Here is a 144,179-nt window from a genome sequence, read left to right on the forward strand (position 1 = left end):
CCCAGTTATTCTGGATCTACATTCAGTGGGGCTGTCTGCTCCACAGCTCTCCAGACCAGAGGTGTAAATCCATGTCTTTGCACACACAGGAGCAGCCTGGCCTCACTGACATCCCTCATTCCACTGGTGGAGCAGAGCAGCACAGGAGATAGAGCACACATTGTAGGCAAAGGAGAATAAACCCTGTGCCTGAAGCTCTGTCTTCATCTTCCCCTTGCACCCATTCCACCTTCTCAGAACCCCACTCTCAGCAGTGGGGTCACCCTGGGCCTTGTTCTGCCTCAGCCCACCCAGCACCTCACTGAAGGAGTGAGCACAGAGGGGGAAAGATCTTGAGGAGGTGGAAAGCCAATGCTAAATATTGGGTTTTATATCTCTGGCCTTTCTTTTTGTATTTCAGCTAAACCCCCTAAGGCTGTCCGCACAACTGAGCTGGGAAATTTTAGAGACACTAAACCCTGAACGTCCACATTTCGCCTGGTTCTTGTGACTTTAGATTGCTGCTCCATCACTAAGCCTTAGGGCTGGGAAGTTGAAACTGAGCTGAGAAGTAGGCAGTAAAAACATACAAAATCAAAACAAATTCATTCATCTGCTGCTAAAAGAATTTTCTACTTTTAAGTAATGACACCAGGTCCTAAATTATTCCTAAGTTCAGTGGCAAGACCTGGTTTATTATTAAAGCATCTCAGGGCTGGCAATACACTAGATGTAGAATTTGCTCTTGTAAATGAAATTAACTCCTCACCCACCGAATCGTCCGCATCAATAATGGTCCATGTGACTTTAGTTCAGTCTGCACTGGAATGGATGAAGAGCACTTGGTCACCACAGCATCTCAGGACAGTGGGAACAGCGACTTCTCAGGCTGTTGTTGCTGTTTCACATTCCATGACTGTCTCAAATCCAGAGCAAAACAACCTCCAGGGGAAAAAAAAGGCTTTCTGGGGTCTGGCCTTCAAACAAAATAAAAGTCAGCCCAGGCTCAATGCAATTCTGATTTATTAGCAGCTCTGTGTGAATGCGACAAGAAAAATGGAACTCTCAGCACCACAGTGGGTCCTATGGCAGCAAGGGGAGCCTGTGGGCAGTGAATGGGATGCTGCAAATCTGCAGGGGATTTGTGGGGCTGCTTCTGCTGCCTCCCAGCTCCAGGCTCCTACCCTGAGTGCCCATGTGCCTCCAGATGGTTGTACCCGAGCACCAGCCCAGCCCACTGACACATAAGACACATCTGCATGGATAAAAGGGCTGTGAACTGCTTTAGAAACATAATGCTGAGGAGAAAACCAATGACATGCATGGCCATAAGAGAAGTGGGCTGGATTACGATAGTTTTATTCCCCCTTGAGCAGCACCTGATGGCACAAGCAGCATCCCCAGGCTGAGTCTAAAAACACCGGGATGCCAGGGAGTCCCCCAAGTGGCTCTTGGTGACCTCGGAAGCCTGAGCCTGATTTTGTTTTCATTTATGCCAGACTGACACCACCAGCAATCTGCAACTGGCCTGCACAAGTGAGAAGAGAAATTAGGCTTTTTTTTTTTGGCAAGCTTTTCAAAAGAGTGATCAGCAGCTCCTCAGGTTCTCACTATTGGCAAAAAAATAAAGGGGATAAATCTAGAAAATTAAATCTATATCTGCTGCTCTAAATCTATTTGCTGATAGCCAGATGTCAGCTTTAGTCTGGGTATTTCTGCTAGGAGGCACAGAAAGGCCAGCTGCAGATTAGCTCCAGGGAGGTTAGCTTTTATCCCAAGGTTGTCAGGAAACTGAGGAAAAAACAGATATTATCCACTTGATAGTGTGATAAGGCGGAGTAGACTGCGCTGAGGCAAGGGCATGACATGAAGGATGGTTTTCCAAGGAACAGACCCTCACACTGTTACACCCTCCATTTTTGGCAGTTTTTCATTGCCTCTTCACAACACCCAATGAGCTTTTTTATGCTGAAGACTCTTTTGGGGGTAAAGAACGGAGAATTTCACACTCTGGCCATTCCATAGGCACACTGAGGTACTAGTATGAGGTTTAACATTTTTCCAACATTACTCAGCACTCAGGGAAAAAAAGAAGTCAGATGACAGATTTACATCCCTGAATTTCAGTGGATGTGAAGGGTCTAAAATCTCCCTCATGTTTCTTTTTATTGATTGCTCCCAAGATGAAACAATTGTGAGTCTGAACGAATTTATAACTAGCTTGTGAAATAAACCTCACATCTAGCAAAGATATTACACTGAACAGGAAACAAGCCCACAGAAATTCATTATGTTCCCAGAATTAAATGAAAACAATATAGTTTATGGACCACAGAAGGTAGTTACAGTAAAAAATGAAACAAAAATCCCTTGGCTGTGCAGGAAGACAGCGCAGAGGTCCCAGATCCTCTGGAGTGAGGACGTTTCAGCTGCCAGTTTTGTGTCATCACTTCAGCACTCCTGATCTCGGGGCCTGCGGTGCAGCACAAAGCACAGGCACACACTGCCATGGCTCCATTCGCCCAAGGAACCCCGCAGCAGCACTGGGAGTGGTGTTCACATCCATCCCCGATGTCAGGGACCACTAAAGGGGAGAGGAATGGCAGGGGATGGCACTGCAGCAGCACGGGAAGCAGTGACCTGAGCCGGAGGGCAGCATCCCTCAGCTGCCGGCACCTGGGGGGAAAGGATCATGTGAGCTGGAGCCTTTTAAGCTGGCAATGAAAGGTAGAAAAAGGTCTTGATAGTCAGCCTTCCTGTGTTTATTTTTAGCAAGAAGCATTCCTCTCCCAGCTCCTCTGTGACCGGCGCTGGATTGCTGCAGTGGGGAATGCGTGAGCGGAATTTCCAGCAGTGGAAATCTCCTTGCTCCTGGGTAAACACTGAGGAATATAAATATACATACCTATATATACATATATTTATATATTTCTTTTAGGAAAACCAGATGACGGCAGCCCCAGCAGCACCACCACAGACCTGCCTGCTGGCATCGCCCCGTGGCTCTGTGGGGTGACAGTCATGGCCATGTCACACCTGGGGGGAGCAGCAGTTTTGACCCCACATTTTGCCTCTGGGAATAATTAACTTCTCATTACTGGGGTCAGCCTGAGGAGGTGAGACAAAAGCCAGGACAACAAAGCTGTCTGTCCACACCCAGAGAAAGGCATGGGTATCACTGAGGGGACACAGTACGGTGTCCCCAAAGAAGATGCTCATGGCAGCAGATATTTTATTTGGTTATGAAAACAAGCTGCAACATGAAAAGAGAACTAGAGTAAAATGCAATCATCTCACCCATTCACAGTGCAGTAGCAAGGAAGATTTTTAAAGGCTGAGTCAGGGAGGAATGCAAATGGAATAAAACCCTAGTGCTGGAGAGCTGGAGACACGCAGAGCTGGAGCTGCCCCAGGAGCCATCTCAGCCCCAGGGACAGCCTGGACTGAGTAACCTGTTCCTCAGAAAAAGGCTCAGCTGAAGTGCAGGGGGTTCATGCAGAACCAGAGCACTGTGGAAGTGATAAACGATGTTCCCATATCACAGACAGAAGCCAGGATATAAAAGAGTAACTGTAGGTTACATATTCACATGGCTTGAAATGAGGGGTTTAAAATCCTGACTTAACCCCATGAGAGGAACATTCATCTGTGTGACTATCGGTCCTTCCCTGGGTCAGTGAGCAGCACAACCTGGGCTCAGGCTGTGCCTTAATAGTCCTGCAGGTGAAAAGAGCAAGGATTTTGGCTGTATTTTGCTGCCTTTGCCCAGCCTCCCACCACCATCCCCAGGCTGTGCCAGTCCTGTGTGTCCCTGTCACTGCAGTCATGGATGGGGCACCTGCTCCTGCTAAAAGCAAAGCCTTATTTCTGGCTGATAACCCAGGTCCTGTTAAACCTTGTTAATCAAGAATTGACCCAACATGAGAAACCCCTTCTCGGTGGCCCATACAGAATGACTGACAGACAGCATTTAAAAAGTGGCTGAGGATTTCAGTGAGCAGCAAGCCCTGGGCACAAGGTGAATCGAGCCAGCCTCGCCAGCTCCATGTCCCCACACAGAGGAGGCTTGTGAATTCCAGCAGGGAACATTCATACACTCCATGCAGTGTGGTTTGAGAGATGTTTGCCATCAGCATGCAGGAGACCGTGCTTTTCTTCCCAGGTCAGCCTCTGCCTAGAATCACAAAATTGTTTAGGTTGGAAGGTTCTGAGATCATTGAGTCCAGCCTTTAACCAGCACTCCCAAGCCCACCACTAAACCATGTCCCCAGGGGCCACATCTACATGTTTTCTGAAACAAACATGTTTTTCTCTGTGCCTCAGCTTCCCTACTGAAAACCAGAGCAGCGATGTCCACCCTTTTTGCAGAGCACGTGAAGATCTGCTGGTGAAGGCAACTGCACAAGAATTGGCCTTTAAGGATTGTTACACAGCTGTGAGGCACCCAGCACATACAATAATTCCAACAAAATCAAAGGAAATGGCTGCAGCTCCCAGCTTATTGAAACAGGGGAAGAAAAAGCTGTTCTGGGAGCCAGACTGGTTGAGCAAGCCCAGAAAGCTCATGGAAAGTGTGAACAGACCTGATGGGCTTGAGGTCTCCTCCCAATCTACGTCTCTCGTTCCTTCAGTCCTCCAAACACTCAACCCCAGAAAAAGGGAGTGACAGGGAAGGAATGGTGTTATGGCAGCTGGGATGGAGCCGCAGCAGAACTCACACCTCGGCTACCTTTGGAAAGCCCCATGAGCAGCACTGGCTGAAACTCAATTTAGGAAAATGAAAAGCCACAATCTGGTTTCATAGTCCCAGGAGTGAGGCAAGGAGCAGTGAAATTCCAAAAGCAAGAAAGACATCTTAAAGAAGGGACACTTCTTTGGGAATTACTGCATGGAAAAAACAGAGTCAGAAGTGAATTGTGATCCCTTCTGCTCCAAGGCCTGGTAAGCAGAGCTGGGTGGGGAAGGGCTTCCCTCCAATACCACATTTCCAACAGTATCCTTTTACCTTTTAGGTTTCACATCTACTGAAATAAGAGACAATGTAACAAATAGCATAATGGAAAAGCTGGCAAGGCTCGTTCCCACTACAGAGCTCCAGAAGTTCAGCCCTAGGTTCTCCTTGTCCTCACAATAAGTTTCCAGCAGGAACCATGGGCATGAAGAGAGCTCTGGGGGCAGGCAAGGGCTCACCAGGAGCTGCATCCCTTGTGTGAGGAGTTGCTGTTACTGCAAAAGATGCATCCAAAAGCATCAGCTTCCTAGCTTGGCACAGGAAAAGGTTCTGGCATTAGAGACCAGGAATCTGGCAGAGCCCCTAGAAGAAACCAGATTCCCACTGTTGTACACCTTGCCCCCGCCCCTGCAGAAAGCTAGAACTGAGAATATTAACTTCTTCATGAGGTTTAACACAGTGATTTAGTCTGTGAACAGCAAAACTAATAAAGCCTGGATCTCTCTGCTTTTTTTCTGGTGATTGATTTTAAAGGTGAAACAGGAGCAGTCTTTTCTGGGGTTGATCACATATGGGGACTACAGAGTATCATCTGTGTGAGCTGGTGCTGTAATGTTTCTCAGCCGGTACAAACAGACCTCATAAACATTTAACATTTCAGTATCTCAGAGCTTTCTTATCATTTGCTCAATTTGTATAAAATTGATCAATAGATTCACAAGTTACAGGAGGGCAAGAGAAGTGGGAGAGGGCAGGTACAGGGAGGGACACAAGCACTAGGAAACTCACTTCCATGAGAAATCAGGCGCTGATTGGGGCTGCTCTGTCTTAATTTCCAAATGGCAAAAAAGTTTCCACAGCATTCTCCTTTCCAAAATTATGAGGAATATGGTTTCAGCTGTGAGAAGTGCTCCTGGCCAGATTCAGCTCTGAAGTCATTGGGACTCGCAGTGAGTCTGAACTGGCCTCATCCTTAAATATGTCCCTCCCTAGGCAGGCACAGAACAGCTCCCATCACATGCCATGACCCAATTGCCACAGGAGACTGCTGGGTTTTCCAGACTGAAACTCTGTTCACACTGAAATCAACAGCAAAATTTCCATCTGCTTCAGTGAGGGAAAAAGATGTGCCAAAGCAAAACACTTTGGAAAAGTCCCACTCCATCTAAGTGTTGGGGTTATGCCATATAGCAATGAAAATTACAGACATGCAGAGAAGGTGTCAGACAAGTGCCTTTCATAGATGAGATATCATTTATCCACTTGCAGACGAAAGTTAAATAAATAGTCACAAAATTATCTCACTCCTTAACATCCTCTTTTCCAGGTCACCAAACCCCCGGGCACTCTGTGCAGCTACTGAGGGTCAGATGCCTGCACCACCTGAGCTGAATGAGGCCATTGGCATCAAAAGACATGGCTGCTCCAAGCCAGGGACACACCACAGCTCCAGCCCATCCCAGGGCACAGCATGAGACAAAAGTCCACAAGCCCAACCTCATGTATCCAGAAAAACCACAAAAGCAACCCAAACCTGGGTTTTCTTATGCTGCTGGATGTTTTGGAAATAGTGTGGACAGCAGAAAGCTCGGCCTACCAGGCTTCACTTTTAATATTCAAACAGAGGGGGGAGGTTTTCCCAGATAGAAACATTCATCCCAATTTGCAGCTGTTTCCTTTTATTATTCAACCATCTTAGGTAAGTAGCTCAGGTGAATCCAAACTGAATCTTTTGCACATCACTAATTACTGTGATGTCTCTACCCAGCCTGCCTCCTTCTTGCCCTCAGCCTGATGAGGTTCAGCAGGACACTCACTCCACGGCAGAGCTTTCTCAGGCTCGTGCACACCCACAGACTGTACTCAAACAGCAATTATTCCCGGGGTGACTTATGTGGTTGAGCTGCCGCGGCCAGCACTGGCAGGAAACACATGTTAGAAATTAGTGTACGTCTGGTACTGTCTCCCTTCTCTGTTTCTCCAGGTGGCTGAGCAAAAGTAAGAGCAAGAGCATTTTCTGATGCTGACCCTGGTTAATGTGAGCATAAATACAAGGTTAATACCCAAAGGATGGCTGATGAAGGAAAAAGTGAAGAAAAGTAATCAGGATGAGGAAAGTAATTCAAACAATTCCTTGAAAAATATGCACCTTTGGCTTGTATTCTGACAACAAAGGGTGAGGATTACCATGAAATAGGAGAGTAGCATGTGTTATGTTACTTACTCCTCAGGAACTAAATCAGCAATGTACAGAAAACGTTAAATCTCTTAGCAAAACTAACTCAGTGCCTATTTTTAATTCAACAGTGTGCCCCAGCTCCAAGCAGAGTGTGCAGGCCCCTCTGTGGCTTTCCTGTGTGGATAGATAATGTTTTCTTGCAGTCTTACAGCTCAGCTTAACCTTAGGGATTTCAAAACTCACCCCACAGAAATGGAGATCCTGCTGCCTGCAGCATTTGTGGAGTCAAGTGCATCCCAGTGCAGCACCTGTGGGTGCTGCAGGCTGACACCCCACACCTCCCCATGCAGGAGCCTCCAGACACAACAGAGAACACAGTTATTTAACATATTGGTTTGGAGAAAGGCATTATTGTCCCCAGGGTGTTTCCACTGAGAGGAGAGAATGAGGAGTGCAGAGCTGCTGTGATTTTACTGTCAGGACATTGGTATAGCCAAAGAGCAGTCAAAAGGCCAGGCAGCATCAGAGGAATTATTTGTCATCTCCATCACTTCCTTGTCTTTTTTGTTCCCCAATACTATGCTTAAGTACCTTAAGGGAGGGAAATTCCTGCTCCCTCCCTTCCACATATTCAAGAAAAGCACAATCTGTCTCAAAGTCTTAATAAATTTTCATAAATACTTCAGGCCAGTTTTGGCTCTCAAATTCATCAAGGTAAACTTGGAATGAGCAGACTTCAGAGGAGCTGCTCCAGTTTCCTTGAGAGCAGATTTGCCCTCTCTCTGCCCAGTGAAATCAAATAAAAACAATGAGAACCACATCTTTGATGTTCCCTTTGCAGGCTGGATCTCCTTCTCAGCTGAGCCACAGTTTGCTTCGTTAGCTGTGATCTTCTTCAATCAGGTGGTCAGCTACATTTCATGTCCCAGACATGGGAGGTACTGCAGGAAATGAAGAACAAGCAGCACAAGCACAAGGTTGGGCTGCAGAGGAGACTCCAGGCCCTACTGAGAGCTTTTCCCCACGCTCCAGCAGGATGCCAGGAGGGCTGCAAGGCCCACCAAGAGCAGGGCCCAGCTGCTCCCCAGCCTCAGCACCACGTGCAGGATGCAGGGTGTCTACAGGGAGCCCTCTGACACGGCCACAGCCTGTTTGTGGCAGGGATGTTTCTGTCTGCACAATCCACTGCATGGTTCAGGATTCCTGCTTCTGCCTCGGACCACTGCTCACTCTGGAAATATGCCACAGCATCTGCTCCACTCTGCAGATCTTTCCACCTAGGGACCAAAGCAAATCTATTCCAGTTGACTGAGGGATCAAGACAGGAGAAGTAGCTCTTTCCCATAAAAATAAACATTCCCAGACCATGATGGCCAGTGCAGGAGAGGATGCATGTGTGCTCATCCCAGCTCCTGACTTACAGTGCTGTGGGTGAGCATTAGGAAGTGCAATTCTTTTTCCAGGACAAAGGCTTTCAGCACAAACAACAAGCGAGGATATGCATACTTCTAACACTGCCTACAAATTCTTGCTGAATGTGTAGCAGTGATAGTTAAGAATGAGCTCGGTTGGTTACATAAACATATTTCAAGTTGCTTCAGACAAAATGCAATGAAAATTAATGCAATATATATTTTCAACCTTCTGTAAGGCAATAGTCTCATCAAACAGAGATTCTGCTCCTCTGTCATCTTTGGAGGCAACAGACTACATAGAAAAAAGTAAACCTCTGAAGTCATAATTTCGTTGGGGTTTAGGTTCCCTCTGCCCATTACAGCCCCTCCCACTCAGCACTTAGTCACCTTTTCTGTTTTAGACTGTTTTTGCTCTACTTCCTTCTAACCATGTCAGCCTGGGAGCATGGAAGGGAGGGAATCTAAGTCAGAAGAAATCCTGTCTAAGGCAAAAGTCCCACTCAAGGCAAGTTCCCTGGTGCCCAGGCAAGCCTTGTGCTGTTCTCCTGGCTATGCTCTCCCTCCTTGTTTCTGACAGACCTGTGTTGCAGCTGCAGCAGAAGCTCCATATCTTTGCACGGTCTGTGAAATGAGCCTCGTCAGGTCTTACCAAGTCCTCCAACCACTCCACAATTAATTAAAATATATCACATCACTTATAATCTGTAGCTGTAGACAAAGAGCCTGCCTAAAACCACTCTTCCCTCAAAGAAAACCAGATGCACTTGCAAGACCTTCAATTACCCCTTAAGCCACCTCCTCCTCCCTGCTCCACTCGTCCCTGAAGTCCCTGGAAAACAGATGGTCCTTGCAGCTTGCCTGCGAGTTTTATAAACCTGATGGACCAAATGAGAGGAAACACATTTCAGAAAGCAAGGCTGTGATCAGGATGCCCTCTCACCTACTCCCCTAGTCACCATGGATTTTGGCCTGAGCCCTTCCAATGCCCTCTGCTGCTACAGGTCCCTGCAGGGAGGAGCTCCCTCTTTCCCTCCCTCTCCTTATTACCCAGGTCATGAAATGGTTAAAGCTTTGCAAGCTCTGCTCCAGACCTGGAATTTCAGCCAGAAACCTAATGGCAGCTGTGCTGATCGCAGAGCTCTGCATGAAATTCAGCTTAAGGAGGGGGCAGCTGCAGACTGTGAGGTCTCCCCTTGCTCCCCGAGCTGTTCATTCCCCAGGAACTGCAGCATGGACACCTTGGAGACAAAGGACCGCATTCACATCCCTGAGCACTGGCAACTGGTAGCTGTGCCCAAGATGATGTGCCACATCCCAGATAATTCAAACTCTTGAGAAGGAACAAGGCTGAATTCCTCTCCTGCAGATGTCCCAGGGAAGGATGTTCACTGTCTTTATTTGACTCACTGGACGCATACACTGTCCTGACATATTTCTGCATGGAATAGCTGGATTTTCCTCTTAGGTTTTGCCTCCAGGAACTCATCATGAGTATTACACAAATCTCCTCTAAAACCACCATCTCCCTGTTGCTCATACCCAGTGACAGGGAAAAGCCACTGCATGCACAAATGTGGGACCACTGACAGGAGCAATGGAGCAGCTCAGGAAGAAGCACCGCAGACATTGGCATCTAACTCTTATCTATAAAGATTCTTGGATTAAACATATGCCACAAATATGAACATCTTCAGCTCAGAGTAATGACAAAACTTATAATCAGCTCATAAAGTGGACTTTCATCAGCTCTTCATGTGGCTTTGCTGGATGTGAGACTGATGTGAAAAGACTTGTTCAGGAGCAGTGCCTCGGGTGCAGCAATGGTGGGGCAGAAGGAAGAAAAAGGATGGATTTTTCTAGTTTAAACGTAAATCTCAGTTACAGAATATTAAGTATCTCTTACAGATTTATCTTCCTAATGCAGCTCCCAGAAGAGAGTCCATTTCCAGTTTAACCCAGTGGGCACTGAGGTTCCTGTGTTGGGTAGTGAACCCTTGATTGCTTTTTTACAGGACAGGGATGTCTGTGCAAGTGCCTCAACTCTGAGGTCACCACATTCTGCACAAGGACATAAAATATCAGCCAAGCTCTATTTCCTTCCTGGTTCTGTGGTAACAGAAGGGAGAAACAGCAATGATCTCCAAACCCTCTTTGAACAGAGGGCTCAGATACTGTGCTTTAATGAGCTGCTATCACCCTGACTGGAGAGCTGAAGTATTTCAAGACATCTCTCCGCAGCTGCATTGCAAAAGTTAATGATCTGTTCATTGCAAGAGCACATACAGATTCAGGCTGAATGACACGGAGTCAGCCTTCTTGCCTTGTATCTTTTGATATTAACCTTTTCCTGGTATTTGACCTCAGAAATGTGACCAAGGAAAGTCACCAGCATAAAGAGAGAGACTGGGATTGCAGTGAGGTGGTGAACTGCATGTTTATGGAGCCCAAGTAGGATGGATGTAGTTATGGATGTTTTCGCAAAAGAGTCTTCTTGCTTCAAAGCTGGAACTGATTTGCCTCAATCCTGGGCTGATAGATGAATGCAGCTAAAGAAAGGTGACGGATGTAAAAAAACAGAAATTGTATGTGATAATAAAAGCTAGACTAGCAAGACCTGAACTAGCTTTGTTTCCATGAATGGACAATGCTACAAACCAAAGCAATATAAAAAACTCGCCAGGTCTGAGATGGGAATTCATAAGAAAAGAACTGTTTTAAAACACTTGAGTGTTAAAAGAGAAAACAGGACTGTGCTCGTATCTCCAAATTTGCCCAAAAGAAAACTTGAATTTGCAGTCAGGAAGTTACTAAGAGATAAAAGTTTGTTATATAAAAGAACACCATCTGAGTCAAAGGTACTTGGATGCACAGAACACAAGATAATCATCATCAAAAGCTGTTTTGCTGATGTACAAGTATTTCAGTTTGCTGAAGTAATTCTGAAGTGTTTATATAAGGAGAAGAATCACAGTGAACCACTTTGAAATCACCTCTAGGCACTGAGAACTGAGCACTTGAGCATCTGAGTTGGCAAACAAGGAAACTTCAGGAAACAGAAGCTCGGAGTAGCCAAGGACATTTCTCTATAGAGGGAAAATTCAGTAGCTAGTATGAGAAATGAGAAAGGTTCTTGGGCACGTCTGTGAAAACAGCCTCCTCATAGATCTGTGCCCTTGAAGACAAGTAACTTTCAAGTACTCTTGCAAGCACCTGAGCAGAGAAATACAGGAAAATGAGAATTTGCTATTAAAATGGTTATGACAAACTGGAGAACTCCATGGCACAAACCCAGCTCTTCTCAGCAAAGTCTGAAGCACTCCTTTGTTGAGTGGATGAGTTTTTGCAGGAGGTGAAGCTCCAAGTCCATCTAGAAAGGCCAGTTGCCATTGGCATCCCAGTAGATGATCTTGCAGACCTTGATCTGAGGCATGTTAAAGCTATGAAGAAAACTTTCAGGAGACACTAAATCTGACATTTGATGCTTAAATGACTTGCATTTTCACTGATATTCTGTGGGAAGTTTAAGAATAATGAAATTGTTTAAGGAAGATGTTTAGTTTATTGCATGAGGCAAAATGAATGCATGGTGCAATATTTTTAAATTCATATTTTTAAAATGTCACATTTTAGTTCTTGAGGAAGGCTTTCTTTTCCAGAACTTCACACATGTCATGCAATTCGTTGTGAAACACGATTCATTTTTAGACAGAAAACCCTTTCACTGCCAGATTCACATGGGAAGAAAATTTTGTTTCCCTGGGTGCAGGGACTCCAGACAGAAGCATCAACAACCAGAACCCAGAGCATTGAAAGAGCTCTTTCTGTTGGGTGCTTTGGTGAACACTCAACTTTCCAAACCATTCACAGTGACTGAAATCCACCATTCAACAAAATACATACAAAACACATTTTCCTGAGGTTTGTTGATCAGCCTGGCACAATGATAAGGACATGGCTGCATGCCCACATGCAGAACCAAAAATGTGTCACCTTCCCTGCAGTAACCAGCAATCTCTCATCCCCAGGTCCTGCATCCAACATGTCCCCAGTGATGTGAAGATTTTGAGCCACAGCTGTCACAGAATCATAGACTCATAAAATAGTTTGAGTTTGAAGGGACCTTTAAAGGTCATCTAGTCCAAGTGTCCTGCAATGAGCTTTCAACTACATCAGGTTGCTCAGAGCCCCATCCAAACTCTCCTTGAATGTTCCCAGGTATGTGGCATCTGTCACCTCCGTGGGCAACCTGTTCCATTTTGACTTGCACTGAACACTGCTGTCAATAATATTGGAGATGCTCCAAGACTTCATCTCAGATGTGGAAGAAAAGGAAGAAAAAGGAACATTAAATACACATTTCTGAATCTCCTTCCAGGTGCATGTGGCCAGGGGCTGAGGTTTGCACAGTGTCTCTGAATGAGACCTGACAAAAGGATAAACAAGGGCTTAGTGCACCTGATCCTGAAAAGTGGCTAGAGCTCAGGTCCCAGTTCTGCAAGGCAGTGAAATGAAGACTTAACTGCAAGCACATGAATAGCCTCTCCCACTTAGTTGAAGCTCTTTTCCAGAACACACTTAAAATGAGATTGGACAGAAAACCAGAAATCGAAAAAAAACCAAACCCAATTCCCACAGTAAGTGGGAAACAGAGAAGGAAGACTAATAAATGTTTATCATTCCTAAAAGCATCATTTGCAGTGGTGACTGGCTTGGAGAAAGACCTCATGTGGGTCTGAGCTGAGAACGTGCCATGCTTCCACCAAGTCCCCCAGTGCCTGAGGAGCTATAGCTGCTTTTCTCTGGGGCAGAGAGAAAAAGGGGAAAGAAGAAAGCTTTTTTTTTTTTTTGGGGGGGGGGGGGAGGGGGAGTGGGGAAGGGGTTAGGCATTTACAGCTCAGCAAAATGATGTATTTCCCAAGTGTTGCAAGATTTTTCTCAATGTACTTCTTCCCTGTCAGTTCATCTGCTGTTGTCCTTGCTGCACCCTTTTAGCCACTTCCCAATTGGTTTTGCCCTCAGGAGCAGGAGCACCCTGGAAGCCTTCACACATAAGCAGAGCCAGGGCTTCTTCCAAAAGGAGCCGCCGAATTTAATTAACTCTACTCCATATTTGCAGTCCTGTGATTTCTCTTACCTTTAACGTGAACTCACATATGGATTAAAGTGAAATAAACCCTACAATTTGAGTTCAATTCAAAGCTGATTGGAAACATGTATTACCTTTCCTTGACCCGGCAGTGAGAAGGGAAGTTATTACAGTTCTTTAGTGAGTTTGTAAACTCTTTACTGCTGAGGCAGTTTTAATCCTGCTGAGAGAAAATTTGATCTGGACAATAAATTGCTCCCATTTTATTCTAATATTTTCCAATCACAGGTTTAGATAGCAAACAAGCATCAAGTTCTTTTGGAATCAACATGTGAGAGTATTACCAGAATCCTCATGGCATTTTCAGGTTAAACAATAAACAGCCATAAATAATAAGAAATGAATGCTTTAGACATGCGGGTTTTCATATGCTGACATGATGCAGAAAAATTTGGAAATGCTAATGATTTTGTTACACCATGACTACGAAAAAAGGTACATGTCTGAATTAAAGTAATTGATCCTGCATTCCCAGATAAAACAGCGGATCGTCACCATTCTTTGGAAGTTTGTAAACATTTTAGGGTCACACAGAGAAAAGTCACAAATGATAGATGCAAAAATCCTGGCAGTGCTCTCATGAAAATACGAGTCTAGTCCAAAGGAGTCCAGAGCAAAGTCCCAGCAGTTCTAATGCTCTAACAAGCCCTAATGGCTGTTTGCATGTCAGCTAAATGGAACCGGAACCCCAGCACCGGGGCTGAGTGATGGGGGTGATTAACACATTATAAAAGCAGAATTGGATTTTCTATCTCTTGAGGTCTTCAGATGAAGGCAGGATGTCTTCCTGGAAGATGGGCTTTGGCAAAGCAGAAATTATGAGGCTGCAAACAGAAATGAGCTGGGCAACATTTATTGGCCAGTGATAGATGAGTTGCACCTCATCTAATGTGCTCCCAGCTTCCAGTGCCATGAATCTCCCGACAAAAATACATGAAAAGTTGCACCCAGGAAGTCTAAATCAAACCTCTGAGGTCTTTGCTTAAATTAGGCAAATCAAATACTTTTTGCAGGACTGATGTCTCCTAAGTGTTTGCTTTTATGCATTTGCATGATGATAAGGCACAAACCTCCCACACAGTGTAATGGGATGAGCTGGTTCTGTGTATTCTGACAGTGGACAGACCTCAGGCAGCTCAGCATGTCACTGTCCACAGGAAAGGATCTGACACTGTTGGGGTAGAAAAACTGGGTGTATTTTAGCAACAGAGTGAAATGCCACCTGCACAGCATTTTTCCATAATTCCTTAAAAAGAATCTAACAAAGAAGGTACAGGAAGGGGGAAAAAACATTTTTCCTCTACTCTTAATTTGCCTGCCAAGATGGATGCTGTGTAAGCCACCTGGGCACTCAGGCTCTTGGAAAGGCACAGTCTACTAGCAGGATTTTCTATCCCACCTGGGCGCCAAATATCTACAGTTTCTAGATCCATTTGCCACACTATTAAAACTGAAATATTAAACACTCCAGGGTATTCAGTTGAAAAGTGGGTTTTATTATTCTAAATTAGCTTTAGACTTGCCAGGCAAAAATGCTCAATAATATTTTTTTTTAACTCAAATAAATTATTTGTTCTACACAGCAGAGTCAACATAATATTATTTACAGGAACGTAATCATGCCATCCCTTTTACTATCTCTGTTTTCTTGCATGGCACAAGGGTAAAAAAGGAAAAATATTGATGCTGAAATCAAATCAGGCAGAAGATGATCCAGTGTAAATAGAGCATAAGGGAAGAACTTTTTAGATTTGTTTTCACTGCTGGCATCTGTTACTTCTGACACATAAAATTAAAGAGAATGATAATCTGTTTTCATGGGTGAACAAAGAAATAACAGCAAAATAGAAATGAAATCAGAAGTAAGCAAGAATGCCTGTATTGGGTCACACCAAGATGAACCAGCTGACAGTGGCTGGTGGAAAAGAAATGAGGAAGAGGATGAATATAGTGTGATGATTCTCCTGGTTCTTCCATGCTGGCATGTAGGGACTGCCAAACCTGAGGTTCCAGGTTGGGGCACGATGTTTGCCACCAACCAGCTAAGCTCCAGGACTGCTTCCAGGACTTTGCTGCACTTTTATTTGTCCAGGAGTGGTTGCCCTGTCATTTCCCTGAGCACTCCCTCCTTTTTTCTGAGGACAGAAAGGACAAACCATTCCTTACTCAACATGCCCACATACAGTTTTACCAATCCCTGTGTTTCTGTTTAGCCTCTCTTTTTATGGCAGCGATTACATATCCCCTATTCTCTGGATCACTTCCAGACTATTCCTAGTCCGAAATCTCTCCTTTGAGAGGGGTTAGCAGCCTCTACCTCCGAGTACTGCTTAAGCAGGAGGGGTGCAGTAGCTTCTCCTCCCCCATTCCCCTCATTTTCCCATGCAAGAGGTGATGTGTCTTCATAAATCCATTTTTACAAACTTCAGAGGACTTCCAGACTGAAGGAGAAATTATTTTCCCTATCGATAGATGATGTGAGGGTGAAGAGGGTCAACATGCATTTCCCCATAAGCATCCCTGAAGCTCCCAGCACCCTGGGCCATGCCAGAGGATCAGTCCTTACCCCTTGGCTGTTGTCCTCTTTCTCCAGTCCTACTCCAGCCCAGCTCCCCTCTGGCATTGCTCCTGCTGAGGCAGGCTGAGCATAGGGTTTGCATGTACTTTCTCCAACATCACTGTAACCAGCTGACTACCCTCCCCTCAGCCCCAATTTAATTTTATATCTTTAAACAACAAGGTACAGTCCAGAATATCTAAAGCCTTTGAGTGGTCACTGTAACCTATAGCAGCCAAAAGCTCCTGATCCCCAGCCAAAGCAAACTCATTAGGTACCAGAGAAACAGCCGTGGCAACACTGTTTTCCTTTCAGTGCTGACTGCAGTGGGGATATTATATGAGGAATGTTCAAATGGAATATAATTTTTACTTGGCCAGTAATAATTCTGTGAGGTTTACAATCACTCAGGTCTTGCAGGTCAGGAGTTATTAAAATGAAGTTATGAATTGTGCATACCTACCAACACAGGAAATGGGCAGTGACCTCCTACACCACTTAGACACACTCAGGTCTGTGGGGCCCAGTGGGATCCACCCAAGGGTACTGAGCCACTTTCCATCATTTATCATCAGTCCTGGCTAGCTGGGGAGGCCCCAGTTGACTGTAAGTGAGCAGATGTGACACCCATCCACAATGCCTAGCTCCAAGGGTGCTGGGCAGTGGGACAGCAGAGTGGGGTGAGGATGGAGATGGGGATGGGAGCATACCCTTCCTTGCACTGCTTCCTCCCTGCTCCTGGCCTCCCCACTTATAACCAAACATTTCAGCCAGCCTTTCAGGGTGGCTTTTGTTCTCTTTCTGCATCTAAAAAACCTTCCAGGGAAATGCTGTGCTAACACGCTGGCTGGTGCTGTGCTCGGCACACAGAGGGAGCAGGGGGGAACACACAGACACCGAACCCCAGAGGTCACTGCACCGATGGGAAGCACAGAACAGGCTTTGTGCGGATTTGCCCTGCCAGCTCCCTTCATTCTTGACTTGAAACACTTGCTGATAATCCACTCCTTGACCTCTCCTACACAGGATGCAGTGTCACTATATGGAAGCCATATGGAACAAAGGGATCACTCTCAATACACGCTGAGCATAAAAAATAAAAGTTTACAATGGCACTGTCACCACAGCAGCTGGGTCGGCTGTTTGCCAGCGTGCCCTCATGTTGGCAGCTGGAAGCTCGTGTGCCTGGTATGACAAAGCACAGACTATCAGGCTTCAATAAGAGGAATTTCAGCCAGGGGATGTGTTTGTACCTCTAACTGAGCTAGCTCCTGAATTTATTGTCCAGATTTTTTTTGTCCCCCTTTGAGTAATCATTAAACCTGTGAAATGTTTTCTAGAACATGAAAAACAGATATGATCCTTGATGGTCCTGTTCCTTTGAAGGAGCATACCTGGTTCCCATTAATAACCTCTATATTATGGGATGGAGCTACGGACAATTTGCTTTCTAGTGATTACAGATTGGAGTACAAAGCTCAGGAATAATCAGAAAATGCATTGAGTTTCTGCTCCAAATGCTTTAAATGTGCATACGTATCTCATGTCTAAAATTCAGAAATACCCCATAATTTGTTGATAGGATTTAATAAACTTTAAACAACTCCCACCAATATAAATGACCTTCTTGTGTTTTGAGGAGAAGAAGGGAAAAATCAACTAAGAAGTTGCATTACTTTGCAAAGAAACAGTAAGACTCTAACTTTGCACCTTCAGTACAGAAACAAGTACAAGGCTTCAAATAAGCCTTAGAGGGATGGAGCTACAGGTAAGGTTTTGACCTTCTTGTTCCATATTTCTTCCCTAATCTGTCTCTAATAGCAGAAAAGATGTTCTGGCAGATGCAAAAGCCACCTGATGACCAAATCTGAGCTGAAGTTTCCATGTCACTTTTATCGACAAGGTGCTAGTCATCCCCTGCCCTACGCTCCCAGCACTCCTGGAGCAGATGGCTGGAGCCGGATTACAACCAGCCTCTTGTCTCTACCCTCCTTTGCCTTTCAGGAAGGTTTTATTGGAAATCTCATCTGCTCCCATTGGTTTGGTCCCGTGCCAGCTCTAAATGAGAAATGGCCCATTTCCCGCTTCATTTCCCCTTCAAAATTCATGGGGAGTGCTTGGCAGCTTTCAAACCAAGCCCTGACCAAAAAGCCCAGCACAGGCTAAATCCACAACCCAAAGAAAACCCAGTTACTCAGCCCAGTGCTGCTGCACTGGCACCACTGCAGGGAAAGCAAGTTTTTCTTATTTTCAGTACCTCTTGCAGAAACCCTTCTGTCCACATCAGAGAGGAACACATATAATTTTTGCTGATCATCTAGATGCCTGATAATGAGAAATTTCTCATCATATGGCAGAGCACAAGCACTGCTTTCTTCAGCATGACAACTAAAGCCTTTTCTAATTTTTAGCCAGGAAGAGAGGGGAGTTAGTTTGGACTCAATTATTTAATTATTAGGCTTGAGAATTCAGTATCCCTTACAAAAATGACAGAGAAAAATGTGATGGGTTTTAAGATAGAGATTGAGTGACCTTCCTTCAACACAGATCCCAGCTTGCTACTCCACACTTTTGGGTGGCAAAAAAAAAAAAGAGGGGCAAAATGTGTCTTTTCTTGTAAGCTAGCAGCTGACCTCAGAGTAGCCTGAGGGCATTTTAAACCTACCTCTGCCTTTATTATGTGTGTCATATGCCCCTATTCATCCTTTGTAGTTTAAAGCAAAAATGACCTTTTATAGCTATCTAAAGCATAATTTTGCTTATGTTCTCCACTCTCACCATTTGTTTTGAGTTAAATATCAAACATATGTGCACCCATTTTTAACAAAAAAATGTTTAATATTAGAGAGCATGCCCTCATATAAGACTGGGAAAGCCTTTCAGGGAAATAAGCCTTTCAAATAAAAAGGCATATTAGTAAATTTTAAGGTGATTTTAACTGTATATTTTCAAGCATTAAAGGAAACAGATCCAGCAAGCCATAAAGTGACAAGTGGGAGGTGGGGAAAGATATACGGTACTAGTTTGAAAGAGAAATTAGACCTGGAACAGGATGGAAAAATCCACCTACCCTGGAACTATTTGAATTCACAGGTTTGGAGGTAGGGAAGTTGGAGGGAGGGAGGGAGGGCTGAAGACTAGCAGGGGGCATCAGCTCTATGCCTCACCCCCTGGCAGACAGGGGTTGCTGACTGTCAGAAGCACACCATGGAGAAGGTGGCAACATCCAGGCTCATTTTATATCTCATGACTAAGAGACAAACACCAAAGCTCACATTTTTCAAAGCTAGCTCCCAGCTGGAATATTGTGCTGTGGCTCCATGAAGGCATCAATCAGCTCAGTACGAGCTTTGCTCTTGTTCCCCTCATGACTCTGCAGCACTGATGGTGCAGGGCTGCATTAAACATTCCACATCTCCGAATGTTTCTTGGTGCTGCACGTATTCCAAGTACAGAACTAAATTCCATGACCTGCAACAGCCATCTCCTCTGATGGTTAATGCTGAAATAAAGTATTTCCATGTGGCTGCTTGAATTTCTTCTGCTGTAGGAAAGAACTTTCTCTGCTGAGACATGCCTGCAAATTACATTTCCATTTGGCACCAAAGATGGTTTGCACAGATTTACTCTATTCTGGAGCTATTCCATTTGCAGTTTGGAGGAGAACTATACCTTTTGGTGTTTTACAAACTTGGGTTGTATCGGCTGCTGCAGTCCCAGAAGATGTAACCAGTTATCACTCCATTAGGCTGCTGCAGCAGTACCTGAAACCCTGAATAATCTGAAGTCATTGTCCTTAATGACTGCTGAAGGGAAATGGTTCTGTTTCCATCCACTTAGTTTTGACAATGCAACCGAGCCCAGGGGTCTGCAGGAATTAAAGCTTTGGAGGCTTGGGGAAATAATTCTCTTGCTCCCTTGCTCTGTTTCTTTTCCAAGCCTGGCTGCCAGCTTGCACATCACAGCAGCTCCCAGAGTCGGCTGCTGGCTTCCCTGCAGTACATGAAATACAGGTTCCTCAGCTTTGGGCAAAGGAAAGAACATTTCTGTCTCTTTTAATACCTTTATTTCTCATGAGTAGATGAAGTGGGAATGGACCATTATTACATTTTGAGAAGCATATCAAGGCAGTAGAAGACTTATTCCTGGATATTCCACTCTTGCTGAGGGATTTCTTGACCAAGGTCTCATAGTTTGGAGGTTTCTGAGCCCAGGGCAGACATCAAATTTTCTGTTTGGGGAACCTTTGCATACCCCTGGAATGGGCCATGTCAAGCACAGAGGTCACAGCTGCCACAGGATTGGCTAAAGGAACAGCTCCATCACATCACCACAGCACTGGGGAAGTGCATTCCTAAAGCTGGGTGAGGAATGGAAGTCAGTGCATGTTTTCCATGCCAATCAAACTGGCCTGCCGCTGCATGGTATGTCCACTGCATCATGAATTTTAAGGTCAGAAAGCACTACTTTCATCAAGGTGTATTTTTTTCTCTATTCACCTACTTAGTTGAATTACGAAGCCTATCACCAGCACCACAGTTCAGCAAAGGGTCATCAGTTCCTCTATTAAGACTTGTTTTGATTGTGTTCACTCACAAAAGAGCAGCTCAGCCATTTGGAGACCTTCCAGCCTGATTCCTCTCCCAGAAAGTCAGTGGAACTGATGTTAGGCTCTTCCTGCTTTCATCTGGAAGGAAAATAACACAAAGCCAGGCTGGAGAACAGGAGCAGTAGAGTAGGCCACTGCATTATTAAGGAAACTCAAATAATGACCCAACAGAATTCAACAGTGATTTTTAAATTCAGTGCATTAAATCAGGACAACCTAATAAAACCAGTTTTCCATCCTTAGTATTGAAAAAGAACAATGGCATTATTACTGCTTGCTGGACCTGTTGCCCAGCTCAGTAGGATTTTCCATCCTTCGCTGAGAACAAATACAGGGCTGACATGTCAATGTGTGGTACTAGGCAATGAGAATCATTTAGATTCCAAACCATCCCATTCTAATCCTCGCCTCCCCACCAGCCGAGTTATTCATCGGATAACCAGAAACACCTGGGTACAAGGAATTTCCTGCTGCAATTCAGCCTTAATTTCCTCAGATAGTAAAAACCTAAGGCTCACAAAGGTGAAAGAAACCAGCAGTCAATCAAGTAAATCACCACCACCACCGCTGCAGCAGTGATAGTACATTCTAAATTAAATTTTAATTCCCACCTGATGGTTCACCGGGAGTTACTTATATACAAACCATTCATCTGACCCACCTTTGTATTTCAGGTGATTTGTTGGGGTCCCATTGGTTATTAACACCCACCTAAGTTCCAGAATGGCTTTTTTTTTTCTGTGATTGTGATCAGAATCAAAATCAGAAGCAAAGAAAGCAACGTCTGCAGGTATTTGCTGGACAGATACATTAAGGTACAGACAATCTTACTGTGGAAAGCAATGAACAACAAAGCCAAGAAAACTCCCAAGGTCAAGCACAAAGTGTAAACAAGACAGGTTTGGGATCTTTAATTTTTATTCATTTTGGGGTTAGAAAGAGCTTATGGTGCTTACTGGGATCAGGACTAAGCAACAAAGGTCACCTCTCCCTGTGGTCAACAGTCTTAGCAGCAAAAATATCTGAGAGTTTGGCACAAACACACAGACAAGCTGTGGCTGCCCCGTCCCTGGAAATGTTCAAGGCCAGACTGTATGGGGCTCTGAGCAACCAGGTCCAGTGGAAGGTGTCCCTGTCCATGGCAGAGGGGTTGAAAAGAGATGGTCTTTAAGGTCCCTTCCAAACCAAACCACTTGTGATTCTACAATTCCTCAAAGGCCAGACATGAATTAAAAAAGCTGATCAGGGCTGAGGCATGTGGGCAGAGCTGAGTGGAGAAAGGCAAGAGAGGGCATTTCAAACCAGCACTTTCAGTCTCTCATCACCTGGATTAATTAATAAAATGAATAAAAGTAAACCAAGTCCTTAAAGCCAGATTTTTAAGAGTGATAGTCGTGGAATTTCCATATTTACATGCTCAGCACAGCATCTGCAGTCACTTCTGTTTGCAATTCTGCCAGATCTGTCAAAGTAATGCACACAATTAAAGTATGTTTTTGGCAAAATTTATAGCAAAAAAAAAGCTGAAAAGGAAAAAAAGTGAATTCAGTATAAGAGTCATCCAAAATTGCTGACATTTCTTTTTCCTTCTCAGTGAATTTAAATATGAATAGTCACAAATGTCTATGAAAACTGGATTCTTTATCCTAGGAAGATGCTTTGCTAGGCGGCTTCTGACACTCTTGAAGGCTATTAAGACCAGGGAGCTTGCTGTGCTCTCCACGCAGGGGCTGTGTTAACAGACAGCTGCCAATACCCAAGGAGTGAGACCTTCCCAGAGAAGGTGTTGTTAGGTTTTATTGATGGGACCCAAGAGACAGGTGTTTCAACAACATCTACTGCTGCTCCAGCATCCCAAGAACCGGGAAATGTCACATCACACTTCTGTGGTAGGAGGCTCTTTGCCTTCTGGGAGAGGTGAGAAATAAGCCTTTCTCCATCAGCTTTAAAATTATTTAGAGCTGAAAATGCTGCAGTGATTAATGTGAATGCAATAGCATCTTTAGGAAGATATTTGCTCTGACATGTTGCAATGTGGGCTTTTAAAGGAAGCAGTATTTTAAAACAGTCATATCATTTGTGTCTGAAGAGCAACAGTGTGGCAGCTGGAATGCGTATTTTTAGCGGCTCAGTAACAGACTTTACACACCAGTTGCCTCTCACATCAAGATCAGTACAAGGCAACAAATCTTTCCAAACTTTCAGACAAAGCAGCAAAGTACATGTCAGCAAAAGTCAGTGTCAAGCCAAAAAGAAAAAAAATAGAAAAAAATAAATAAAACCTGCAACAAAGCTGTATGAAATTCTGCCATTGCAAACTAGGATACAGAATGGGATGTTACAGCAACAACTGAATGATGTTCTGCCAGTGTGAAATTCATGTTGAAAAACAGGAATCCAGCACTCACAAGGAGAAAACAAAGCAGACACTACGTTCAGGTCTTTATCCTTTCTGGTTTCTGTCATGCTAAAAAGCTGACCACAGCCAGGAAAGGTTCCCAGAGCCCACGTCACCATTTCATCTCATAGGGACTGCTGAGAGCTTCTCAAGGAGGAGGAAGATGAGCAGATGTCTCTGTATTTCCTTGTGGGTCAATGAACTCCTTGGGACCCTGTTGAAGTGAAGCTAAAGGAAGACTTTTCAAGCTACACAGGCAGCATTTCAAATCCACTTGGTCCCTATTTCTCAAGAAATAAGGTCAAGATAAGCCCTGGTCTGGAAGGCGAGAAATTCTGCAGTAAAGAACATTTTCCACAGACAAATTCCAGCCTCTGATGCACCAATTTCCCAGCAGAGTGTGATTCTTTTCCTGCTGTAAGGACACACACACACACACATGACCACGTCCAGCACACAATCTCTGAGAAGGGAAGGGTACTGGGTGGACTGCACTAGGACTGCATCAGGAATAACACAGTCATATGGAAACAATTAGAGCTGTTTCTCAGGGGAGATCTCTCTCTGCTTCTTCAAGTTTTTCTTTCTATTCCTCCCTTGGAGTTAGCCTGAGCAATTTTTTAATTCATAAACTATATTTTGTAGGTGGGATTTTCCAGCCTTCTGCCTGTTTATAGCAATCAGGATTGCCTCTGTCAGGATATCATGTCTATTTAAAAATGTTAGTCACTCAACTACTTCAACCAAATTTCAAAGCATATCTGTGTTGCCCAGCAACAGAAAAAGCTGCTCCTGTTTCCTGTACAGAAAATTAGGAGTTTAATTACCTAATGTCATCCTGTTCACTGCTAATTAGGCGAATTATGTTCAAGGAAATGCCTTATATTAAGATTACAGCAATGAAATTTACTTCCACTTGTAGGATCAGATCATGGCTTCTCCTCTGTGGTTTGTGGGAGGAGTTAAAAACTTAATGTGTGATGAAAAGTGTTTCTCCTAAGTCCTATTCACTCAGGACAGTGTCAGAGCTTAATTCCAACCAGGTCATGAAAGAGAAGGAGGAAACGCACTCAGATCTCTAGAAATTCATCTCAACATGCCGACCACAATGTGAGCCCATCAGAACTGTGTGCAGATATTTTCTCTGCTTCCCGTGGCCAGGAGATCTGCCTGACTCCACAGTCCTGCTCATGTCCACAGCTCAGTGGCACACCAGTAATGCTCCTTGAGGTCTGCCCTTCCAGGTGGTCCTCTTGGCCTTAATTCAGGTGGATTGATCCCTATATGTCACTGGATGAGACAGTTATTCACTGTCGTGGGTGGCACTGATGATCCCAATGAAGCCTGGTCCCATCGTGCAAAGGATGATGAGAAATGGCTCCTCCAGTGCTTTTCTCAGTGCCTGGGAGAGGAAGCCATGGGCATCCTGAACAGTTTAGACTCTTCATAAAATGAGAGCAATTAATTTTAATCCCCACTAGATGGTGCAGGAAGTCAATAAATGTCAATCGTCCTCTAACACTGGACTTGTCTTTCAAGTGCTTCCATATTCTCCTGAAATACCTCATCAGATGGTTTCTTTCATGAAGTTCTAAGCAGGGTTTGAACCAGAATCTGAGCAGCACCTGAACTCCCTGCTGTGCACCAGAAAGTGTTTAAACATGGTTTGGGCATAGTTCTGGGTTTGTACAGCACATTATTATTTAAAAAAAAATAAATAAAAACAATATTATCATTGATATTAATAATAATACCCATATAGAAATTGCTTGAAGGGCTTAACAGAAATCTAGTTCTGCTGACATTCAGAAATTCTCTATGAGATTTAATAGGCAATTGCATCCTTTTTCTATATTAAGGTGCTTTAATGTATCAAAAGACAAGATCTGTTATAATTAGATTGTAAATGATTTGAAAATACAGACTGTACAGCTTCTCGTACAAATGCTCTAATTCATAGTTAAAGATCTCCAAGATGCTGGAATAACATAAAAATATACATAAAGATAATGAAATCCTGATGGATTTTATAATTATTTCTGTCTTGCAAGATTATAATAGCTTCATACCTCCAGTTCAGTTTTCAGAATTTCAGGCCATAAACCAGAGGGGTCTTGCAGGATCAATATGCAAGTTATTTAGAAGACTGTTTGATGCCCATATGATTTTCTGAAACACTGACAGATGGCAACACGGAGATCTAAACCCAACAACCAAACATGCACACGTTGGGGTAAGGATGAAAGAGAGAATGAGCATGGCAGATGTCAGCTGGATCACATAATGCTTAGCTGGAAGGCACTCAGATACTCTCTGGTGATGAAGGTGGAATAACATCCTGTATAGACGAGAAAGCAATTTACCCAAGGAACTTGCAAGCAAATAAAAAAATACAGTACCATACTCATGAAATGAGCCCTCTCTCTTCAGTCCTAAATTTTGCCATGAGGCAGTGCTCTGAAACATGTAAATCTATATGAATCAGATGAATTTCCAGCTCTGAACACAAATCAAATCCAAAGAGATAATGAGCCAAACAGAGACATTAATTATTTTTTATGCTGTCATTTCTTTTGCGGCATTTAATTAATGTCATAAAAATACATAATATACATTTTCAATAAAGAATTTAAAGTACCACAATCAAAGATCCCATGACCCTAGTTTCATTATGAAAAGTACCTGGATTCAATAAAAGGAGGACATAGATTTATCCAAGACATAAATTTGGTGCAGGCAGCAATATTGAGAAAGGTTAAATGGTAAAGAAAACTAATCTCTTAAAGCAATATGAATCATAGAAAAAGAGGTGGTGGTAAGGTGATAATAAAAGTCAGAGCTGTAATTTTCTTCTCACAGAAGTAATGCCTACTAGGGAATGTACAGCACTGCTGGTGCCTTCCCACCACAGCAAGGCTTCACCTGTGGGGCAGAGCAGGGACCAAACATGCAGCATTAGGAGTCATACCTGGCAAAGGATGATGGGGGGAGATGCAATCTGCACCATCTCAAGCAAAGAACATCTCCTTAACAGGGCTGCTTCTCAACCTTCAAAGTGCCACTGCAGTTCAATACAGTGAGCACTCTTGAGTGTCTCTTGGTGTCAAAGGGTGCAGAACTATCATTTTTGTGGAGCTGTGCCAGTTTACCTCAAATGGACAACTCAGTGCCATATATTTTCAGTTAGTATAATTGCTTATTTATATTTTTGAAGCCAGTTTAATCAAAGACAATTTAAAACTTCTTTACTCTTCACTGTACATTCTCTTCACTGTCAGCCTGAAAATGCAACCACACCAAAGTAAGTTGTTTTCATTGCCATTTGTCCTAGACTTTTAGACTTTGATGAGCGCAGAATTTGGAGTCCAGCTGAGGAGAGACACCTCTCAGACAGCACATCTGGCCAGTCACTAAGATTTGTGAGCATCCAATTAGAGACATGTAGAACCTTCATGTTGTTCTGTTTTGCTTCTCACTTGTTTCCAATATTTAATGTAAACCTTGGCATGTTTTGGGTTCAAGTTCTTTAATTGTCTCTTTGGAGGGACAAATTTGGTCTGACTTATTTTGGTTTAACTTAGTCTTCCTGAGTCCAAACCGGAAAAACACAATGATGTGCAGCAAGGCTGTCAAGCCACAGTGATTAAAAAGGCTGTGTCTTGAAACCATTGCTTCCTGAAAGGTGGAACTGCAACATGTCTTCCCAGATTCACTCTCTCATCAGGAAAATGCAGTCTGGTTTCCCTCCTGCCATCAGAGAAAGACTCTGATTGTGAGAGCCAGCGCTCCTTAAAGTATGAAGACCAGACTTGTACTAATTCTGCTTCTTTAACAAAACAGTTTGTCCTCGTATTTTCCTCACACCTATCTGAAAATCTTTGCTGCACATTCATTAGCCTGCTGTCAGCTGCCTGAAACCATAACAAGTGTCTCTGGCACCAGCTCTTCTGTCTCCTACCCTAACCTCTTTGATGAAAACTTTAGATGCACAGGCTGGAATTGAGTGGGCTCATGAGGAAATGCTGATACTTCCCAGAAATAAAAATCCCAGCTCTGTTACTCACCAGCTGGATGTGGACAGCATCAGCTCATATTCCTAATAATTTCATATATGGGCATCAACCAAACCATGAAACAGATGAAACCTCCTGCAGTGAAGGTTCTCTGGATTGAAAAAGAGAAAGAGCTGAGTGGGTCTCAAGTATTTTAAGCTCTTGATCAAACCAGGGACCTCCTGGCATGCTGGCTGTGCATGGGACATGACCTTTTGTCATGCCACTCTCCCCCTCCTGCACCCGTAAACTTGCAGTAGAATATTGGACATATTCATAATTTGTCTAACCCTCTTACTATTTATTGCCAGACCCTGCGGAAACTGTTCCAGCATCCCTTCATTTCCATTTCCCTGGAAGTACTTTAGCTACATTCAGGATTTATTTCTTCTTGAAAGTACAAAGTCCTAGACACAATCACACTACATCACTGCCCTGCACAGAGCTTGTCTTCACATTCTGCTACATTCCCTGCAAGTTTCTCTATTATCTTAACACAGAATTTTTGTTTAATTACATTAATTCTTCTTTTATAGCTGAAAGCTTCTCTGATAACCAAAATACAGATACTGGGGTTGGACATTTAAATGTTTCAATATAGTTCCATGTCTTCTGTATGCCTTTTGGAGAAATAGATTTAGCCCAGCTAATACTGTTGGGATAATGGAGTCCAGGAGCCAGGGAGAATGTGCTCCTTCAGCATGTTTTACACAATCCAGAGCACTGACAAATAGCATTATAAGGCAAAATAATGAATACCTCATGTGATACACTGCAAGTACTACCTAATGAGAAAATACACATCTTCAGGATGTGTATCTGACAAAGGCCTATATTTGATAAAATCACCAAATTTGCTTCTGATGAACCCTCTTGCAGCCTCAACAGCTCAAACCTGCTTGTTCCAGCTGCAGTGCTCTATCCCTTTGCTTCCCATGCTATAAGCCCCTCCTTGAAACAGTTGATGGCAATTCTTATACACTGCAAACTGACCATAACTTCCTCATTTTAATTCAGTAATTACACCAGTCAGAGAGAAAAACTGGGGGTGCCCTTTGCCTTCTGAACAACTGTGGAGCTGTTTCGTGGCTGTGGAGCTGTTTCCCAGATTTAAAGAAAGGAATGTGGCAAAGCAGAGCTGTGTGTGTATCACAGCAACCTCCAGCACAGCCATCTGCAGGGGAACTGCACAGGGGCATGGCACAGCCACAGGAACCACGCCACTCTTTGCAGCAAGAAGGGAACATTTCACTCCGAGACGAGTAACCTAAAAAAAGCAATAGACCTTGGTGACGAGCTACTATAGGTCTCCTGAACACTTAAACCTACGTGATACAAGAGCAGGAACTCCTGCACAGAAACAGCGGTCCTTTAACAAAAAATAGTGAGTTTCCTAGAAACCAAAGTGATGATCTCCTATAATCCTCTTCCACGGCCATTTCCCCACCTTAGATTCCTCCTTCCTTATTCGCTCTGACTGCTAGAAGTCGGCAAAGACATGGTAATAATAAAACCCCCACTGTCTGCTTTGTCTTTGGATTGAGGTGATGGCAAGGATCTCTGCAGAAAACAATGCCTCGCTGCTGATGAAGTCATTTTAAAACCATCTGTCGTAATTTACTGACTAATGAAGTGAAGGCTTGCTCTCCCCAGTCTCACTGCAATTTGCCATTTTTTTGGCACATATATAAAACAACACTTGTCTCCTCTAGCAGTCTCTGTGACAGTCTCGAGGTGACTGTCCAAACATTCCTCAACCCTGGCAAATGTAAAATCACCAAACTTTGCTTGACCCTCACTGAAAGACTTTACAATAGAGTTAGTTTTGCAATACTCTAACAGCAATTTTTCTCCCAGCAGCTGTGTGTTGGCAGTAAAGGACAAGATCACACAGAATACAGAACAAATCCAAGTAAAACTGGAGTTCATTGCAAAACTGATAGACTGAGGTTCAGATGCAACTCAAAAGGTGAAATCATGTGTTACCTCACCATCACCTCTTTTATCTTGTACAGCAATTCACCGTCCTTGACTTTGAATCCTTTCCTTCTTTTTTTTTTTTTTTTTTTTTTGTTTTTTTAATGCTTGTTCATTTCTTTTGATGTCTGAAATAAAAATCATTGTGCTGGAAATACTGCAGTGAACATGTGGGAATCCAAGCAGCATACTACTTGTGGAATCCCATCTGATTTCAGGTGCATCCCATTGACCTCCTACCCTATACATTGGCAGCTATATTTTGTTTAGAAACTGAAGAAAGAAGAATAATATAGCATCATAGAATGGTTTAGGTTGGGAAAGACCATTAAGATCATGGCGTCCAACAGAAATACGAGAAGAGTTTATTTAATTAAAGAAGAAATAGCCTGCTTTTGCCAGAATTTTCCATTTATAGCTTGCCAGTAGCTCAGTCTTCATCCTTTGCACATTTTCTTCCTCTATGTCTGTAACTCCCTTCCATCCTGGCAGGTATAATGATGTTGGGACTGTAAGCACCGAAGTACACAAGTATGCTGACATCAGGCATGAAGCATTGCACCAGGAGGCTGGAAAGCCTGTTTATAGTGTATCATTTCAAGAGTGGAATGCCATTTATTTTCTTTGCTTTTGTAGCTTTCTTTAAAAAGTCTTTGTGGAGTGAGCTGCTGATTCAGCATTGCCTCCTGGTGAGCCATGAGAGGGTGATGATGTGAAACTGAAACATGAGACCCAGCACTGGAACAAATCCTTAGATCAGCAGTCAGCCTTCTGCTATGGCAGAAAGCACATCATCCAGGCCTTTGGATTGCTGAGGTTTTCTAAGGTGGCAAGCAAAATGCTGTTAATTTTTGCAGTTGGCAAGACAGCAGGAATGAGCCGGGGCTGGCTGTCTGAGCCCACCCAGGCAGGGATGACCTGCCCCCTGGAACGCTTCCCGGTGTTATTTATGACAGTCTCCGTGGCCACAGCCGCTCTCCTTCTCCAGCATCGGTTGCCAACTTTCCTTTTTTTGGCACTTAGAATGGAGAAAATTCTTCTTTTTGCCAGGTGAAATGTATTCACTGAACTGAGGGTATTTGGTAGTAAATTCTCACTCTGGCTTTGTTTAATGTTACTTTGGTCTAGTGCAGTTTGTCCATCTGCTCCCTAATGCTGCATCCCTTATGGGTGCTGAGATGCTCATTTTAGAGTTCCTGTTACTCCCTTCTCTCTCTTAAGGTGTTCTGCTGACTGATTTGAGAATACAAGCACGTTTTCAGATGCAAGGATCTGAAAAACATTTCAATACTTCCAAACGTCTGGACACTTTCTAGAAGTTTTTTTCTAGCCTGTGTCATCTGCTTTGAACATGATTTCTGTGGTGCTTTGCACCTCCCCTTTGAGTCCTTTGTCACAAGTTTAGTGTCACTAGTTCAGGACAGACCTGGTTTAGATGAAAGCAGTAGTTTTTCTGTAGCCTCTACAACTGAAATTTCAGTCTGTATAATTTGCTTCAGTGTTTTGCCTGTAATTCACATTGTCTCTGCAGCAATCGAGTTGTGTCATCATGTGCTTTCAATGGCTGCCAATTCCCTTTCTTCTCCTGCATAGCTCAGAGGAAGTCAAGGTAACCTGGCAGTCCTTGGTCTGCCCATCTGGTTTGCTTTCTCTTTCCTCTTTGTGTGTTCCTGCCTGATTTGTGTCCAGTAGGACTCTAGATTTTATACACTTCATTTACGTGAGGTTCTGCAAACCATTCCTGGCCAAAAGGATGCAAAATTTCACCTTTAAACCACCACAGCACAGTGTGGCAATTTTTTTTTCTGAAAATTGTAACATAAGTTCTTCCCTGGATGCCAGTACCGCCTACAACTCTATTAACCAAAGCAAATCCCATCATTGTTTTTCTTCACAGTCTTACACACCTCTTATACTGATTTCTGGATAACAGCAAAAGCTGCCTCCAGAACACAGTAGCTTATCATAGCAGCATTTACTAAGGAGTTCCTGTCTTTAACCTCAAACCAGAACTCACAGTGCAAGATAAAGTGATGGCAGACCACACAGTTCATCTCTAAGATTGAGGTATAAGCCTTGGAGCCTGGCTTCATTCCCAGGCAGATGCCAGCCATAGCCATATCCTGCTCACAAGGGTTGGCCAGCTCCAGTCTCTCTTGTTTTGGCTGTTGTTCAGCATTAGGTTCATAATAAAGCTCAGTGACAGATGCAATAAACCTTGCTCTCATCTACCTCCCATTGCTACCAGTGCAGTGTTATAATTTTTGTCAGATACTTCTTGACCCTTTAATCTCTTTCAGTGCTTAATGCAGCTTCTAGTGAAGCACTGACATCAAATCCTACACTGATCTTATCCTAATCCTATTTTTTGCCATTAAGGCAAAAAATAAAACAGTTTAAATTGGGAATTCAGTTCATCTGAGTGTTCCTTCTCCCTTCATGTCTGTTCAGGTATACACAAAAATGACAGATTACTTGTTTTTTAATTTATACATAATGACAATTATTTAGCACTCCTCCACATTACTCCAAAGTCGAGGCAAACAAGTTAATAAACTGCCCATGCCACCTTTGCAGCAGCAATGTGTTCTACATATAAACAGTCTGATGGGCGACAAAACTTTACTGACCCAACGCTCTTCCAGAAGTGTCCATAAGAGGCATTTCCAGTAGCACAGTTTCAGATAAACCTTAATCAGTCTAAAACTACTGTTTAAATGCAATTTAAACTCCACCTGCTGGCTGAGCTCCTTAATGGCATCGTCTGCACACAGAGATGGTAAAGGGGCTTAAGGATGCTCCCCTTCCAGTGCTAAGGGGCTTAAGAAAGATCTATGATACACCCCATTAAGAAAAATACCAGGCAAGACTTTCTAAAGTGATTAATGACCTCTATAGCGCTGTTTAATAGAAACATGTCTAAAAGATCTGATTTGCAAAATCACTAATCACATTTGAACATGTTGGCAACAACAACCCTGAAACACTCTGAAATGCAAATGGGTCTAAGGAGAAGTAACAAATGTCCTCTTGGTTAAAAAAAAGGGAATGTATTTCATGAAGAAGGCTTGAAATAGAGGTTTGAGTGACCAGATGTTGTTTTGTTTCCCATTTCCAGAGATGCATTTCAAGTAACTGTAGAACACTAACTGTATGTACATACACACAGAGAACACGATGCACACACGTGACAATAAGGGATTTGTGCAGAGTTCACATTTAATTCCATTGGGACTCCTATATGCCTGTGTTTATACAAAACCATACATTGAAAGAAAATTACAATTTTGTTTCCTTTTCTATTTTAGTACCTAAAAAGCAACTTCAGTGGAAAAACAATCTGTAGAGCAGTTTAAAAATATGAGTTGTATTCAGGAAAAACGTTGGGCATTAGTAAATTTTTCCATGTGTGATAAGGGTAATTTAGCATAAAACTACATATCTTCTATTTTCTTAAAACTAGCCAGACTTTAGAAAAATGTTATGATACTAATGAGGCAGAAATCTCTGAGAATTCAGTGCATGGCATACAGGGAAATCAAAAATTAATTTAAGAGGCCTATTTCCAAGGTATGAGGGTTATTGACAATAATCAGTACAATCAGGAAGTCATCAAACACTGACTATTTTCTTTTCAAAACAGTGCATAAAAAGATATTAATTCTGTTTCGTATTCATATTTCATATTCATTTATTATCCCATAAACAGTTTATGTGACTGTATTTATATTGCATGAATTGTTTGGAAAGTATTCACCACAACTATCACCCAGAGAATGCTTTACTTTCCATAGCTCAATTTGTGGGGCAGGTCAACTGACACTTGAGACTAATTCTGCTTGCCTGGTTAATCCACAAGCTTCAGAATGACCCTCTAAGCACTTCCAAACAAATACCCTGGCCCATTTCTCACCAGTATTCACCCCAGTGCTTTCCATGTGCCATTTTTTATGGACAAAATGTAATCAGATGAATTAGCAAGAAGCAAGTAGAAAAGAATAACATACCCTGACATGAACTGTAGGGCTTTACATAAACACACACACAAAAGAATATATCTGTTACAGGCACCGGCTTATTCTTATTACGCCTAGTGACAGAATCTGAAGATGACAGAAGGATGGACCTGGTCAGCCAGTAATACCCTGTTAGCTTCATGCTTCTTACCCCTTCAAAAGTAGCACATGTGAGGACAATCACAGTGCAAAGCCTGTTAAGCTAAAAAAAAGAAAAGCAAAGCAAAGCAAAACCCAGCAATAATCATAGGGTTTCTCATTAACATGTATAAACTCTTTAAAAGTGCAGGTTCTGAGTAGCTGTCAAGAAACCAAGACTTTAGTTAGATATAATTAGTTACGGTTCATATCCTCAGGATCTGCTCCTCATCAGCCCACCCAGCCTGTCTGGAATTAGCAGGAGCAGCGGAGGCTTGGCTGGACAGGTAAGGCAGCACTGAGGAGATTTCAGCTGCCCAGAGCCTGGGGCTGCAGTACAGGTGATTCCCATAGAGGGAGATGTTGCTTTGTTTCTTCCTTATTTTAAAGTTTTTCTGCCCATGTCATGGGAAAAACTTCATGTGCTCCAGTCACGGCACAGACACTTCCCAGTACGTAGATTTTTAAGATGAGCAAAACATTCACCAGAACCTGTCCGTCATGTCTATTATTGGATTAATTTTTTCCATTGTCCTGCTATACGGCTTTTTTGAGCCAGCATTACTGAATTTACAATTCCTGGCTGCTTTCTTAACCTGTCCAAAGGAGCCCATGAGGATGCTCAGAGTACTGGAGCATCTCTGTTACAGAGACAGGAGGAGAGACAGGGATGTTTAACCTGGAGAAGGCTCCAGGGAGATCACGTTGTGGACCCTTGGTACTTAAAGGAAGCTTATAAAAAAATCGATAGAAACTTACTACAAGGGCAGATGTCCTATCCCTAGTGATAGGACAAGGGAGAATTGTTTTAAACTAAAAGAAGGGAGACTTAGATTGGATGTTAGGAAGAAATTTTTTCCCTGTTAGGGTGGTGAGGCCATGGCACAGGTTGCCCAGAGAAGCTGGGATTGCCCCATCCATGATAGTGTTCATCCAGGCTGGACAGGATTTTGAGCAACCTGGTCTAGTGGAAGGTGTCCCTGCCCATGGCAGAGGGGTGGAATGAGATGAGTTTTAAGGTTCCTTCCAACCCAAGCCACTGTGTGATTCCGTGATTCTATGATTCCTAAAGTGGGATAGAGATGGAAACTGTTCTTACAAAGCAATCGAGCAGCTACTGCATTCCCAGTGCTCCTTGGATCCTTCAGCAAAAGCCAGGCTGACCACATCACTTGGCACTTTTGACATGAACATACTTCTGTGTCCTTCACAAATATCTGGCACCATCACTTCCTCATTCTGTACCTCCATACAGAGAACATACTTCAAAATAAACTGAAGAAATGATGGGCTGTGTCTGATACAATGAATTTATGAAGCTCAGGTTAAACTGAGTACATCACCCTCTGGTAAGCCTTTGTTTGCTATGACAGCCAATGATCTTCATATCTGCAAGAGAAGTTTTGTTTAACTTAAGCAGTAGGGTTTGTCTCGTGAGATGGATGTGAAAGTGCCTGATTTCATTGCTCCCTGGTATTATGGTGGACTCTAATTCTCTTGCCTCCTTCATGAACCATATTCTATAAAATTTCTGCTGTCCAGCACAGGAGCTTTCTTAATTAATATTCCTCAGAGAGGTGATCTGATTTTGCTTTTGCAGGCAAAGAAATGGGTCTGCTTTAAAAATAACCTCTTATATGAAATGATGCATCATAGCAATCCCATGCAGAACAGCAGCTAGGAAAGTATTCCATAGCAACGGCCACATCTTAATAGAAGATCATCTCCTGGACATCTCCCTCTGCATTTCTGCAATTATCAACTATGTCTCCTACCATGTGCAATTATATAAAACCCCTCTGGCAACTACAGCTATTGCTTACATGGAAAATTAATGTAGTGGAGCAATGGGACCTAATAACTAAATATAAGAAATGTGAGTTATTACTACATTACTATCTGCCAAGCTTTACACCAGCTACCAGGAACCATGATCATCATGTGAAGTCATTTTGAATTCTTTGACTTAATAATACAAATCATAGATCTCAGATTTAATATTTTCTTTGCACAATAATGCAGAACTTTCCCCTGCCACTTGACATTAAAAATGCAGCAATGCAAGGGCTGTTTTGAATACCTGAAAGGAATGAACTGATTCGCTTAAAAGACAACCAGAGTTATGTTAGGAGCAGCTGTATGGGAGTCAGGTTATGTTGGGAGCAGCTGTGACCATAGGAGAGACAGACAAGTGTCCTTGTTTCCTGGGTGCTCCAGGGTGCATCAGGCTTGTTTGAAAGCACACTTCTTCCATGTTGCTGGGAAAGAGGCATTTATGTTTCCTGATGCCACTGTGTCATACTGCAGTTGGGCTACTGGTTTTATAAATCAAAAAGCACTTAGATTCTATTTAGAAGAAGCAGGTTCTGAAATGCATTATACTGCAGGTTAATATTAATCCTAATCTACAGATTAATAATGATTTTACAAAGTGTGGCTTTTCCTTTTGTCCCAGCATTTGTTAACTGTATGAATGAATTCACAACCTGCGTAAAAAAGGTGCAGTTATCATAGTGGCTCTCATTTTCCAGTTTAAAATTTTAAGAAGTTTCCCTTCTTTTTTAAAAAGTGCCATTTTATTTAAAATATTTTCAAAGCAATTAAACATTGTCTGATAGGGGGTATAAACATTGATTAAAAAAATCCATAATTGACATTTTTCTAGAAGAAAGCAATGGCAAATGACATACACGTTTGAAAAAGTTGCACAAATATCATGTTGGGGAAAACAGTAAGAGGTGGTCTGCCTAGAAAGATTTGGAACAAAGTAAATTATTGGTACTAACTTACCTCTGTCTGCTAGCCTGGGAAAGAAATCCCAGACATCCATTTTTTGTGCCCTGGAAGTATTAATCTCACCATAACATATCAGCACCAGTCGGCACTTCTGTTACAGAACAACACTCCTGGCAATTAATACAGAGTCACCAGTGCCTTGACTTTGTCAAGGCAGGAGAAAATGCTCTGAAGCAGGAGGATATCCCAGCTGTCATGACTTGGATGTCAAAGCAAAGACTGACTGAAAATGGAATTAATCCTGTTCACCTGTGGCAGATAAAGAAAGGGTGAGTATAAAACAGCAGCTCAGTTCAACAGTCAGCTGTCAGGTTTTGAACTGTACTGAAAGTAAACTGCAATTCTCTGGTGGTCTAGATAATAGAAATAAGAAGGGATCATTAAGATCAATGGCTCTGACCCTGAACCAAACAGGTATCAAACACACCATGCTTCCAGCACCAGTCTGTGGGCAATCTTAGTTGCAGAACTTCCGGATCTTGATGGGCTAATTTTGAATAACCGGGAAGCTGAGTATCTTTAGAGTGGCTGGAAAACAGAGCAAAGTGAAAGCAAAGGCCTGGCCCACACACATTCAAGTCCTGTAGTGCATCATTCCTCTGGATGGTAACGACACTGGTGGATTGCAGCAATCTGCTACGAGGCCAGGGTCAGCCCTCTGGAAATCACAGCTAATACTCCCCTGGGACAGACAGTAGGTCTGTGGGTTGCATTAGGAGCATGATGAGCACTGAGTGGATTTGGTACGAGGTCACTGTGCCCATCTGATGGTGAAGGCAAGAATATCACTAGCATGACACACAGTACAGGTATATTTATCTGTGTGATTGTAACCTGAAGTTAAGAAGCATGGATTAGTCATACAGTCTGCAAAGAGAGGAGGCTGAGCAGCTGAACGAGGTTCAGATAACCCCTTCAGAGAAGTAGGTCATGTCTGAGGAATCTGTACTTTTTTTTGACCATGGGAAGGTGAAAGGAGAACAGCAGGGATCTGCTGGCTAGGCACACAACATCCTGAAGGAATATTTCAGCAACTTGCAGTAACCTAGGGCATGCATTCTCAGTAGCCAATAAACACACAACATCAAATACCAGTGACAAAAGAGGTGACGCATTTAGAATTAGGATAGCTATCCCAAAGTGAAAACATTTATCTAAATTTAAGAGGATTACCTCTGCTGCATAAACAAGTTAAGTGTTTGTATTCTCAATCACTCAGAATTTCTTCTGCAAATAGTCCCTTGAGGTTGCTAGAATTGATTATAGAATCAGAGTGTCAAAATAAAGTAAGAGTAAAAAAATGTAAGAATATTAACTGTTTAGATTAGCAATAAAGACAGTGGAACTCTGGAAAGGTGCTTTTTCTTATTCTATATATAAATAAATACACTACAACTGGCAAAGAGAACAAAACTTAAGCCGAGGTTTGTTTTAGTGAGGTTGTTCATGTAATGTTTCACAGGCTTTTTTTGCAACTTCTAGACAGTCATGACACATTGTGTGCTTTCAAAATGGGCAATCTTTGTAGACCCAGCAGATGTTCAATATGATAAATCTGTGTTTTGGTGGAAGGTGTGCCAGGCAATGCTAACATTACAAATTATCAACAGCAGTCTTCATGCTAGCATCCCATTTCATGGACAAATTGTTCAGGACCTCTGCAAACTCAGGCAGCTCCCACTCCAGAAATTCTCACCAATTGTGTTTTGAAGGCTTTCTTCAAAAGCACAAAATCCATAGACTCCCCTTCAAACCAGACAAGATGAACAACGATAGTAGAAGAGCATAGAAAGTGACTTTCGGGTTGTAAGGGACCTTAAAGATCATCTAGTTACAACCCTTGCAGCCTTCCATCAATCCCATTAGACAATGCCGTGGGTTCTTTAATTTCACGTGGGCTTTTGCAGGTCATATCAACAAGATATTTGGCAGAGGGTTAGTTTTGTGGTTTGGTTTTTGTTTTGTTGGGTTTTTTTTAATTTAAATAAAACTTTTGTGGGTGACAGGAAAATAGAGTGTGCAGAGCCAAGCACCAGAGGACCAGTTCTGTTGGGTGCTCTGCACAGCATACAGAAAAGGTTACTGCGCGGGCAGCACAACCAGCAAAGAAAAAGGCAGTGGGGCAACGTGGAGGAGAAAGAGGAGGAGGGGGAGGTGGGAAGGAGATGATGTGTGTGGAGAAGAACACAGGGAAAGAGTTTGTCCTCAGCTGTGTAAGAAGAGCTGTGGCAGATGGCCTAGTAAGGACTGTATCCATATCTTTGGGTTAAGGGCAATCAGGGACTATAAGGTACTTACCCAGCAGGGAGCCTTTGTTAAGCAAAACTGCCCCACTGCATGGCATGCAGGGTACAGTTAGCACTCACGGAGTGCAGTGAGGACTAGCTTGCATTGGACTGTGTGGTGCACTGAGATGTATTAGAGATGTCTCGGGAGACACTGAGTTTAGCTGTGTTAAAAACCAGACCAGGTCTGGCCATTTAGATGGATGAGAGCACCACAATTATAATGCCTGAAACACTCTTTGAAGGGATATTTCTCAGACCAGCCACACATTTTACATAGGCTGTCCCCACTCCTCTGTTTTTTTCTTTTTCTTTTAAAACCCCTTCTTCCTTTCCGCTTTCTATTTTGTATGACAAAGGCACTGTGATTGATATGCTGATACTCAGCAAAATAAGGAGAGCTGGAGCTCAGAGTGGTTGAAGAGAAGAGCAGGAAAAAAACTCCTTGCCATCCAGTAGTAATAGTATTATGCCACTGGTCACTTGGTACAGTTCTACCCATGAAAGAACAGCAAGGGACACTGGGGAAGAAGCTACGGGCTGGCATTCCGCTTTTGGTACTGAAGAAAGAATATGCTCCATTCAAATGGCATTGGCACTAAAGTCTGGGAGCATTAACAAGGCAGGAATCTTCCAGGACACTCAAAACTCCAGCTGCTTCTAGTCCCACCATTGTAAACAGAGTGGCAGTCTGTTGTGACTTGTCTGTCGTGACTTGTCTGTCCTACAGCCAAGAACTGCTGTGGCAGCTCCTCTTTTCCACTGGCAGCCTGTGGGCGAGCAACTGGAGGAGGCAGGAGAGGAGAGGTGGAAAAGGGACTGAACCCTCAGTCTGTACATGGCGTGTGGGCGGGGGGGCAGCGCCAACCCAGGGCTCCCAAGCCGGCAAGGTGAGCTCAAGGACATCCGTGTGACCACGCACAAACGCGTCCAAACGCTCCATCTGGGGCCTTGGTAAAATGGCACTGAGCCATTTTTGTACAGCACGAGGAAGAAAGTGCGTGTGCCTCATGGAACAATCCAGCTGCTCATTCTCTTCCCTCCATGAACTTCATTCTTGTGAGGAATACAGCGCGAACCCCCCGCTTTGACTTCCCCGTCCTGAAAATTTGGAAGTGAACACGTTTGTACACAATGGCTCGGTCGGGAGCAGCTGCGGAGGCCGCGGTGCCAAAGCCCAGCCCCACGCAAGGACGCGGCTTTTCAATAGCCCGGCCGGCCCAGCTGCCGCCTGGGGCCCGTGCGGGCGGGAGGAGAGGAAGGAGGGCCCCTGGGAACCTCCGTGATCGCGGCACCGGTGGCCCAGCCGTGAGGGATCGTGAGGGAACCCGTGAGTGGATCGTGGGGAGACCGCGAGGACAGCGTGCGGGATCATGACGGATCGTGCGGCACCGTGAGGCGGCCCCGCCGTGAGGGGCGGGCGGTGGATGTGACGCGCGGGCGCGCGGGGCATTGTGGGAGCTCCGCCAGCCCGTCCAGCCGATCCCGGTGGCCCCGCAGGCGGAGCGGAGCAGCGGGAGCGGTAGCGGGGACGGGAGCGGGGCCGCCGCCGGCCGACCGGAGACATCTTGCCCGCGCCGTAAGTCACCGCCGTGGTCCGCCCGCTGTGCGGGCAGGAGGGGGTGCGGGGGGCTCTGTCGCGGCTCGGTGACACCCGGCGGCGATTGGGGGGGCCGAGCTGGCCAGGCGCGCCGTGGGAAGGAGGGGTGCCGGTCCCCTCCCCTGAGGGAAATCGGGGCTCAGTTCAGCTGCTTCTTGCTGTGCTTCGGGTGAAGCCGGGAGATCCACCCGCGCCCCGCGAAATGGTGGCAGCGGGGCTGTATTTCCATGGAATCCGCTACGGAATGACGGTGTGGGGCTGGAAGGAGCCCGGCGGGAGTGCAGGGGCGGCCGGGGATGTGGAGCCGCGGTCCCCCACGTCCCTGTTGTTCCACGCACGGACGGGCTCTGTCCTCGTCGTTCCCACCGCGGGTCGCCGGGCAGGGGAGCATAACCGAGGGAGACTGCGAAAAGCACAAGGCAAAAAACAGCAGGACGTGCTTTCCGTGTGTTTCACTTCGGGATGAAGAACCCGTGGCATAAAAGTTACCTGCCTCGTGTGAATGACTTAATTTAAAAAAGCCAAATGACGTGTTTTAAACCGTAAGCAAAGGCTTCCGAGAGTGGCAAAAATAAATGTTTGTCTGGAAACGGGGCTCCTTATTCTTTTAGGACTGTCACTTCTTGTAGAGGCTGCAATATGTCTGCCTGCAGGATTCGAGCAGCCCATACGGACTGTCTGGGTGTGGGTGTTCCTCCAAGGGGACTGCGAGTACTGCAGGGCGCAGGTGAATGCAGGTTCCTGAGGCTCCACACCGGCTCCAGCACAGGAGCGCTGGGATTGAGACTCGAGGCTGACGTGTTTGTGCGTGTAAGAGACAGTGAGGGCAACAGACTGTTTCTGTGACTTGCATCTCCCTGTAATCCTTTTGTTTCTTCTGTAATCTTTAAAAGTAAGTTGTAGAAGGCCCATGATATTGTGTCTGAAGCCAGCAGTTGGAACTAGCTCCTATGCAAGCAGGGTGGTGTAAAGCTGAGGTTGCTTCATTTGTAGAGATGGAAGGAGACTTGTTGAAGTATACTTGGATGAGACTTGTTATTTATCTCTTGACCATGCAAGTGAACAACCATTTTTTCCCCAGGAGTGTGTGTGGCTGTCACTTAGCAACAGGTCTGTAGGGAACTTTGCAGATCCACTGCCTCCCCCATTCTAAAGAGTAGAAGAAATAAATGAGGGAAGGAGCAAGAGTGCAATTAATGAAAACAGTACCTGGGTTCTTAGGGACAGCCCAGAGTTGAAAGACTTATGTGGGAACAAGACAATTACAGTTGCATTGAAAATTATGTTTTAATGCAGTTGGGTATGAAAGATTTTTTATCATGTAGTCCCTAGAAAACTACCCAGTGTGTTTGGGGGTTTGGGGCGCTTTTTTTTAAGTGTTGTGAAAGAAAGGAATTACGTTGTTTACTTAGTAATGGTTGCAGGTTATTTTGCATCATCATGTTTCGTAACCTTTCACACTGAAATCTAGGCCTTCTGGGTTTCTGAAGAGTAACTGTGCTTTGCTGTGTGTACTGTGTATCCTTCTGATTGCCAGTAAAGTCAAATGTTGGCAATGTAGATTAAGCCATAACTGATCTAAAAACTGGTGGCAAGACTAGAATTTGGCTTAATGACAGTAATGTCAGTAAAGTGCTGAAGCACTGCTTAGTTTGTAGATCAGCATGAGCAGTAAGAGAAGTCCAGCACTGCAAGTTTAATCTTAAAAGAAACTGCTGTGTTTAAATTTGTTCTTAGGAGTTGCCTGGTTCTGCCAATACATAGCAATGAGCTTTGATGAAAGATATTCTCTTGATAAGATAGGTGATATAATCACACTCTGGAAGAATAGTCATGAACCTTTGCTCTCAGGGAAATGCAGAAATATTTTTGTGCAACTCTGCCAACTAGGATCAAGGCCTGCTGTCTGTTCCACAGAAAAGGTAGTCCTACCCCAGCAAGGTTATAAAGAAGGGATAAAGGAGCGGGGATCTGGAACTGTTGCTACAAGAGGAGAACAGAGCCTCCAGACAGATCCTCCATTGGGAGAGGAGATGTTGGCCCTGTGGGCAGTGCTGTGAGCATTAGGTTTTGTCATCTCGAGGTAAAATTGGGAAAGAAAAATGCAGTGCTTGTGGAAAGACTGCAGGGCTGGCTAGCTTGCTCAGTAGGAATAGATGCTATGAACACATAAAGAAGCTATAGTTCCTTACCCAGACCCATTCTAAAGACAGGATAGGCAGGATTCAGCTCATGGTCCTTGTTCCAGGAGTGATGTAAGAATCACACCATTCATTACGTCCTTGATGGGTCAAGTTCTTGCAATCCCTTCCCTCAGCAGCATAATGTCTATTTTAAATTTTGTTCTGCATTTGGATTTTGCCTTGGAAGCATCCATGTGAATTCTTTATTATGTTTTCATTTTCTTACAAATATGTCAAGGGACAAAGTTGTTTTCAACATTTTATTTAAAACAGTTTTTCTGAACATTAAATTCACAAATGGTCCAGTGACTTAAAGCCCTGTATAAATTTTTATGCTTTCTATCTAGGATACAAAACCCATAATGTATAAATGGTTATTTCAGGCCAGTTCTGCCAGCAGTGGTCAGTGAAGACAATTGTATTTACGTTTTCCTGACTGTTGGTGGCAGGATGCCCAGCAGAAACTCTTGTCACACTCCCAGCACTGTTCTTAGTGGAGGTTTGCACATTAAGGGGCATTTGTTTTGGTGTTTCAGACCCACTGTGGGAGGGAAGGACTTCTGCCAGTTGAATACCATTGTGCAACAGTATTTTGTTTAGCACACAGATTTTGTGAAAACGTTATTCCTCTTTTTCCCATCCTTTATGTTATTGCTATAGGAATTGTAATTGTCTTAATCTTCAACAGAAAGTACACCTACTGTGCATTCCTAGATGAGGAGTGTTCTCTTGGTTTTCCAAATGAAAATAAATGTATGGTGCTACCTTTTCAGATGAGAAGTTAATGGAGTTTTGGAACAGCTGTTTTACAACTAGTTTCACTCCTCTGTCTGTTTCAAAGAGTTACTGCTTTGATAAAGAACTTGAGCTAAAGTTTGAAATCACATCAGATCAAATGATAACCGAGTGATTAGCTCTTTTTAGTACTGTTGTACCTAGAAACCACAGTCCTAGGCAGAGACACTGTTGTGCCAAACAGGTATTATTAGAGACCATTCTGTACCATTTTATATATATGCCAGAGTAGCTTCTGATTAGCTAAGAAAAGAGCAAGTTCATTGTCACAGCAAGTTCAAATGCACCTTTTCAGCAAGAGTTCAGTGAGTGGCTATTATTGTAGGACATAAATAGATTTAAGAGAGAATGGCAGCACTTACATTGTTAATCTTTTGAAACAATGGAAAGAAAATAGCATTGCAGTTAATCTCTTGTGATACAAAAATGAACTTTCCAGCCTAGTCTTTGTATTGAAAGAAAAGAAAAATAATTACTACATCTTTGTATTTTTCCTATTGTAGTAATGATATCCTGAATTCCACTACACTTACTGATATGATGATGTAGACCTAAATTGAATCATTTCTTTGAGTGCAGTTCATACACCAGTGCAAGCCCACGATCAGAACAGTCTCTGTCTGACAGCAGTAACATTCATAGTAATTTGTTTAGTCATTAAGAACCAGTACCTGAAAACTATTAATAATAGACTGGGTTTATTACTGCTGTTTGATCAAATCGACTGAACTAATGAAGTACTGCTATTTGGAATTTGGGTATCGCTTTACCAGGATGTTCAGGCTGTACTTTAAGAATTATGTGATGTTAAACCTTTCATAAAAACAGATGCCTATGTGCATTTGAGGAAGATGGTATTTGAAAGTGTGGTTTAGCAGAATATCTGTCTTCACATAGAAAAATATGGCCAACCAGAATTACTCCAGCCAATTTCAAAGAGAGAAATCTTAATTACGCTGATTTCATCACTACACCTTAAGGTTGTTTCTTAGGAAATGTGTTTCTGGCTCACAAAGACGTGACAGCAGAGGAGCCTTGTAGCTTGAATCTTTGCTGTGACCCAATTAATACACCATCAAATCTTGTTTATGCATTTGGAGATCTTAGAAAGCGGTGTGAATCTTGCCACAGTCTTTAAGGGGTTTCAAAAGGCTGTGAATCGAGTGATAAATTCTGTATCTAGGGCAATCTGTGTCCAAGCACAACAGAGCCACTGAAGAACATAGTGTTAAATTTCATTTGAAGTCAAAGGTGAACTTAGATATTTGACTCCTCAGTGATATTCCCTGATTATCACAGTGATAATTTTGTGAACTCTCACACTGAAACAAAATCATTTTATTGTCAAATCTGTGGAGACTTCGCAATGTATTTGGTAAAGTTCTCAATAATTCCATTGCAAGGACAGGAAAAAAGAAAGAAAGGAAAAGTACTGGTCTACTGACTGTCATTGACTGTGATTTATTTAAAAATTTATTTACTTACTTTTATTATACTGCTCAAATCTTGTCTGAACTATGGTGCATGTGATAAGGTTCCCTTTGGTTGCTTCTCTGATCTGCGGGCTCCCAGTGACTCAGCAAACAGCTCTGGTTCATTAGTGTTGGCAGCATTCCAGAGTTTCTGGTGTTACAAAGATAAACCATTTTGGAACATGTAAGGCACACGGCTTTCTTTGGGTTTTGATCTGTTGCCATGCTCTTTACATTTCACCTCAGTACATTTTCTTGTGGCTTTTGCAAGTGAAATCTCCTTCCCTTCTCTTTTTCGGTGGAGAACTAGAAGTAGGGAAGAGACATTTGAGAGTTGGTTCGGCCATGCTGCAGCTGAAAGGCAGGACAAACAGGTTCCGGAATAACACAGTTAAGCTCTGAAAAAGGTTTTCATGCCAGGCTCTCACCTTCACCTTCCAAATTACATGGTTCAGTAAAAGTGGTACTTGAAACCTAATTGAAGTTTTCCTCCCTCCACCCCCAACATCTAAACAATCTAAACATCCAGTGATTCACTACATGTAGGAATGGGATCCTTGAGATGGGAAGGTTGGAAACTCATCTGTATCACATTTCATCTTTAATACTAAGAGTTTCAGAAGTTCTTGATTTTTTCATGATACAGCCCTGCTCACCAGCACCTTTCAGATTCAGGCAAAGTTTCTCCTCACAAATGAACTCACAGCTAGAAAGGTCTTTAATGTTAATATAAGGGGATCAGGTTAATTGTCAAGATAGATCCATGGTATCATAAATATTAATGTGAGTTGTATGACCAAGTGCATAAAATAAAGAGAGAAATTACCTGTAGAATTCGCAGAAGTGATAAACTAAGCTTATGTAAGAAAAAAACCCCTCCATTTTATATGTGGGTTGGTGTTATTCTGTATTGCTACCTACTTTACTAATGCTTTGATCCAAATGTTGCAATAGCTGATAGCTAAGATGACACTCGGCCAAAGGAAAAAAACATTAGGAAGTAAGGATTTCCATATTCTCTTTCAGCTATTCTGACTATCCCATAAACTCACTAAATGATTAATAGAAGTTTACTGCTTAAGGCTTGCACGCTTTCTCTGGAAAAATTATGGTTTTCGTCATTGACCTCTCAGTTACAAACCAAACATATTGCAGAGCAGCACAGATACTTCTTATGCCCCTTTCTATGGTGTTTGATTCAATGAACTTCTTAACATTGGAGATTAAATGTCCCAAGTACTGTTGATGAAAATGGATTATGAAACATGAAAATAATTTCTGGCAGAAGGTCTATAGCCAAGTCAAAGCCCCACCCAGCCTTCCTGCTAACAAAGACAGAGCTAACTAGATGAGAAAATGCAATTAAATGGATGTTTTTAAATTCATTTGTGAGCTGCAGTTAGGCCATTTCTCAAGGCAAGAAAATTGGCTTTTGTCCTCTTCTTCACAGAATAATGGTTGTTACAGAGCCGAGTCCACAGCAGATGAAAGAAGAAGGAGCCCTTTTGATGGCTTCCCCCTCCCAAAGATTCCGATCTGGTTTTGGACTCGAGTTTCCTAAATGTAGTGTGACTTTCATCTGAGCTATGAAGATGGGATTATTTTGTTTCGCTTTAACAAACAGTAAACCCATAGCATTTAATTTACTTAATGTGTTGTGCAGGTGTAGATTCTGATGAATGGAACGTGGAAGTGGAAAGGAAAAGAAACCTTTGATACTCGTGTTTCTTTAGTTATCCTGACTTTGTTTGGCGGTTATGTAGCCTGAGTCTTAGTGACTCATTGAGGTTTGAAGGACTGTGGGATGTGTCAGCACAGAACAGAAATTGCAAAACCTAAAAGTGGGGTTGATTAACCTGTTTTGCCTAACTCTGAGCTCACTCCATTGTGGATTCAGGCATGTGGGAAATACAGTTAGGTTCGTAAGGGCAAGGAGAGAATTCAGAATAAACAAGCAAAAAATAGAGGAAGCAGCGGAATGGTGTCTTGGGAAAGCAGGCTTAAAGGGGGTTTCATAGTGGAGTGTATTAGGTAGGACTTGTGCAGCAAGGGAAGAAGTGGGATGCCCACAGGGGTGTGTGTGTATCACTGATGCATTCTGCTGGTTTCTGTGGAGTTCAGATGTGAGGGAGGGGAGAGATGGGGAGATGGGCACTGTCTCCTTTCCTCTGAGGTAATTTCAAAACCCAGTGAGTTGCCTAAACCTTCAAAGACACCTTGAGAGCCTGTGAACCCTCCACCCCTTTGGATTTATCAGCTTCTACTTACAGCCTGAGCAGAAATCAAAGAGAGAACAGAATATATTTGACAGCTGTATCAGCAGTAGTTTCCCTCAGCAAGATAAACTGAGATACAGTTGTCACATACATGCTGGGTGTTTAGATCACTGTACTGTTAGGGAAAGGTGGCAGATAGAAGATCGTCAGATTCCTGGAGGAAATGTTGAAGCAATATGGTCTTCCATGTGGAGGTGGCTGAGTTTTGGTAGGTTCAAATCTCAAGGGGGTAATTTCAGATCTTTCTAAAAATAGAACATTTACTGTACAGGAGATGTGTTTTGCCATCCATAGGCCTTTGTTCTGTCAATTCTCACGCATCTTGAAAATGGAGTTTTTTAAAGAAGGTGAGTACACTTTGAAAGCTTTAGTGGATACAATTTCTCCTGGTTCAGAAGGTAATTATTCATGAACATAACTGCCCTACCACAGCTGTTCAAATGCCCTATCAAAAGGTTTTCGTGGAGATCAGGGGGTTGTGTCAGTCTCCTTGCAGAAAGCATCCTCTGCTTCAATGCAGAAGTTTTATTTAAATCCGGTAGTTATCATTCTGCTTCATTAGTGGTATTGGAGTTAATCTGTTAGGAATTTCAGAAAAGTAGATTTATAGGAAATAACTTGTCTTATATTTTCTGTATAAAATTATGCCATTACAATGGGAAGTAAACATTCTGTGGGAAATTATTTTAGGTTCTTGTTGTGTATACTCTAAAAAGGCAACTTGTCTGGATGTTTTAGATACTCTAATGCATTGCCTACTCCAAAATTTTGATTTGCCTTGGAATTCAGTGTGTGGTCTTAGAGCATCAGTCCTTATTAATAACCTTTTATCTTTTGTTCCTTTTTTTTTCTTCATAAATATAGAGTGCTGTTTCAGACCTGATACAGGCAAGATGTCCAGCAGGGGTGGAAAGAAGAAGTCAACTAAGACTTCCCGCTCCGCGAAGGCTGGGGTCATATTCCCTGTCGGAAGAATGCTCCGGTACATTAAGAAAGGCCACCCCAAGTACAGAATTGGTGTTGGTGCTCCTGTGTACATGGCTGCTGTACTGGAATATCTAACTGGTAGGTTTTGCTGAATTATGTGAAATAGTAGCAGTAAAAGTTAAACACAAACTGAATTTGCACAGAAAAAAACCCAAACAAATTAAAAAGATCATCTGATTTATAAATGACTGAAGAAGTTACAGCTTAAGTCCATGTTATGCTGAACACACTTCTAAGCCAAAATAAAGGCACCCTCACTCCTGCCTCACAGCCCTGATAGCTTTTGTTCATTCCAGTATTGGATTTACCTTCACCAGTTGTAAACACACTGCTTCCACATAGGCAGTCAGGGTTCCTACTGCCATCAGTGTGTGTGGACTACATTGTTGCAGTCCTCCTTGCTTTGATTTTGTACCTGATGACTTTGGGTTATAATTGTCTGTTAAGCATATACATTAATTTTAAATAGAGAGAGCTTCTCAGTGTTTACATGGGGCTGAGATTGCTTACAACCTTGTTTAAACAGTTTTGTTAAATTTACAGATTTCTTTTCATACTACACATGCTGTTAGCAATTTGTTTGACTGAGTCTGTGTCCACGTGCACACTGTTCATCTTCCCTGGATCTATATATCTTATTTGCTTACATTTGTAGTTCTTGCTCTGTTCCTCTCATCACATCAGAATGAGAATACCTTAAATAATTATCTCATTCTCACAGTACCTTCTTGGAGGACAAAAGTATTATTTTTCCTCCATTTGGAAAGAAGCTTCAAAGGAAGATAATGCTTTGCCCAGTGACATAAACAACCAGACATGCAAGTAAAGATCTTTACACACCTGTTTTGTTCTCAAACAAGACTTAAGACGTTGCAAGTTTACCCCCCAAACAATATTACAAAAGCAGTCTTTTGACAGAAAACCCCAACATATGGGCTTTTTGCAATAATGGTTTACTTAAAATAAAAAAAAATAGAGAGGGGTTCAGTCACCTTCATGTGGCCAGGTTGACTTCTAAGTATATACTTGTGGTGTAGCGATCTAGAAAAAACCACAAGTGCCACATGGAAGAGTGTTTGGAGCCACATTCTATTAGCATGACTAAGGAAAAGCTTGAACTGGATCTTATTTCTCAAAGCAGTGTTTCTTTTTCCAGTGTGTCTGCTTGTGTCAGTGTTCTTGCTGCAGGTTCAAGTGTTTCAAGGGACAGGAGACTTTAAACTGTATTGGTGTGCTGAGCCTCTAAAAGATACAGGTTTTTCTTTGACTCAAGCACAGAGTTGTAAAGCACTGACTTTTCTGGGAGTATTTAAAATTGAAGCAACCTGACCTTACCACAATTTTAGATACATTTTATAATGGCTATTGACATTGAAGAACAGAAGATTTCTTCCTATAGTTTCTTCTCCCGTAAAGATGAAGATTGGTAATATTGCTGAATAATTAATAGAGTGCTTGTTTTCTGTAGGATATTCATACCATCAAATATATTTTTTCCCTTTCACTTGCTGACATTCAGTTTTCTTTACTTGGGCTTTTTCTTTGAAAGAATGCTTTTAAACTTCATAGATGGCCTTAAAAAAATAACATTTCCTTTAGCTAGGTTCCTGCTTACAGCAATAACAACTCAAATAAAAGGCTTCTTAGGGTGAAGAGTGCTTTGAATGCTGCCCTTTTAAAGAAACAGAGCAATACAGGTGAGCTTAAGGCTCTGCTAATGAGCAGCACATGTTACTGGTTAACTGTTTGGTTTAAAGTGTTGGCTGCAGCAGTGATAGTTTAGGCAGTTAAGAACAGGCTGGGGAAATAAAGGTGTTTCTTTAACTGCTGTGCATCTTGGGCACCTGTCTGAGGACATTACCAACAACAAGAAAAAAACAAGCAAAAGTAACATAAATCACTTCAGGAAAAATAGAAGAGGCAGGAGGAAAGGATAGCTAAAGGAAGAAGTACTTTACCTCTTTATCCCTTTAACTATTTTTAAGCAGTTTTCTTGTGGTTTTTCTGTTTCCTCTGAAGGCTAGGTAAATAATCTTAGTAACCTGTATCTCAGGGTTTTCTTTCATTCCTGTACATAGATGCATCTCAAAAGCACAGATACTCCTTTTTTTTCCGGAGTTAGTACTAGTTTTATCATAGAATGGTTTGTGTTGGAAGGGACCTTGAAGTTCATTTTATTCCAACCCCCCTTCCATGGACAGGGACACCTCCCACTAGATGAGGTTGCTCCAAACCACATCCAATCTGGTGGCCTTCAACACTTCCAGAGATGGGGCACCCACAGCTTCTCTGGGCAACTGTGCCAGTGCTGCAACACACTCACAGGGAAGAATTTCTTCCTGATATCTAATCTAAATCTATCCTGTTTCAGTTTGAAGTGCTTCCCCCTTGTAGTCCCATCACTGTAAGTCCTTCCCTCTCCAGCTTTCTTGTAGGCCCCTTACTGTTTCAATCTGGTGGGTTTTTTTTTCCTTTCTCTAAGTTTTTCACACTCTGTATAGTACAATTTTTTAGCCTTTAGTGCTCAGTATGTTTTCTGAACTTGAGGTCATTTGTCTTTTTCAGTGTAATTCAGAAACAGCACCTTGAAATGGAATGCTTGGAGATTTTTGGTTTGTGTTCTTTTTACCTCTTGGCAGTCATTACTTCACAAAACCAGAGAAATCCTGACTTCTCTCCAGGAGAATTTTTAAAGATCCTCATGTTAGCACATGGTCTGAGACCAAATCAAAGCATTTCAACCATTTCAAAGTAAAAGCAGGAACGTGACATAATAGCAAGGAGACCATGTGAACTGGCATGCTAATAAATTGGCTAAATCAAAAAAGCAATCCTTTGCATCCAGGAAGGAGAAGTATAAAATATCAAAAGCAGTCGTAGGAAAGAGAAACTTCAGAAACAAAAATGGGAGGGGAAATGACAGAGACATGACCTAATAGAAAGGAACCTACCAAGGTTTAAAAACTGGTGCATCAGTGTGCAGAATATGGAACCAACTTTAATCCTTTAGAAGGTGAGGTGCTAAATTTTGCCAGCCTTTGCTGAGGTTTAACTTTGAAGTAAATCTGAAATTAGCCCATAATGTGCTGAGATCTGGAGTTTTTTTGTTCAATTTGAGATTTGAACTTCTGAAATGCTTCCAGCTGTTCAGACTTGGAGTTCTGTTCTGGATTCGTCTGGAGTTATGACTTTGTCCACTTTGTACTTGAAAGTAGCTTATTTTTATCATGTGTGTACAACTACTCATCAGAAAGTGAGAGTGCACATTGTATGATTCCTCATGTCCTTAGTTCAATATACTTCACATATAAACAAGTTGTACAGTGGGTATCCTCCTTTTATTACTTATTCACTAAAGGTTCTTGTTACCTAGAAGTAACATTAGAAAATAATTCTCTCATCAGCACAGTCAGTGTATCCAGTTTGGTTTCTTAAGCCAAGCTGATTATTGTTTCCTGGTTTTTATCCAAGGAAATAATGTGTTACGTCCACTGTAAATAGGATGCAAGTGTCTTTTGTGAATAAATGTGCAGAAAGTACCTTTGAGTGTTACCAATATTGAAGCTGGTGGATATACTTCCTTTCTTTACTCTGGAGGAATAGTGTGGATGCCAAAGAACTATAAATGTGCAGTTCTTTTTCTTTTCTTTCTTTGCAGCAGCAGTTCATGCAGTGCTTCCTGTCTTGCAAGGAATAGTCAGAGTAGTCCATCAGTTCTGCAGCATAAGCAGAAATCAATTTTAAGCTAGTCTCTGTTTCTAGGAGGCCTCTTAAGGCATCATTATCAAGTTTTCGGTTGGCACGTGCAGTGTTGATAATTCCGTTTGTCTTCTTCCTTATTGCACTTATTTTCCAATGGTTCCTTGCCTATTTATCTTCCCTAACGTAGACTTCAGAAAACTGCAATCCCCTCCTTAATTTTCTCTGCAGAGTAGTGCATCAGTATCGGTTTATGTCAAAAAAGAACAGTAGGTCAATCAAGAGAGTGGCCACAGACTTCATCTGGGGCATTGCAGCCATTCACATGAATATCAGTGGTTTGTATTTGTCAGAACTGCTCCTGCCATACAGGCATGGTCTTTTCAGATGTAGAGCTTGCACAAGTTACAATATATAGTCCAACCTTTCTTGCTAACTGAAAAAGATACTCCTTTGCCCTTGAAAAACAGAAATCTCTTGAGCATAAAGGCAGCAAGATCCAGGCCTGCAAGTAATTTCTGCTCTCCCCTCCCCCATCATCTGTTCTACACTGTAAATAATTTTCAATTGCCAAAATGTCATAGCAAATGAGGAGAAGGAGAAGTTTATTAAACAGCAGGAGCACAGGAATACAGAAGAAATGAGGCTCTGATTTATATTTGTAATGTACATATGAAGATAGGAGAAAATGTTAAATACCTGTTTTCTCCATTAGATCATTTTCTCAGCTGGGTTTTTGAGGTTTTTTGCACAGGGGTACTGTTGATCATATATTTTGTTGAAATGTAAAATAAGCACTTCTTGAACCCCAAAGTTAGAATTGCATCTGAGGTATTCCTATGTTTACCTGAGTTTTTGTTTTCAGGCTTTCTAATGTCAGCAGAATGAAATAATGGGGGTTCATGTGCTGGAGCTCAGTTCATTGCGTTTTCATCTTGACTAATTTTCAATGTGGGAAATGTTCTTGGTCCAGCCGCTGATCCACTGCAAAAGGAAAGTCCTTCCTGTGAGCATTAGCTTTAACTGCTCACTTCAGATGCTCACTTTGCAATGTGCAAGCTGAGCAACTTGAACTGCTGTTCTCCTCTTGTGTTCTGCTCGCTGCCCAAAATCTTAACAGGCTCACTGAGGAAAACAATGATTTGTGCTCTCTGTCAAAGCAGATGTTCTACTGAACTTCTTGGAAGCAGAGGGGAGCTCAGGGGTCCACAGTAAAAAAGCATTAGGTTAAAAGCAGATTCGAGTTCCAGGCATTCTGAGACTCCCAGAAATAGCCCAGTGTCCTTGGAGTGTAATGAAATTTAAGAAGATAATTAATTGACAATATCTTTTTGATACCGTTGAAATGTGCATTCACTACCAAGATACATTTCTTCTATTTAAACAGGCAGCTTTAGAAACACTACTTCCTTTTGTGGTGGTGTGCCACAAACTCTGTCCCAAAGATGCTTGAAATAAATGGGGGGCTTGTAGGATGTGTGCCTTCCCTGAGCAAGCATGAAACTACATCTTCGTATGTAGTGTGCATTTAATACGGATTAATACTGGACCTAAAATACAGCAGGGTTGTTTATGGCAATAACATCACAACCTTTTGACTATATCAGCGTAGGAAAGCTCCTTTGTAACATTCCTTTTACATAAGACTTGTGTCGTGCTCTCAAGTGAAGTGTCATTATCACAATTTAAAATTGCTCCACTTGTAAGAAGTGCCTCTTTAGATACAAAACTTTGCACTGTTACCAACTGAATGACAAACTTTCTGAATTACAAATGCATGAATCAGTGTATGTCAAATGTATATAAATAAAGAGTTTTCTTTCACTGATAAGCTCTTCCTTGGCTCTAGCCCTGTAAGCACTTACATACGTGTCTGTCGTATTGTGTAGTCCCATAAACTTCCGTGGATCTTCAAAAGCTCACTCAATACAAAATTACTGACCTGATTGCAGTCCTAATGTATTCTCCAAGCTGCACAGGTCAGGTTTGATGAAAAACTGTAAGAGCCAACAAGAGTGTTTTCTTGTAATAAAAGCTCTAACAGTGCATCTTGCTATGTCAGCACAGTTTAGAGAGGTAAATATGCAATATTGTGACGTGTCGGATTGCAATAATGTACAAAATGCTGGATGGGGCTGGTTTAGTTTTTATGTCATGGTCAGTGAATATTTCTCCCTTGAAAATGTTAATTTTTTTGCTATATTTCAGTTATATTTTAATATCCTTAGATCTAGCATGAAATACTTTCTATTCTAGTAAGTAATTTTATCTGTTTATTTGGCTAAGTTGTAACAGAGTAATGACTTCTTCTGTATATTGCTGTTCAATTTAATACTGCTATCAGCCTTTGTTTGGAAGAATGGAGTGTAAGAGAAGTGTAAAACAAAAATGTGGCTGATTTCGCTACACAGTTTTTTCCTACCCATACCTTTATCTTAACACAAATTCCTTCTTGAGAAAAATAAAAGAATCTATAAAGCTTAAGTCTTTTCTTCTTCAGCCCTGTATTCTTGGAATGATAGTTGTAGCACAACTGGCTAGAAAGTAGGAAGACATCCTGACTCCACAGTGTATTTATCAAGCAGTTTCTTTCTTCAGATATTCACAAATTTTAGAAGTGCTTGCATCAAGAATTGTAAGCAAGATTTTTTTTCTCCCTTTTTTCCATGAGGATTATTTAGAATGCCCGAGTTCAGATAATGTTCTTTGGTCTTCAGTACTTTTCCAAAGTATATTTTTCCCTGAATTACCGTTAGAAATGAAATTCCATTTGGATTCTTCGGTGCTGTCAGATGAAGTGCTCCATTCTCAATTTTAACTTCACTGGGGGAAAATAAATTTAGGGGATATAGAGTGAAATACAATATTTCTAAACCAAACAGGAGGTACTTTTCTCCCAGCTTGCAAAAATGTCTGTGGTGTAGCAAGCCTTGTTAGTGAAAGATGTTATGGATACTAAAAAAGGTGCTGAACCTTTCTGAATGGATTCAGAAAACAATTAGACACATCCATAAAAATAAAATCCATTGGGGAACTAAACAAAACAACAGCATTTCTAACTTGGGGAACCACTCAGCTGCACATGGCTGAAATCAGAGGGAATGTTCTGGAAAAACAGTATTTTAAGTTTGCCTGTTCCTTTAATGCTCCAGCCCACCTGCCCTTGGGCACTGGCTGAGGACAGGAGGTCAGGATGGATATGGGCTCTACTCCAATGAAGTTACAGAGAGTCCTCTTGATTTCTTTAATGTTTGGAAATGCAGTGTTAAAGACTAAACTAGGACCAAGTCTCAGGATGTGAGTAGTCTCCTGTATTATTTAACAGCCAGACCAAAGCGTACATGGAATCATTTAGGTTGGAAAAGCCCTCCAAGATCATCAAGTGCAACTGTTAACCTGGCTCTGCCAAGTCCACCACTAAACCCTGTCCCCAAGTGCCACATGCTGCACTTGATCAAGTAACGTCTGGCAGCAGTTCCATTAATCATGTTTGAGTGCATTTCTAAAACATATGTAAGCTGTTATGAGGAACAGCAAAGTGTACTGCCAGGTAGAAGAAGCTCCACTGAAAAAGAGTAAAGGCTGATTTGAGTTAGATCAGGATTCTTGTAGAGAAGAGCTAGGCTAGCTCTTTAAATTAGTACTCAGGGTGTGGCTGGTGTAATAAATAACGTCTGAGTTGAAATTCAGGTTTCCCTGAAAATTGAACTGTCATATCTTTTACAGATCAATAGTAAACAAGAAATTAAAATTAAAAAAATAAAAAGGGAAGGAAGTTAAATAACCCTGGATCTCTTACAAAAAAAATAATGGATGGTATTAAACTCTAGAAAAAAGATGAAAAGACGTGTAAGTCAGATCAGAAGGCTCTAAGTGGAAGTGGCTTTTGTGGCCTGAATTTGTGTTTTATGTAAACAGCAATCTGTCATCTGCTTCACAGAAATGCAAAACTTACAATAACTTGGCAAAGTTAACAGTTTTTCCTTTAAGGGGCCTAGTTTTGATAAAGCTCAGATTCTCAAGGTTTGGGGTTTTTATCACATCCTAAGAGAACGTTTGCCCTGCTGAGAGTTAAGGTTTCATCAAGGCTTGTTCAAAGCAGTAAAGTTTCTTGAACTGATTTTCACTGCATCAGATTTCCATGACTTTGAACCAAGGCTGAGAACTGTTTTATTGGAATGCATAAGAGGGAAAGTGTTGTTAAATGATTTTACCTTCACTCTTGCAACTGCAGATTTCAGGGGGTTTTGGTGGAATACATGGAGAGTAGAATGCAGGAAACTCTTAACAGTCTTGGTTGATTGGGGTTGATTGGGTTAAAACCTTCCCGAATCATGTAAAATGAATCTCAAGTCAATAAAATGCTGATGAGAAAGATGATTAATTTGAAGTACAATAAGCAGACTCCTTGTCACGTAGTTGGCTTTGTAGCAAATACGTATTTTTCTCAGTGGAATTGTATCAACATTCATTTTTCTTTGATTTCTGGATATTGTTTTCCATTTTCTTTTGAGGAGTGGCTTCACAATTTTTTTAGAAAACCCCTGTTGGAATTTGTGTGTTCAGAAATTGGCCTTGTGTCAACACATCACCTGTTAGTTGTTAAGAGTTTAATTTTCAAACATATTATTTCACCTCCCTGAAGACAGGGGGGACAAAGAGATTTGATGCAACAGCCATGATTTAGCTTGAGATGTAAACCAAAAAAAAAAGAGGAAAAAGAAATATTTTGGGGATGAAGTCAGACCAATTGAATTGACTATTTACATTGATCAAGTATTACAGCCTGGAATCCATGATAAGCTAAAGGCTTTGTCATTTAGTCTTGAGAGGAGTTTTAGTCAGTAATGACCAGTAATATTTTGTTTGAAAATTAGGCTAAGTGAACTAGAGCACTCTCCAGGGGGGGGAGGAGAATGCATTTGCTTTTGTAGCACTCAGGTTTGCAGTTCCTACTGTGCCTGCTTTGTTCTGGCCTAATAGTAATTAGTTTCAGTTTAACCACGTCTTGTGCTCTGGTTCCAGAATTTGCAAGTGTTGTGAAATACCAGTGTAAGAGTACTCGGCCGAGCAGACCCCTGTGAAAAGGGAAATGCAGGTAGTGAAATTGGGAACTTAGTAGGATGTCTAAGAGATGACCTGAGTCTGAAAGCAAAGGATGAGGAACTCGCCCTGAAAACTTGACTCAGGATGAGGTTTCTGTGGAGACTTCTGACACTTTTTGGTTGTGTTTGGGTAGGAAATGTCTTGAGAACAGCTTTTCCTGTGGTCTTATCTCAAGCTTAAATATGAAAATACACAACCAGTTTGCTGTTCTCCCTTAAAAATATTTAACTGAACTTTTAAAAACCTCAGCTGAAGAAAAGTAGTTTTGGTCCAAATGCTGAGAACAGGCTTAGACCAGTTTTCACTACCCATATCCTAGTTCTAACTATTACAAAGGAGTTTTTCAAGTGATCTAAATGAAAATTGCCTTGGAGATAAATTTTAAAGAAAATTTCTTAACTTTCAGGGTTTCCCACTTTATGCTTCTACTTTAATAATGACTGAAAAGAAGAAAAATATTAATCATAACTATGTCTTTATCATGTTCATGATAAAGTCAGATTTCTGAGGCATCCACGCCTTTTTTGCTACTTAACAGCTGTCCGTACATGAATATATCACATGCTGACATGGCATTCCTAATTAATTTTTTTCCCGAATTATAGAGTTCTCACACCTTTTTCATTGGTTTGTTTTATATCTGCTCTTAAAGCGGTACATGTTGGTTTGCATTTTTGTTTGAAATTATTCAAAAGCACAGAAAAAATAATTTGTGCAGATGGAGTTTCTCTTCATACTAAGCTGATTTCAGTATGTAGTGATTGAAGGATACTTTCCAAACCATGTAATATTGAAAAACTCAGGCTTTTCCTTCACTTCTAAAAAAATAGAGCTCTTCATGTTCTTTAGTTCTGTAAAGTGAGTCTTGCAGTTGCCTGTTGCCTGAGTGGTGGTGATGTAATTATTCTCTAGGGGGGGAAATGCCTTGAGTAAATATATGAAACGAATGGAATAGACATTATGCAACTTCCATCCTTTTTGTGAGGCCTCATTTTTGTAAAACATTCTTGTTTTGGTCTTCTGGCTGGATAAATACAAGCTGAGTGAAACCTGATGTCATGGAAGCTCTTAAAACTTTCTTTTGCCTCAACAAGTCTGAGCAAAGCTTTCTCTCTTGACCCTGCTCCATTGCAGGAGTAGATTTTTGAATGTCTGTTTTTTCCTAATGTGGGAAGATTACTTTTAATGAAACAGAACTCTTCAGTGACCCAAACCTTTGAACCTGGTAGAACAACACTTCCAAAGATGGGTTGACCTGAGAGTTCAAGTCCAGTCTCAATTTTAAATACTTTTTCCCACCTACTTCTTTTTCCAGAGTTACTCTTCTGAAAATTTGAATCAGCTCCCTTAAAGAGAGGTCTGGATTTTCATCTAATTTAAAATTCGGTTAGAACATGGGCAAAACACCATTTAAATCTTTAGAATTAAAGCAGTGTAAAACATATGTGAAAATAAAGCCGTCTGCAAGAAAAATCCAGGCAAGTAGTCTGAATCCTGTCTGCATCCAGAAAATCTACATTTCCAGCATTTCTAAGTGCTCTATCTGTTGGGTTTGGATTAGTTTGTCTCTTGTCAGTGTTAAATCAAAAAACTGTTGCCTGTGTTGGCTTCAGCTGGAATACCTCCTAATCTTCTAAGTAGGAGAGTCCCCCTCTGACCAGACTTGTGTACATAGCTGAGTTTGGCTGTTCTCAGTGCTGTACTAGCAGTACTTGATTATTGTTGGAGAGCTGAGGAGAAGGCCAGAAGAGAAATTCCACCTTCCATGGCCTCCTCCTCTCTCCCGCTCCCCAAGCTCATCTTTTGTGGTCCTCAACACCAGTGCAAAGCATTCTGTGCCTGAAGAGGAAGTGGGGTACCTCAACTTCCCTAAAGGACCATTAGAAAACTGTAATTTCAAAATGAGTTTCCTGTCCAAGGAAGAGGGCTTAGCACTTACAAGAACAGTTCTCCACTGTACGAGGCAGACATTTTCGTTTTATGAGGAACAAATAAAACATTCCTCTGTGCTTTACAGGCATAACACTTTCTTAGAGTCTTTAGTTCCAAAATGACCTGTCTGCATAGCTGTGCTGATCAGTCACAGGGAATAACACGGCCTGACTGTTCAGCGGGGCCTAATGCCGGAAAGCAGCGGAGGTGGGGGAGTGGAGGCAAACCAAAAAGCAGCAAAGCCTTCCCTTGCTTTTCAGCTGGGATTAAGTCTGAGGTACAAACAGTTCCATTCCTGGTGTGGAGAGGTGGAGGTGGTGGAGTTACTCAGTGACAGGGCCTTGCTGAGGTCAGTGGGGATGCCTGGGGTGTATCCAGGATTTCACCATGTCCCCTGGGAGGTGATGCAGGGCTTTGCCACCACAGGCTGCAGGCAGCTAAACCTCATGTGTCTGAGCTGGGCCTTGGGAGAAGTATGTGAAAAGGATTATGCCAGCTTAATTCAGTTCTTTGGAGGTGTGGAAAGCATGGGCAGGTTGACCTTACCCAGCTAATCCTGCTTTAAAAATAAATTAAAGCAATTGTTGTCAGCATGAAATGTTGAGTTACTTTTAGGGTTTCGACTTAATATTCTGCCTCATGCTGTAATAAAGTTAATTGAGTGCTTTGTCGAACACAAAAATAGTGAAAACACACAAAAATCCTCCATGAAGTTTAACTGTAGAACATCCAGAAGCATCTGAATGTTTTCCAGCATCATAACTTACTTGTTATGGGACTTAGGATGAAAAATAACTGGTGAATCATGTTAAATTCAGTCTAATGAGATGCCGTGGTCTGTGCTGTGTAGTATATACTTAAGATTTACTGTGTCCTACAGTAAAGGCATGTGGTCACGTGGACTTTGATTTTAGTATTTTTTGTTTCCAGGTTAATGCCTTAATTCAGTTCTGTTTGCCTCCAAAGCAAGCTTATGGGAGAGCTCTCATGGTATAGTCAGCTCTTAAATGTGAAATCAACTCATATATTATTGTAATGTTGCATTTTAATATTAGTGTGTAATAGATGTAAAAAAAGACGTTTCCTTTTTTTTTTTCCCTCTTTTTCTCCAAATGTTACCCGATATGCAAAAGGAAACCTACCAAATGCCATAGTGAAACTCAGATTGTAGAGAGGGAGATGAAAGGTTATGTGTAATGGAGACAGCAGTAGCACATAATTGCAAAGTCTGATAAACATGTTATGTCATTTTTTCTTTTAATTGTTCCCCAGACTTTCTTGTAATTAATTTTATCCTTGCCCAAGGCTTGTTGAGCTGCAGATAGATCAGTTAGAGGGTAATGCTCTAATCTTTCTCTGCAAAGATCCTGCAAGAGGAGCAAGTTCATCTTTCCTGATTCAGTTATATGCATAGCTGTTAAACCTTATATCTTCTGAGGAAATATCTTCTAAGGAAATAATTTATGAGGCACAAACAAACATGATTCATCAATTACTTTTTCTGGTTAAAAACGTCTCAGATACGAAAAGAGTCTTCAAGTGAGTGTAGCAGCAGAATTTGTATTTTTAGTGTCCTAATTGGATGTGTGCTTACATGGTTCCATAATGCTAAAAATGAGTCACTGAGAATAGTGTCTTCCAGTAATAAAAAAGTAGAAGTGATGCAAGCCAGAACTCGCATTTGACAGGTTTGAGAAAAAGACCTATAGAATTTCTGTATCTACTGTACTCTGTCCTCTGATTGGAGAGGAATCATAAGAGATGAGCACACAGTAGCCTGGAGAAGAACACTGAAAAGTGGAGAATCTAGGGGAACTGCTTCAAAAGAGAAAAAAAATAATTGTAGTTTAAAGCACAGGACTTAGTGTGCATTTGTTCTTCAGTGATTAGACATATATAAACAAAATGGTACTTTTAGAGTTAGATGTCTATTGAAGGTACCTATAGCAGTTAGGAGTAACGTGATGTAATTCCCCAATCTTTTTGCATGGATGCTAAATAACACATTGACTTTTCTTAATGATCGCATTGTAATTAAAAGGAGCTTACTTCTTCTTCAGCGGAAATTCTGGAATTGGCTGGAAATGCAGCAAGGGACAACAAGAAGGGTCGAGTCACTCCTAGACACATCCTGCTGGCTGTAGCAAATGATGAAGAATTAAATCAGGTAAGAAAAATCTCTGCCATGTGAAGGCCAGGATTTCCTTTAGGGCTTCTTAAATTGTCTTTCCATATAGCTGACTTGTAACTCAAGACCTCTGCTTATTGAGTAGCACACCAGGAAACACTCACTAGCATGCTGGCTGTGTAACTAGCCACAGCACTCAGCTTAATTATGTATTTCAGCACTCCTAAAGTGTGAAAAAATGCAGTGGAGATGTAAAATGATGTTTGCTAACACTATTACAACCACTTCTGTTGGACTGAGGCATTGTCATAAATTCAAGGACACAGAGAAAATCCTGCAGATGCTGTTTTTTGTTTGGTTGGTTTTAGTTTACCCCTTAGACAGCTGAGGACTCAGTGGGACCTATCCTGTTCCCACTGAAGTCTGTTATTGTGACCACAGAAGAGTTCTAAATTCTTGCAAGTCTGTGTCCTTCACATATTTAAAGATGCCTTTAACTTAGCCACAAAAAAATGGGCATTATTATTACAGTGCCATGGTCAGCCAGAGGCAGTGGCTGGGGTTAACATACCTTTGTGTGAGGTGCTGTAAAAACCTGTCTAAAAAGATGCTTTTTCCAAACCTATGTATCATGATGGAGCAGGAAAAAAATAATATCCCTCAACCACCCTCCTTCTGGCTTTGTCTGAAATTTGGTAATACTTTCCATTCATTATCCTTTTGTAAGTTTGGGGCTCACTGAGTTGAGACTGGGGAGCAGTAACACGAATCAGAAAGTGAGAGTACCTGGGGGACTTGGATGTCACTGTCTGTATCCTCCTGAATAATGAATTAGTCCCAGTTAGATGTAAAAAAATTGGTTAAAGTGGTTTTAAATACAGAACATGATATATTTCACCTCTGCTTTTGAAGGCTTGAATGAACTGCACACTTTTGAATATTGATCTTCAACTGCATATTTTTTTGAAGAAGGACTTACAGGTATAGAGATTTGTATAAATGTTGCCCTCCATTTTGAAGTTTGTTTTTCTAAGAAAAAAAAAGTTTTTAAAAACACAATTTCAGGAAAAATTCAGCACTTGGGATATTTATAGGGTTCTCCACAGTGTGGTACCCTCTGCAGTCTCACACCCTGGATTTGGGGTCCCATTTCTCTCTCAAAGGCTGCCCTGTCAGGCCCTCAGGTGTGTACCTGGAGCTGTCTTGTTTTTCCTCATTGGGTAATAGCCTTCATGGCGTGGATTCAGAGAAACAGATCTTGGGTGAGCCCTAGAGATGCTGGCAGTGACAGGCACGTGTGCAAGAAGAACACATGCTCCCTTTACATTTAAAATCTAGTATTTTAATGGTCAGCTCCATTTCATGCATTTCACATCTCTCTTCTTCAAGGATAGTGGTGCAGAAACTCAAGGCAGTGTGCAAAATTTGCCATAAATCTTATTTTCTATTTATCAGTGAGTAAATGCTGGAATTTGTCATGTACAACTTTTTTTTATTTTTGATTAGCTGTTGAAAGGGGTCACCATAGCCAGTGGTGGAGTGTTACCCAATATTCACCCAGAGCTGTTGGCAAAGAAGCGGGGATCAAAAGGAAAACTGGAAGCCATCATCACTCCACCCCCAGCAAAGAAGGCAAAGTCTCCATCACAGAAAAAAACTGTATCAAAGAAAACAGGCGGCAAGAAAGGAGCAAGGAAATCCAAGGTAGAATAATGTGTTTATTTTAAACCCAAACGAGCTTGCCAGCAGTAGCTGCAGGGAGCTTCACACAGGGTCAGCTCTCTGTTGCGTGTGTTGTTAACAATGGGGATTTCAGTCACAGTGTGAGCAGGGAAGGAGGAGCACTGCCCTCTCCCTGGTGCAGCTGGAGTCTGAACACCCTCAGAAGTGGCCCAGGTCTGCAGCACAGGCAGATGGGCCATAAGTACTCTGTAAGAAACATTCTGAGGTGGGCAGAGGGTGGAGGTACCAGGAGACAGAAAAAGAAAGTGTCTGGGAGCTGTACTGGTCATGCCTTACAGGTTTCAGTTTGTAGGAGTAGGGAATCTTTCTAATGTGTACATGTGTAGCCAAGGATGTTTTTTCTTTTGCAAAACAACTACTGTTAAGCAATAAATTTTGCAAGTAGGAAGAAAAGTACAGGAATTTCACATGAAATGGACAAGGAATGTGAAAGTTGCCTCTGGGTCAAGCAAAGCTTCTTTATTTATCCTGTTACTGTTTACTTGGTCACTCTTCTGATTGTTTCACTCTTCAGTTTTTTGAGGTGTTGAATTTAGTTTTCTCCCTCAGAGCACCTATTAGTTGACAGTTCAAATGCAGTGCTTCCAATAACCATGCACTAATAATTTCCCTAAATCTGGAATTTTTTTGCCCTACTTGATTACAAAAGCAGGAAGTCTGTTGTGGGGTTCTGTTTTTCTTCACACAATAAACTGGATTGTCTGCTTACTATATTGGTATTTGGCTAACAGTAAACTCCTGGGGAATTGAAATAGAACCCATGAAAATCTAATTTTCAAAACATTTGTGTAAAGTAAAACATGGTTACAGCGTCTAAAAGCACAATATACCCTTGCATCAAAGTCATTTTAGTTGTTCAGCCTCAGACTTAGTTTATATACTTTGGAAAGGGACAATAGGAGAACAGTGGTTTGCTCAGTGTTCCAGGTGTTCTTTTTTTGCTTCAACACAGATATTGCTGAGGCACCAAATATTTATATGAAATTGTAAGTAGTAATTTTATTGAAAATGTGAAATCATTTTTGGCACCAATTGAGTTTATAACTACAGCCTTCGTGAATTGACTTCCTTTTCAAAATGTTCCTAATTCTCATTTTTGTTCAGTAATTCAATTCATTCCTGAAACCTGTTATTTCACTGCAGTAATAGAGTTGAAAAAAGAAACGGTGGTTGAGGGGAACTCCTTCTCTCTCCTCCAACAGTTTTACTGAAGATGAAAGTAGGTGATGGTGTTAAGACAGAAAATTGTTCAGCCCATTTCCTGCAACCAGGCAGATAGAAAGTAGATGTATTCTTTTGACACTGCTTCTAAGGACAGCCACATTACAAATGAGCATTTCTAAAAATAAGTCTGTGAAATCTGGGAGCACCTCCCATCACAAAAAATTTGTTCTCGACAAGTCAGTTTTTAGCTTAGAATGAATCTCTGCCCACACATAGAAATACGTAATCTTTGTCCATGCAAGCCATGAGAAAGCTGTTAAAAGTTTAGGGCTGTTTATATGTTTTCCTGCAACATTTAAGACAACTGTCATCTTTACCGTGCACTTGTGGGCAAGAGAATGCACCTGTAGATCTGCAGACGTTGAGGTCGTTTTTCCTATTGATCCTTTCAGCTGTTATCAGGCACTTTGGTTGGACTAAAGGATAAAATCCAACGCCACTGTTTGTGCAGGCATTTTATTGCCTGCTAAGCATTTAGTGCATATCATATATCTTAGTGTCATTAACCTGTTCTTCTCAGAGCCTTGAGTTAACTAATTAACTATATTTTTGGAAGAAGAAGCAGGGAGAAGTGAGCAAATCAGCCAGTGCTGACAGTACAACAGAGGGAACTCCTGCAGATGGTTTCACAGTCCTGTCCACCAAAAGCCTGTTTCTTGGCCAGAAGGTATGATCCTGCATTTTTATAAATTAATACCTATTTTTCTGTGCTGCTTAGGGAGTAGCCCCCTCCTACCACCCCCCCTTTCCACAAAACATCTAGGTACAATGGACATTTCCCCACTGAGCAATCAAAGAGATGTATGATACCAGTTTTTCTAATTTCAAAGAAATGCTCTGAAACTACTTCTAGAACATTTTTAAAAGTACATAAATAAGTCTTCATGTGACTACATAATTAAATACTTAATTAGAAGGAAAGCCTGTGTGCTTGTAATCTATCTCATTCATAAACAGCGTAATTGTTACAGAAAAACATCTGCCAAAGAGATTATTCGAAGAGTAAAATGTATTTTTTCCAACAGTCAGCCCACTTCATTGCTGATGTAAATGATTAACAGGTTTTTATCAAAACCCATTTCAGACATTTGTTCATAATAATGGTTTTATGCTATGTTCTGCTTTGTGATTTACAGAAGTTAATGCTGTGTAATAATGAATGATGCTTTTATGAAAAGCTATAGATGAAGAATTCTTTTTTTTCCCTGTGAATATGCTTTGGGATGTGGGTTGGTTTAATACAAATACATATCTGCTTAAAGAGGATCAATTTAAAGAGACAATTTGTTAAATTAATTTGGTCTTTTATCCTGAAACCTGCCTTTAATTTGTGATGCAAAATTTTCTTAAGTAAAACAGCATCTTTCTGCTATCATTCAGTAATCAGATCATTGTGTTGTAAGCCATAAAAGATGAGCCATTGTCCATTGTGGAATGTAACGCCTCTGACTCATTTTTATTTCATACAGAGGTTGTTCTCCATTTATCCTTCAGTTTGTTTGCCAAGTTTAACATGCATGAGAGTAACATTTTTTGTAAGACTTCTGATTTTCCACAGCTACAGCTAGATAGCTGGTTTGGTAGGGATTTTTTTATTTTACTCTTATTAGGGGGGTGGTTTTTTAAAAAAAGTTTTGATGACTAATTTAGAACCCAAAATTTATAATAGATATTACTGTTTCAAGAAAGCAAGTAACATCAGACTTCTGGAGCTGATTTTGAGCTCATTTTAGTTACCATAGAAAACCTGTAAAAAGACCTAGTGTTGTGTTCCAGCAAGACTGACCCAGCAAATCCATGAGGCTTTGGTGTTGGGCTCGGTGGAAGAAAATCATGAACTCCAGGACTGCTTTAAGCTGTGGTGGGCAAAGCCAGTGTCTGTGGTAGAGCTTCCCAATGAGTCCTAGTACCAGGGAATGGACTTTCTGGCTTTCTCATTCACTTGGGGTACAGCCCCCTGAGAAAATTACTGGTGTAATCCATCCCTGCACTGGGTCCTTGTCAGTTAGGCCTGCACATGAGAAGGACCAGGTGTTAGCCTCTTGTTGTAACACATAATGAAAAGAGAAATCAAAAGAAAATGAAAACCTGTTTGTCTCCTGTGAGGGAACACTCCAAATCAAACAGATCACGTTCTGAGGGTTAAAGAAAGCATTTGAAGAATTGCTGCTGAGATCAATCAATCAGGATCTTTCAAACCTCCTGTGACATTCTTGAACACCTTTCCAGCACGTCTGTTTGGTTTGCAAAACCATTATCTGCCAGATCAGAATATCATTTGCTAAATGCAGAGAAGAAAAAAAATAATCTTGGTTTTGATATCACATCATTCATAAGTGTTTAATGAGAAAAATCTTTTTCTTGGCTCCATGTTTGTGGAAGGGAAGGGTTTTGTTTGCAAGAGCAGCTCTTCATCCTTCTAATAACCCCAGATTTAATTTGATGCAAAAACCACAAATGAGAGTGTTGCAAACCTGGGTATTTTTCAGTTTTTAAAATTACAGTTATTGCATTGAATCTTTAGGTAACCACTGACATTCGGCTGGAAATCCTTAGAGGTCCTGAAATGGCAAAGAACCCTTCAGTTATACCTGTAGAAGTTTATTAGTGCTACATTAATTATTAAAATCTAGTTAATATGTAAATGATTGCACTTCCTACAAGTGACATCCCAGTGGAAATGTGGCATTGTGCACATTACCTAGTTTGTTTTTCCTGAGAGGATTACAAAGTAGAGGCAGAGTTGCAGGACCTCAAGCCTAAGCTTTTAGGTTTGGACTTTCCAAGAGACCTCAGCTTGTGGTCTGCAATAGGCATCTTCATTTTTCGGTATGAAACTCATACCAGAAAAAGCTTCAAGACTCTTAAGGTAATTTTGTCTGAAATTAGAAATGCCAGGCTTGGCTTAGAAAATACTCATGGATGTGCCAAGTGCCATCTGCATTTTATCTAATTAACATTTAATTGAAATGTTACCTAAAGTTATGTCCGTTCTTTGTTGCGCATGTATATGCGAGTTACGTCTGTTTATTTTTTTAACATGGCCCTTTAGGGTATCACTTCTGCCTAATACATGCTTCATACTATTGGGTAGTGAAATTGAGCAATTACTCATTGGAGGATTTAATTCCACAGGAAAAATTCTGATGAATTTTTTATTTGTTTTTTGGCAATTGGATAGCTAACAGGGCATTGAGCAGTAAATGCAGAATTTAGTAAAATAATACTTAGCTGCCAACACATGCTATCAGTCATGGGCAGCTTTTTAAGCATTTTCTTGTGTTAAATTGAAACTTTAATTACCAGCTGTCTGTTATGTAAATCCTATATATGAGTAGGCTCAGGGGTACATTTAAGGTCCAAAACAAAAACAATCTGCAGCTGAGATAGATCTGGGGCAAAAACTTGTAGAGCACAGAGTCAGGAATCAAAGAGATCACTTAAAGAATGAGCAAAATATGCTTAGGAACATACTAAAATTTCCACAAAACAGTCCTGGTGTGTGCATGTGTTTTGCAGTTGTTTTTTTGGATTTTTTGTTGTTTTTTTAAATTCATGAAGTTTTTTTAACATTTTGGTTTGATTTGATTTGACTTTTTTAAACAGCAGTTGCTTGTATTCAAACTCAAGACTCAAACTCCAGAATGAATAACTCACCACGTGTGAAGTATTAAAGGATTCCAAGCTATTTGGAAAGGAAGCTTTCTTAGATTTTATTACAAATTCCCAAACAGACATGTACTTAAAACAGGGCTGAATTACACTCATTTTTAGTCAAAATCACCGTATTTTGAGGTAACATAGTTTACTCAAGCAAAATATGTAAATTATATGAAATTGCAAGCTTTTAAAAAGAGAAAGAAGGTCAATTCATAGAATCACATGAATGAAATGGAAATATGTTTTTCATAAAATTTAAATACAGGGATGGTGGCCTCCTTAAATGTCCCATTCACTTGTATGAGTTTCATGGACTGGCTCATATTCCCTGTTAATAAATTAATACACAATTAATAAATTCCCTGTTAATAAATTAACTACACAAAGAAATTATTTGAAGAGTTAAGTTTACAGACCATGGACTACAAATGAGATAAAATTCTCTTATTGACGAGATAAAGTGCCATGCCTGAAGGTGTATGTTATGCTTTGCAGGCTGAAGGCATTGGATTAAAAGGAATTTACTGGTTTAACTGCAGCTGGTTTCAGGAATTGCATCAATGAATGAAAGCTTTCTCTTTTATGGTTGCTTTCCATATCACCTAAAGAGCTACTGAAAAAGTCATTTTAAATGCATATTGTAAACACAGGTGTAGGTCACGCTGTAGCTAATGTATTTCCCCAAATGAAAAAGTCTGGAAAATCTTTTGCACTTCTAAAGTATTTAAAGTTTTGACAGTAGTAAACTTGGTGCCTGTGAAATCAGACTTCCAACAGAAGTTACGAAGCAGGGTCACAACATGCTCAAACCCTGGTTATAAACTTCCCATACCTGCAGTTCTGACCTTGGCCAAGTTTAGCATTCCTATCAGGTTGCCTCAAATTGTAGAGTTGGTTCTGTGGTGTGGGTCACATCCTATGAGGAGACAACCAAACTGTCTTTTAAGAACATGTAGTGCAGATGTGACATCAATCTCTATGCTGCCTTCCTCGGTTTCCTGTGTGCCCAGGAGAAATCCTCCTGGTTTATAACAAAAAAGAAATTGAAAGACATGCTTGAAATATATGGGAGTACTTAGAGGAGTAAATGGGCATTAATGGGTGGGGTTAAAAATCTCTGCTTTCATAAGGGACAAAAGGAAGTAAAGCAAATAAAATAAAAACTGGAAGCAATACACACGTAGTATCATGGGCCTGCTTACGGTACCTCACCAGACATTCCCAAAGGCTGCAGAGCTGTAATGAGGACTGAAGTGCTGTAATACAAAACATGGTGACCACTGATAAGGAAAGAAAAAAAGCCACATCTCCTTGTTGGGAGGGAGGAATTGCTGGAGACAAGTGTGTGCTTTCTCAGAGATAGGCTCGAGTTTGCTGGCTTAAAGGAGGAGGAAGCAGCAGCTTTGATCCCGTTTCAGTGCAGAACAGTCCTAGACATCCCTGTAATTGATGCTTAAGGGATGCTTAGGGTGTCCTTCATCTATTCTTGGGGAAGAAACAAATACCCTCTTTTAATGGCAAAATAAGAATCACAGAATGATTTGGAAGGAATCTTAGAGCTCCCCTCTTTCCAACCCCCTGCCATGGGCAGGGACACCTTCCACTATCCCAGGTTGCTCCAAGCCCCATCCAACCTGGCCTTGAACACTTCCAGGGACGGGGCAGCCACAGCTTCTCTGGGCAACCTGAGCCAGGGCCTCACCACCCTCACAGGGAAGAATTTCTTCCTAGTATCTAATCTTAACCTAGCTTCCTTCAGTTTAAGGCCATTCCCCATTGTCCTGTCACTCCATGCCCTCATGAAAAGTCCCTATCCAGACTTCTTATAAGCCCCCTTTAGGTACTGGATAGTAATAAGAATCCCAAATAGTTATCAGTGTAAAACCAAAATAGAGCTGACTAGTAGGTACATTCATGTTCTCCCAGTGTGAACAGTGTTTGAGTCTTGGGTTTGAATTTTTTTGGGATAATAACCCTTTATGACCTGCCTTTTATTTTGCATATTTGTTTGCAGTGATGCTATCTCCATCTGTGTTGCAAAGCTCACTTTTCTGCAGCTTCTCTGTGATTTCCCAGCTGTCCTGTTATTTCCCACCTCATGCTTTTCTTTTCAGCTGAACCTTATTCACAGTGAAATCAGTAATTTAGCCGGCTTCGAGGTGGAGGCCATTATCAATCCTACCAATGCTGACATTGACCTTAAAGATGACCTAGGTAAATGGGGCATGGGTTGACACAACTAACGGTCACATGGAAATTATGGAACCCAGAATTTACTCTCTTCATACCTTTAATCAGAGCAGAAATTCAAATCTTGCAGGTCCTGCTTTGTTGAAGAACTATATTCAAAATACTTTTTGACCAATTCTGAATACTTGCAGCTATTGCTAGTCTTCAAGCTGATTTCAGTTCAAAAATTTTAAATTCTTTTCCATAATGATCATATGTGACTGTTAGCTATTTTGGGGGGTTTCTTATTTGGATACTTTGAGGACTAAAAATACTTTTTTGTCAGGTTTTTCTCAAAATAAGGAGTTTCTCCATTCTACCTGCAATCTCAGGGTTTTTATTTTGATACTTAGAGTAGGCTTAAAATCTTTTGAAAGGGATTATTAAATAATTAGCTATCCCCAAATCTTTCCTACCTTGATTTGATGTTTAATTCAGTCAGTGATTTTTTTCCATTGTATTTCAATTCTTCCCTTTCACATTCAGCTGAAAAAAAATACTGATACTATACCAAGAGTGAACTATTGTAGGTTGAGAATTGCTTTTAAAGCTTCTCTCTTGTTTCAGATTTATAAGAAATCAAAAAATCCTTCTTTAACCGAAGTTTGTTCTTCAGCAAAACAAAAATTGCCTTTCATGCATTATATACTGCATTCCCTTCTTATTTGATTACACCTACTGCTGTCTTTTTTTTAAACTTCCTTAATGGAATACAACCCATAATTCTTCTACTGCTGCATTTCCTATGGGAATGTAGAGAAGTAACTTAACAAGAAAAAAGGTTTAAGAAGGCTAATTTTTAAATCAGCCTTTCTTAGAAATACATATTTCTGCAAGTGGCTTGGCCATTCCAGCACATAATTTAAAAATATGCCGTACTTCTAAGCTATAAGAACAATTATTTGTATTTTTAAAGGAAATTCTGTGCAACCCTGGCTGCAAATACGTGTTTTCCTCCATGTGAAGGAGACTGGCATTTTTAGAAACAAAATTATGAATGGCTTTACATATGAAGATCAGTGCCTGTCAGCTTATTGGTGCTGACAAAATGGAGAAACTAATTATTTTGTTTGGCTTGATGATCCTGAATTTCTCTTTTTTTAAACAGATTCCATATTTTAATGTCATGCTCTGTGGGGAACTGGTTGTTCTAGGTTTCTGCAAAATGAAATGGGGCATTAGCTGATTTTAAAACTTTGGAAATGATCTCATGTGATTGCTCTGACTTGTCATTTTAACATTTATTTGATCATGTCATACTCAATATTCCTCCTCCTGCTGCCTACACCCCTTTCTCTACACACACCTGCACACACAACTCAGCATACTCCTTTGGCGCAAGGTTTGGAGATGTAAAGGTAGGAAAATATGGACGTTGGTACATGTGTAAATGTAGAGCCTGTGCTGGGTCTCTGTCCAACGTGGTTGATATACATCTGTTTACCTGTTGTAGTTGCAAGTTGTACAGGCTGACATTGCCACGATCGACAGTGATGCTGTCGTTCACCCGACAAACTCTGACTTCTACACCGGTGGTGAAGTAGGTAATGGCAAGTTCAGTGCTGCGGAGTTCGTATGTGTGTGCATGGTCGATCAGCAGCCACCAGCTTGTTGTAGCTATGCAGATTTGCATTCATTTCTCACTTCCAGCAGTCCTGACTGATCGTAACAAGAAATGAACAATTACAAACCTAGTGGGCATTTTTGGTTTTTATTGCCAAATCGGCCTTTCGGAACTAACAGTGGAGCGCACCACCAAAATTGAAGTGCAGGAACAGTGCATTAAATGCAGGCACATGACCAAGGAAAATGAATTACAACATTGTTGGTTTGACAAGTTAAGTGCCTGGTTTGAATGTGGTTTGAGTCTTGATCTTTACATTTCTAACCAGTTCCAGTGCACCATGCCAAGTTTCAGATGTTCACATCTGGATTCACATGCCAGATCTAACCTGTCTGTATTTTCCAAACTCTTAAGATTATCTTACGGGCCGATGACCTTCCTAGCCCTGCTCCACGGTCCTCACATCCACAAGCCCAGGCTAGTGCTGCACACACATCAGTCATCTGAGCTACACGGAGAGAAGGCATGACAGGAAGCAGGACAGACCTCTTAATGCAGCCATCTTAACTGTCCCCTGAGTAACTCTTCTCCTAGCCCTTCTCTTACCTCTCTCTGCATACAGAATTTTGAAGGATTTTATAAAAGGGTAGGAGTACTCTGACTGAGCTGCCTTGGTAATTTGAGAAGGCAAATCAGAATTTGGGCTGAATGCAGAAATGCTTAAAACCAGTCAGCTGATCCCAGCCTCTGTTCTGCATCTCCTCTGACCTCACCATCACTGTGAGAATGGGCTCCCCCCACACCTGATGCCTTGTTTCAGTACTGACTTGGAGGGACACGTCCTGCACCATTGGCTTTTTCTGAAAGGGCTGCTTTCTGAGTAACATGCAGAGAAATGTAGCTCTGGTTGGCCTACTGGGCAGAAGCACTGTGACTTGGCTGGCTAAATAATATGCAGAGTGTCATAGTAGCCTGTACCTGAAGAATATGCTTCCAAAGTCTGTCAGACCCATTTAGCCAATGTGCCTGTCTCCTACCCTGTGACAAAGAAATGCTTTGCTACCTACAAAGAAAATTGTCTCTTGAAGCTGGACTGCTCATTCCTTAGCGTAGGTTCCTGTTGCCTCTGACTGCTGTAAGAAAGAATAGAAGTGCACAAATGCTTAGCTTCCAATGATTAACTTTTACCATCTAAATTTGTTTTTTAAATTTTTTGTTGGTTTTTTTCCCTAACAATTTAAATGTACCGGGGGCTTATCCTGAGAATTTTAGAGCCTAAATTTCTGCTAACGCTGTTTTCAACACTGATACCAATGCCTGCTTGGAAAGCATGAGATAATGATCTTATTCTCATGGGAGTGACACATATTTATGCCTGTGAGCAAATAAGCTACTAACCTTGAAGCTGTGAAGCAAGACCATCAAGAAACTTGCTAGTCTAGTGGAAAATGGTTAAATACAGTCTGTCCTTTGCCAGATTAAGCTGATTTACAACATAGATGTCAAGTATGATTTCAATATAAACCCTCACTATTAATCAGAAGAAGAGCATAATTGAGGAGTAAATGCAGAATATTGCACTCATTCATACCAAATATTACTTCTTCTCTTCTTTTTACCAGATCTGCAAGAAGAGAGCTCAGTGAAATAAACTGACGTGGTTGTTCATTGCTTTTAATTATAAATTAATTCCCAGTAGAAGGGAAAAAGCTGATCCTTCTGGATTGAATTAAACCAAACTAGGCTAAATTCCATTAAATCTACAACGGCTTTGCAATGGCAAAGAAATGACCTACTTAATAGAACTTTGCTGTTCCTAGATTCTGCACAAGGCTTAATTATGTTTCCCCTTGAAACAAGAGAAATTAAGGATTATGAATGTCATGGGTTTTAGGACTGATCAGAGTTCATGGACTCATGGGGAATATAACTGGAATATATATAAATAAAAATTGGAATTATATGGAAATATATACAAGAATATAACTAGAATGGAAGGCTGTTTCATTCCCCCCCATCCCTTCTCTGTCAGGGGGTTTTTATAAGACCCTGGAGTCAGCCACATCTGCTGGATGGGCCCAGCAAAGGGCACAGGGTGTTGTGCTTTCTGGTAATTCACTGCCTTTGAAGGGCAGAGTGTTTCCAAGCATCTCAGTGCTGGTCTGCATCTCCTTTCCCAGCACTCTCCTAAGACACCTTGCTGCTACAAATAAAGTTATTACTGTCTTTTCTAAGAGATTTGTAAGGTGATTCTCCTACTCAGTTTCCCTGGGATAGGTAATTTTAAGTTTCAGAAAATTCTTAGAAGGAGTTTGGCTGAAGTATTTATATTTAAAAGTTTAAATGAGCACAAAGAGCAAATTACACTCTGACCTACACAGTCTGACCTTGCAATCCAGTTTTTGGCAAACCCTGTTGTGAACTGGTTATGAAAAAGCCAAAGAAAAGGCATATATTTTGTAATTGTCCTCAGCTTTTGTACCCCAGAGGCAATAAACTCCCACTAAACAAAATAGACTCAGGGTCACAGAGTCGATTTTTGAATGGAAAACAAATGCATTGTTTTCAACTTTTCAGTTTGGAAGAAATTTAGCAAAACAAAACAAAAGCATCTTGCAGTCTTCTTAGCTCCTAGAGCTATAACCTGATTTAGTAACCGGAATCTTGGAGGAGGGACTCTGCTTCCTGGAGCATATAGTATGTGCACTTCCATCAGAAATTGCATTTTTTTCTTTCTTCATCAGTGAAAGTAAGGGGTGTCACCAAATAAATGTCTAGATCCTTAGAGATCCTAGTTCTGAATTTCTGGAAATCAGTTTTCAAAGCAATATCTCAAATCAGAGCCTTTATGATGTCACTGCTTTTTACTTATCTACCTTTATAATTAATATGCACAGTGCAAAATTATGTGGGATGCTTATGTAGTTAGGAAAATGCTTTCTTGGGCTGTTTTTTCTTATATTAATATTTAAAACTAGAGCTGCAAAATAAGATCTAAACCATTTAGTGATGGACTGCCTTTGTAAACAGCATACCTTTTGGTTGCCCTGACACACTGCACAGCTCTTCTCCTCCCAGAATGACTTTGTCCAGCTCCTTAGTTGTAGTTAGAGAAGTTCATTGGAGGAATATGTTCCTTAGAGATTCTCCTTATTTCTGAGGCTCTTCCTCTTGGTTAAAGGTGGCTCAACAAGCTGGGCAGTTACCAAGTAAAGCAGCCCGCTGCACTCACGAGACTGTTTCATTCCTGGGGCCACCTGTTGGGGTCAGGGACCAAGATCAGGTGAGTTTTAAATTCTTATTGTGGCAAATGGCTCTTTAAAGCAATTTGTAAGAGAAGAGGGGAAATGAATCCTAGGGGAAGGAATTACAAACCTTCAACCACTGTTGAGCTAGCACATTCTTCTGGAACATTTCACACTAAGAGATGCTCATGAGAAGGAAGGAGGTAGGGATGTCATGTCAGATGGTTCTTGACAGTAATTTCAAGTCTGAGAATGTTAGCAAGGGATACCAGTGTGAGGTTTTTGGGTTGTTAGGGTTGTCTTTTTGTTCTTTCTGTTGTTGTTGTTGTTGTTTTTAATGACTAGCTAATTCTCAAGTCCCAAAAGGTTTAGATCTTACTTTGCAGTCCCCAAAAAATGTTTGGGCAGAAAACTGTAGAGTGATGTAACAAAAGTGAATGATGTGTCACATGTCTGCTGAGATCGGAGGAGTAAACTAACAATTCTCTGTTCAGGGAGCACTTTGGAAAAGAAAGGCGGCAAGGAGTTTGTGGAAGCTGTCATTGAGCTCCGCAAAAAGAACGGGCCGTTGGACATAGCCGGAGGTGAGGCTGCGCTTCGGGAGCCCAAACCAGAGCTCGGCGCGCTTTGGGCTTGGCCCACACAGCCCAGCTCCTCCTGCAGCAGCGCTGGGGCTGTGCTGTCTGCAGGCAGCTCCGGAGGGTTGTATGTTTGTGTTCTCCACAGTTAAACTGCACACATTGCAGCTTAAGTAACCTTTACCAAAGCACCTGGGAAGTGGGCAGTGCTGTAGTGTTACAGTAAAACCAGGCTGTTCACAGGTACGTGCATACACACTCAGTGTTGATCATTAAGGGCACGGTTCAGGAAAGCAATTAATGAGATGCTTATTTGTGTAGTCCAACTCTGTTAAACATCTGCTTTGCTGAAATGCCACTGACTTTCGCTGAACTTAAGCATGTGCTTAAAGTTCAGCATCTGCTTGGGTACTTAGTTTAATCAGTGCCAAAATCATCGCTATAAAAGCTTACAACTTTTTGATGCCTAGTTATCAAAATTTATGTAATATCGGAGAAAAATCTACTATATGAGTAATAAAGTTTGATAATGGCAATATATAATTTTACACCATCTGTGAAATTGCTGATCTATGTTGTTCATATAGAAGGCTGATTCTACCATCTGTGTTTATGCTATAAAAATAAATACAGTGTGCAGAGTTTTGTAAACGAATCCTAACTACAGCCGAAGGGGAGATGTAAGAATTCAGCTCTGACAGGAAAAATTACAACTGTTTACTTCTGGAGCTTAATACTTCGGGGGTTTCTCCCTTGCTTTTTAAAAATTTTAGTAAGTTTTTCTTGGAATTTTTTTCTGCGAAAATATGCAGAATCAATTACTCACTTTTTTCTTTTTACTAACTTCTGTACAAGATTGCTTACTAGCCCAGACCAAACGGCTTCAAATAGGTGGCAAATTGAAAAGTTTCTTTTTCTCAGCTGTCAGTGCATCCCTCAGATCTGGGGGTTGCTTGGCAGTCTTACCCCAGGGCAGCTCTGCATTGCACTGGGAGAAACTGGCTGCTAGGGACTTACTGGAGGACTCTAGAGCAGAACCGATACATCCATTTTTCAAACCTACAGATACCTAGTTTTCAGATTTCTCAATTCTGTGGGCATCCCTTTAATCTACCCATAACCATGATGCTTACCTGGAATGTGACTAGCACAGAATAAGTCCCTAGTTGGTTTTCTCTTTCTTACTTCCCGTTTCAGTGCATTTGCATTTGAAGTAAGGGACAGCTGCTCTTGGTAATGAACAGTTGTCCTCATCAGAATCCTAATGAGTTAATTAATGACTACCCTAGAAAACACTCCCTGAGAAATATTAAAGTTGGTCATGTGTATCAATACAGTATTTTATTCTTTCAGGGTGAAGATGATATCCACATTTCACATCTGACTAGAGATATGTCAGCTGCTTTTAATAGATTTTTCTTGGATTTATGATGTATTCTGAATCTGCCAACATTTTAGTTGCACATTATGACAAATTAGCATTGCCTAACACTGAGGCTATTCAACATGTTGGGACTCTGCAAACCCATAAGAACATAAATGCTTGTGCTGCCATTGTCCTTCAAAATGTTCTGGTTAACCCCTGGTCAGGATCCATATGACAAAGAGTATTTTCTCTTTCCTGCAGCAGCCACAGGATAGTATCCATATGTGATGATCATGTGCCAAGAGTTATTTCTACTATACTTAAATAGAAAAATGCCTCATAAACATTCCAGAATGGAATAGAGGATTTCTGACCTCTAAGCACCTTTGCAAACCTGATTTTTTAATTTTTTTTTAAACTTACTGGTATTTTTAGTCTGGTTTTGTGAAGCCATAAGCTGCCATTTAATACCAACACTTTTGTGGGGTATTTTAGGGGCTGACTCTTTGTGAAGGTTCACTGTATGCTCTTTTGAGATTTCAGATAGATGTTTTTCTTCTCTCAGCTTGTGATTAGGGTGGTTTGCTTCCTCCCACCTTTTTTTTTTGACAAACCAAAGTAACAACTTTTTGTTTGCAACCACAGCCCAGTGAGTTCGGAAATGACAGAGATCCTCTTACCCTGGTTTCTGGCAGGCAGAGCACAGTCTGTTGTTGCTCTGTGATGGGAAGTGGTGAGCCCAGAACGTGTTCTCCTGCAGAGAAGGAGGCCTCTCATCTGGAGAATCCCTGCCTGTCAGCAGTTTGTAGGCAGGGTCTGCTGCATCTTCTTAGTCCCCAGATGTCCATGGTAGTATTGTGGTGATAAGATAGGATTAAAAATTCCTCATTTCTTTGTACATACAAGGCCTGGCCTGTTGTTACACAAACAGTATGAATCAAACATTGCAAATCTGTAAATGCATCCTCTCCACCCCACTGTCAAGAATGTGATGAAAGAGAGAAACTAAGCCCAGCATTGTTCAAGTGATCTTGGATGACCCATACACAAAAAAGCTGAAATAAGGCCAGGCCCAAAGCCTTGAAATCACACAAAATATCTTCATTATTATTCAGAGACAAAGCTCGAAATAAAGCCAGAATCTTAATTCACCTCTTTTCCATCCTTCCTTAGGGGTTTGCAGAGCACTAGTAGCTCTGAACTGCTCCACTTTGGGCTGGCATATGATCAGAAGCCAACTGAACACTCTGTACATTTAGCAGGAGTAGCTGAAGGTCACTGGAGTCATAACTCCTTGTGCCTGTCCAGCATCCTGATATTTACTGTAGCTCTGTAGTAAACCCAACCAAAGCAAGATCATCCCTTGTCTGGGTTTGGGTTCTAACAGATACTGCCCTTCTCTTTAACCAGTCCTCAGTATAAATGTGCTTCCTTTGATGTCAGCCATGAATTCTTGCTCTCTCCCAAATAAGCTCAATCTTCGCTATGATTTATAAATTATCACAGCAAAATGCAGCTGCAAATGGAAAATACAAAGTCTCTGTAATCATGTTATATTTTAAGGCTGTGTGATTTGTAATCTAAAACATTCACTGGGGCTAAAGGAACGTCTGTTGATTGTTTGCTATTTTAATCACATGTACACTCCTTTAATCCTAAGGAGAGGAAAGTAATTACGTTTCATTTTCAATTCTTCCTAGCTGTTGTCAGTGCTGGCCATGGACTGCCTGCGAAATTTGTGATCCACTGTAATAGCCCAGGCTGGGGCTCAGACAAATGCGAGGAGCTGCTGGAAAAGACAGTGAAGAACTGCTTGGCTCTGGCTGATGAAAAGAAGCTGAAATCAATCGCGTTTCCTTCCATTGGCAGTGGCAGGTAAGGCCGTCAGGCAAACCTGATGCCAGATAGGTCACATTCCCTAAGTGCCATCTGTTGTTCCAGTCCCTTCCCATGTATAAAACACATTGCTACAATGCTGGCTTTTTTCTTCTTTGTTTAAATCAGTTCCCTAAAAGAAGTGTTTCTTCTAGGTTTGTTCAGGCAGTGCATGAAGCCTGCAGTGTTTTCCTGAATACCAGTTCAGTTTTGGCAGATCTCATAGTGCCCTGCAAATCTTAAAGCAGGCAAATGGGATAAAGAGCATAAAACAAATTTTCAAGAGAATATTAAAAGACTTCTTTCAGACTATCAATTCATTTATATAAATTGGAGATGTGGAAAAGAACATGAAGAAAAGGGATCTCTTTTGCCTGATTTTAGTCTGTAATGAAAGTTATCTGTTTTAGGATGGCCAGAAGACAGGGCTTAGTGTTTGTTTAAGCTGCAAACCTAAAGTGCCTTGATTCTCAGGATTTGCAGAGTCACTTCAAGCTTTCATCCAAAATCCATAAGCTGAATTCCATGCAGTTTACATCATGGGACTATTTCATTAAAAAAAAAAGACCTTAAAAACCCTTGCCAAGGTCTTTGAAAGCCTAAGTCTAAAGTTCAGGTCCTCTGGCTCTGTACTGTGTGCTCAGTGCCTTTGAAAGTTGGATTGTGTTCTTAAGAGTCTCAATCCAGACTGACTGCACCTTTAGTCTGAGACTCCTGGGTTTGGGGTGCAGAGGGAGGTTGGGAACACCTGGCCCTCAATGATGGCTCAGTATGAAGACCAAAGGCCAAATCTAGACTGAATGATACAGTTGTGTCTCTTAAGAGGGTCAGTTGTTCAGGGTTGAGTTTGCCATGAAAGAAGTTGGCTGGTGTACAGCAAGAATATTCTTCCCATTGTGCTGTGTTGCAACACTAGTATAATTCTTGCATATTCTGTGGGCTAGGGCAGAAAACTGTATTTGAGGTTTTGGGAGAATGACAAGAAATAAAAGTTTTGTTAAGATGATAAATTTAAGCAACTTGCATCATACATCAGGTAAAGTTAATTTGCATGGGTGTCATTTTAAGGAGGTAACTTGAGCAAACTTTCCAGAACAGTAGAGAAGTAGAGCAGAGGATTCACAGTAACCTGTTGATTGAGCAGTCAGGGGCATAGGCTGGTCAGGACAAAGAGAAGCTCTGAATGGCTCTCTGGGAGAAACTCTATTCCTCTGCAGAATAAGGCAGAGAGTGCAGAGCGACTCTTGAATTGGTTATGTAAAAGTGAGACCATGTAAATTATCTTCCACACAGCCCTGTCTTTTCTGGATAGTTCCCAGCCCTTGTTGTGAAGTAGGTGATTGGTATTGGAAGATGATGAAGCCCTGAACAATCATCAGGATTCACATTCTGTTCTGAAATCTGGTTACTGACAGGCAGGATCTGGGGCAAGTTCTCCACTTGGCATAACATGTCATTCTTACTCGAGCCAGTTGAAGTGGTGCTTTTAAAAGGTGGAGAGGAATCAAAAGGCCTTGACTAATATATGAGGTTAGGTATTTTTCCTTTTTTTCCCCTTAATTAGAGATACTCAAGCATAAGTTAATTTTGGAAAGAACATAATATATTCTGACAGTACTCTCTACTTGTTTTTATGAAGTCAAAAAGCTTTAAAAAAAGAAAAAAGTAAAGCTTTAAAAGATAGCAAATGCCAAAGACACCACATGTATGCAGCTGTTCTAGTACAGGCATCTGTCAAGCAGACATCACCCAATAAACCCATATAAACAGTTTCATTCTCTTTTATAGTTGAGGAATGGGATTACATGAGGGCAGTTCAAATAAATCACGAGGGGAAATAAAATAGCATACTTGTACCGTTCATTGGGCCAGATGCTCAGCTACAGCCAACTTATGGAAAGCACAACTTGGGTGCTGTTCAGAGGTAGCCTGGAGTTCATTCTGGTAGGGCCAGCAGGGGAAAAGGGAAAGGAGAGCTAGGGATTGAACACGAAATCATCCTCAGAGAACGGATTCCATTCTGAGGCTCTGACTTTGATCTGAATTGACACTGGTTTGGCTCAAGTCCCAAATTGCCTTTTCACAAAAATTGAACTCAAACCCATAGATCAATGCATAAAGCTTCTGTTTCTTGCAGCTCACACATGGCCATCAGGCCAGCACCTTTCTGCTGATTTTTCTGCTCTTTTTCGTTTCTTTTGTGAGAGGTGTCCTGAGCAATGGATTGTTATCAGCTTCCCTGGCACCGTGCCTTCCTTTCACCAGGCCACTTTTCTTTCATGTGCCTTGGTGTGACCACCCTGCCAGAACACTCGGAAGTTGTGACTTCAGAGGCCCCTGAGAACAATTCAGAAACAGTGTATATCATGCTCTGCATGACACTTCAGGAGCAAAATTCCTGAAAGATCTCTTCAATGTATGCCAGGATGCAGCATTCATAAGTAAACCTGCAAGTGCTCAGGTGTGGAAGCTGCAGACTCCTAAGTAGCTCCTGTGTCAAAACTGCTCTCAGTTGATTAACTTCTCACAAAACTGATTATCCCTGACCAGCTCATTTGGGTTTAGTAGAGTACAAGAAGCTTTTCTCACAATGCTTTTTCCTTTTTTTTTTCCTTCTTCAATAGAAGAAAAAAATCGGGCATATTCAGAAAAGAAAAAACAGTGTAAGCTATTTCATGCCATCATATTTGAAATACCACAAACATTATCTTCAAGACAGCATGTATAATATCACATTACAGGCAGGACTGACACAGAATTGCTCTGTGAGAATGTTTTTTGGTAAGGCAATACACAGCAAGTGGGCCATGACACAGGCAGTTGCCCTTCACACTGGTGTGTTGCCACACAGAAGAAGAGGGAGATTACAACAGCATTTTACTACTAGTGTGGTGCTTCAGTAAGCAAGTGCTGAGAAATGTTCACCTGTTAGAGCCAGAGGTGAATTTAGCCCAGCTTCTTTGAACTGCTCGGGAAATGCTGAGAAACTCATCCATGTAATCTGTAAATTATCTGTAGTGTTAATAGTACATACTTTATAACAGGGACTATTAACGATCAGATATCTGTAAGTGCTTGTCAAGGAGCCAGGTGATGTTAAACAGGCTCTTTCAGATTCTGATTCAGCAGAGTGGTCGTGTCCCATCACCTTCAGACTGACTGACTACAGAGTGCATGTCACTGAGACTGGGGGAGGGCTCAGACTTTGTCAGGGCAAACTCATGGTCTGGGTGAGTAGCATTACTTCAGGAGTAACAGAGCAACAAAAATCAGGCCACATTTCAGGCAGTTACCAGGTGTAATTCCAGGAGTTTGCCATGACCTATAAAATTCACAGTTCAGGTCATAGCTTTGTTCAGACCGTTCTACTTGTGCTTGACTTGTTTTAAGATTAGATTAATCTTTCAGACAAGGATTCCTAGATAAAAATGTGAAGAAGTTTGCAAGAAAGGTTGTCAGGTTAGGTCCTGTAAAACCCTATGCTTAGTAACCATTAGTAGTGGTAAGACCATTTTGTATTTTGGGTTTTTTCATGTTTCATATTCTATATCAAGTTCTCTGTCCCTTTTTACTTTAACAATTGCTTTGCTTTCAGGACACATTTAACTTCACAGCTCCAACACACACGCTGCTTTCCAGAACGCAGAAGGCTCTTGGTTTACTTACCTGTTAAATGAGAATAATTGACCCATCAGGTATCATAAGCTTCAACTCATCAATGTGTGTAGACTGTATTCATATTCTGAGAACACTTTTCTTCTCTTTGAACATTTTAAGTCTTGCCTAAATCAACAAGTTTGTAGCTTCTAATTCAGACTGTAAACACTGTCTGTGCAGCTTTATTTACCATGGGGTGTCAGCAAAAAGCCGGAGCCTTCCCTGGGAGGTTAAACCATCAAAAGTTGGTTCAGCAAGTCTTGATTTTCTTTCTTTATTTTCTCTCTCCTTCTAGAAATGGCTTCCCAAAGCAAACAGCTGCTCAGCTGATCCTGAAAGCCATCTCCAGCTATTTTGTGTCAACAATGTCCTCTTCAATCAAGACGGTGTACTTCGTGCTCTTCGACAGTGAGAGTATAGGGATATACGTGCAGGAAATGGCCAAACTAGATGCCAACTAAGCCTAGAAAGCAACAGTACCAGCCCCCTCTTCCACCCATCAGCATCCCCAAATCCTTAACTCATTGTGAGGCAGAGCATCTCTTATTTTAAATTTTGCTCATCTAGGGGAATAAAGGTGGGGTTTTTGTCATTTTGTTTTGGAATTTTTTGTTTGTTTTGTTTTTCCTCTCTAAACTGTTTTATGTTGGCACTGATAGTTGGCATTACTGCTGTTAATGCACTGTTATACCAGGCATTGTCTGAAGTTAGTGTAATCTAGAAGATTTTATAGTTTTATTTTAATGAAGTATGAATTGGAGCAGGAAGCTGTTAGGAGTATGTAGTCTTTTACTTGTGAAAGAAACAGGCCAACCCTATTTTGTAACTGTGTTGTGGTGCTTTATCAATACATCGAGTGGCGTTCCTTTCATTTTTTAAAAGAACAGATGCTATAAACCTAATTTGTGTTTGTTTATTGTCTTAATGATTCTGGAAGAAAAAAAAATACAGAAACCCTGTTGTCCTTAATTATATTTACAATTTTGAAACTGTGTGAATTGATTTAGTAAAATGTTTGAACTGTTGCTCTTGGTGTACTTGGATTGATTTTTCCTTTAAGCCTTTATTTTCTAAGTTCTGAAAAGTTAGCTCTGAGCAGCATGAGAGCAGATCAGAACTGGTGAGCTGGAAGCTTGTTTGGACATGCTGGGCATCTTCCCTGTGCTGGCTGGATGTGAGTGTGCTCAGTGACGCTCACAGCTCCAGACTTCTCAGTTGTTGCTTCAGATCCTCCTGTTCAGAATCTGCCCTAATTGCCTATTCAGTTTGGGAGGTTGAAGCCTTTTAGATCAAGCAAGGCCTAGCATTTTTTGAACTCCTTCCAGTCACCTAATACTAGCCTGTTTAAACCTACTTTGTATTTTTTCCAAATATTTATGAGCCCTGTTTGTAGTGGTCACCCTGTCCTTTGCACAGCTGAAATCCATACCAACATAGACCTTTATGGAAGCCACTTGGGTTTGTACTTTGAGAAGAAAAAGTTACACTTTTAAAAGCTGTTGCATGTGGATGGTGCTCTGAGGGAGGCAGCTCTTCCTTTGAAGTTTTTAGCTGATGTCGAGGTAGGAGGCATACGTTTTCCATCTCTGTTGAAAACTTAATTTGCTGATGAAAGGGTATTTCATATCCACTCTGGATTGGTCCAGAGCAACAAGCAGACCAAATATGATTTTTCAGTAAGTTCAGGAATACCAAATATTGAAAATGTATAGCTTGAACTCCTGCAAAAGTTTGGGGTATTTTGTGTAGAAGTTGAAATACGTGGAGCCTTTAAGTGTAGAGGAGCAACAGCACCAATAACAGATGGCAAAATTTGAAACATAAAATAAAGGTTATTCTAAATATATACCCAAAGTTAAAAGGACCAAAGAGTAAATTATTTGTGCTTCAAATGCATAAAGGGTTTTACCAGAATATCAGCTCAAACTTTAAAATTTTTAATGGCCAAAATGCACTTGGTGCATTATTTAAAGACAGCAGCTTAAGGGACAGTAAATGAAATAAGGTGCAGTACTTCAGGCATTTAATTGTGAAGCATCTGCTACTGCATTTGGAACTTGCACTTTCCCCAAATTTCACTAGATGTCACTAAAAGAATTGAAAGATATAAAAAATTCATATGAGCAGCTAACTTGAAGTGAAATGGGCCTTGATTTTTTCCAGCACAGGAGGGGATTTTTGACATAGGAGTGTGCATCACACTGAGTGTTCAGATCACGGAATCGTGATCTGTTTGCAGTGGAGAATTTACTGTATTAAATCTCACTTTATTTTAAATTCAAAGTTTTAATGTCAACAGAAGTGTTTATCCACAGATATTTTCTAGGTAGTTGAAAGTACAACCTCCAATGGCATTTAATAGATCTCTCATGCTGCACCAGGCTGGGAGGGCCAACTTTTGTCTTTCAACTAGAAAATCCTAAAGCAAACTGAATTGTAATTCAAATCACATGGACTTGCTTTTTCTGGCCTCACATCTCATCTCTTTATTTAGCTGTGGGCTCCATAAATAGCTTGGCTGATTTCTTTGGGATCACCTGTGATGTGCCATTTTATTTGCTGGGATTATGGTGCTTTTGTAAGGGAAAAACAAAACCAATATTGTTTGTGGTGTTGGAGCTGGTCTCATGTGGGGCATCGCCATATTCTCCTTCCATACAAACAGCAGTGTTCCTCGTCCAAGAGCCCGGAGCCGTCCGTGTTCACCCGCATCGCCCACAGCCCAAGGAACGCTGCTCCAAGGTCCCAGAATCCAGCAGGCTCTGTCAGGAGAGCCAGAGATCCCAGAACAAGCTTGACCTCGGGCAGCCCAAGTAGATTATGGCACCTATTAAAGAACCTAAAAAGTAACATATCAGGTTACATTCATAACAAGGAAAACAAGAAACTCCTGCTAACGTGTGCACTGGGGCCAGGACATTACTTTGGGAATCTCTGTGGCATTTTGCTTGTCGGAGTTAAACATGCAAGCTCCACTTGCAAAAGAAAAAAAAAAATAAAAACTACATTTTGGGAAGACCACACATGGAAAAATCTCAGAAATCTCAGTGAGGTATCTTTACAGCTTCTACTGGTAAGTTCATTCTGGCTTTTACCTGAACACAGCAGTTAAATTAGACATTCTCCAACTTTTTCAATACTTTCAAAGCTTAAAAGCATTTTGTGGCCAATAGCATTTTCAATTTGTATCAGTAGAAGTCATGTGGCTGAGAAGGGACTACCCTGACAGGAGGTACAGACATATGGCAGAGGCTTTTCCTGTCCTGATCCCTGTTGCAGCCTGGAGACCCCACTGCTCCTTATTTTCAGACAACTATGCAAAAAACGGGACTGCACTGCTTTTGGTGTGCTTGACTCAGAGATTACAGGTCTGACACTACATTTTATCATCAGCATTTAAACTTAGAGCATAGTTGAGAACAAATAACTGTTCTAATTGTTTAATGAATGATAGATTTTTTTTAAAAATAATTTTAGATTAATAACTCAAACCCTCTTTACCATAATATTGCAGAAACACAGCATGCAGCAGGGTAACAAATGCACCAATGGGACATCAGGACATCTCCAGAGATTTGTCACCAAAAACACTTCTATGTACAAGATTTTATTACCATTGGGAGCAGTATCAACATAATCATACGGATAACATGAAAATACAAAAAGATACATGTAAGTAGCTAGATAGGAGACCGTGTAATCCCTCAGCCACCAAGTGTACTAAGGAAGAGTCACTGAAATGGCTGTGGTTTTGTAAAAATGTGAGGAAGACTGGAACTGGAGTCATTAGGACTGAGCAAAGTATCTTTAGAAGTGCTTTTTTCAGTAAGAAGGGGAATCGGGAACCTTCCTATTTGTATAAACTCTCCAAAACCCAGAGTAGAATCAGAGTCCTAGAATGGTTTGGGTCAGAGGGGCCTTAAAGACCATCTCTGACTCCCTGCCCTGGGCAGGGACACCTTGCACTAGACCACGTTGCTCAGAGCCCAGCCCAACCTGGCCTTAAACACCTCCAGAGAATTCAGAAAAAGCACCCCAAAAGGGAAAATAATAACACACAGACAAGACATCAGAACCATAGTCAGGCTGAAACAACCAGACAAAAGTTTACAGAAAAATAAGGCTCCGATTTTCCAGCATTCATTAGCACCAAGTTTTTGTGAGCTTCCTTCCCCTTGATCCCAGCTAAAATTGGGGTTTCTAGCCAGAGAAACAGCATTGACAGGAGCTGCAGGTGCTGGCTACTCAAAGATGAGGTCTGTAGGCTGTGATAACCCGTCACATACTCTGCTCTGTGCTGGTTTTACAGCGGACAGTAATACCTAAAGTTGTAACAGCAACTCGGAGGGAGCAACATAATTGATAGGCCTGAAGAGTGCAGGTAAGTAGGAGGATTGTATTTATATCCCTGGCACAAAACCCAAAGGGAACCAGGCTATTGCACACTGGCTAAAGTGCTTGAAAATTGCCACCGATTCCTTTTTGTGTCAAGTTCTTCAGAGATTTAGTTCACTCCTCCATAGAATCCCACTTAATGCCTCCACAACTCATGTTTAACCATTATCACTAGCAACCTGCTCATAAATGCTTCTTCCTTGTTAGATCCCACGGCCAGGAATCAAGGGGAGATGATACTGCTGTTTACTAATAGAAAGGAAGGAGCGACGATGTTTCCCAGCACAGCCCATAAAATCCCAACTCTTCCCCACTTTTTCACCAGCCTGGTTAACAGAAGAAATTTGATATTTTTGTACCTTGAAATGACTAACCTTCTTAGGCTTAGGAGAATAAATTAAAGTTGAGCCAAAGTATGCCTCAGCTGCAGCAATGGGCAGATTGATTTGCTTTCCATCTGGGAGATTAAATTCCACTGCCAAAAAAATGGCACCAGCATAATTAGCTGTCAGTCAAGTTGCAAAGAGACAGACTATGTGGGATAATTGAAAGCCCTGCAGCTTCTCATTACATACTACAGTAGCCCTATTTGCAAATTTCCACCTTGAGGAGGTTCTCTCAACATGGTCAGGATTGTACTCATTCCTCCTGGCACATTCTTCTGAAGCAGAACAGGAGTATTGTGAAGGGATGGATTAATTTTAACTAACTCGCTTAACCTAAGTTGGTTATAATATATTTGTCAACAGCCCCTGACAGCTCCACTAGGCTTTAATTGCAAACAAATCCAAACAGCTGGAAGGAAATGGTACATCTTCCACTGTGGTTATGCCCCAGAGACACCTTTACAGGCATAAAAATTACCTCCCTCCCTTTGCCTTTCCTTTTTTTCCATGCACTGTCCCTCCCACAGGAATCCTCCTATTCGGCAAATTGTAATTCATAATGAACCCATCAGTATGCGATATTACAAACATGTACCTTTCATAAAATAATGAACTCTTTTTTCCCTCCCCTGTTTCCTGAGGCCTGAGAATGCTTCAGCGATTGCTGAGTGTACAGGGAAGTTTAGAATGATAGAAGAGAATCACAGAATGGTTTGGGTTGGAAGCGACTGGAGAGATCCCCTGGCATGGGCAGGGACACCTTCCACTAAACCAGGTTGTTCAGAGCCCCATCCATCCCGGTCTTGAGAAACAAGTAGCTCTGATGATCAGTCCAAGCCTTACTGAAGAGTGTGAGGTAATCCTGGTGATGAGGCAGGAGACAAAAAAGGTTCTAAGAGTAAAATATGTTACAGCTTTCATCCTAAAACTATAGGGAATATGTAAACCAGATTTTTCCTCTGACTATAATGGGAGTCAACACTGCCTGCACTCTCCTTTTAGGGTAAAATGTAATTTCTGTCACTCTTCCCCAATAAACTAAGGAGAATTGGGTCCATCACACTCACCAATCCCTCAGTTTTAAACAAGACACAATTACCACCAGCTCCAGCTGAATAGCCTGGCCATCCTTCCCTCCCTAGGGGAGGAGGCAGCCTTGCCCCTGCCTCACAACTGGGCGTTATCTGAGCATATCTACAATAACGTGATTTATACCAATGTCCTGAGGTGGGAGGGATGGGGGAGGTTTTGTGAGCTTCATCTGCTTTCGGCAGCTTCAAAGTTCTCCAACCCAGAAAAGTTACCGGTTCCCACAGAAGAGGGAGCCAGTGTCACACCTCCCACATGGCTCTGAAACCTCCGCGCTAATAAAGCCCGGACTAATACACTAATAACTCTTCTTAAACCAGAGCTTTCATTATAAATGTAATTTATGTTCACCTTTAAGAGCTCCACAAACCTGAGCCCTCTCACAGGCACAGATTTGCCTCTTGCCTCCCTGCAGCACTTCCTCAACACTGGGAGTGTTTCCAGTGCTGGGACTCACTGGTGTGAACTGGGAGCCAAACTGGGAACAGAGCAGGTGGTTCATAAAATTAGTAAAGCCAAAGTAATGAGTTTGCTGCTGTGATGTGGGAGAAGCTGGGTTGGCACAACAGAGCAAGACAGAAACTGCAGAAAACAGTGTGAAACTATTCCTGATTATTCAGGCTCCATCAGAAATATAAATAGGCCAATCTACTCCCATGTCTAGAGGGAGCAAGTCAGGATTTAGCACACAGACAGGTCTCACGCTGGCTTATCCTCATGTATGTTAGGAATGGGAAAATTGCCCCTCTTGTCTATGCACAATGCCCCTTTATGATTTATTAGACAGTCCTCTTTTTTTGCCTCAATTACTCACTTCAAAAGAGGATGGAAATGGGACATTCCTAGCCCTAATACTAAATGCATGTAGTCAATAAAAAAGGAAAAACACTGAAAAATGTTTAAAGGGAGGGTGCTTAAGTTATTGCAGCCCTTGGGAGCATTAATGTATGTGCCAACAAGTTACTGTATGTGGCTTTAACATGCTTATTTATTCTGCTGTGCAATAAAACTCTCTCTTAAATAGTGCCAAAACCTGTTTGCCATGGCAACCCCTCATCACACATATGTTGCAGTAGTACTTACAAGCACCTTCTTAAAGAGAAATACACAGCAGAATGAATATCTTGTGACCTTCAGGGCATTTTACAAAGTTTTAAGCACCCAAGTAAATATTACTTCGGACTGAAATATTTATTCCAGGTAATTTTTTTTTCCCTTTGACCAACATTAAGCAGTGAAGCAAAGCTTGTTCCTTGCTCACTTCTCTCCAAGTGGAGCTCTAATGATTTGGACAAAGCACAGAGCCTGGTTTTTACCTGGCAGAGCTCAGGTGTTGCCAGTTGGCTGGGCAAGCATGGTAGAGATCAGCTGGTCTTCTATAGTTTCAAGTGCACTGCAGCTGTTCCTGGTGTAATTAGTCATCCTTTGTACTGGCACAAGAAAATAGATGTTTTCCCTCCTCCCATCACACTAAATGTTTGCTCAGTGTAGCCCCTGGCCTGGAATCCAAGCGTGCACGTGTCCATAATAAAGCCACCAACACTGGTGTTACACTTCCAGTCCTGCAAGTACCCAGGAAAGGGGTCCTGCATTCTTTTACCACTGCTTAATTTACTGCTGTGCCTTAACAGAACTGGCAAGACCAGCTCATTTCCCACGTCACTGGGAGATACATCCACAGAGCACTGCAGGAAACTGCATGGAGTAAGTAGGTCTGGGTTATCCTGCTGAGCCATCCTCCCACTACAGGACGCTGCAGTGTGGGAATCCCTGTAGGAAACCAGCGAGGGCTGCCCTGTTCGCTGTCCAGCCATCATCTCTCAGCTGGAGACAGCACTAAACGGAGGAGGTTCCTCAGCCTTTCCAGATACAAATTCCCAGTGACTCAACAAGCAAAGCCTGATTGATAGTGGCCTTTTTTTTATTATCATTGGCTGTTTGTCCTGTTGTGCACAAGCAAGACCAGTGGAAGGAGCAGCCAGGCAGGTTCTGCCCAGGGAGCAGGGCTGCGCCCAGGAAGGCTTAACTGCCAGGAGTTACCTTATCTGCCCTTCCCTCCTGCCTTCCCTCTCACCTGCTTCCCTTTGTGGGGTTCCCCCTCCTTTCCTTCCCTTTTCATTTCAAAGAACTTCATTTAAAATTTCCCAAACTCATCACAGGACTGTACAGGATGATGAAGCACCTTTGTTCCCCAGGTCTGGAGAGGCCAGGGCTGGCTCAGCAAGCTCATGTGGCTGGCCCATCAGAAATGGCTGGTGGAGCCTCCTGAGAAGCCCTTCCCCAACAGCTACAATGACCCTGCATAACAGCACATCCTGAAAAGCCCCCACGGCCCCCAAGAAGGATTCCCAGTGCCCTCCATCCTGGAGGTACTGCCCAGATGTGAGTTCATGCTTGGGGCATCCCTGAGAGCACATTCACTTCACTGAATTCTGCTAATAAGATTGCCAGGGGGAGAATAAGAGATATTTTAGTCCTCTGGCATCATATAGAACCACAGAATCTTTTAGGTTTAAAAAAAAAAAATGCAAGATGGTCAAGTCCAACCATTAACCTAACACTGCCAAGCCCACCACTAAATATTATGACTTTTGCATATAAAGTTCAGTTTAATCTTTACAGAAGGAAATCCATGAACATTATCAGCCTCTCCTAGGCCGTGCACTTCCCTCAGAGTTGACAAACCTTGCCCACTCCATTGCCCACCTAAATTCCCTGTCCCAGGCCCTGCTGCAGACTGTGGAGGGAAAGGGCTGGTTGCAGTAAGGCACAGGGAATATTACCAGATATGGCTGTACAGACATTCTTTCTTGTAGCCAGCTCCAGGAAAATGCTCTCTTTAGCACCTGGGAAAGAAATCTTAGAAAGCACCAGAAAACAGTTGTTTAAAAAATAAATAGATGTATATAAAGCAAGAAAAGAAAACATGTAAGTGTATTCTTAATGCTCCATTATTAACGGTGCTCAGGAAGGGATTTTCTGCTTTGCTGGAGCATGTAACAGGCTTAAATAAGAATCCCTATCAGAATATAACTTTGTAATTATGCAGATAACATTTTGTTCTTGTAATGACAACATAAACACTCACAAGCTGCATTGCTTACACATTTCTGTAAATAGCAGGGATGTCTCTCAGGTTGCATTTCCTTGAACACCACAAGTGTGTCACCTTGACAAACCACAAATCATTTAAGACTCCAGGCATTTAATAGTGGTTTTAGTCAGGCTTTCAGCTACTGGCTCCTGGCAGGATTCCTGAAGCACTTGTGCCAGGCAGAAAGCTGATTTCCCAGTCCTATGTTATTAATTAACCATTTCAGCACCAACTCAGGTGCATCCTTTGATGCTCAGTGAAGCCTGTAGAGAGCAAACCATCCTGAGGGCTGTTTTAAAATGACTCAGTTTTACTCTTTATCTCCCAAAACAACAATACCATGCCTAGAAAGACATAAAATCATAGAATGGTTTAGGTTTGAGGGAACCTTAAAGATATTCCATTCCACACCCTGCCAAGGGCAGGGACACCTTCCAGATTCCTCCAAGAGCCATTCAGCCTGGCCTTGAACACTTCCAGGGATGGGGCAGCCACAGCTTCTTTGGGCAACCTGTGCCAGGGACTCCTCACCCTCATGCTGAGGAAATACCCTCTTTTTTTCTTCCTTATTTTCTCAGTGACTAACATAGATTATAAACACAGCACTTGCACGCCTGCAGCTATGACAGGACATAACTCAAAAATTCCAAATGTACAGAAATAAAGTTTAACAGCTCTGTACAGTAAGTGATTCCTTCTGGTAAACTGTGACCCACTTCTATGCTATCACAGCAAATATGTGTTTTACTGCTCTGGCAGTGGGATCGATCCCTTCCACAGTAAGTGTTTAAACAGATGCATGCTTTGCTGGAGAACTGTTTTTGGATCAACTCCATGAGAATTCAAATTTGTGCTGAAATGTCTAATTATGAACACTTCTGTCATGTCTTACAGCTTCCTAATCCCAATTGGAAAATATCTTTATTTTATACTGGTGTCATCAGTTTAGATGAACATATAAATTTCCATTTATTGAGCTGCAATTTTGCAGTGCATTTGCAAAATTCAGAAAGTATGTTAACGTGTGATTCCTCCTAAAAGCAGCACTGAAATCACACTGATCTACTTGTGCATGTGTTTATAATTATTTCTGTACATTACTGTATCCAAATAGCTGTTAGAAAAAATTCCAGGCTAGTGTGGATATGTTTAGTTTTACCCCAATGTCCATAAATGCATAAGAAATCTGTGCTGCCTAGAGACTTCTGAAAGTCTCGTTCTAGCTGGAATCAAATATCATGAGTGATACCTATTACTGCATCTTGCCTATCCCATTATAGCTTGGCTTGGAGGCATCGCAATATTTTGTGTCATTACATAGTGCTGGAGGCATGAAAATTCTCCAGGCTGATTAGCATCGTAGAATTTCTCACACAAGCACCTAATCCATCGGAAAGGACTGTTGGGTCTCAGCTGATCATTCATTTGTCTCATTGAAACACTATGACTCCATTTTAAGAGCTTTTTTATAGACTCGTATAAAGGAGAAAGTGAACTTTTTAACATGTTTGCACTTCACTAAGTCAATACACATAAAAAGAAGTACAACTGGGGTTCCTACATGAATATACAGCCCAGAAGTGCTAAGCTGGTAAAGAGATACAGCTACTAGGTAGGCAAGAGATTAACTTTATTTATTTCCTTTTCTTCAATTTGCTAGCTTCTTCCTAGAGATACAACGGACATCCAGGAATGTGGCAGTAGGATGAGTCAGATCCCAGACTCCCCAGACAGATGTTTTACCCAGTACATTCATATGCAAATTTTTTTTTCCCCCTAAATTATTTTCTTGGAATAGTCTGTGTTACTCCGTGAGTGGTTTTGCTGTTGCTTTTCTTTGAATGCCAAATCCAAAAGCAGAGCAGGATTCCCAGAGAACTGTCACTCCTGTCTCTATAGAAATGTACATGCAGCTTAACACATGTATCCTCTGTCCCAACAAGTTTTTCAGGGAGCACTTTGCCCAGTTATCTGACAGGAGGGTCCCAGAGCAGCAGTGAGGATTAAGCATCTATTTCTCCTACACAAAAGTCTGGTGCACTTGTCCATCCTGCTGCCTAACAATAGTTTATGAAGCATGGTGGGGTGTGTGACCCTCCCAATTTACTGAGAGCATCTCCTTCTCCCCAGCATCCCTGGTTGCTGCCCAGATCATTCCCACACCAATACAAAGATCCGAGTCATATGAGAGAGAAGAAAATCAAGTTCTCTGCAATGGTAGTGTTGGAGGCACTTGCCCCCCTCTCTGATGGTTGGGAGATGGCAGGAGAAAGACTTAGAGGAAGCAAGAGAAAGAATCTCAGCAGCTGCAAGATGCAGCAAACAAAAGAAACCTGTTTTTTAAATAGAAACCATCAGCACCAATAGAGTTGTCTACTGCACTTTGCCCAAGTGAATTTTTATTAAGTTCCATAAAAGCTTCCAAATCTGAAACTTTAAAAATATTTTTTTCTGCTTGAAATGAAATTTAAAGTGGCGAGTTTTATTAAAAATTAATGTTAAATCAAGAGCATTGCCAAGAAAATCACTGAGATGAGTAATGTTATCAATTACCATTTAAACATCCACATTTTCAATAGTCATCCAAAACCTGTCAGGAGGAGGACAATCAGGATCTCCCAGCCAGATGGCTGATGAAACAGCACCAACCAGCCTTTGCCATGGACAACTCCCTCCTTCATAGTCTAACTTCCAAATGTTCACATCTCTGACAAACTTTAAAGAAAAATGACATTGGTGCAGTGCCATTGATTGCTCAGCTTGCAAGAACCTGAGTGGCACTCGGGAAAGCACCAGAGGAAAGGAGGAAAAAAGAAGAAAAGAAAATAAGCAATCAGAAATTCAGAAAGTCCAGTTATATTCAGAAAAGAAGAACCCTCACATCAGCAGCACAATCAAAGGAAAAGTTGCAAGCTGGCTTGGATGGTGCTTCAGTTAAAGCCTTCCCAGGTTGGGGGTGTTCTTTTTGTTTTCTTGAAAAGTACACACATTAACCCAAACCCTCTGAAGGGTGGTGAAAGCTACAGAATTCCCAGCCATTGCCAAGCATCATCTTTTCCTAAAAATACTGTTCTAGGCTGTTATTTGACCAAAAAGTTGAGAACCAGAGCAAACCACAGGCTAGAGAGAATGCTTATTAGAAACAGCCTCAAATGATATGTATCGTTGGATACTGTGATCTTAAAGTTATAAAACAATAATTCTTCTTCGAAGATAATCTAACTGGAAATGAGGGCAGAAATTTATGCTGCCCTCTCCTTTCTGACACTACATTGATAAATACCCTGGAAATTCATGGTTTATTACCATGAAATGAAAGTTTAAGGGAGGAGATCTGTCAGGGCAAGCAGACCTGTAGCTGCTGGATCAAGATAAATACATACACAGAGAAAAACTTTTCACTGCTAAGTCTAAAACCTGAGGGAACCCACCAGCTTTGCCCTGCTCCACAGGTTTAATGCAAGTAACCTATTGTAACAGCCATAACTCTATCAAGAGCATAACTGCTGCTTAAAATAACCCAGAGAACTAGGCATTCATACTTGGATATATCTGGAGCTTCATGATGGCAGCATTTCCATTTATAAAATAGGGATGTCAACCAGCTGGGACCCACCAAACCCACTGCAGTGCTCTGCCAACAACAGACAAGATTTCCGGTCCCAGGTCAATTTGCTGTGGAGGATTAGGGACGAGCAGGGCTGGGCCCCAGGAGCTGGATGACAGACATAGTGAGAGCAACCCTAACACAGCCCCAGTGCCCCCAGAGCGTGTTCAAACACACCAATATCAGCTGTCAGATATAAAAGGGGGTTGAGGCCACTGGCATGCAGAGTATTTTCTCCAAGTCTACACCGAGCTAAAGTCTTGCAGGGAAATCTTGATTTATGTCTCTATATAGTCCATAATCAACCTCATGACCCAGGAATTAAGGGAATCTTGAAATAATTGCAAACTTCTTACATAACTGGGGAATTTGGTTTTCATTTCTCCCTCCAACAAAAAAAGTTTTTGATTCTTCTGCTTCTACATGATCCCACACCCTTCCCAACAACGGGCCAATTAACTCTTGATCCCAAAAGGATGTGAAGAACAAAAGGACATCAAGGTCTTTGGGTGCATGAATGCAGGACAGCAAGCCATATGCAAGCAGTGTTTGAGTGTTTCTACTGTTCCCCTGACTCCCAAAATTCTCAGAAAGACCTGGTGGAGCTCATGTTATGATGGGCAATTTGACAACAATCTAAAATATGTCCTATCCAAAATACAGTCAGTGACACAAGTGGTCTAGGCAGCAAATACAATGTTTGCCCACATGAACATGCGGAGTAGCATAAAATAAGATTTTTAAATGCTTTAAACTTCAGTACCTCACTCAGTGCCTCGTTAACTAGGCCAAATTTTAATCAGCCAATAATCCTAATTGAGCAGAGTTTTCTTCCAAAACATGGTGGGAACGACATCACTGCCCCATCACATTTATTCAAGGCACAGCATTCCTGGAGTGCTTGTCATTTTAAAGGCTTTGTTTCAGAAACCACTGGCAGTATAATTTTATCCAGCCCTGGCGAGTATGGAGGTCCATTTCATCATACTTCTCACCACAGGACTGTTGGAGATCCAAGTTTCTAAGCAAGATCACTGTGACTGCTCCCATCTCACAAAAAGGTGGGAAGAGAAAGCCATTCCAAAGACAGATTTTGGGGCAAAATACTCAGGCCTTTCAGTATTAGGACAGTTGATCAAAATATCTCTAATTTCCATTAGCTCTAAGAGGTAAATTTTTCAAGCAGTTCCTTATTTTTTTACTCCTTTATTAAGACAACCGATTTCCTTTTAATTAAGAACCGAGTGCCCCTCTGAGAGATAAACAAAAGGGAAGGAGACCCCCAGCCAAGTGAACAGGATCCACTCTCTGATATGCAGTTTTTGCATGGTTAATGGATGTTGGGCATTAATATTTCTTACCCTTTTGTCTGTGTTCACTGTAATAGAAACCCCTGTCTAGACTGAGTGGCTACTACAAGTAATCCCAGTAATATCCAATAAAATCACTCTGAAATGTGATAGCTATAGTTATCAAGGAGCACCAGGATTAACTTGATTGATTGAACAATGGACTTCTGGTTTTTAACATGATCTATATGTGTCCCAAAAAAAATTCAAAAATACACATAAGGTTGTAAAACCTTCAATGCTGGGCAACTTATCATAGTCTGTAAGTGTACTGACACACCCTGAAAGGAGAGGGATTAGTGCTGCTCCAAAATTAAAGGATAAGTGGCAATGATCATAAAGAAATACTTTCACTTAACCAACTTCTGCAAGGACAGGATACATCACCCTCCCACTGACAGCCAGCAAACAAAAACACAGATATTCAATTCAATCTTTGCTTTAACGTCCTCTGCTGAAAATACTGCAAAAGTCTTCATTTGTGATTTAAGTCCAACCATGAGAGCCACTTGCTTTTCCTAAAGTGGTCTCTGAAGTGTCTCAATAAATACATATTTTATTGAACAAGGAGAATTAGGTTTTTCCAAGAGGTATGAGATCACATGGAATGCATTTACTGAATTTAAACAAGCAGCAAAACATCTAGGCCCAGGTGTAGAGCACCATCCACTTCTATTATGACCCCACAATGGCTTTCTTGCTGACCTAGGTCTGCAAATGGGCATCCAATACCTTTGCTTTGAGCTTAGTTAGCTCATGGTGGGTATGTCTGATCTTTCTGAAGACTGAATCACATCAGTGGATAATTAATAAGTCAGAGGTACCTGGAACCAAAACCCCTGCACTCATTTCCAGCTCTGCTCATAGTCCTCTTTCTGAAGTTGTTCAAAACCTTGAGTTCTTTGCATGGGCTGGTATGAGTCTAGAAATGAGAAAAAACGCTCCTGTCTAGTACAAAAGAGAGAACATTCAATAACTAAATGCATGCTTAAGTTGAAGATGAATTACTTCTCAAACTAGAAAAGTATCAACCTTTAGGAAAGTTACTCAGTAAATCAGTTTAATCTAAGGAATCACCACCTAAAGAAACACATTTTATTTCCAGAGCTCATAATCAGTTCCCAGGAAACTGAAAGGGAACTATCTTGAGTTTGCAGCAGTACCCAGCTATAGAAAGGCAACAGCATGGATACCAAGAGGTTTAGTAGAGGCACAATCTCTTAGGAACAGGTTTTGAGTGACTTGGTAGCAAGATGGGGCTTTTTCTCATCTGTGGTATACCAAAAAACAACACATCTGCAAAGGAATAGAAAACTACTAACCTTAACAAACTCTTCTGATGTTCAGGCTATTTCTGCACCAGCTGTGCAATGACACAAAACATTCAGGCACTGTCTCACACTGCAGCAAAAAGGCAAACCTCCTTCCCAGTACCTCTGCCTTCCCTCTTATAATGCACCTGTGGATCACATTTCCGTTGGTTCCTGCATTAAAATGGCAGAGCAGGTGGGTCAGGTTTGTTTGAAAAAACAATTGAAGGAGCTCTCCCTATACTGCCCCTTGTTAAGTAGCTCAGCCTTACTCACCTGGTCCGCTGCAATAGGACTGCTTGTTCCCTTTGCTCCTGAAAGTAATCCAGTTTGGGCAGGGAAGAAAAGGGAATTCCAACCAAGAGTTGCCCATTCACTAATAATTTTTGTTTTTCTGGTGGAAACATTCTTGTTGCTGCAAGCTGGAGCTGTACCCACTGCCCAACTTTCCTCAAATACCAACCAAATCCAACACTTAAAATGAGCAAGAGGTGAATACTTTCAATCAATTCCAGCCACCAGCCACTATGGAGCTCTGACGGTTTCTTAAAGGAGGATATGGTCCATGTCTAGCAAAACATGGTTAAAGAGCTCCCTTTGCTGACCTGACATTGAACCTTTCCCTGAGCCTTCTCAGTGCAAGAAAATATTTATTTTATTACAGCCCTGCAGAACTCATCCCAGTCCAGGCACTCAGATTAAGACCAAATGTGTTGAGCTTGCATTAGGTGAAGTTATGAGATGTGTATTTGGGATTTTATCTTTTCTGTAGATGCTGGTGATGCTGAAAGGGTGCAAAATAAAGCAAGTGCAATAAAAACAGTGCTCGTGGCAGTGGGTGGGTTCTGTTGGGGACTTCATAAAGGGGATAGCCCTACCCTGTGTCAAACGTTGTTTTCAAAGCCTTGTGTAACAAAAGTCTCCCTGAATAGTAAGAAATTCCTTTTACAAGGAAACTCACCAGCCTCTCCTGGCTGGCTGAGCAACATCAACCCTTCAAGTCTCGGCTTATGTCAGCTCCCTGCACATCACAGACATCTCCAGACCTGGCTTAGCAACACTGCCAACCACCCCAACACCAGGAGGGAAATGGAGGAGGGAACCTCTCCCCAGCCAAAACAGAAAGGTGTCGAGGTGGGGAGAGTTCACAGTGCACACATGTCTCTACTGACGTACCCAAATCTGGTCCTGGGAATCCTGCAATATGAGAGAAGGGACCATCTGACCTGCACTGAGACCTAACTCAGAGGTGTACAGGCAGACACCAATGCACCACACTCATTTATTTCTGATTTCCACTGCATTAATAGCTATTTTGATAGCAGTGAGAGAACTGAGATCTCATGGGGTTAGACATTGATGAAACCATTAAGGAGTTTTCTCACCAAAATTTCTAAGTAATCCGTGTTCTCATAGTAACAGCAAAATACCTGTTTAAAATAGAGTTGCAAATATCCTGTTTCTTTTTATTGCTGAGTTGATATATCAGACCTGGGATATGAGATATATGATATTTCCATTACAACCATAATGTCTCCTTGGGACCTATATGGTGTCAGTTTGTATTACCAGACTTCAAGAGTGATCCTGAATACAAGGATTTTATTTACTAAAATATCACATATACCAGTTCCTGATCCTGATTTTCTTTGTAATACAAAGAAAATGAAAACTAATGAGAAATAAATACTAATTCCAGTATTTAAAACCCAAGTGTAATTTTCCAACTTTAGAAAACATGGTAGGGAAAATAGAGGGGGGGAAAGTGTGAAATCATAAGTTCTTTTATCTGATCACAAGAGAAATGCCAAATTATTAGCATGAGGGTTTATTAGTGTCTCTGGGCTTGTTTCTGAGACTGTGTAAAAGGAGCCTTTATAAAGGAGGCTTTATTCGAAGACGCCCCCCAGTTCTCACACAATTTTCCAAAAGTGTGACAATAGATTGCTAATACAGAAACTGAGATCTGCCACAGCATTATCTGTCCATCTATTTGAAAGCAGCTTGAGAAGCGAGGAAGGGTGGTGAGGTGCAGATGTTATCAATTAGCCAAAAAAGTTAACAAAACAACTTCAAACTGCAACAGTTGTTCCAGCTGAGAAGGCTGAGGTTTGAAGTGGGTATTGAGCTGTTGCTGTGTGCTCACTCCTCTTGTATGTGCTCATAGGAAACCAGACAGACCACAGCTGTGAAACCCCAGCTTTGGGAACCAGATCCTCACTTTCAAATCCAAGGGGCAGCAGGCAAGGCTTGTATTGCAAAAGATGCACAATCCGGAGGTAAAAATCACAGCTGATACAAAACAAAACAGGGCTTGTAAAATGGTCATTGATGAACAAAGTGAGAGATAGATAAAACCCACTTCTGTCGTGGCAAAACCAGCAGTGACATGAAGATTTTGTGAATTGCAATTAAAAATAATTCCTTCAAATTATGACACGAAGGCAAATGTGTGGGTAAGGATGACCAAGTCCAGAAATAAAGAGAAAATGTGTTTGTTCTATGCCACCACCTGAGTGGGGTACAACTGCAAAATGTACACAGGTTTTTGCAAACACTGATTCATCTTTAGACCACATTGAACCCTCGGCATCATCCACTGATCACCTGCTAGAACATTCAAACTCTGGCAGAAGGAAAATCAGGGATTTGTATTTCCTACTGACAAAAAATAACAGACATCCAGAGCACAGGAGAGCCTAAGAACTTTCCTTCCCTAGTGCAGGATTTCCAGCCTGTGTCTCCCTATGGCTTATTTAGTGCAGCTTGTGGCCATCCCAGCAGGCCCACTGCCCCCAGGCAAACGTGCACTGAAATGCAGCCTGCAATGCTCCCAGGTGCACTGAAGTGACTGTGCTGGCAGCAACCAAAGGCACTGCAGGTTCCAGAGCAGACTGAGGACACTGCAGGCTAGAAGGGCAGTGTTTAAAGCCTGTTGGAACAGGCAGTGGTGCTTTCTGTGGAGCCTCCATGAGCTGAGCAGAAGCTGCTAATCACCTCTGCAAGTAACGTTCATCCAGACTGCGTTTCTGAGCTACTTCTGCAAAAGTGAAAGCAGAGTCTAACAAACAAAGTAAGTTCAAGATAAATACAGCTTCCCTGCAAAGTCATGATGTCTTGATTGTGACAAGCCTCCTGGTGATGTCCTTGGCCCAAAGTCTTGGGTGGGACACAAACCCATGGAGGTGTTCAGCCAACGAGGCTCCTTGGCAACAAGACCGCAATGCAGAGCAAACCATGGAGAGAGAATGGGTTACATGGTTGGAAGCAATAGGAGGCCAGAGCAACCAAGGGCAGCTGAGTAATTGATCTTATACGAGTTAATTAAAAAATCAGTGTGATTCAGAAGAGTGCAGCCAGAGGTTTATAAGGCAGTGTGCTGTGGAGGGTGTGTGTTGGCATGGTTTAAAAGAAATAACAGCAAGAAATACAACAGTCTCTGATCCTGAAATGACAAGAGAGAAACAATAAAAAGTTGCTGTACCTGCAGTTTGTCAGTGAGCTCTACAAATGGGAGTGAAGACTTTGTTTCATTGCCTTGGAGCACAGAGCCGTCCCTTTGTTTCCATGAGTCCTGCATGACATGGCCACTAGCCCAGAGCTGCAGCCATCCCTGGGGTGTCACTGGGGTTGCATCTGCCTTGTCTGAGTCAAACACTGCCTTCGTTAACAAGTGGTTGCACCAGCAGACAGGCAAGCTGAATGAGGTCTGAGTCATGCAGCCGTGGCATCTGGTACACCAGTCCTTGTGGAAAAATGGGCTGAGAGAGGCCTCCTGGCTTGCCCAGCCTTGTCTCCTGCTATCACAGGCACCATGTTGGATAATCCCCTTCATAAACAGCAGCAGCTGTGGGAGAAAAGCCTGGAATGGTTGAGGATGCAGAAAGTGAGGTGTTACAGTGTCCTGAGTCAGGGGGATTGGGAGTATGTAAGGAATGTAGCTATGCGTTGTTTAGAAGAGCAACATAATATTTTATTAATGAAACTGGAAAGTCATATATCCAGGGAAACACCCAAGACCTTAATTATGCCAGAGAGGCACCAGGGTAATGCAGTACTTACTTTCTACTTCTGGCCTTGAGTTCAGAGAATTATTTTCTTCTGTTTCAACATTTGGTTGAGCACGACATGCCAGCAGGAGAGGAAAAAAAAAAAAACTGGTTTCCATTCCTGTGAGTACTGTGTCTGGTTTAAATCATGAGAGAAGGAGACTTCTAATGAGGCTGATTCATATAATGATGTATTTTACAAGCTATTCTTAGCAGATTCACTGCAATATGTCATTCTTTATGTACCATGAGAGATATATGAGCACACAAGCTTACGAAGGGTGGGGAAGTCTCTGAATAACTGGCCAGTTTTGCACCTCATGTGCTGGAGAAGGGGAAGTTCACACAGACTATTGCTTCCAAACCCTCCAGACCTCAGGTCAGCTGTGAACTCCACTCCAACAAATCCCAACATTACAAGACTCGTGTCTTAAAACTTATTTCCAAGGAAGTGTCTCATTTTATTGCAACACGAATAAGAGACTCTAAGGTAATATTTACTTTGGTCTACATTTCATAAAAAAAGAAGACTGTAATTTCATGGAGGCTCTAACAGAAATTCCTCTTTCCATCCAAGCGGAAGAAATCATGTTCAGGACCTTTCCCCAAGGGCTCAAGGAAAGCACATTAACATGGCAACTCCCACTTTGCTTTATTTGTGAGTTACCCTTGCAGGAGGATGAGGCTGGAATTGAGACAAGCTATAAGTGGACTAACAGGCCAAAGGCTGTCACATTAAGGGGTAGGCAAAGATGCTGAGAGGATAATCCCAAAGATGCATTTTTCCAGCTGATGAAAATCAGAAGAGCCAGATAATCACTGAGAGAGATTCTCACCTAGGCAGAAGGTAACTGCAGGAGCTGTAAGCACAAGGGTGCAGTGGTTACTCTAGTTCTGCCTGTCACCCCTGCCACTGCTGACTTTCCCAGCACTATGTTTTAAGATGCTGGAGGAGGGGCTGAGGCCCTTTTAATGAACTGAAAGGATGAGCAGGAGGCCTGTCCAGACCAGCAGTGGGAAGAGAAAAGACACGTGCAGCAAGCCCTGTGCACGGGGGAAGCAGAGCTGCAGCCTGTTCCAGACTCAGGAGCCGCTGGAGCACAGGTGTCCCCAGGAACTCTCCACAGTGAGCCCGAAGAGCTCTGGCCAGGTGGGACAGTGCCACGGCCACGCCACTGCCCAGCTCTGCCCCACGCCAGCCTCGGGACCGAAGGATGCTCGGACAGGTGAGTGCTCCTGGCCTGGGCCTTCCCAGCTTTCGGGTGTCTCCTGGCAAGCCCCGTGTCTGCTGCTCCGAGGGGCCCTGCTCCAGCGCCGATGGAGCAACCTGAGTTCTGGCAGGGGGAGCTGGCTGCGTCCCCTCGCTGGGCTGCCAATGTACCTCCTCTTTCTGGCCCGAGGGGCCACCAGAGAGTGATCCAGGCTGCTGCCAACTGCGTCTGCCTGGGAACAGGGGACCCGGCGTGGAGCCCAAGCCTGGATCATAGCTGCTCTCTGCTGTTCGCCTACAGACCAGCCCTCCTGGATTTCTCAAGGGCAGGCTGCCCTTACTTACTAATTTTCTTAATTTTTGTGGCCTCATCGATGACTTAGTCATAACACCAGAGTCAGCCACCAGCTGCTGCCTATTCCCACGGTATAACCTGCCCCTTCGCTGTCTTTCCTTAAATGTAATACGTGGTACATTTGTGTCTGGTACTTTCTCTTGTTTCTGCAACTGAAATTTTATCTGTTCATGGAGTGCCCGAAATTCTGCAGAGACACTTGGCCTGAATAGTCATTTCATTGCTGAAAGCCAATACCACTTTAACAGATGCAGTAAAATTGTGAGAATCTGAAGTTCACTTTTCTGCTTTAACTGCCCCAGATGAAAGAAGTCCACTCTGCACAGCTGAATGCCTCTCTTGCGTGCTGGCACATGAGCTTTAAAGGTGTTCTGGTAGTTTTCAGTCCTCTGTGTTGCCAAAGTACTTTTGTCTAGATCCTCAGCTGGAGAAGATGGATGCAGCTATGCTGCAGACAGCAGAGCTATGCTGATTTATACCCCCAGGCATGCTTTTTTAAATGTAGATATCCTTAGAAAGTAATCACCAGGCTCCCTCAAGCTGATTCCTCATGACTTGCAACTGCAGTTTCAAAGCAGTGCTATTCCTGAAGCCTCCGTACCCCTCCCACACTGCGTAGGAATCTGTCCAAGGCATGAAGGAATCTGGACCCACAACAGTGGCAAATTCCCAGCCTCTACTCAAAGAATCCTTCATCCTTAGACATGCTTGACTGTGTAATTATTGTATTGCCTTGCACAGTTTCAAACAACGTTTCATGACACAGAAACCTCCAGTACAAGCTGTCAAATTATTTGCATTGCAATAATTTAAAAAATACAAAATCTGTCATTTCTTCACCTCAGGGAAATGAAACCAGAATGAGCCAAAGCTTTAGCACTGCACACCGTGTCTATACCTCACGTCTTTAGATTCTCTTTCAATATCATTTCTGCCATGTGAGTCAGACCAGTGCAGACCAGTTCCCTTCTGCGTTTGCAGCAGTCAAACACCCTGTGGAGATGTTAGGCTCTGTTTAGTGTACAGAACTCACAGCCCTGAGTTACAGGGCTATCTCCATCCAGCAGTACAGCCCCTCTGCTCTCTGCCGACCTTGCAGGTTTGTCACCATTTGAAAACAATTATTTTCCCCTGATTTGGCATTTTTGGCTCCTACCCAACTCCTGGTGGGCACTTTGGGATTTATAGTTACAGCTCCCCAAAAGAACAGTTATCTTGAAAGTGGAAATTACATCCAAAAGGCTAAAACATATCTTTCAGCTGAGTGTGGTTTTCCCTGCCAGAATTGCTTCATATGGATCTATGATACTCATTTTCCTGCAATGAAGGGGTTGCAGGAATACCTAAGGGCTGGGCTGGGGAGAAGATTGGGCTGATAGTCTCTTACCACCAGGGACTTGAAAATAGCAGTACAATTTACTTCCCTCCTGAGACACTTTACATAGCGGACAAATGTGAATCAGATCTTCTAACTAAATAATTTCATATGAAGAAATAATGTAGAATAAAGCCATTTAGCTGGTAAGTAAAGGTCATAAAGGGTTTTAATGCTCACAAGAGAAGCAGAGAGGAAGATCCAAGAATTATGACCAGACCCAGGTACCACTGAAGCAGTTAGTTCCCAAAGAGAGAGACAGTGAAACACAAGGATCCCAACCCTGGCAGCCTGTCTTCCACCATGCACCATGAGGCTGCATTGCCAATGGGAACACTGGGAGTGGGAGCTCAGCATGAAGTTACCTCAGCTGTACCTGTCCTCCAGACTGTAATCAGGATCTTGACATTCTTGCATGCTGTACAGTGTTAAAGAGGTTGTGTGTAATCCAATGGACATCTGTATCTCAACTTTCCTGGCTAGTGTTTAGCTGTAGGGAAGCCCAAGCAAGACTCTAATTTTGAATATGGGGAGCTGTGTGTATAGCAGAGGTGAGATTCCACACTTGGAACTGGTGCCATTTCCCTAGCCAAAACTTTCCAGGCCTTGGTTCCAAAGGTGAATATTTGATAGATAAAAATAGAAATAAAATTATATCAGTGTTTAACTTGCAGCTCTTACTCAATGTAGTCAGGATGTCTTTGAATCACTCCTCAAAAACACACTAGCAGCAACAAAAAATAGCAAATATTACCAAAAAAAAAAATCCATGTTACTGGTGTACAGAACTTCTTTCCTGGGGTAAGGCCTCTAGCACCTCATGCTGTTCTCAGTTTTTATAGCTGTGGAAGGAAAGATGCTAAGCAAGATTTGGAATTTGTACTTTGATCACTAGTTATGTCATACAGTAGGACATGCCAAGTGGAACTTTCTACAGTCTTCTTAGAAACACCCTTCCACATATCCCAGAAAGACCTGGACCTCAGCCTGGCACATTTCAGACTTGCTGATTTCTGAAGTTAAAAAATAAAAAGAAGCTATGCCACTAGCAGCACGTTTGGATGTGTTTGGTCCCCAGCCTTGTCACGTAGCTTGTTCATGGTGCAGTCAGCTGGATGGCCTCGGTCAGGACTCCAAGTAAGGTTCCTCCTCACATTTCTTCCTCCTGCTATGACCCACTCATTTAACAGGAGACAAACATTTCAGTCATCTTCCAAGTCTGGTATCTGCAGTTGCAATATCTTCCTGAAGTGTTGGCTTTCCCCTGCTTGTTAATAAAACATGCAAGTGACTGTGGTAAAAGGAAGTGAACCCACGCACCTTTTTACTGCCAGTGAAATGTCAGCAATTTTTGGTAATGACTTTAGTACAAAACAGATGAACTGAATGGTCAGTGTGATTTGGGTCGTTGTGGCAGTGAGGGTCATGCATGGTCTGGAATGGAAATGGCACTTGACCAAAGAGGGTAACAGGAAACAGAATAAATGAAATAAATTAGCATCCACATTGGGTTTTAAAAGGTTTTTCAAGGCTCTGCCACTGGATGAGTCTATTCATTTACAATTAAATGAGCCTTGTTTCTTTCCATTAATAAAAATACAACATCCTTGTAGCTGTTACAGAAAAAAAAAAAATCAAGCTCACCTTTAAACAGGTATTTAACAGTCTATCTTACATTATAACAGGTGGCCATGAGGAGGAAAGCTGGGATGACTGAACAATAACCTTCATGCTGTTCTACAGCTGTCAGGGGAATGTGATCTGGGAAAATACTCACTTAGGAAAACTGATCAGAGACAGGGGATGATATAAGTCGACACCTCTGCCTTCTGCAGGGCACTCAGACTTAGCCCAAGCAGGTACATCAAATGGAACTGAGCCTGCCTGTTTTACAAAAAAAAGCATCCTACTCATATTTGGCCATACTTCATCCTGGGGAATAATTCCTATCATTCCTTCTGGTTATTTTCAACACATCAATGCCTGAATGATCTCCCTGGAAAGCATTCTTCACAGGGGGTGCTATCCTGTCAGGACCCTGCTTTGACTTATGCCAGTGCTACCTGCATGCACTGATCCTTTGGAAGTGTCTGCAGTCCCTTGGGATTCCTTTCCCATCTGAGAGATCGTCATGAAAAACTGTTAGTAAATTCTGTTTGTAAGTGGTTAAATCTGTTTCCTTAAAGAAAAGTGAAACAACAAGCAGGATAAGAGAGTCAGAGGAAAATTCCTCACTCTGGAATCCAATGCACTTTAGAATAAAATAAGATAAGTTTGCTTAGTGAGTGACAGCAGCACTTGGTAGGAATGCAGGTGTAGCCCATCATTTATCAGAGCTGTGCTTTGCCTCACATCTTTATCAGACAGATTTCTTTGCAGAGCTTGGCTACATCATCATTTGAAGAGCTCCCATAAAAATGCAAAGGTTGTTCTTACCTGCCCTTGCCCTCCACGCAGTCCCTTGGTTTGCTCTGGATTCTTGACACTCTCAGCCCTTGCAGACCAGGGCTCCATTAGCACAAGTTTTAGGTGATACTCAGATTGCTTTCGACACCCAGAGTGCTTAATTCTTCAGGCTGTCTGGAATATATTGGCATCAGTGGTGAATAATCCCTCCCAAGTCATCACATCAGGCCTGTTTTAGTAAATCTTTCCACTTATTAAGAACAAATTTAAACCATCTCAATATGCTTATGTAAGGAGTCCTTTAAAAATAGTTCGTAAATTTAGGAGCCAGCATACACTGAAAAAATACAATAAAAAAGAAAAATGTCAGTGACATACTTTAAGCCCAGTTTAAACTCAGTTGGATCCTCCCATCTTTTACAAAGCAAACAGCAGGTTTTGCATAAAAGCAGCCAGCAAAGTCCTGTTGGTGCTAAGGCATTCTTTCTGCAACACAAGGCAGCACTTCATTTGCTTTATGAGCCCAGGGCCGAGCTGGTATCCACATTCCGGAACAGGCAGACAGGATTTAGAGAGGTACATGTGCAGAGCAGTGACCCCCAGCTCTGGAGGAGTGGAGAGGGTGTCCCCTGGACCCAGCTGAGCACTCAAGCCTCTTGCATGAATCTTTGGGAGAAAAAAGTCAGGGGAGCAGTTGCTTGGAATAACCTGCCGGCTGTTCATGGCAGCCCCGGGGAGCAGAGCTCTGTGTGCCAGGATACTGTAATATTGGCTAGGAGATATCAGCAACACTCAGGAGAGTTACTGTCAAATCTTAGCACTTGGAGCTGCATCTCACTGAAAGCCAGACTTCCTGCAGAAGCATCCCTTGCTGCATCCTGCAGGGCCATGTACCCATGCAAGCCCTGCAGCCACCGCCTGGCGAGGGGACCTTATCATACAGTCATAGAATGCTTTGTGCAGGAAGAGACCCTAAAGCTCATTTCATCCCACCCCCCTGCCATGGGTAGGGGCACCTTCCACTACCCCAGGTTGCTCCAAGCCCCATCCAACCTGGCCTTGAACACTTCCAGGGGTGGGGCAGCCACAGCTTCTCTGGGCAACCTGTTCCTTGCCCTCGCTTCTGACACAGGGCACTGCCCTTTGACTGCTGCTGAGATCTACCCTCACTTTTGGGTGTGCAAGAGGAGGTGCAGGTCCAACCCCAGGTATTATCATTCTCTGCCCTGAGCATGTGCATGAAAATGGCAGTGGTTTGGTCAGTGTGTTCTTAAATCGATGATCCTATTAAAGAACTGGACTGCAAATGGATGGAGAATTCATTGGTATTGCAGGACTCTCTTTTCAAGATACTCCCCAGGGCTGACTTGAAGCTTCTGCTTGACAGGTGTATGTAATGTACCAGGATCCAGGGAGAAATCCTGTCTTGGCAATTCAGCTGAAATGAGGCAACGAAGAGAAAGGACAGACTTGGCAGGTTCACATGTGGGTTAATTTACAGCATCTCTAAGTGTCTGCTAGTTCAGTATTTGGAAATCCTGTCACATTCTCTGAGATTGTATGAATTATAAATTCCCACTAATGGCCTCACACATATGGATGTTTCAATTGTAGTTCCTTATTTTTCCTTTTCTGTATAACAAAAAAGACAAAAGGAGTTGCAGCACACTCCAGAGTGATGCATTGCCTGATTGTGACAGTACTTCCCTGTGCCAGTAGGAGTTGTATTTATCATTCAGAAAGGTAATCTTCTACACTTCCAATATACATAAATATAAAGCATTTTGCTCTGATTTTTATTCAGGCAATTTATGCCTTGGATAAACCCCACTTCCAAATGTACAACCAATGTTTGGGCAAGTCAAAACAAAACCTTATTTTAATAAATACATAGTTTGGGGTCTGAAAAGATTTTGCCTTTTTGCACCAAAATATATATACAGCAACTATAGGCCTCACAACATTCCCACTGAAAGAAAGCACAATTACACTGCCTGAAGTGCAATCAAAGCAGAAAGATGGGTTTGTACAGCACAGAGAATGTACTGAAATATCTGGAGAAGATTATGGTATCTTGCTGCCACGCTGGCCCTTAGGTTTTACAATATCGGTTCTGCTGCAGAGCACTGTGACTCCATCTCTGATTTTCAACTGGAATCTCCTGATGGGAAGAAAATCAGAACAGGTGTCTCCCCTAAGAGACAGTGAGAAATGGCTTTGAAGTCACAGAGGGCAGGTTTAGGTTTGCTATTAGGAAGATATTCTTCCCTGTGAGGTGGTGAAATGGTGAAACAGGTTGCCCAGAGAAGCTGTGGATGCCCCATCCCTGGAAATGTTCAAGGCCACGTTGGATGGGGCTTGGAGTAATTTCAAAGACCTATGGATGTGGGACAAGGGAGGTTAATATTTTAATCAGTAGCTTCCTTTGAAAATATCCTCCACAACTCTTTGACTACGTGTTAAATTATTCCCCAGTTTTTCTATATTAACATAAGCCTAGATGCTCTGTGTTAATTACATTTGAAAAGTTGTCTGCACACAAGCTTCTACCATACCCTGGCTGGTCTGGAGCCCAGCCACGAGCCCCAGCAATGTGAGTCAAGCTCAACACATTGATTGTTGCTGCATGTGATCTTCTGGTGCTGCAGTGCAGGGGACAGACATGACACAGTAAAGCCAGTTTCTATTTCATTTCTGGAGGTACGTCCCTCTGCTTGATTTGCTCCTGCCCGCCCCAGTCCCCACAAGGCTGTCATAAGGGAGCACAACTTAGGAAATCTTTCCCATGCTGAACTGCCTGACTTCAGGATCCATTTCTTTGTAACAGCCCCTCTTGCTGTGACTGCATCAGTAAGCTGTGATAACAGCTCTGCTCTCCAGGGCCACATTAAGCTGCTTCAGGGCAGACTTTTTTATGTCCTCTTTCTCATGCCATTACGCACAGGCTTCATGTCCAAGAAAATCATCTGTCACTTCCAGTTCCTGCAGCACTATTCTGACAAAAATCAGTCACTACGAAAGTCCTTGATGTCAGAGGTCTCATGAAAGCAAAGTAATAAATATTGCAGCAGTCAGCTTGTCTTCAGAGTCCTGGTGGTTTTGCCAGAAATCTCACTAACTCCTTCAACACTGATTTGTCAAAAGAATTTTTTTTGTTGGACTTTCTGTGTTCTTCCACTTCTTTTATTTTTTTTTTTCCCCTTTCTCCCTTTTCCCTTTCTTTTCTTCCCAAGGAAATGGGGGCAAACACAAGTGAGCTATTGTACCATCTTTATCACTCCACCATCTGCAATTGGTTTCATTCTCATGACAATTTCACATGCAACCTTATAAAAAGACCTGACTCACTTAAGCTGCGAACTTCAAAGATGTACAAAGCTTTGTTGGACCAGTCTGTGCTGGTGGAGCAGTTAATAAGAGGCTGTGTTTGATTTCTGTGAGAATCTCTCTCTGTATCAAATGGCTAATGGGTGAGAAAACATTTCTTCCCGTCGTAGAGCTCAATCCTTCTTCAAAATGATGGCAGAGAACAAATTAGTGGCCAAGGGAGGCTAAGCAGCCCTACAAGGAAGGAACCTCTGAATTTCCCCTCCATTCTGCAGAGAAGGCCATGAAAGGTTGAACCAGATGATCTTGGAGACATTTCCAGCCTCAAAGATTCTATGAAAGCTTCTGGCATCCCTGCAAATATTTCAATTGAATTTAATATTGTCCTTTTCTCCTGTTAATAATTTCTCTGTGCCAGAAGTTTTGTCAAGTGCATAGTCCCCATCTTTGCCCAAACCCTTTTTTCCCTTGGCTGGGGCAGTGGACAGCACTGGGGTGAAGCAGCAATGTCTGGCTGGCCCTGCCTGTCCTTCCACAGATCCATCCTGTTGATTCTAACTAGCTCTGCCATGCACTCACCCCTCCCAGCTCCCATTAAAAAATTCCTAGGCTCTGGGGACACTCAGACCTTGCAGCCCCGTGCTTGGTCTGCCCTGCTTCCCTGGAGTCCATGGTTCAACACAAAACCTTTGTACCTGACAGAGCATAAATGAAAACGAGTATTTTTTGCCTCCTAAAGGCACCTTCCTGAATGTTCCAGTGGCTGTTTCCTTCACAGGAACATTCTTCTATTTTCCATCTGTTAGACAAGGTCATGACATTGCATTTTGCCATGTGGAAATTTTAAACAAAAATAAAGCTATTTTTATTTTGATTTCCAGCTTCTCTGAATATCAAGGGAAAGTGCATTAGCTCCATTTCTTTCAAAATGACTTTTTAATAAAAACATTCATGTTTTTCCTAATACTGAAAACATGGTTTTCTGTTCTCTTGAACATTTCTTGTTTTTCTTTTAAGTAGTTCTGATGAAAATTATTTTGGTTCTCTTTTACTAGAAAGCTTCCATGTAACAAGGCAGAACATTGCCTTGAAATGAAGAAAACATATCTCTGATTTTAATCTTTTCATAAAAAGCCTGACTTTTCTCCCCATCTCATTGCTCATATTTTAAAAAATTATTATCAAATAGCAGAAAATCTTGAGTATTACTCTTTGGCTCTGTGTTCAGATTGAAGGTTTTTTAAATTCTTCTTGGCTGTTCACAAGCCCAGAGGATTTCTTTTGATTTTTTAAGCCTCTCTAGAAAGTGCAGCCTTTTCTCTGGGGACAAGTTATAAAAGAAACAAATCAGAGACGAAGAATTTTGTAGTCAGTTCACTCTCTGGCTCATTCCTTTGTCTCTCTCCTGTCAAGCCACTTTGGTTCTGCATCCCCCACATATCTCAGCCTTTTGAGGCATTTATAAATTATAGAAGTATTTATTATTGTGGGGAAAATATGATCATTCACTGAACTCGTGGTGAACTTTGCACACATGCTCACTCCTTTGGTCCTGAGAGATTTTTTTCATAGCAAGCAACCCCCTTCACTTTAGGTCTGCAGGCTGAGAGCTTGGCAGGTGAGCTGAGGCTCATTCTGCAGAACCTGCAGCAAGAGCAGAATGCAAAAATGCCCACTGCATCCTACACTTTCCTAAATTAAATCTGCAACTTTCTTTCATGTTTTTCCAGTTTGCCATATAAATACAGCAAGTGTGTAAATCTCTGGGAAAAATTTACCCATAGTCCCACATAGCTTTATGGAAAAATTTTTGTGAGATTTTCAGTTCCTTTGCTGCTCAAACATAAATGTGTGTGAGGGTGGGATGTGAAAAATTTGTGAATAAAATTAAGCTACCACTTTCTGTGGTAGATATTGAAAGAATAAGTTGCTGTGTAATTGAACGGAGATCTTGTCATTCCTCCTCTCTTCCAACATTGTTAAACAGGACAGTTCAATGTCGAAGAGGATTTGGGATATTTGGGTTCACACGTGGATATCCCACCTGGGATATCACCTGGGATATGGATAATTCTTAATCAGTGGGATCTGTTCCATGGCTGATTGTGCAGATACGTGACCATGTCATGTTTCCTTTCATACTCTTCCTTGATACTACAAAGAGCAAAGTTCTCAGCATGTGCTGTTCCAGTGCAGCAAAGACACTTCTCAGTACAGACACTCTGGATTTGAGCTCAAGCCCCCAGAGAAGGCCGCTTAATCCCCAAAAACACCTTCAGTAGCCCCTTAAGGACTCCTCACTTACTGTGCCTTCTGTGATATCTTCCATTAGTGCTACCAGGGACCCAAACTCTGCCTGATCACTGAGTGATCTGTTCTCCACCAGGCCAGAAAATGAATGCATTTAATAAGGATTAACCCCAGCTGGCACTAGGGAGCAATAAATATCATAGCGCCAGCATTCGTAACGCTGCAGTTATCATTGTGTCAGCATTTCTGTTATAAACCAGGGGTTGCAGTGGATTAGAACTCAGCCATAAAATTTTCTCCAGGCTGAAACTTGGCATAAAAAAGAAATATCATTCTATGATATTTTTTCTTAACCTTTAAAAAAAAATCATTTCAGACTATTTTAAGTTGTAAAAGGAAAGAATATAAGACTCTTCCCAAATTCTTTAAATCATCATCCAGGTCTCTGGGGAATGAAGAAAGACTCTGACTACCACTGCATTTATGGGTGAGTTTTCAATGGGGTATCAGAAGTTCAGGGATTAAAGATGTTTTTTTGGTATTTCTTGAAAGTCAAAAGCTTTGCACATTATATTAAAGAGCTCAATTCTTTAGCAATGGGGCTTTAAAAATATTTCTTGCTCTCCTTTCTGTTCAGAGAAGTGGATAACCTGAAACTGCCAGGACCTCCAAACCACACACAGTACCCAGGCCAAGCCCCAAGCCCCAAGGGTCCCACTGTGCTCCCTCCTTGTGCCAGGCTGGGGAGGCTCAGTGGACAGACTGGGGAGGCTGAAATCAGGGTTGCTTGAGATTTTATTCTGAGCTGAAACTCGAGGTTTCAGTCAGAATTAGTTCCCTCTCAGAAACCAGCTGTATGGCTGAGGGGACTGACGTGAAAGGAAGAGAGCCCAGTGTCGGTGGTGTTGGGAGGAGGAGCAGGCACAGAGCTGTGCAGTGGGATGCCACCCGTGACTCTTCCCAGTGCAGACATCCATCCCCCTGCTCCTCCCTCCCCACTGTCGGCAGCACAGCGTGGGTTTCCTGTTTCTGGACAAGCTGCTGTTTGGAGAACAGCACGGTTTACCCTGCAGTGCACAGGCACACACTGCCAGAAAGGTCACCAATGTTTTGTGTAGACCTCGAGAGAGGAACATGAATTAATTTGTTCCCCCCAAATAACATTTTATTTTAGAAAGAGGAGAGCTCTTTTTTTTTTCCTGTGCAGTCTGAGGTATAAGACTGAGTTCCAGTTTCCCTTAAGAGCTGAACTTCATCCTCCTACTAGGATGGTTTTATTTTAGTTACCAAATATTTGAGGTTAAAGTGAATAGTTCATCTTTAATGGGATTATCTCTTTCAATGTTTGCTTTCATTACAGTTTGAATTGCTCTGAGCATGAGAATCTAACCTCACCAAAAGCGTATTTTTGTAATATGATACAAACTAAATTTAACCTTTGACTCTCATCTATAAAGACGTTACTTTTTTCCACTGAAAAGCAGAATGTTAGATTAAAGATCTGCCAGTTTCAATTTCCAGGTTGCTAACCTTCCTGTGATTGGGTCCTGCACTGTGAAAAGCTGTGTATTTAGTAAAGGTATTTAACGTTAGCAGAAATGGTGGAGATGGTCTCATACCTGCTACTTTTAATAGCTAGATGGAAGTTCTCCACTGACTTTTTACATAGACAATAATTTCCTTGACCTACACTGTACAATACAGTAGAACTCTTTGGACAGAGACATTTAAAATAAAATCTTCCCTTTGAGTCACTTTACCATGTCATCATAGTTCTTTTGTTAAACAAATTAATTTTATCCAAATTAATGCTTTCAAATGCTTTGGAATATTAAGGCTGTGCTTAGGAAAAATAGATAGAAGTTCCAACTCCTGAGGGCTCATTTTAAATGGGATACAGAAAGGGAACCAGTGTCTCTGTATTATTCTATGTATTTCCTCCAGTAAATCATCAGGAAAAGTAGAGAGGACTGGCTTCTTTTTAGAAAAAAAACTATATTCTTGTTCTCTGCTGAGAGAAACCTTCTAAGTCTTTCACTTCTGTTTTGATAAGATGAAGTGTTGAAACTTTCACTGACAAAGCTTTTCAGATATTTGTCAGGAATTTAAGGGTGGGTTCTTTAGAAAGAGCAATTAAGTGTGAGTGAAAAATTATGATGTCTCCAGTCCTGGAGGACAGATCCAAAGTGCATCAGCTGTGAGACTTCTGTAGAAGGAATGGGGCTGCCCTGCCTTTCTACAGTAATGAAGTAAAGAGGAAATGGCTCAGTGCATACATCAGGACACAGAGAGGAATGTGGGTGTATATATTTATTTTTTTAGGAAAATTCAGGAAAATTCACTATGAATTCTACAAACTCCTTTCTCTTGATATGTTTCCTATGTCTCTGGAGTTTACACTTCCAAGAAAAGTATTTGTGTTCATACACTTACTCAAGTTCCATAGGGAAGATTGATATAGATACAAAATTTATACTGTTAAATCTGTCCATTCTGTTGAGGAAAGCAAACGAGAAAAAAAAAAAACAAAACAAAATGAACTTTTAAAAAAAGAAACCCACCTGTATTTCAGCTCTGCAATCATCAGAGAAGAAAACTGCAGCTAAAATTCAAATTTCAGTTTGAACACATACTGCACTAATAAATGGTCAGCTTAGAAGCATTTCCTGTTTATACACTGTGTTAATAAGCATCCATCACCCGTGTCACATATACGGGATACCAAATTCAAATGTCAAACAAAATGTAAGAGGTCACACATTTTCCTTTGCTAACTAAAAGTGTAATTCATAAATATTATTGCTACCAAACTCTCCATCTACAGCACTTGTTTAGAAATATGCACATGTAATATAAATTGTGATTAAGTTAAATGGGTATATTATTTCCTGTTTTAAGGGCGAGCAGCAGCATGAATTATGTTTTACTCAATAGGCATTTCAATAAAAACCTACAGCCTAACAAGCTGCTATCATACAGTTCAACTGCACAGACTAACATGAGAAGGAGTTTATGATCCACCACTGATATTTCAGCTGTTTCTCTGTCTGTTATTTCTGCTGATGCAGAGAAAACACATTTTCTTAACTCAAAACCTCTCCCATTTTTTGCTATAAAAATAAAACTTGTTTGGTTGTAGGAGGTTTCTACGTGCAGAATAAATAAGATAAATGCAATCAGCTAATGGCAGTTTTTTTATTTTTACTGAAATCAAGAAATGTGGAATTGGAGGAAATCACTCTGTGAAAATAATCAGCAACTCCCATGTTTTGAAAGTATTTGTTTTCATTTGTATAAATCAAACACTCGAGGAACAAAATAATGGAAAGGTTTTAGAAATTACTTAAACAGATTTTTTGAAAATGGAAAGTGTACTTTCAATGTCATGTAGATTTTGTAGAATTTTTGGCTAGCCCGTGGTGTCTCTTTTTTCTTGATACTGAATTTTTAGTTAATTTGAAGCATTTTAGGTTCAGAATTCTCTGAGGTCATTTTAAAGACTTGAAAAGCTGTAAGTAGAATAGACTTAAATGAATTTGAAGAAAAAACCTGAAAATCTGATATTATGAGTAATATTGTTCCTGTGACAAAACATTCCCCCTTCAGGCCCAATGAAAGATCTTACTCACAAAGACACCAAATAAAGATATTAAAATTGAATTTAAAATATACCATTCCCCCCACATTTACATAAAACCTGCCAGAATCCCTTAGCTTTCTGTGTGCAATTAAAGAATAGGAGCAAAGGTATATTTTGCTTGGATTTTATATAATGAGAGTCATTCCCACCAAGGAGCTGCAGAGCCCCAGATAAGCAGACCCAGTTACTGCTTGTCTCGAACCACTGCGTACAAAATGTGGTTGCAAATACTGTCAAATCAAAGGCTTTCGAGGCAAATAAGAATGCCACACATTCCCAAGTTATCTACTCCTTTTTTTTTTAAGCTTTGGGTAAAAAAAAGGAGGTTTACCAAGTCACTGGAGTCTGGTGTTCTTTTAAAAGCTTGTAAAATGGGAGTCTGAATATTTTGTTTTATTAGGAGGACCATAGTGCACAGCAAACACAAAGAAGATTACTAAAAAGGAAGGGGTGCTAAGACCTTTAAGATACTCAGAAATGAAAATAAGTTCCATATTCTGAAAATCCTAGGAAAACAGGCATATAAGAGCACTGAATTTTATTTCAGAGTTTTTTACAGTAGTGTAAAATCTTTGATGTGTCCCTGTTTATGAAGTGAAGGAGACACCAAGGCAGATACTATCGAAAAGGAAAAATTCCATTACATTTAAGTATTCCAGTAATGGAGAGAGTCTTATTCATTAAAATTTCAGCACTAATAAATAACTAATTGTATAAATCTTCCCCTCCATGGTTTGTCCACTGAATTTCAGTAGTTAAAAACATAACAGAGTGAAGTTATTATCATTGATATATATTATTGAGTGATTTCCTTGAAAGCAGCCAACAAATACAAAAGAATTCCAAAATCAGTTTATAAACTGCTGTGTTGAGTTTGTTCTGCTGTGGGGTTATATTCTTTAGCTTTTTCATATTCCTGAAAAATTCCCAGAAGGAATTCCCAAGAGAGGTGTCTGGTTTTTACCATACCACATGTGAGCCTGTATTGTCTTTCCATCTTGGAGTGGGAAGAGAAACCCCCAGGTGGTCCACGGAGCAGCCTCTGCATCAGCTCTGAAGGGCAAGGCAGCAGCAGCATCGAAGCTCTAGGGAGGATCTGGAGAAAAAGGTCTATCCAGGAAGCATCCAGGCCTCTTGGATCCCAGGGGGTCCCTGGAGCTTGTGAACCACGGCTCAGTCCACGAGGGAATTCACGATGACGGAGCTGGGGAAGAGGAGGGGAGCAACCACTGCCCTCCCGACTGGATGATGTATGGGAAAGTCCCCAGGGAAAAGCTCTCTCAGGGTTTAATAGGGGAGGAGTGGGGGTGCAATCCAGGCCCACATTAGGAACCCCTGCATGTTCAAAGGAAAGGTTTTATGAGTAAAGACAATGTCCTTCCCTGAGTGAAGATCAAACCCTTCCTAATCTTCTGTTGCAAGAGACAAATGACTTAATAACTGTCTGCATATTCTCCACATAAGCTTTTTAAAAATAACTGAAAGGGTTTGGAGAATTGGTGTCCCTAACTGTTGAAAAACAGGGACTGAAGTAAGAACATATTTTCTTTTTTCTCCAAGAGGCCAAAACATTGCAGCTTTTTTCCCTTATTCACACAAGCAGTACCACATTCTCAGAGATACAAATTTTCCTGAAGACAGACAATGCAGCAGAGTGTCCTTCTGGTCCAAAAGTGTCCTGTGCATGTTCCAGCCGATCCCAGGTGGCTTGTAGATCTACAAAATTTGTCCTTTTGTTCTGTGCTTATTGCTAAAATCCCTATTCATGCTTAAATGAGGGTTTTGTACAATTCATGAAAACTGTTCATCTTCTAGACATTTTAGGAATGTGCACTGATACGAATAATAATAATAATTGTAATAATAAAAATAATTGTAATAATAAGTAAACTTTGTGGAAAATTAACCAGTGTTGCCACCACAGATATTACCAGTACAATGGTGTTTTAATGATGCTCATTTCCCATCCTCCACAAGATCTGTTTTAATTAAAATTAAACGTCAGTTATGTTAATAGGTTGTAAAAGAGCTTTGTGTTGTTTTCATTTCATACACAGAATTGTCTGAAGCGCTGCTTCTCCTGGCAGAGGCAGTAGTACTCAGCTGTCAGGTTTCCAAGGTTTTCTTGATTCCCACCTATGAAATTTTACAACTAAAAAGAGAAAATACAACATCTAGCCACTGATACAGAAATAGGGATTTTTAAAGGGCCTGAGGCAAGGATTTAGGAAGGTACCAGCAACGGGTTCAGGAAAAAAAGGAAATTCACTTAAGAACCAAACAAAATTAAGGCAGCAGTGATTTCTAATACCTACTCACGATGCACAAATTATTTCACCAAAAATTACATTAAAAACTGTGCATTAGCCACAAACATACCACACACAAATTCCTCCAATATAATTTGGTTATTTGTATAGGTGTGACTAGCAGAGAGCTCTCTATCACTGGCCATCTCCCCCAAGGAAGGCAGTCAGTAGCCCCCCAACAAAAACCTGATTTGTGCACAAAAGACCCTACATGTGCTGAAAGGTTCAAGGTCCAGGGGCTAGAGGTATGCCATGCACAAAGACTATCTGGAAAGGGCTGTCCTCTTTGCACCTCTACTGCTCTGTTTTGACTGGAAAACTTTAAAAAGCCCACAAATTTATAGTTCTTCCTTCAAAGCCTAATACACACCAAAATGTAAATCATGAAGCAACTCTGTTTATCACAGTCATTGGCTGCTTAAAAAAATGTGTTTGAAAACAGCCTTCAAAGAGACAGAGCAGATCAGAACAGTCATGGTGACCCTGTGGCCCCACAAGAAAATGTCACTCTGATGTCCTATGCATTTTACCTTGAAAAAAATTTCACTTAGTCAATGCATTTTCTTATAGTTACAGGTTGCTTAACTTCGAGCATTTTCCCTTTGTGTGCACCATGAAAAGCAGGACTTGGGGAATCTGTTTTAATTCACAATTAGTGGCTTCTTTCAGGACCCAAAGCAAAGGGACAGGAGATGTTGAGCACAGCAAGGCTCCAGCTATAAGCAGATAGAACGGGAAAAATTATTTGCCCTCTGTGAATGGAGGTTTGGCTGTATCATTTCTCACCAGGGCTCCCGTACTGCCCTGTATACTGCTCAGAAACGCTTCTCCAAAATCATTTAGGTTCATAAATTTTTGTCTTGCACAAGGCTGTCTACGGAGTGTTTGCCACCTTCACTTGCAGACCACAGTGAGAAAAGGTGTGCCACATGGGACAAACTACAGACTCCGGGGTTAAAGGCCGTTCACATGTTACTGCTGAGTGCTGCTTTGTGGGAAAGCTGATCAATCAGCTGGAAATTTGACTTCTGTAATTACCACTGGAGTTCAGTAGCCTGCTGGCCCAGGGCACAAAGGCAGAGCTGGAGCAAAGCTGGAGACAGGCCATCTCCAAAATGGAGCAACTTCTCTCCTTTTCCCAATAATGTTGCAGTTCCTCCTCTGTGTCAGAGACAAATGATGAATTCTGACTGGAAGAAGGCTGTGGGACACAAATTTTACATTAAAAGCCAAATGATACTTCTTCCTGTTTATAACTGCAGAACTCTGGCTCAGCAGAGCACCTACTCCTCCCAGGCACTGAACATGTGCACAGCAGAGAGCTAAAGCTGCACTAAGCCCTCCAATGGCAAATGAAACACAAGGGGCAGGTAATGAGCGAAATTTCATCCATCTACGGTCAATTAAGCTAATTTAATTCCCCAGCAACTCAGTGTATAACATTTAGCCCTTTCCATCGCTTGTTTTGTTCCACTGACATTCAATCACTTATTTATCTCTGTTGCCAAAGGGCCTCACCTGAGCTCTGATTTATAGAGCACAGTTGCAAGGGGAGAGCAGCTGGTTTCACTGGTGATTATTACATTTCTGCTTAGTGAGTAACATGTTCAACCTGCACAGGTAACTTGGAGGGAAATGGGCACAGAACCTTCTGTTCTTCCACCTGTTCAGCTGTATCCCCTGCTTTTGTTCAAAGTCACAAGTTTTTCTTGTCACCTGCATGGACTTTTCATGCCCTGCTGGGTTACCTTGCAATATTTCTTTCCAGAAACCAATGGAGGTTTTCACTTTTTGGCATGTTTGAGCCTGACATTTCTGGGAAGGCTCAGTCCTTGTGTGCATGCATTGGCAGAGTAAGCCCACCGTGTCTTGAACATATCATATTTATCACTGGTGCAGGCTGTGCCTGCAGCTCCTGATCTGAAGGTCTGACCATCCCCAAAGCACTTATCTCACTGCACATTCGGGATTGCTTTGATCTACTCGCAGACAATGGACAGAGCCAAAATTTCAGGGTGGTCAGCAGCCTAACTGGCACAATAACCCAGATGGATTACTAAACATCTGGATATCCCCTCCTAAATTTCAAAAAAAAAAAAAAAGCCAAATTGAACTCAGGCAAAATTTCCAAGAGAAGAGGGAAAATGTGTCCAGAGAAATGCAGATGTTGAACCTCTAGGTTGGATGTGGTTTAGATTGGTGGTGCAGAGGTGAGGGCAATTATTATTTTTTTAATAGGGAAACAAGATTGTGAACCAGCCTGAACCAGCAGTGAGCTTCATGAATAAATGTAGTTTTCTGGTTTCCAGCCCTGTTTGCAGAGGTTCTGAGCACTTATAATTCATATTTAAGGCAAACAGAGCTTCAGATGTTCAGCAATGTTAGTCATTGAACCCTATTGTGTCCCTTGAACCCCAAGACACAGCAGCCTTTTAACTGCAACTTCCCGTGGCTCATTTCCAGTAAAGAAACATAAACATGTGAGGTCTGCTGACTCTCTCTCCATTTAGACTCTGAGAACTTGATAAATGCAAAACATTTGCTTACCTTATGAAAAGGAAGTCATGCTCTCTATTGCAAAATTTTGATGGCAGAATGAGGGACTCGCTGCTGTAAAGCAAGAAAAATAATGCGAGAAAACTGTGTTTTCAGACAGATTGTGTGGATTATTTTTTATGATTTCTGACTGTTTTGACTTGGCAAAGCAGGAGTCTAACAAAACAAGTGATGAAGGCTCCTAGCATGTGACTTCTCAAATATTTAGCAAGTATTTGTAAGTTTTATTAAGTCAAGATGACTCATCCATCTTGACTTGCTTACATGTATGTTTTGTGTTCTATGCTATGTAGACCAATAGAAAGTGTTAGTCATTTGTTTTATTACTGCAGGGCTTTATTTCAGCAAAACTATCTAGTTCTGATGCTGTTTATTTTCAGAACAGCTCAGGGTGAATTTTGTAGGTCTGCAAAGCCACTGGCCTTTCTAACTTCTTTTCTCAGCAGTGGAGACCGAGAAATGTGAAGAAGAATCTCAGTTTTCAGTTCAAAATTAAAATAATAAGTTGCTCTCCCTTTTATTTAGGGGCTGTGTTCTTGGAAATATAACTCTGGTAAAGACAGAGGAGTTATTTTTGCCGAAATTCTTCCACTGCTTTTTGCTCAAGGCCAGGTCTTCTGCAGCCAGGAAAAAAGAAACCCACAACCATAGGTGTTTTGACTTTGGGAAAGCTTCCACGGGAGGTAAAGTTTAGAGGAGGAAGTGACATTGGCACAGATATTTACCACAGGGGATGTGGACATTTCAATCCTTTTTTTTACTTCAATTTGTCCCACTTAAATGATTTTAGTCTCCTCAGATCTGTAGCAGCCCCTGGCTGCCTAAAAAACCCAACTGCTGGGTTTGCACAGTCACATTGAGGTATGACCCTGGTAAAATCTGTTTCAGGATGCAAATAAGGGTTTTCACAGCTAAAATTATGTAATAACTGTACCATGTTGTTGTTCAACCTTTGGAGTAGGGGCTGTGTCCTTCCTCACTGTGGCTGCACAAATTTAGTACTTCCTTAACCAGTTATTGAGTCCTCTGCTTATCACAAGTGAGGTGAGCATTTTTTTGACCAGAAAAGGGGTCAGCCCACTCTGAAGATGGCAGCATGACCTAAGGAGCTGTTTATCAGTCTGACAAAGGGGTCAGATTATGCTGGTGAAACATTGTGAAGTCATAGAGGCCACAAGGCAAAGATTTGGGACATGAGTGTTTTACATATGGCCTAAATCTAACTTAGGTTTGTTCATCTAGACAGATATTAGTCTAAGCCAGTTCTGAAATTTCTGTCTAAAGCCAGAAAACCACACAGCTAGACCTCATTAAAAACAAACAAACCAACCAAACCAAACCTTTTTTTTTTTTTTTCTCTGTGGAAAATTGTTATTCCAACTAAAAGAAATCCATGGACGGTGGTTTTTTCTGCTAAAAACTTCGTCTTTTCACTGGAAAAAGGAAAACCTGGGCACTGAAATACATCTCCTGAAAAGTGCAAATTTTATGTATTAGTTCCTGCCAACAAATTGCTCTTAATGATATTCTGTTTTAATCACATTTTTTTGCAGAAAAATTTTGCCTAAAGCTTTATCAGCTCCACACATCACTATTTGCTATTTGCAAAGTCTGTGCTACAGTCATGTCTTGTTGTGTAAACACTTTTATTATGTTTTCTCTTGCAGACCAACAGCACATCTTCAGGAAAGAGAATAAGGGAAAAATAACTTACCACTAAACATGTCTTTTCCATCAGTAAAAGGGAACAGATGGAATGACACGTGAGAGGTTCTTGAACTGAAAAATATGTGGTAGATACATAATATACATGTGTTTAAACTCATATATAGGAACACACAGGCAGATGTGCATGCACAGATGACACACCAACATCATGTACGCTCTGCAAGGTAAATAAATGCAGATGGAAACAGATTTATGTTCCATAGCCAAACACATTTAGCAGCATCCAAAAGAACCCCGAGAAGGACACTGTAGATGTATATTGTATCTGCAATAGCAATCTACCTAATCTATTCTGGGTTTTGGCTGGTGTCTCAGGGTTCTCTAATGTTGCCAATTGTGCAGTAAATCTGCTGGGTCACATTACCAGACATATCAATACCATCCACAGTACAAATGAGCCATCAGCAAACTGCAAACACCAATGCAGATCATTTCCAAAAAAAAAAAAAAGGACAATAATTAGTAGGGGTGTCCTATCCCCTTACAGCCCTGGGAGTGAAAAATGAGTTATAATGCAGAACACCTGTGCCACATAATGAAAATCCTGGAAAGCAGTTGTGGCTCAGAAAAGCTGGTTTGGGAGTGTAATATATCCCTGCATCCACCATCCGGGGACATAAAGCCCAAAACCCAAACCAGCTCAGACTGGACACTGCTTTTGCCCAGGTGTTTGTCTGATGATGAGTTAGCAGGAAGATAGTCAGTGCTTGGGAGGTTTTGGGGCAAACCCTAACATAAAGCCTCTCCCAACTCAGTCTGGAGATGAGTACTAACACAGGGTGAAGAGTTGCCCGTTTGGAAGGTCCTGGAGATCACACAAATAACAGGGCCTTCCCTTCTCTCACTCAAGTCAATTGTTTCTGCACAAAGCTCTACAGCACATGACAGAGCCCCTTTAAGGGTTTTTCCAAATAAAGGATTTGGAGAGGCAGAGTCTGTGAGAAGAGTTGCTTGTTCATTAGACCAAATATTCTTGGAAAACAATGGAGAAGCTTTGAGGCACAAAAGCCCTTGAAGAAACAGTCAATGTCAAAACCAACACAGGCTTAGAAAACTATCTCTGTGGTGTGTAATTATGTTAGTCATCCTGTTAGGCTGAGCAAAAAGGGTGATTGGAGATGAGGAGATGAGGAAGGTGGTCAGATTTGGCCCTGTGGGACAGAGAACTGGAGTTTTGGAGGGGTAGCTGGAGAAAGGAATCTTGTGATGAAAATCCTAATGGACAGTAAGAGTTCAAGTGATGGAGACTCTATCATGTCCCTTGGGAAACTGTTTTATTAATAACTTACACTGTGTTTAAAAGTTCACCTCTTATTTCCAGGTTTGATTTTTCCTTCTTTGACTTGAAGCCAGAGAGGACTTTGTCCACCAGCCCTAAAGAGCTTTTTATTTGTGATATTTAAGGATTGGTAGAGTAACCCAGAATTCAATTTCACTTATGGATATTCCTTTCCACTTAAGGGTCTTTCCACTCCTTTTTTTCAACCCAGTTCTTTCTTTTGTATCAGAAAGAGTCCCTAACTTCACTCTTCAGGGATCACACATAATACAGCACAGATTGTGAAGGAAGGTGCTTAGAAAATGCATATGGAAGGTCTAGAGATCCTGAGAAAGCTATAAAGCTCTGCAATGAACACAAACCAGAACCAGTTCCTGGAAGCTTCTAAAATAAAACTGCTGCTTTATTAAAAATTAAAATTTTAAACCTAAATCTCACTTTAAGGGGCAAATAAAGAATAAACCCAGCAAAACTGAGAAGTAAATTGGTTTCCAGGGGGGGCTAGTCCTGCATGGTCAACACACTGCCAAAGTAACTGGGGGTTTATGCTGTTGTAAATAGCAGAATTGTCCCCCTTATCAGGAGATTTCACTGTTTTGTGGTTCACACTCCTGTTGTTCTTTGGAAGGTTTTTATGTAACATTACTGGTTGTCCTGCAAAAATTGGGATTAACTTGGAATACATATATTGCAGATTGGATTAGACTTCAAAGAGGTGTTGCCAAAGAGAACTTTTAAAAGGCTTTAAAAAATGAATCGCACTGATACAGGCCCTTTTCCTTTGAACATGGAGAAAAAAAGACAGAGTTTAATATTACTTAAATGTGTCCAACAATTAAGTTGCTTGGTACTCAGGCAAACCACATGGGGAGGTTTTCAAAGGAAAGAGGATATTCTAGTGACTTTTCAATTATTCCCTTTCTCCACGTTTCTTCAGTGCCCCTGAGACCGCTGACGCCCATCTCGGTACCTGTGTCTGAATCTGCCCTCCATACAGAGCACCACAGCCCTGTCAGCCACCCAAAGGGGGAATGGCCTCAAACTGACAGAGGGCAGGGTTAGATTGGATTTTAGGAAGAAATTCTTCCCTGTGAGGGTGGTGAAGCCCTGGCACAGGATGCCCAGAGAAGATGTGGATGCCTCATTCCTGAAAGTGTTCGGGATGACGGGGCTTGGACCTGGTCTAGTGGAAGGTGTCCCTGCCCAAGGCAGGGGGTTATAACAAGAAGATCTTTAAGGTCCCTTCCAACCCAAACCATTCTATGATTGGCCCAGGATTCCCCCTTTCCTGTTTGGGTATAAAATGGCCCCCTTGTTTCTATATTTCCTCTCAGGTTGTGCTGCCTATATCAGGCTCTGTGAAATGCACTGGGGAATGATGGACACACCTGCCTGTACCAGCACCTGTGTCTCTGGAACACCATGTAGGGTTTAAACTGGGGATATTAAAAAAGTGATGGGCTAATTCTGGACAGTGTCTGCCCTGAAACCTCTGTGTGTGCCTTGGCTCAAAGGAGCTGAAGCAAAAAGAGAGGAGGGATTGCTTCACTCCGCCCCATGTCCCCCAGCCTTGGTGCTGCTTTCCCTTGACCCTCCCCATGCCATTGCTGGAGAGTACAGCATGTTTCATCCAGGCAGCATTGCACAAGGGATGCTCCTGGAGTTTCCAAAGGAACATTCAGGAGTTGTTGTTGAGCTTTCAGTGTTTTTGGCCAGGCCCTGCCCTCCTACAGTGGTCATCTTGGAAGCAGCAGGTATGAGGAAGACATGCCCAGGCTTCACCAGCTGCTGGGCACCAAGTGGTCTGGCCCTGCCTGCCTGCTCCCAATGCCCTGGGGGATGGCCCAAAATGTGGCTCCATCAGCTCCTGGGTTTCACATGCACGTCTTTGAATGGTTTTCTGTTCTTCTCCATCTATTTTTAATCTCTTCAGAGTAAGAGGGTTTATCTGTCAGTAAGACTTCGGGGTAATTTGTTTTACTGCAGGGAAGGTGAAGCCCTGACTGGTGAATGAAGTCAAGTGCTTTTCCGAGTGGATTTGGGTGTTTGTAAGGGCATGTGGAATGCAGGGCGGGAGAGCTGCTGTGATAGGGACCTTGGCTGACTGCAGATTTTCTATTGGAAGAGTAAATACAGAGGGTAAAATGTCATTGTTTTTATAGAACATAATAGATGTCTTTCTTTTTCTCCCAAGAAGCCTGGGAACTCCAAACAAGTTTGGGGGCAGTTTTATTAAATGAAAATATTCGTGCATTGAGCTAATTTATATCTTTCCAGCCCAGCCCAACAAAAGGTCAGTTGAACAAACCACTCTCTCAGGAGCTGGGGAGGAGTTATGAGCTCACAGTAATCCTCCTAATTGCACTCTACCTCAGTTTTCCATTTTGTTAATCAGCGGCCAACAAATCCTGGCTTTCAGAACTCATTATCAACCTGCTCTGTGCTCTTACCCCTGCCCTCACCCTTTGGTTACTCACTCTGCACAACCCTCTGCCTTAGGCATCCTCCAGGTTTCCTTCTGCATCATTCTGGTGCACAATCATAACCAACTTCTGAATATAAGTCAACTATAAATAACTGGGGTGCTGCTGCACGTATGGATTAGTGCCGATGGAGCAGCAGAACAGAATGAGCACCGGTGGCCAGCTTTGCTCCTGCTGGGAGCTTTAAAATCCAGCCTGGGTTCCAGAAGATCTCTGCCAGTGGAAACTGCCCAGGCCCAACACTTCATCACTGTATCTCCTGGCTGGATCCACCCCACCCAACATAAATGTTTGACAAAATTTTACAATTGGAAGCTCAGGTCAATTTCTCACAATCTGCAAATTAAAAAAAAAAAAAAAATAAAAAAGCAGTTTGAATTTTCTCCAAACTTTACACGACCCTTCTCCCTTCCCTTCAGAGCAGATCTGGCAATTTTCAGGCCTAATGAATTTTCCAAGTTCCAGTAAAAGGGGAAGCTGCCTGCAACCCTGCCTACAAACTTTCAAGCCTGCCAGCTCCTCAAAGCTCAGCAGTGCTTTCCACTGTGCTGCCTCATCGTGGTATGTGTGGTAAAGATCTGTGATTCCCCCTGACTTCCTTCTCCCTCTTTTTTTTTGTTACAGTCTGTCTCAAACAGATTTTAAAAAAGGGGATTAGAAGTGAGGTTTGGTTGAAGAACAGTCACATCTGTTCTAGTGCCAGGTGACTTCCATTTTTTCAGAGTTTTGTGACAAGAACATTACTTAAGAGTATGACTAGATGAGAACCATGTCCCACCTCCATCCTGTGTCCATATGTTTGAGTTTGTCCTACAATGGCCATGAAATATCAATCTTTGCTGCTCTTTTGGTGTCTGGACATTACAGCATATACAAGAGTTACCCTAGAATGAGGTCAAAACACCATGACGGCAAGATTCAGGGGGATTTTCTGCCCCCTTATCTGCATGGGCTTGTGGCACAGCTGCATTGTCATACTCAAGAGAATGGAGATAGTTCAATTCCTTACATTGGGATCTGGGGCCAGCATTGTCTGGCTTCATGCTGGCTTTGCTGAACAGCAAGACTTGGGCCCTGCTGAGTTAGATATATGGGGAGAACCTGCTCCAGTTCATCCTTGGAATGAAGGTGATGGGAATTCCTCAGGAGCTGAGCATCTACAAACTCACACAGGTTCATTGACAAGAGGGAAGTACAAAGCAGTATTTAGAAGCAGATGTCTCTCCACCATTGCTAAGCAGCCACAGACACTGCACGGTCATATGGATCCCTCTGCTGCAATCCAGATTTATGTCCATGGAATCTCATAACAACATAATACACAGATCTCCTCACCAGACCTGGCTGTAGTTCTTCTCAGAGACTGTTCAGCCCAGGCTTCCTCCACCTACAAATCTTCCCTTGCTTCCTGCCCATGGAGACTGAAGCAACCAGCCACCTCCAGAGGATTCACTGAGCATCTCCCAGAAGAACCTGTAACGTTACATGCTGCACATTTGGAAACACTCCTGCAAATCTAAACACACCAGTGCTCCCTTTCCATATGTGACAGACAGACCACATTGCCAGATGTTCAAAAGCAAAGCAAATCCTCCTCCACCTTGCCTGCAGAAGGACAGACTTCACTCATCTCACTTTTCCTCCATTTTGATTCAGATTTTTATCATTTTCTCAAGATGCAGACAGAACTCAGGGTAGTTCCAAAGCATCTGTGTATCTCCTTCTATAACTGAAATACCTTCCCCAAATCTTCCTTTTGCCAATCTGCTGTTGAGAAGTTGCCTCTATCAGAAAACTGCCTTTGTTCATCACTTCTCTTTGCAGTCTGGTGCCATGGAGTCTATGTCACTTGTCACCTCATTTCTTCACCAACATCTGTTGCACCACCAGCCCTCAGCCCCCACCGTATCACATGAACTGCAGACTCTGCACCAGAGGAATTACGTGGAGCTTGAGGCAGCCCTGATTTATGTTGCAATACAAATTGCACTGTAAGTTATGCTGCCCTCAAAGGCAAGGGATTCTGACAGAGCACCTGTTGTCCAGATTCCTCCCTTCTCCCCAGATCAGTCTCTTGCAAGGTCGAGTCATGGCCTGCATGGATTAGGATTCAGGACTCTGAAAGCTGAAGGCATTGGGATGGTGATTTACCCACATTTTAAATCAGATATTTCAAAGATGCTTCATTTCAAGAAATAGAGGAATTATAAAAATAATAATGGCTTAAAGTACGCTGGCTGTTTAGTCTGAGTGTCCTTGAAAAGAACAGAAATTATAATAACTACCCAGCAAGCAAAATATGAGAGAGATCATCTGTGAACATTAATGACTTACTGTTTCTTAAATGTTCTTTTTCTTAGTTGCCAGCATATGCTGATGCACTCAGAAAAGCTGACAAGGCAGACTCAGCAAAGGTTTTTCCAAGTTTGCATAATTTTCTCTCACAGTAACCTTTTCTGCCTGTTAAGCTTTTTGTGCCAATACTGGTGACCAGTTCAGATCAATGAATCACAGATGAGCAGTGGTCAGCTATACCAGGAGAAATAAATATTCTGTTTTAATGCATCTTTTCCCCTTTTCTCCATCACCTTATGGGAAGGTTTAGTTCCCATCAGACTGTCAAAGAAGACAGTTTCTCTTTCATTTGGCTGGCTTACATCTCACCTACATCACCTGGAAATGAAAGAGAAGAGAGATGACCTGCTGCATTGTTCTAGTCCTCACATGGCCCTGCAAACCAAGACCTCCCATTCAGGCCAGAATAGCAAAGGAAGGGGCAAGACCACTGCTGGGTTTTTTTCCACATTATGGCCTCTTTTGCCCCTGGGAACTTTCTGCTTGGGCAGAATCTGAGGATCTTTTTTTCTTTTTAATGTCTCTGACATACACAGTTGATTGAAGTGACCCTGCTCCCATAATGACCAGTTGTGGTTATTAATGTGCCCAGAGCAGATATCTGAGTTGTTCAGTGCAGCTGGTCCAGCCTGTCCTGAATGTACTGAGCTTTACAGTGCACACACATACTTTTTTGTGTCATCAATGGCACCCAGAAGGACACAAGAGCACAGCAGAGGTGAAACACAGCACTAACAACTGCATTGAGACAGGATGAATCTTAGACTTTGACCCACAACAACGTCCTTTGGACTCCCTGTTCATGACATGCCTTTGCAATGCACAAAGACTCATACCTTGGAGGGGAACCATAGCAAAAGGTGTGCTGTATTTGTTCAAAAATTAATTATTGATGTCAGTCAAACTCCTTAGCCTTGAAGCTGTGAAGTGGAAACATTAAACCCGTGCAAAGGTCAGCTTTACCAGGACCTGCCTATTCAACAAAAGGAACTAAGGCAGAATGATGAATTGTCAATGAGTTCCTGTGTGTTCAAGCAAATGACAAACTATTAACCTGTAAAACTGAACATTGCAATACAGGAATTCAGCTTTGGGATGGAGTCATCACTGAAGTAGGTAAGCAGAAGGTTTTGTGAGTTGTAGATCAATAACTGAGCATCAAATATGGAGATCATGCAAAAGCAGAGGGCACTTTTGCAGACTAACTGCTTTTGGTTTACATAAATACCTAAATTCCTGTGGAACAAGAAAATGCTGGTGGTATATGGAAAGAAGAAGTAAACGAATGTTCTATTGCTCAGTACTGGAGTCTATCAATATGGAACCATTTGCTGAACCAGGGCAGTGAAGTGCTCCTTTGTTTATTATCCTCTTGTTTCAAAAACAGACCACTTGTAAAACAGGAAAGCTCTTGAGGTCAAGTCTTTCGCTGAGTTATGCTTATAGATTAAGTGCAACTAAGCCCAGTTAATTACACAACCACTTGGTGTGGATGGAAGAGAAACTTAATAAAAAATGGGAGTTTTGACAATTATGTACTTCAAAGCCCTGAAACTATCACTCCTCCCAGTCTCCTCTAGTTATTGGGATGAAGATTCTTTCATTAATCTGGTTTTGCTGCTATAAAGTTGGAGCATTTGTTAAAAGAAGACTCAGAGGCTGAAGTAATCCACAGCCAGCTGCCACATTTCCATGGGATCTATAGTCCCAGCTCATGGAGAGTTTTTAATGCAATGACTTTACAGCCCCAGGGCTGCCACACTTCTTTGGATATGAACAGACACTCACCCACTTGGCAAGTTAGGAACCTAAAATGGACCAGACATTTTTTGTTTAAGTCCTTAAAAGTTGTTCCCTCTCTTTGCTTTCCTTAGTAATCCATGAGCGTTGAACATCTGGGACTCATCATCTGTTTTGTGATGACTATGAGGTATCTCATCTTTTGAGCAAGCCCAGTAAACCTCAGTAGGTTTATGTCAGAAAAAGTCAGTGAACAGTCCCATGAGCCTCTGGTCATCCAGCTTCATATGGGCAAGGTCTACCTGCTTTGGATGGGAAGTCACATCTGTTTCAATCTCTACATGGCTTTGATATGCAACTGCTGACACTAACTTGATCTAGGACATAAGCGTACACCAACAGACTCACAAAAAGCCATGAAACATTCCATTTCCACGATAAAAATAAATTTTCAAGATGCTTCTTGGAAATATGCATACATTTTTAAAATAAACCACACCAAAGAAAGCAAACAAAGCAAAAGGCTCTGCTACTTTATGATACCAATTTCAGTTCAAAGTGAATTCAGACCTATGACTTGGGCTATGTCTGCTCCAAAGCTCAAAGTCTGTCAACAGGCCAGTGTTAGGCAAAATTTCCTGTGTGTCCAGAGAGAGAATTTGCAAGCACAGCTTCTGCAGGCTCCAGAGTAACCCTGTGTCTTCCCCCAGAGTATGCAGAGATCTCAGTCCTCTGCCACTGTGTGTGCAGGGTCCAGATGTGTGCACAGTGGTGGCTGTGCAGTCACCTCACACAGTACCCTCACTGAGGGGGCTCTCTGCATCCATGACTGTCCCAGGAAGCCTGTGAAGCAGATTCTGAGGCAAAGCCAGGCCTCCAGGACTTGAAGGGGAGATGTGGGTACTCACCACCTTGTTTAACATGACCCAAAACTATAAAAAGCAAGAAGAAAAAGATTTCCTATTCTTATTAGGGTCTGCAGGCTTGAGAACTGAGATAACTGCCTGAGAACTGAAATAACTTACTGCATTTTGGCTAGAACTGGGTTGCACACAAAGGGGAATACTTGGACCCATACTTTCATTTCACGTTTTGCAGGCTCTGAGGATTATGAAGATCGGCTTAGTTTGGTTGTAGCAGTAAACAGCAGACCCAGTCTGACAGATGCAAACACACCTGGGTAATGTCACTTCAATGTACAGTTCAGCACAGAGAAGTCACCTGAGTCAAATTTATTCGCATGTGTTTTTAAAGAGCAGTTCTCAGCTGAAGGCTCGGGACTGAAGTGCTGACACCCTTAGTGGAAAGACAATTCAGCTGGCTACAAGCATCAGTGACTGCATTTGCATCTGTCATCACAAATATATATTTCAGTTTTAGACTGGGGGAGAAGAGAAAGCAAACACAACATTTTCTGGTTAAACAGAAACAAAGTATGGAATCACTGAGACCTTCTAAAGGAGAGTTTATTTAATTTATTCTTCCGTACACACAGCTAGTTTGCTAGGATATTATAACTCAACTCATTTCTCTGGTGACCCATGGCAACCTCTGGATCAAAAGGATTACTTGTGACTCATAACTTACCTTGGCTAAATATAAATATAGGGCTTTGGGTTAAGTAATCTAGGCCTTAATCAATAAAACATTTAAAGTGACAGTACAAGGAGGGATTTCAAAAGTCGTGCTATTATGATGTTAACTCCTAATACCTGAGTTTCTGGGGCTCTCCTTTTCTGGTTTAACACAGATGCCCCACATCAAGGATTTTCCATACATTTTGTGCATACAAGTACAGCTGTATACAGTTTAAATGCTCTCCTGTTCCACAGCAAACTCATGCTCATTTTCCCCCACAGGAAATCCAAGCAATTGCCCCTGTGTGCAATACCACAATTAGGTGACCATAATTGCATACTTAATGAGCTTGTATACGTTTGAATGCCAGTTTCTCAGATGTGGCCACCTAAATGGATATCTGAATCTCACTTTTGAGTGGCGAGGTCGAGAAAAAAAAGTATGAAAGTCTTATTTCATATACCTAAATTGGACCAAATTTAAATCCCCAATTCTTGTTTAAGTGCCTGTATTTCAATATCAGATCTTACGTGCAAATCAGCCACCCTGTGGGCTAGTGTTGGCAACCAGAGATGGGAAAACGCAAGTTGAGTAAAATATGACTCCTTTAAAAGAAGCCTGGAAGCTTTCCAAATAGCTGCAGGAATGTAAAGATTACAAAATTATTTCTCCCCGGCCTGGGGAATCTGCAGGGTCATTTCTGGTTATAGCTGTGGTGGCCACTTGAGGGAAGTGGTTGCCAATCCATGGTACCAATCCAAACCCTGTGCATCCAGTGAGCAAAGTGGACATCGGGCAGGACTCCCCACTCCCAAGGTAATACAGCTTCTACAGCCCAGAGATGGATGGGACAAGGGGCAGTTCCTATCAAATCATCCAACAGCAATTTTCAAGTGTGCAGGCACTGATAGATTTGATATGAAAATCTAGTGGGTAAGAAGTTAAAAAATTGGAAAGAATCGGTGTTTATCTGCAATTATTTTAGTATTATTGACAAGCTGGGACTTCAGAAACAATATAAGTTATGCTGTCTGCTGTCCATAGTTCCACTGATGTCAGTGGAGGGAGTTTTGGCTAACACACCTTCCTCAGAGCTAGAACAGTCCAAATTATGAACATAGAGAAACTACTAGTTTCAGGTATTAAATAACTACATTTTTTCCTTTCTGAAGGAAAGAGCCAAATTTGTATCTGGCTTTTATTCTTGCCCAAGGTAATGGAAAACTGAAGATGAATTGCAGCCTTAAAAATCCTTCCATGAGTTCTTCAGTATGAATTATTTTATATAATTCACGGAGAAGGCGACATGATTTACATCAATATATACAGTTAAATTGTTCTATATTGTAAACCATTAGCAAAGAGGGATGAAGGGCTTATGAAGAAGAGTGGAGAGACTACACTGTTATGACAGAATGAAAAATTTCTGGACATGCAAGAAGACATCACACTGTTTCCCTTGGAAGATGATTGTGTATGTTTCCTCCAGCAAATATAAGATCTCTGGCCTGTGCACTGGAGACTGTTCTTTGTTTATTTTTGTGATATACCAGAAAGGTTTGTAAAGAAGAGCAGGCAGATTGCTCTTGAACTCCCAAAATACAAGGTGGGGTCGGTTGTGGAGGTATGTGTCAGAGGGATGTAACTCACAGCTGATTGCTCTTATCAAGGCTACATTGCTCATCAAGTGGTGTCAGGGGAGGTTTCGGTTGGAATTCTTCCCCCGGAGGGTGGTTGGGCACTGAACAGGGTCCCCATGGCAGTGGTCACAGCTCCAAACCTGCCAGAGCTCAAGGAGTGTTTGGACAACAATTTTAAGTCTCATGGTGGGATATGGGGAGTTGTCCTGTGCAGGACCAGGAGCTGGACTCAATGATCTGTGTGGGTCCCTCCCAGTTCAGGGTATTCTGTGATTCTGTGATCAAAGTCCTCACCAATGCAAGAAGGATATTTTTTACAGCACAGGCTGGTGCTAGCCAAGTTTAGAGGCACAGCTGCCCCGTGTGTCTCCACTCTCAAACAAAGGAGATACATCAGCAAGTTGGTCCTCAAAGCCAGCGCTGCTGGGATATGAATGCCCTGAGTTCAGGGATTAAGAGAGAGCAAATCCCTCTTCCTCCTTTTACACAAGATCTTACAAGCAGGATGCTGCACAGTGCAGGCTAAACAAACCAGACACTGAGGTGGAATCCCAGGGGTGGTTTTGCTGTAGGAGGTTCCCACAGGAGACTGTGGCTGGGGGAAAGGTGCAACAAACCCACCAAATGGTTTATTTTGAGAAACTCACCCTGGAGAAAAAGGATGGGAATACTGTGGCACTAGGACAGGAACTGCAGAGCGACTCTCTTGCTGACACAACTTCGTCCTTTTCATCATCTAGATTTGTCATCTGCTACAACTCCAAGGAAAGGACCAGTTGCCAATCCAATACAGGGTCTGATACTCTTCATCTTGGAAGTAGCTTCAGCCTTGCTTATTTGTTGATGTTTTCTGTCTGGTGATGAAGAGTCCTGAGGAAAAATAGTCAGTTTATCTCTTAACCATTCCTGCATCTGTTTAAAGAGAAATTCTTGTTTTCTAAAAGGTGTTTAATTTCCCCCACTATGGACCCATTTAACTTTCCTTTCTAATCTCCTAACAAGCTGGAATGAGGTCTTTAGTAGTTCTGATTGTTGTGAAACAGCTTTGGGAGATAACTCCTAGTCCATGTTAACTACACTTCAAATAATCTTTGTGTAACTGTGATGCAAACCCGTAATCTCCCAAGGCCCATTTATAACCATTTTAATGACTGAGACTTAAGGATGTTATTGCAGGATGGGCAGGGAGAGAGGGGTGAAGAACTGACCAAGGAAGCACAGTTCAGTTTGTCTTCCAAACAGCTCCATATCGTTCCCAGCTTTACAAGGATGAAGTGACTGGTGAACAAACAAGGAGGCCTAATCTCAGATAAAGAAAGGGGGTCCCATTCTGACCACCAGCCTTCTTCTGGAAGGTCATATAAGCCCATACTTGTTTCTTTGTGGTGAGACAGAGGCTTGAGTTTCATAGGACTCGACACCTTCAAACATAAATGAAACGTACTCTTGGGATAATGAATATACCAAGCTCTGACAGCTGAATGCACACACAGAGCAGCTGTGTGCTGTCCTTGGGGACATCAGTGGTGAGGGAAGAGTGTTAGGAACTGTATTGAACACTAGAGAATGTATTGCATTAAATTGTTCTTTAGACAAAGTCCATCTCTCACTACCCTCTTTTGGGCTGCCTTTCGGCAAAAGAAAATCTGCACGTATCAAGGACAGAAAATAGACTGGGATTTAAAAATGAGATGGTTTCAACATCCCTTCAAATAAGTCTCCCAAAAACATAGCAAAACACACAGTAAGGCAGAGGGGCAGAACTTCTTCTAGAGGAAGACAGCCTCTAAATATCATTTCTGACTACTTTTTGTTTGCTCAATTGCTTTTAATTAAGCCGCACTTGGTTTGGGGAGCCAGCCAAATGTGGAGAAAAGGAAAGCAAGAAATCCAACCCCTCAAACCTTTGCTCAGTGGCTGAATTTCCCCAGCTTTAAGGCACAGTCTTTCTCCATGAAGGGTCAATGCTTCTCTCTAAACCTGCTTGGGAGAATTTATTATCCCTGTGCGCAAGTCTTTGAAACCATGATTTTAACGGTAATAATTTCTAAGCAGTGAAATTCATGAGAGGCTGTAATATAATGCCAAGTCAATCCTATTATGATTTTAATTGGAATATACATTTTATGTGTTATTAGAGAAATGTTACTGTCCTTCTTATGTTTAATACTATATGAATAGCTAAAGCCCTCTAATAACCATGTAATTTATTGTCCCTACAGTTATGGCATTAAGCTACAAGGCACCTAATACTTGCAAACATTGTAAACTCCAATTACAGCTACACCAGTGATCCTTCTGTCAACTGAGCTAAAAATGACTGAATGATAAGGTTAAGCACTGAGCCTCGTAATGCAGTTATCTGGAGCTCAGCACCTGTACTACAGAGAAATGTCCAATAAACCGTGCTTAAACAGTTTTATGTTGTTATCAGATATAAGTATAGCAAATACATCCAGCTTCCAGAATGATGCTGCTTGGTCTGATTCCACAAATCTTTTATGTATTTGTCAGCTTTAGCCTAATTTAGCATTAGCAGTAAATCAGTGATTCCCAAGAACTTGACAGATTTCACAGGCACCAGAGTAGATTCTGCCCAACCCTTCAGGAATCTTGGAATTTCATGAAAAATTGCCAGCAGTTTCTATGCAAGGTGGGATCTTCTTTTCAAACATCCACAGCTACTTGAGAAAGTACCAACCTATCTGACAACAGAATTCAGAGAATTTGGAAGCAGGTTAGACTGCTTTTGACTTCTGAGTGACAGGAACTCAGTACCATTTGAAGGAAATCTTTACCTCAAAAAAAGACGGCCTTTACAACAGTGGTAAATTGCCAGAGTCAAAAGCAGACATCTCACATTAATGCCTTTGTCTGGCAAAGGAGTCAAGAACAGTCAGTGCAAAAAGATACTGTAAAGACCAACCAGAACAAGTTTTCCAAAATAAAAAACCTCAAATATGATAACTGGGGATACATCAGAAGACATGTATAATATTGATCCTTCATTGGCTTTTTCTAAACAGGAAGGATATAAATCTAATCCACAGACCAGAATAACAGCAAGATCCATGCACGAACTAAATTACCTCCATGCAAGGTTTGTTATCAGCACAAACGGCTCTTCAGGTTTATTAATAATTCTGGTTTTCTTTGCTCATGAAAAAGGTTGGTGGAAATAAAGTGGGCTACCTAGACTGATCCCCTCTCTGAGCCATTCTGTGCCCCATAATTTTTAAGAAGTTTCCAGAATCCTAACCCTAGTTTTAGTTTTTCACATTTCTGTATTCCAAAAGGAGAGTTGACATTCAACTTCAGAAGTAACCCAGGCATCCAGCTGGTGTCCCAGAAAGAGAAAGCAACTTTAAAAATTCCCTGCATTCAGGTACTCAGCACTGTACTGCCCAGGTGCCACACCTGGGTCATGGTCACTGTCATTTCTGATGAGGCTGTAAATGAAACAGAAACACACACTCTGCTCTGGGTGCATTCTGTTTCTATGTAGAAAAGCCTTTCCTAAACAGTCTATTATAAATATCCCTGAGATGTGCCGTAAGGCTGAGGGGGACTCTCTCCACAGTACTGGGTTCTATTTCCTTTTGAAAGGTGGAGATGTGTGGGAATTATCACCGATATCATTGACAATGTCGTGCTTACCTGCAGAGTCATTCGTGCTGCCTGATTTGCTACTTATCAGATGCTATACAATGCCATGGTGCACAAAAGTACTGTAAAACCTCATTTTATTTCCTATAAAAATACATAGATTATGTGTGTATACATATTCCCACAAACTGTAATTTGTATGTGTTTTGGAGGGCTTTACACCACACAAGAGGTGATAGTTAAATAGAATCCTAGCACCAGTTCCGCTAAGAATATTTCAAACATTTGCAGCAATTCTCTCCTGTATGATCCATTATGTCTGTGTAATTCCTCTGGCTAAACACTCCTCTCAAAAGAATACATGTAGCAAATCAAGTGCATGTAAAGGATAAATCACCTTTCCTCACCTGTGATTTGTGATTGCTCACTTAAGCCACCTAACATTTCTGCAGCCCAAAGAGGTGGACTAAAACCTGCTAAAAGAGGAAAACGGCAAATCACACATTTCAATGACATTTCAAACTACATTTTGAAAAGGAAGGAGCACTCCAGCCGCATTTTGTGACACATCTGAGATTTGTGTCGCTTCATACATTTCCCATGACCATCCAAATATTCATGAAGAATTAATAACATGGTCCTGCTTTTAGCAAGTTCCATCCATTCTTATTTGTATCTGGCTATAATCAGCACTGAGACCCCAAATAGTGGATGACTGCATTTGATTCTTGAGTCCTTTTCTTTTTGTTTATGTCAAAGCAAATTAGATGGAAGGAGACTGATGAGGAAATCGAGCAAACGGTGGAAGGTCAAGAGGGCATTTCACTGAAATGTAATATAATAAGTACAATTTAAACAATGACAAGTCCTATTCACCTCTTTTGTTTTCTTGAAATGTTTAGAATTATTTTTAACCATCTTTTTAATAAATAAAATTGTTCTATTAGTTTGTCGTACATTTGGATTTCATTAATTTTAGATTTTTTTCCAAGCATCTAAAATTAAACAGATGTCATTGGGCTCATTTAGACCTCAAACAACCCTTGCAACAAAACCAATTATTCAAGGGTCATTTGGAAGTTGGAATTTTATAATAAAGGAAAATTTAAAAGTTAAAAAATGAAATTAAGAAGAAGAAAAAGAAGAAGAAACAATGCCAATTTTATGTCAATTCAGTTGTTAGCACAATAACTGAAGATCTGTTTTATTGTTGGGGGAAAGGGTAGAGCCAAAGAGTGAAAGTTCAGGAAAGCTGGTTTATTCCCAAAATGTCCCAATTGTTCCCTTTCCTGTGATGATTAGTCACGAAATATCTCTCCCAGCTTTCTAGCTCTACCATGGGGATGGATAAGAGGACAAAGGTTTGGTTTTGTTCTGGAAGTTGTTCCTGTTGCTCAAAGAAATTTCAAAAACATCATGATCGTGATCATGTGTGGCAAAGTGCAATCCAAGGACACACGGCAGAATGGACAAAGGCAAAACCTGGGATCCTGACTACAATGCCATACTCTAAAGAACACTTCCACCTAATGTAAGAGTGAAGGGGTTTAATTTTGCCTTGTCAGCACAAACTGTAATTTGTTGGGGGGATTTTTGGCTGTGAAAAGGTTTTCAAAGACAGTTGGGAAACAGGTTGGATAATGCACTGCAGGAGGGTTCCCCAGCAGGTATCTCAGGGGGCAATGCTGAGCCAGTTCAAGGTACTTAGGAGGAATAAATTACTTCTGTCAGCCCTGGAGAAAAGGAAGCTTAAAAACGTGGTATAAAGGCAACTGCTTTCCCCTTCTTCACACCTTGCCAAAGAGGGAACTGGGCTCTCAGCTCTGTAAACATCTCCAGATTTATAGGGGTGTGTCTGAGAACAGACACGAAAAATCCAACCATTGTGATTCCTTGGTTGAAAATTAGGAGCTGGGGTTTACTTTACTGAGCAGGAGGGAAAATGAGAATTGCTTTCCCTGTAACCTGAGAGACTTAGCAGAGTTCTCCTGCCAGACTGCAAAGATATGCAGTGGTCCCTGCCCTAAACTCTACCATCCTACTTAGCTGCCAGGACTGCTAAATGGAGACATAGAAAAATGAATAATGGATTGTATGAAAGCTATATTACCATAACTTGAAAATCCTGCTGCTGGAGGCTGAAGATCTCTCTGAAATATTATCAAGCACGGTGGAAAGGGAGTAGAGGGCTAACATCCAAAAAGAAATTTAATAACTGACCCCTGAAAATCATGGTTTAGCTTTTTCTTTTTCTCTTTTTTTTTTAAGAGACAGTAGCTGTAACTCTCCTTCTGACCCAACATTAACCTTCTGCAAGTTATAACAGACGATTTGTAAAAACACCCCTTTATTGCCTTGACCTGTTTTAGGGCTGCTCTATCCTCCAACACAGCTGTATCCTGTGGTCTCAGTTAGCTGAGTAGTCATGCAGAATTGTTGCTTTGGACTGAATTTGATAGCTCAAGTCATGCAGGTTATTCCCAGAGAGGCACCACAGCCCAGCAGAGCATCTGCCCCATCGTGGGGGGTTTATCCCTAACATGAAAAGATAAAAGAATATAGCAGATTCAGTGGAAAATTCACCTTGCTGAGCAATGGGTAGAAGTGGCTTGAAGGACCTGGGCTGTTCTGTGCAGAACCGGGGAAGAAGAGAGTGTTCCACTTTGAAGATCCTTCCAGACTAGTGTCAGGGCTCTGGCATCCAGCCAGCCCAGCTATCCTGAGGATCAGTGTCCTAAACAGCAAAGAGGAACTTGCAGCACAGACAGACACAAAGTGAGTACAGAGCTCCCTAAAACAGGCACATTCCTGCAGAAGCTCTTAGGCACAGCGAGGAACCTGAGCATCCTGCCTCTTAGAGCTCCTCCCCAGCAGCTCAGGGGGTCTGCCCTGCCTGCCGGCTTCTGCCTACCCTAGGGTTGGGCTCAGCTTTGCAAAGCCAAGCTGCCCAAAGTGGCATCAACAGTGGCCTAATCTAACCTGCCTGCCAGGTCTTTGCTGCAGACAGAGGGTTTGCTCGGGGGAGACAAAGGGGCAGCCAGGACATAAATGGAAGAGAGTGAATATGACAGCAATGTGGCAAACACTGTCCTAGTGCAAGCAGCAGCCTGGTTCCTTGTGCCCAGCTGCTGCCATGCTCCAGGGCATCAGGGACTCCTGGTCCTAAGGAGGACAAGTGAGTTCAGGCAGTCCTCAGCTTCCTCCACAGAAGATGGCAACCAGCACCATGCTGGGCTTCAGATGCTTCAGATCTGCTCAGCTGCCCAGTTACAAAGGAAAGCCAAACATATACAGCAGTAGTAACTTCCTTCTCCAGGCTACTCTTTCCACTGAAAGTCCAAAGAGCAGGAGAGGTTTAAGGAAGGTTTTGTGGAGGGGGGTCGTGTCTTTGCTGGCCTGTGCCAGGCTGCAGAGCTGCACAAGAACCCTTCTGCCTGGAGCTGGGACAAGAACACCAGCCAGAACACCAGCCCTGGCTGCTACACCCAACACCAGAGTCAGAGGAGACTTTGCTTAGCACAACTCTGATCAAGTCATCAACCCATTGCTTGTAAATAATCTCCAATAACAGTTGGCAACAAAACAATGACTATTGGGAACTTGTACTGAGTTTATCTAGCAATAATAAGATCACCAGACCCACCAGCAGTTTGTTTCACTCAGTGAAGGAATCACTGCAGAGAGAAATGCATTGCACTAACCACCAACCTCCACAGAAAGCAAACATACCCCTTCAGATTTCAGGGTTTCAGCAGGGTTATTTTTTTTCCTTGTTTTTTACATTTTCCTGCCGCTTTTGCTTAGTGCTTTCCAGGTTTAAAAAACAAAGGCTGCTCATAGTGGAGGAGCAAGAGTGGCTTTCATATTTAATAACTCTTAAATCTTGCTCAACATGTGGCAATTGTTACCTAGATTTGGGCTGCAATTAAAGAGGCACCCTTCTTTCTCCTCAGCAACAATATAGGCTCTTAATCCGACTAAAACCATCATATTTTAAGAGCTGAGATCATCCTGAGGCAAATAGTATCAAACTTAACATGGATCTGTTTTTCATAGGGAAGTTTAAAAGTTAAAGTTCACTTTCCTAAAAGTTTTCCATTAAAGAGACGGCATCTCTGAGCACTCTTTTCAAGTACCCACAGGTACCTGTATCATGCATCAACATCTGGGGGAAGGAGGGGAGAGGATAATTACTGAAATTCCTTTGTGAAGTCCCTTTTTCTGTAAGAGCCTGAGTTGGGACTCTAAATAGAAGCGAGGTGAGGGGTTTTGTTGCCTGATTATAGATTTGACTGCAGATAAAAGCCTTATTTGTGTGACTCAGCCTTCGAAGTGCTCACAGGTCTGATGGGGATAACTGATAAAGGCTGTGAAAGACAGGAATAAACACTGATAAAACAGCCGAGCACACTTTGGCTTCAAACCAAAACACATACTTAATAAAACCTGCACAGCTGATGGGGAGACATTTTTGTTTCCTTTTGTGGTTCCGAGGTGGCTGTAAATGTCCACGAGGAATCTGGGCTTGAAGCTGGTTTGTGCTGTCACTTTAGGCTGGTGGCTGAGCTGGTGGGCTGAGCTGTGCTGGCTCCATGGTAGCACTGGGCTGGGGTCAGGACACCAGGCTCAGTGCTCCAGTTGGTTTTGCAGATTTGGGGTTTACAATTCTTTTTTTTTTTCAACTACAGCATGAGAAAATACCTGCCAGGAGACCACAGGCAGGTAGTGGAGCTAAAAGCAAGGGTGATGTACATACCAGGGTCACATAAACCTATCAGTAGAGGGAAAATGTTTCCTTTCCTTGGCCACATTTGACATTCAAGTTCCCTCTGCTCCTCAGAGCATTACTTCAGGTACCCCAAATTCCTGTTTTCCCATAATAACTTCCACTCCCTATTCAGCAGCTGTTCTTGATGCTTCACTGCCTTCCCCTTTTCCTCTCCATTTTTCACAGGCCTTACATTCCAGGGCAATTTTAGCAGAGCCTGATTTGCAACCTCCATCTGTGCAAAGGTAAGAAAGCCTCAGTGACAGCAGCAGTGTCTTTCAGAGGATCTGTAGCAAGAGGTGTTTATTAATATCCACTAGTCCTGCTGCTAAACCTCTACATCCTCCTTTGAAAAGGTAATCCTGTATTGTAAAGGCTCAACAAATGAGAACACCAAGGGACTTGCCTCATTTATAATACTTGCAAATGACTTGAATGAAAATACGTCCACAACTATCAAAGTTTGTGGAGGGCACAAAATTGGAGAGGGAACAACTAACGAGGAACAAGGGATTTCAATCCACTGGTTGCCAGGGCCAGTGAATGGAAAATGCAGTTTAATGTACAGAAACAAAATAATAAGTCTGGGGCCAGCAAACCAGACAGAAGGATATTATACTGAATGGTGATGCATCATATTGACCACTGAAGGGATTTAAAGGTCAGTGCAGAAAAATCCTTGAAGCCTTAAACTTGGCATACAGCTAAAATGAAAATAACTCCAGGAAAGCAGCACAGCAGTGGAGGCAAAGGGAAGGGATAGAGCCTTCCCATGCAGTCTGTGCAGCAAAATACCACCAGGGCTTTGCTGTAAATGGCATGATATCATCTCCCAAGGGGTGTAACATGTAGGCACTCAAGTCCCCCATTCCCCACGTAGCCCAGCCCCTGTCTCAGCACAGGATGCCATCCTGACATCTGCCCTCCCTCAGACACAGAGGAAAGGCAGCCCAAGGTGTTCCCTTTACTAGGTGTTACTAGTAAAGCACAGGGGATGCTGCTCAAGTTCACTCCAAGGTTTAGTGATGCTTGTCAGCAGGAATGCAGGATCCTAAACCCCCCAGCTCATTTGCTCTTCTGCTTGATCTTTGCTTTTGGCACTGACAAGCAAGAAAAGACAAAGCAGCAGAGCCTGAGGCCCCCGTGGGCACAGCACATTCACCTGTCTGAGCACAGAGCAGCTGCCAGAATCCTGCAGCCACCCGGGACTGGGAACCCTCGTATCTGTGTCCATGTGACTGTACTGATACACCTGTGTGACCTGTCAGAGATGCAGTGCAATAGCGACAGGTGGGAGGGAAGATGCAACAGTGACAAGGCAATTCATTCCCTTCCCCATGTCCCTAATGAGCAGTCTCATTTAGTCCTTTTCCTTCTGCTTGCTCAGCCAGAGTACTTCATACCTCTTTCCTCACAGCTTTCCTGCAAAAACATCAAATGAAAGAAATTTTAAAACCTTCTCTCCTCCTAGCTCGTTGCCTGTCTGAACCAATACCTTCCCCCATTCCTTCTTCTATCACTGTAAATACAAATAAACAACCTTTGAGCTTTAATGTAAATACAAAGAAACAACCTTCAAGCTTTGCTGAGCTGGATGATGCTGAGCTGCAGGTAAAGGGCTCTGTAAGATCATTAACAATATCCATGGAGTATCCTAAACCATGTGAGTGATGACCTGGGGCATGGAAGGGAACATATAGCTATACACAGTGGAAAATGGTGAGCAAATTTAGCATCAGTCTGAATGAGCAGTTTACACACACACACACACACACACACAGAGAGAGAGAGACACACACACACGCAGCCTCTAACATGGATTTTTCAGAAGGACCTGATGGGGAAGCATTTTCTCAGTTCTTGCCTACTGGGCAAGTGCCTTCCTTACCTCTGCCTGCTGCTCCTGAGTTAATTCTGGCTTTTCCCACCTGGGGGAGCAGCAGCGATTCAAAGCCAGGCTGCCAGACTGCCAGCATAGGTCTTTCCTCCATCAGAAGCCCAGACAGGGGAGGAGAGGATAAATACCCCTGGCGTTATGATGAGCATCCGGACAATGCAAGTACCGGAAAAAGTCCCCATTCCTCACCCTCCTCTCCTGTCCCTCTTCAATTCATTCCCTTTTTCTTCTCCATCCCTCCCCACCACTTCTGCTCCCCAAAACCTGCAGAGGACAGGGCCATGAGGGAGCGTGGGGAGCAGGCAGGTCCTGCAGCTGTGTCTGGCAGAGGTGCCTGCTCTGACCAGGCAGGACAAGGCTCTTAGCCAAGTGAGGCTCTCACAAGATCTGTGTCATCTGGCAGTCACCAGCACTGTCTGTTCCTCAGCTACTCTGCCTCTGGCTGTTGTCTTGTATAAATGAACAGAAAATCTGGACATATTCCAGCTGAATTAGCGCACACATGATGCTCAAAATGAACCTGAGGATAGAAATACATTACTGTCCTATTATGACACCTAAAATACAGGACCTGGAATTGC

At 41.9% G+C, this 144,179-nt stretch overlaps 1 protein-coding gene and 1 long non-coding RNA gene across 8 annotated transcripts; one reads left to right on the forward strand and one right to left on the reverse strand.

Annotated features, from left to right (window-relative positions):
• Window positions 1-39,960: 39,960 nt before the first annotated feature.
• Window positions 39,961-82,842, forward strand: MACROH2A1 (macroH2A.1 histone). 5 transcript variants are annotated; one of them, XM_069029118.1, is made up of 9 exons: window positions 39,961-40,077; window positions 47,689-47,889; window positions 60,609-60,715; window positions 62,183-62,380; window positions 64,200-64,310; window positions 69,418-69,517; window positions 74,836-74,925; window positions 77,986-78,160; window positions 82,113-82,842. In XM_069029118.1, exons 2-9 carry the CDS (start codon window positions 47,718-47,720, stop codon window positions 82,276-82,278), a joined length of 1,119 nt encoding a protein of 372 aa, XP_068885219.1. In that variant the 5' UTR covers window positions 39,961-40,077; window positions 47,689-47,717; the 3' UTR covers window positions 82,279-82,842. The 5 variants fall into 5 exon arrangements, with proteins under 5 accessions (XP_068885219.1, XP_068885221.1, XP_068885220.1 ...); XM_069029120.1 differs by lacking the exon at window positions 69,418-69,517 and adding an exon at window positions 70,986-71,076; XM_069029119.1 differs by having other exon boundaries at window positions 64,203-64,310.
• A 100-nt stretch (window positions 82,843-82,942) lies between these two features.
• Window positions 82,943-105,986, reverse strand: LOC138118239 (uncharacterized). Of its 3 annotated transcripts, none has more exons than XR_011155049.1 (4): window positions 100,532-105,986; window positions 97,060-97,221; window positions 96,562-96,659; window positions 82,943-84,656 (listed from the first exon to the last, which is right to left on the reverse strand). It is a non-coding gene; the product is annotated as an uncharacterized lncRNA (long non-coding RNA). The 3 variants fall into 3 exon arrangements; XR_011155050.1 differs by lacking the exon at window positions 100,532-105,986 and adding an exon at window positions 97,324-98,530; XR_011155051.1 differs by lacking the exon at window positions 96,562-96,659 and having other exon boundaries at window positions 100,532-105,984.
• Window positions 105,987-144,179: the final 38,193 nt, after the last annotated feature.

The sequence above is a fragment of the Aphelocoma coerulescens genome, chromosome 13, assembly GCF_041296385.1.
Source record: "Aphelocoma coerulescens isolate FSJ_1873_10779 chromosome 13, UR_Acoe_1.0, whole genome shotgun sequence".
Lineage (NCBI taxonomy): Eukaryota > Metazoa > Chordata > Aves > Passeriformes > Corvidae > Aphelocoma > Aphelocoma coerulescens.

Bases quoted from the DNA above. Each gene is read 5' to 3' on its own strand.
- MACROH2A1 (XM_069029118.1), top strand. From the start codon at position 47,718: ATGTCCAGCAGGGGTGGAAAGAAGAAGTCAACTAAGACTTCCCGCTCC. The intron at 62,381-64,199 runs GTAGAATAATGT...TATTTTTGGAAG, and splicing joins AAGGAGCAAGGAAATCCAAG to AAGAAGCAGGGAGAAGTGAG. The intron at 69,518-74,835 runs GTAAATGGGGCA...TTCTCTGTTCAG, and splicing joins TGACCTTAAAGATGACCTAG to GGAGCACTTTGGAAAAGAAA.